Genomic DNA, 134098 nt, shown 5'->3' on the forward strand with positions numbered 1-134098 from the left:
TGTTTGTATTTCCTGATTGAAGGGAAAAGTGCCATGGGACGCACGGGTCACCATACCTCAAACCAGCTATTTATTTTAATTGTTCACACCAAATATTTAGGAAAACTGGGATGAACTAGCACTTTCATGTCTGAACTGAAAGTTCTACAAAAAGTTTCAAGGCCGGAGTATTTCATGGGATAGCTTTTCACACTACTCTATTGGACAGCAGGTACTTCACACTGTATTGACAATCAGATGTTCCTAAACTTAAAAAAAAAATGTAACTTCATGCAGTCCATATCTGACTGAAGATAAAGGGCTACAAAATTGTTCACGTTGTCTTTGGAGTTTGCCAAATGGCACATGCAAATCAAGTCCAGAGTACAGGAAATTATCCCCAAATCCTGCAGACACAGACAATGGGGAAGGTATTTCTTGATGGCTCAACAAATTACAGAATTGATTAAAAAAAAAGTTCCATTCTGTTGGTTGGCAAAAAATATTAATAATTATATCCAACATTAAATTAAATAATCTTCCCATAGGCCTAATGGTTTTTCAGGCTGAACATACCAGTCACCTTAATCAATAACACAGCTGGTGTTCTCTTGCAGCAGCCTGAAATTAAATTATGCTGGCTTGTGTTTGGAAATATTGGCTATTACAAATCAAATACAGTTAGCACACACCAAAGAATGGATTTGCTAACACTACATCAGATGAACAAGACAAGAGAGAGGGTGGATCCCAAACACAGTTGCCTGCAATAAAATGAACAGTCTCATCCTTGAATTAACATTTCCATTAAAAATGAGAAAATGTGGCAAAGAAATTAAGACAGACTCATGGAGTATTAATCAATAATAAAAATGTGGAATAGCATGTCCATGAACCACTGCTTCTTAATACCACAAGGGAAGAATCAGACTTTGATTGATGCACTGAGTTCCAAATATTCCTTCATATTCTTTCCCCTTTGACACTAGTCAAAACAATTTACTATGGCAATGTAAGGGGGTTGCTGGGAATCAGAATTCAACAGTTTGCTGTGTCAGGAGACTATAGCAGTTATATCAGAAGAAAAGAAAATATCCAGGGGAGAATAACAAAAATAAGTCATTTTTCCATAGCAATGAAAAAAATAAAATAAAGGAAGAAACTGCTCACTGGGGGAAAAGTTTAAAACAACAGTAAAGATGGAATTTACTTGCCATATTAACTTCAATTGGCTTACCCTAATAGAGAACTGGAGAAATGCAGTGGTGAATCAGACCTCAGAAACACAGTAGTCTCAAGTGCAAAGCAAGGGTTAACATAAGGTTTGTTCGTTCAAGTACATTAGGATACAAAGAAAAAGGAGTCCAAACCAAGGTTAAAACACAAAACAAAAAACACAAAAAAACCCATGCAGACTCAATTCACATTAGGTGTACACTTCCAAACCAGAGGGTGGTCCACCTGCAGGAAATACAAACCAGGGCAGCAGAATGAAGCACAAATTATTACTCAAATAGGAGAAGACCAGAAATAGCTGAATAGGACATGATGTATTTCCATCCCCTCTTTCCCAGCTCATACATTTCCTGGGTGTGTTTACATGTGCAATTAATGCGCAGCAATAAACTCTGGCATATCCCCTGAACACTTCCCTCCAAAGAATCATTTAGCTAGCTTGTTACCAATTCAAGGTACCAATCCCATAGGCCTCTCTAGAAAGATAGGATTCTGCAGGGGCTAAGGTGATTGGTATTTGAAGAGAAAATTTCTCAGTTAAGGCTCCAATTATCCACAGTTCCTTACCAAATCACTGACAGAAACAAGTCTGTCTTCTACCACTTCCTTGTATCTTGGGGACTGCCTATCTTGTATGCAGACCAGCCCAGCTTCTGGCTTCTTTATTTTTCTTTCCATCCGGGAAAAGCACACATCAACTGCTGAAACTTCCTCAGCCCAAAGGGGTTTTGAACCCAAAATCTTGCTTAGAAATTGTTTTCCAACTATTTAAGTTGGTCTAATAAAAGATATCAGATTCACCCAAAGAACCTTGTCTGCCTATGTCCTTAGACCAACACGGATACAACCTACATCCTTGTAACATGGATAAAATACATGTTATTTTTTCATCCCTTGCATCTGAAAAGGAGAACATCATAACTTTGGTGATCTCTAGAGGAGTTGCTCTTTTCTGCAGAGGGTACTGCTGATGATTCTGTAAGAAAAGGATACAAGTCCTGTTTCTGCAATAGTTTGGAACTGGAAAAAACACAAACCCTTCCACTTTTGGCTTAACTGTGCTCTTAGTGATTTCACAAGAGTTTTCTTTGTCTTTATGGCCAATGAGAGCTTTTGAAAATTCCCCACTCTCAGAGCAGTAGGCAGGTTAACAATATAGGCATATTGTTTGGGGTATAAAAATAATCAGACTGACAATTTAATTAGGAGTCAAACATGCCAGTGCCCGAGCTCCATTTGGCATTAAATGTGTGAATGTTATGCTTATGCAAGGTGATGGACTGAATTGAAATCCAAACATTTAAATTAGAAGCAGCTGTAGCAACAATATGAGCTTTCTTTTGTTGCCATGTCACTGGGCCACAATCTCCATCTGAATGGTGCAAATCTCCAGAGTTGAGAAAGCAGTTAATTTTCCATAAGCATTCAGCCGTGAGATGCCCTCCTAACACTGCAAGCAAAGGTGTCAAACATCAAAATATGTTTTATTTAGACTGATCCCCCTGTACACACTAATGCTTGTAGTGGCACAACCAATACAAAGAAACAGCTTGCTTTTCTTGCAGACCTGGCACACACTTAAGTCTGGAGATAGAAAGCCACAGGTCTGTCACCAACTCCCTGAATTTCCCAATCATCAAAGTACTTGTATTAGATTTTGTTTCTTCTACTGCCCACTATCTTAAGAATCTGGGATAGCTTAGATGAGCTAAGATAAGAATTTTTTTCCTGAATTTTTTTTTAACTACTTGATGAAACATGAAATCAGTCAAGAAATAAATTTATATGAAGATAAATATTTATGTCAACAGAATAAGTTTCTAGCCCTGGTAAGGTGGTATGGATCCATCCAGCTGTGAGCTATGATAGGATGCACCATAAATTATTCTGGGCATGCGCTGTGACTTCACTTAGAACCATCTGGATTCTGAGGCTCATCAATGCTCAACACATTTTCTATAGCTACAGCTAGAAGAGAGAAAAAAATTGATAGGAACAACCAACAACTGCTATACAAGCTATAAAAGCAGGGACATGGGAGGAAAAAATAAATCCACTTCCTTTCCCTTTTCATGCTCCCCCACCAAAGTTCAGCAGGAGTAGGTTGAACAAACAGATGTTTCTCCATCATTGCAGGAAAGAGTATTTAGCTTTAACAAGTACCGTACTCAACATTCAATAGATTAGTGAGGCAACTGCTACAAGATAAAGGTTGATTATGTGTCTTGAGATTTTTAGGTAAAAAAGTAAAAAGAATTGTAGGCTAATAGGAAAATAGGACACCGGGGGATCATGAAGTCATCCAGTCCAGTCCTCTGCTCAATGCACAATCATCCTGTACAGATGGAATTAGGACTAGCTTCTCAGATTAAGGACAATAAGAAGTCCTTTTTTAAATACACAGGGGGCAAAAAGAAGGTCCCGGGTGATGTGGGGCCCTTGCAGGATGTGTTGGGAAACTTGGTCGTCACACCAGACGACAAAGCTAACATGTTTAACGATTTCTTTGCCTCTGTCTTCCTAAGTAGGGACCAGAACAGCCACCTCCCTGCTGGGCCCCCCTCAGGCCCCAGGGGAGGCACACCAGGGCCAAAGGTTAGCGTGGAACTAGTTAGAGGGCTTCTGGAGGGGCTGGATGTGTGTAAGTCAGCCGGCTCGGACAATCTCCACCCTAGAGTCCTAAAGGAATTGGCCGAGGTCATTGCAGGACCCCTGGCACAGCTCTATGAGCACTCGTGGTGCTCTGGTGTGGTCCCAGAGGACTGGAAGAGGGCCAACGTGGTTCCCATCTTCAAAAAGGGGAGGAAGGAGGACCCAGGAAACTATAGGCCAGTTAGTCTTACCTTGATCCTGGGCAAGCTGTTTGAGAAAATTATGCGGGCACACATCCATGAGGAGCCAGCTGGGGACTGCATGCTTAGGGGCAACCAACACGGGTTCATCAGTGGCAGGTCCTGTCAGACCAACCTGGTGGCCTTCTGTGATCAGATCACCAGATCATTAGATGCAGGGGTAGCAGTGGACATAGTCTTCCTGGATTTTCGGAAGGCATTCGACACTGTCTCTCACCCTGTTCTCATTAAGAAACTGGAGGACTGTGGTGTCGATGCCCACACAGTCAATTGGGTCGCCAACTGGCTGGAGGGCCGCACCCAGAGGGTGGTAGTGGATGGGTCCTTCTCAATCTGGAAGGACGTGGGCAGTGGGGTTCCGCAGGGGTCGGTCCTCGGGCCCGCACTGTTCAACATCTTCATCAGTTAAAAGCACCCTGTTCAAATTTTCTGATGACACTAAGATGTGGGGGGATGTGAGCACACTAGACGGGAGGAATAGGCTACAATCAGACCTAGACAGGTTACAAGGGTGGGCAGATGCAAATAGGATGGGATTCAACACAGACAAGTGCAAGGTGATGGACCTGGGGAGGAACAACCGGCACCATACCTACAGGTTAGGGAACTCCCCTCTTGTCAGCACAGAGGCAGAAAACAATCTAGGAGTCATAATTGACTCCAAGATGAACATGGGCTGGCAGTGTGGGAAGGCAGTTAGGAAGGCCAACCGTACCTTGTCATGCATCCACAGATGCATCGCAAGCAGGTCCTCGGTGAGTAAGGAATCCAATGAGAACAGATCAAATTCTAGATACTGTACTGACAATAATGGAGGAGCTTTAAGTTTGTGATGCATGGCTATTCTGAATGCTAAATATTTCTATACCAGGCACCAGTGGAAGAATTCATGAAGATGAGCATGTGGTGAAAGACATGTATAAGAAAGGTAAGGTTCTTTGGGTAGATGTGATATCTTTTATTAGGTCAAATTGTGCCTCAAAACTTTGCAAAGAGCTTTTTTCCAACTACTCAGGTGATCTAATAAAAGATATTGCGTCTACCCAAATAACCTTGTCTGCCTATATCCTTAGACAAACACTGCTACAACCAAAAACTCTGTACAAGAAAGTACTTTTAAAAATCATCATCATTTTCCAACATCTGTTTCTCAAACTATCTACAGAAAATCTATGCAGTATCCAATATGGCCAGATATGACAGTTGAATTTTAAAATATTTTATTTACTCTGGTTTATGACTTAAGAACATTCTTACTATAGATTGTCAGCTTTAACCAATATTAAATCATGATTTATCAAATCTGCCTACAATGCTTTGCCAATGCAAGAGCCAAGATTTAAACTAGCGCACTACATTTAGACAGTAATCTCACTGCCAATATGAAAAATATGTACCTTCAACTCTTATTGCTACAGAAAGCACTAGCATAAATAAGAAAGTTTTCCATCTTGTCTAAGCACAGCAGGGCATAATTGCAGTATCTTGTTGTGTCCTAATTAGCAGTTATGTTAATTACGGCCAACAAAAAGTGAGTTTTAGCACACATTTCCGTGCAGAAGTGAACAAAATCTTAGAAAAAAATTCAGGTTTTCCATAGTAAAAAAAAAATATATTGCCAATATTAATACACAAACCAATTATTTCAATGTTTTCACATATGGTAGATGATCCAGCTGTATCAGCATGGTTCAGTAAGAATTGATTTTGCATTTAAAGGATTTAAATCACTTTGGGTGTGTCTACCGCTTCTATATTGCTACCAACAGGCATAACCCTATACCTGTTCCTCTTCCATAGGCACCAAACTCAGAAAAGCCATAATGTGGCCTCCCCACATTTCTTAGTGGTGCCATCAAGAATGCCACAGAAACCACAGACACTCACCCAGTGTACAACATTACAGTACATCTTCCTCAAGTGCACAATATTTTGATTTAATATTTACTTGACCTTAGTTTTTGCCCAGTAGTGATGATGTGGGTAAAGAACTAAAAGGGAAGACAACACATAGCTTTGCAACTACTTTGGAGGACCAGAGAGAGGTTACTAGTGGAATGCTTGTAAGCATTATCTTTGTGAATCATTTATTCAATCATTTTTGTTAAAAGATCTTGGCCCAAAAGGAAGAAGTGTACCATGAACAAGGTCTATCAGCACAGAGTTAGAAGCATCGTTAATTTAAAGGAGGATCACTTTATCAAAGAAAAAATTGGATGGCTTGTGACTGGAGTAACAACAACAGAATGAAATTAAAAAAAACGAAATCCAATGCCATCTACTTCAGGAAGATTACTTCTGCTCAGATGGAAATGAACAAGGAGGAGAAGGATCTGGATAGATTAGTTTTAACAGGATGGCCATGATATGTATCATGACAAGGCAAGTTTAAACAGGATGACCACAACAAGGCAAGACATTTGGTGAATGGTATCTTTTATTGGGCCAACTGCATGTTGGGATAGACATAAACAAGCTTTCAAATATCACAGTACCCTTCTCAGGCCTCCAGGCAAGAAGCAGACAGCAAAGCTAAGTAGCAGATGTAACCAAAGCTTGTGTAAAATTCCACATTGCTCCAAGGCCGTTATGGCTATGGGCATGGAAAACACAGGAGCATCCGAACCCCAAGCCTCCGGGCTTGGGCCTGTAAGTAGGATGCTCGCAAAAGGTTCTTGGAAACATCTGAAGCCCCAGGTGTGGGTGGAGGATGTTTGCCAGTAGTAGGGCCACTTATGGTTCTGGTCACTTGGATTTGGAATTAGTTTTGGCTAATTTGGCCTTGGATATAAATTAAATTTAGAAAACAGCATAAGAGGAATAATCAGATGGTCAAAGAATAGGAAAGGTACGTAAAAGCCTGATAATGGAAATATAAGATCGTTCAATATTGCATTCCATATCGGTTTAACAACTACCACGCTTTAATCAAATTCTCTCTGGAATATTTCTACACCAACATCAGTTTTTTAGATACCACAATCTACATCTGGGAGGGCACCCTACCAACTGCTGAATATAGAAAAGCTATGGACCACCACCCTTATTTCCACAAAACCAGCAATCATCCCAAGCACACCAGAAGAGTGGAGATCTACAATCAGGCTTTCAAATACCTCCTCAGACCAGATGCAGTGAATATGTGTAACACCCATCTTGCCAGAATGAAAACTGTCTTTACCCAACAAGTTTTGCATTTCTTTACCCAACAAGGACACTCTAGCAAAGAAATAGATTATATCTTTGAAAGTTACCCAAATGCCCTACCCCAGCCAACTACCATACAAAAGAAAAACCTCACTTAATGGACACCCTTAGTTGTCACCTACCATCCCACAAGTAAACCAGTAAGAAGGACCAAACATCTACAGTCTATACTTGAAAAGGACCAGACCTTGAGAGAAATATTCCTAGTCCCCCCCTTGGCTCCTGGCCTTCAACCCCCCCCCAACTTTATCTAACTCCTCATCAAAAGTAAACTTCCTGCTGAGCAATAGGTACCTACTGGAACCCAATTCTGCCTCAACAGTAAATGCCAGACCTGCTAACATATCTTTACTGCCCACAAGCAACACTCCTCACAACAAAATCATCAGAATCCATGGATTACACATGTCTATCCCAAAATGTGGTGTACCTGTGCACCAATTGATCTTACGGCAACTATGTGGGTGAAACCAGACAAAAACTCTGTACTAGAAAGATCACCAAGAAAAGATAACGGACAGAGACTCTAGAACACAAGTAGAACATTTTTTTCCACAAGCAAAATCACTCCCTATATGAACTCACAGTGCTCATACTCAAAGGAAATCTGCCAACCACCTTTGAAGGATAAGCATGGGAACAGAAATGCATTTACTTGGACACCAAGTACCAGGGACTTAATATAGACAACAAATTTATGGTCCATTATAATCCACCTGATGCGCACTAATTTTTGCCCTTTACAGATGATAAAGACCCTCATGAACAATCTTGTTCTTCCATTATCAGGGTTTTACTGTCTTTTGGCGACCTGATCATTTCTCTTTTATGCTGTTTATGTACTTACGGAGTTTTACACTAGCTTTTCTTACATCTGCTCCTTATTTCTGCTATGTCTGCTTCTCTCCCAGAGGCCTAAGGAAGGTGTTGTGATACTTGAAAGCTTGTCTGTCTAATCCCAACCATGTCATTAGGCCAATTAAAAAAAAAAAAATCACCCACAAGAATTTTTGCTTCTGATACATTTCCTGGATCATCACAGGAACAACAGATCTTCAATGCTACCATGTCTGGAGAGGAATTTCTAGCAGGGAAAATGAAATATCAATGCCATTGTAATTATTGAACCCTGGTAAAGCCTCCCCTGGCAGACTTTGCACAATTGTAGTTATTTACATTCAATGAAAGATTAATTCAAACAGTATATTGAAGGGCTACAAGAAACATGACAGAAATGAGTACTTATCATATAAAGAAACTAAGAGAAATGCATGTTTAACCTTTTAAAAAAGAGGGAGAAGGCGGTATTGCTGTTCTCTATATAAATAAATAGGTAAATGCTAGGAGGTGGGGGGCAGGGTAGAGAAAGGAAGTCGGGGGCAGGGAAACAAATTATTTATGATAAAGAACATTATTAGCGAAAGAAAAAATGAGTTATTAACCAGCCAGAAGTAGTAGGTTCTGAAAAAGCCCTCCAATAGGAGTAGTATGGACAAATTCATAGTATTTCAAGGATGGAACTTGATCAGTTTTTTAAAGGGATTCTATGATATGGTTGCCTGTAATAAGATGACACCAGATTGGGTGACCCAGATAGTCCTTTCCAATCCTACTTTCCTTGGTAACAGATTCTATATTAGGTACAACTGACTTTAAAAGATAGGTTAGATTTTCATATGCATATATTTTGTCATGCAACAGGGCTGTTATGAGAAATCAAGTGTGAATCATATTTGATGCTTAGATTTTTACCCTTGACTGTGAATTTCCCGTTTGCTTTCTTTTGTTGTTGTTGGGTTTTTTAAGTATATAAAAGACTAATCTTATTAATGGAGAATGTGAATAAATGTCTTATAATAATCTAAGTTAAACAATTAGCTGTCTGGCAATGTAATGATAACTTATATATATTTTTTTCTATTCATTACTAGAAAAAAATTCAAAAGAAAAGAACATCTTATATTTATTCCTAGAATGATGAATATCTGATTGTGGTTTGAATGTCATGTGAGGACTATAAGATCTGATCAAAAGCCAAACTAGATGATCTCATCATACAGATGCTTTGATTTTGTTTTCCAAAAAAGAAAAAAAAACCCTCTTGTCTAGCTATGGCCTTTCTTGGAAATGAACTGGATTATAAAATATTTCTGCTTCATTATAATCACTAAAATATTTTTCTGTTCACCCACAAGGTTGGCAGAATAAAAAAGTGCAGCTTATGTTCTAATATGAGTAAATACAGATTTCATCATATTTAATTTTGTTTTATCTTAGCAAATACAGATTAAATTGCAAAGTGGGGGCAGGAAGGATGTGAACTTTGTTTGTATGAAGCTACATTTGTCATCCTCATTCGCAATGAAATATAGATTCAACCGAAAACAGAAAAAATAGCCCTGATTTTCATGACAACTCCAGAGGAAGTTAAGTATCAAAATGAATTCATTACATGAAGTGACTGACACACAGTTAGGATTTCAATTACTTCCTTCTTCACAGGACAGAAGCATGAATGTCTTAATTCATAAGGAGTTAACAAAGCCTTAAAATGTTCATGTTATTTTTTATCCCAGGAACACTCTCCTTAAAGCACAATGTTTGCAAGAATTGAAAAACCAAGTCCTTGAACATTTTACAGTAAGTTTCCATACAACATGCTTACCTTTACCTACACAGGAAGAAAAGAACTAAGCACACAAATGCATCAGATGTCAGGATTGACTCTTCAGGGCTTCTCTCATGAAACAGTTACCTCAAACAGTATTTGAAATCAATAATCATCTGTTTTTGGAGGGTCTTCTACGCTAAGACAGTGTAGATGCTAGAAAACAGATTGGTCCCTAAACTGTCTTTCACAGCATCATGCTTTAGTGATATAAAGAGCCTTACTTGGCATATTGGCAATCTGAAATGCTAGAGAGTGATTTCAATGAACACTTTCATATTAAAGTGTTTAATGCTCCTGTTAAAAAACGTTCAGCATTGACCTGGCTTAAAAAGTAAAAGCCATGATTTCTTTAAAAAACCCTTTTTCTTCATTTTTATACTTAAGGAATCTTTTAATCAACCTCTACAAAATTGTGAGGCTGTCCCCCACAAGTTAATTACATGCAGTGTGAAAAAGAACACCTTGCTCCTAATAATTTTATTGTATGGCCTCTACCTAACTTTACTATTGTGTGAGAAAGCAAAGGGATATTTACTTTGTCCATGCCATTCATTATTTTATAGAACAGTCCTTCCCTCTCTGTCCTCCCCTACTCTCCACACATACTTTTCCCTATAATTTGAAAAGTCCTAGGCTAGTCTTCCCTTTTGCAGAAGCTTGTCCAGCCCCCTGTTGATCATTGTTGCCCTTCCTACCCCTGCTATATTCTTTTGGAGGTGAAAAGAACCAAAACTACACCAGTATTCAATGTGTGATAATGGCTTAGAAACGGTATTTAAAGATTTGCTTTTTGGGAATTGGCTTTATATATATCTGCATTAGAATGGTTCAGGATGGGCAGCAGGGGTTAACTGATTATCTAAAAAGCCTAGGTCTCATATATACAGTTTCATACAGCCCTCAAAGTAGAAACGCTGTCTAAAACAACAAGGTCAACAGATACACACACAGCCTGGGAAAGTGGGGGCATGTACCCCACTGTTCCATAACATGAGATGAGGTTGTACCAGCTCGCAAAGCCGAAGAGGGGGGCCTAAAATTCTTGTTTTGGGAAGGGTGGGCACATGATGGGCTTGAAATGTGTTGACGACACAGGATATGGACAGTGTGATGAACACAGACAGACCAATCAGTGATAGCTGTGGATGAAGAGCCATCAGAGGTCATCAGGAGGGAAGGAGAATACAAACGTCCAAGGACTTTGGAGCAGCAATGTGTCCTCTACCTGGGTTCTTCTCCTCCCCATCCTTCTCCCTGAGAGGGATCCCCATCCCCTGGGAGCAGTCCCTGAGGCCACACCACCAGCCCATCTCATCCACCCCACTGGAGGGGGAGTGTGGACTTCAGCATCCCACTTCCAGGCTGTGCTGACATCTGACACCTAAGAGACAAAGCCTTAGAGTGAAGCCTGCATCTTGCATAGGTGTATTAAAAGGACAGGTCAGCTGGTCCTGAGCCCAGGGGCTACTACCAATTTGAGGCCCCCAGGATCCTCAAATCAAAAGGGAAGCAAAAGCCGGGTTTTAAACTTGGCGCCGTTTATGTCTCCTAACAGGTAGGCAAAAATGGCGCCAAGTTTAAAATCCCAGCTTTCACATTTCCTTCCCTGCAGCTGGGAGCAAGGCCCCTCCATCAATGGGGCTGGGGGAGAGGGCTGGGACCAGGTCAGGCTGGCTAGGAGTGCCACTGGCACTGTGCCTGGGGAAGGGTCGAGCCAGGAGCTCTGTGCCGCACCTCCGTAGGTAAGCGGTGACACTATGGGAGGGAGCCTTGGGGGCTATAGGCCCCCCAAATTCACCTTAGCTCCCCAATAGCCACCCATCCCAGCACTGCCACCTGCCCACAGAGGCGCGGCACAGTGCAGCGCTCCCAGCCTGACTCTGCCCAGCACCGTGCATGTGTGAGGCTTCACGGACACAGCCAGGCAGCAGCTCCCCGAGGCCAGTGTAATAGAGATCAACAAATGAGACTAAGCCGCAGGCGACTTGTGGCAGGGTGGTGCAAAGTGTGCTGCTGGGTATGCATGTCTGTCTGCCTCTGTGTGCATGTGTCTGCAGCCATGCTTGAAGACAGGCTGCAGATACAGGTGGGTCTAGACAGACTAGCAAGTTGGGCTGATCAAAATCAAATGACGTTCAATATCAAGAAATGTAAAGTGCTCCACCTGGGGACAAAAAATCCCCTACATGCCTACACGATTGGCAATGCCAAACTGACCAGCACCACAAATGGAAGAGACCTGGAGGTAACGATAGACCACAGTATGAATACAAACCAGCAGTGCGACACTATAGTCAACAGGGCACATACTACTCTGGCATGCATCAATTGATGCATCTCCAGCAAAACTAGGGAAGTGATTCTTCCACACTACCTGGCATTGGTGAGACTGCAGCTGAAGTACTGCATCCAGTACTGGGTGCTGCACTTCAACAAGGATATGGTAAACCTTGAGAAAGTCCAGAAAAGGGCCACTTGTATGATCAGAGACTTGCACAGCAAGCCATATGACGAAAGGCTGAGGGACCTGGGACTCTTCAACTCAAAAAAGAGAAGGCTGAGAGAAGACTTGATAGCAGTTTACCGCTACATCAAGGCCATACAAAGGGCTCGATGATCAACTGTTCAGAGGGACAGGGAACCCTTGGAGAAAACCAGGAGTAACAGCCACAAAGTCCTGGAAGACCATTTCAGGCTCAACATTAGGAAAAACCTCTTCACAGCTAGGGTGTCTAGATTGTGAAATATGCTTCCTCCAAAGGTGGTGCAATCATAATATCATAGTACTTAGGGCTGGAAGAGACCTAAACAGATGATCAGATCTGACCCCCTGCCCCGGGCAGGAACGGGTGCCAGGATCATAACACCCCAGTCAAATATCTGTCCAGCCTCCTCTTGAAGACCCCCAAGGTAGGAGAGAGAACCACCTCACTTGGGAGCCCATTCCAGAGCCTGGCAGCCCTAACTGTAAAGTAATGTCTCCTGATGTCCTGCCTGAACTTTCGCTCTAACAATTTGTGGCTGTTATTCCTAGCAGCCCCAGGTGATGCCCAGGGGAACAGAGCCTCAGACAGCAGTCAGGGGGAAGCCGGAATCATGCCCGGGCTCTTGGAACTGCTGCCTGGCTTGAGCCTCTGGGTCATCCTGCTGCCGGTTGTCTGTCTCCACAGGCCCATGTGCACAGCCTGGGTGGCCGGGCTAAATAGTTTCAGGCCCTTTAGCCTCTCTTTGTATGGCCTGGCCCGCTGCCCCTTAACCATGTGAGCGGCCCTCCTCTGGACCTTCTCAATGCTAGCCACATCCGTCTTGAAGTGCGGCACCTAGAACTGGATGCAGTACTCCAACTGCGGCCTGACCAGTGCTGCAGAGGGGAAGGATCACCTCCCTGGACCTGCTTGTGATGCATCTGCAAACACACAAGGTGCACTAAGCCTTATTAATTGCTTCCTTGCATTGGTGGCTCATGTTCATCCTGGAATCAACAATGATTCCAAGATGCCTTTCTGCCACCGTGTCAACAAGAAGGGAGTTCCCCAGCCTATAGGTATGTTGCTGGTTCCTTCTCCCTAGATGCAGCACCTTGCACTTGTCTGTGCTGAATTCTATCCTATTCTCATCCTCCCACCTCTGTAACTTGTCTAGATATAGCTGGATTCTGTCCCTCCCCTCCAGCGTGCCCACCTTGCCCCACAACTTGGTGTCATTAGCGAATCTGGATAGCGTGCATTCCACATCCACATCCAGATCACTGATAAAGATGTTGAACAGTACAGGCCCAAGGACCATGCCAGTAGGTTATAGTGGGGCCACTGGCACAGCACTATGAGCCATGGGCCCTGGCAATCCACCATGTACTCACCATTATTGTAGAGTGAAATGTCCTCCTTTCTCCCCTGGTGAAGTATCTGACCTGACTCCTTCTGTGTACCCACCTTGCGCAAATGCTGGCGCGCCCTTACGGAGGGCATGTACTCCTGCCTACGAACTGACCTGCGAACTGCCTGGAAAATGCTCCTGTTGGCAGTCCCTATTCGCTGGCTCCCTGGTCACCTACTCTAGAAATCTTCAAGAGGAGAGTGGATGGCCAACTTGCTGGAGTCACCCAACTCCCAGTTGTCTTTCCTACCTGATACAGGGGGCTGGACCCGATGATTTCTCAAGATCCCATCTAGCCTCACTATCTATGAATTTCAGTGCATGTCTGTGTGTGTCCATCTGTGTGTATGCATGTATGTGCCTCTGTGTACCCATGTGTGTGCATGTATCCATGTGCATTTGTGCACACATCCATGTTTATGCACACATATGTACATCTGTGTCTATTTCTGTGCGTGCATCTGTGTGTATGAGCATGCACGCATGTACGTGCGTATTCATGGCAGGGAGAGTGCGTCTGTGTGTCCATGTGATTTTATTGAACATGGTTGATAGTTTGGCCCAACTATTTATCTGTAAATAAATACATATGGAATAGACAGCACCACAGCAAAATAAAATATCAGCCTGAGAGAGCGCCCTCAATCAACAAGTTCAACAGATTAATAACAATTTTAAGCTCTATTTTTAAATCTGAAATTGAAAATGACCATTTTGGAGCCACGATTGATTTTCCTACCTGGATTTGAAAGACCACAAGCTTTAGAACTTGCAGTAGTGTTAGATTTTCTCACTAAAAAGAAAATCAGAGAGGGCAGTAAACCTGGAGCTTTTTGTATGATAGAAAATCATTGAATAATAGAAAATTACAACTGGAAGGGACCTCAGGAGTACCTGTCACATCCTTAGCTTCCTTGAAAGAATATTGCAAGAGACCATATCAAAAGCCTTGCTAAAGTCAAAGTATACCACATCCACAGAGACAATCATCTCATCATAAAAGGCAATCAGGTTGGTCAGGCACAACTTGACCTTGTTGAATCCATGCTGACCGTTCTTAGGGTGTTTGTACATGTGCCCCAGGAGGGGGCGGGAAGGGCGCTTTAATTAGAGTGGTTCCAAGAGCCACTCTTAAGTGTCCAGAGCATCTCATGTATCAGCATCCCCATGCTTAAAAATGGCAGCAGGGGTGCTTTATTTAAAGTCGGCACTATATTTGCCCTTTTCAAATCACCTGGGATCTCTTCCAATTGCTATGAATTTTCAAAGATAATGGCTAGTGGGTCTCCCATTACTTCTGCCAACTCCCTCAGCACCCTTGGATGCATCACATCTGGCCCCATGGGGCTTGTATGAATCCAGCTTTTCTAAACAGTCCCCAACCTGTGCTTTTGCCACTGTCAGCTGCTCACCTCCTCCCCAAACCGTTCCAAGAGGTGCAGCAGTCTCGGAGCTGACCTTGCCTGTGAAGACTGCGATAAAAAAAGGCGTTGAGTACTTCAGCTTTTTCACACCATCTTTTACTAGGTTGCCTTCCCCACAATTGTAAAAAACCCACACTTGCCTTGATCTTCCTTTTGTTGCTGACATACTTGTAGAAACCTCTCATTACTCTTCACATCCCTTGCTTGCTGCAACTCCAACTGCACTTTGGCCTTCCTGATTTCATCCCTGCCTGCCCAAGCACTTTTCTTATACTCCTCCCTAGTTGTTTGTCCAAGTTGTCACTTCTTATAAGATTCCTTTTTGTGCTTTAGCTCACTGAAGGGTTTCCTGCTAAGCCAAGCTGGTCTTCTGTCATACTTGCTAGTCTTCCTGCGCATTGGGATGATTTGTTCTCGTGTCCTCAGTAAGGTTTCTTTAAAATACAACCAGCTCTCCTGGACTCCTTTTCACAGGATAGCTGGTTGTATTTTGAATTGAGAGGTTTCAGTTTTTGTTGCTCCTGCAGCTATTGAAACCCTTTATTAATTTATCAGATGCTGAACTGGACAAGTGTAATCCATCTATTTAATATAGGTCATGGCCCTCCCCAAAATTACTTCAATACCCTAAAAATCTACATAGTTACTCTGTGAATCAGGGGATGATGCATACTATTTTTCTGTCATTTTAACAATTTATCTAGAAGAGGAAACCATTTTCAAAATGCTACACAAGATGTTGGCCTCTAAAAACTAAAATTTGCTTTTGAAAGTATCCATATTGTTCCAACTGTAGTGACTACTGGGTTCAATAAGCACACTGCCTATGCTAATCTTGGCAGCCATGGCATTTTTATTTCACCAAAGCCCTGTTAGCAAATAAATCCACCCAATGCTTCCTGTGCTGTTGCATCAACCTATCAACCTCATATGAGATCTTTACTTTGTTCCTTTGTAGGCAGGTTATGATGTTGTAACAAACAGGAACCACTTCTGAACTGATAAATCCAGGCTGTGACTGCACTTACATAAATTAAAACTTGAACAGGGGAGTATTCATTAGCTGTCCCATCCTACCCCCGCATGCACACATGAAGCCCTCTCCCACCACCCTAAATTTACGATTATTAATGTAAATACATTTCTGAGTGGCCATCCTCCTTCAGACTTTTAGCACTTGGGCTAGGGGGAGGGAGGAAAGGAGAAAGATTTTCAAACAAAACAGCCTATAAAAGGATATGAGCTAAGCTAAAAAAGAAGTGGTCAACTGCAGCATGTGCACCATGGGAAGCCTGTGTGGAACACTTAACAGGTCAGCGAGAGAACAGGCAGCACAGCAGTAGATAGAGCAGGAAACAAAGCAAAGAAACCAATTAGGTAGGGGAAGGGGATTGGAGTGGCATTCAAGGAAAGTACAGGGCTAATTTGTGGAGCGCCTGCCAAAAAGTGTACCCCTCCCACTATTGTTTAAGACATTAAGTTAGCTCAGCTTCCATCTTGAGCTACAGACAAAGAAGAGGCCTAGCTTACGTTGTCCTAACCAGCCCGGATTCTCCTGGGAGCCTGAGGAGGTCTCTGTCCGCTTCTCACAGCTGGACTTGTCTTGAGCTACAGACAAAGAAGAGGCCTAGCTTACGTTGTCCTAAACAGCCCGGATTCTCCTGGGAGCCTGAGGAGGTCTCTGTCCGCTTCTCACAGCTGGACTTTCTTTGCTTAAGCTCACACACTTCAAGGCTGCTCACTCCAATGTTTTCTCTTGGGATATTGGCTAAATTGCCACCAAGCCATAACTGAGAGCCAAGAGGCAAACCCTGTCCACTCAGTCCTACTCTGTGCCTGCCTGGATTTTAAGACAGGTGTAAAAAATCTGTTATAAAAACTTGAAATCTACTGCAGTTGAAAGTGTCCTTGAAAAAACAGAGACTTTTGAATTGGAAAACAACAAATCCCTGCAGTAATAGCCATTGCTTTTGTCTTGTATATTTATTTCAGTTTAATGTTGCTCTAAATTTTCAGTATGTCAGTTCTAAATAGACAATACAGATTAACTCCCTAAAAACCATAAACAGGATAAGCTCGATATTTTAAAACTGAGCAGAAGTCAGATAACAGCATCTCCTGTGATGTGGCTTCTTGTTAATTAGTTCTTGAACTGAGACCAGTATCACATTTCTCATAGACAACATTGGCTTTTCAGTCCTGAACCAGCTCCCTCCTAGTCCCTTATCCCTGTTCTTTAAGCCAGGTTTGCAGTGACACATTTGCAGTTTTGATGATCTGCTAAGACAGATTGATGCTACTAGAAGAACATGACACAGTAATACTGAAGCGTGTGAAACATTATGTTGCAATATTGGAAAAGTAAAATAAGGTTTACAGCTCATTCTGCAGATAAAGTATCTTGCTTTATTGCACCTGGAACTTAAAATCCACTGATAACAAGAGTATATCACCTGTACATTAGCAAGGTTTGTTTCAAGTCTCAAAACAGCTGCTTTCATTCTGTAATTATAGACTTTTAAAATGCATTAATGACTCTATAAAATGCCACATCAAATACCTGTTCAGTATGATATGCTTCAAACCACTTTCCAGATCCCTAATTTGAGTTACTTTATCAGAGTTGAGTATTATTTGAGTTGCTTTATTAGATCCCCATTTGTTTGTAATAAAGTGTCACTTAGGGGAGGTAGTCATGCATCACAGCTCCTTTAGACCAAGAAATATATTTGAAGAGGAGAAAAAACCCCCCACACATGGAGAAGTGTTTCCTACCTTAGCTATCTTACAAGTAGACTTTGTTAGATCTATTTATATAGTTAAAAGTTACATGCTTCAGTGCTTGGCTAGATCAGAATTTCTGTTGCCAACAATGTACATATTGCAATATGTGCAAGTGCTTTGTGTCCTAGCTTTGTCTGTTCTTAAATTCCTTCTCTACTCCCTTTAAGTCTAACAGATATAAACTCTCATCACACATTTCACTTGAAGTCAAAGCTCCCTCAGATGTGTTCCCATATAATTTTCAGACATGAGTGGAGACACAGAAGTTCAGTGAAGATGCTTTAAGCAATTGAATTGTGAAAGATGAATTCTCAAATGAAAACTTCGTGAAGACTGCTGATAAAGACATACAAGATTGCATTACCTTTATTAGAAGGTAATTAAACCCCATTTTTCCTTGAAACAGTTTAAATGGAAAAAAAAAAACTTAAAAAAAATTACAGAAATTTTGTAAGAGATATTTGGTGATACAGTAGTTCAAATTCCTTCTGTTAAGCCACGCTTCACAAGTGTATTAGTCATGCCATCAAAGTCATATTTCTAACAATATTTAAGCCCTTACATTTTCAGAGTGCAAAAAGGAAGCTGCTGACATATGCTACCATTCACAAAGCTCAACTTTGCCCACACTGCTGTCACACAGTATTGAGGGGCTCAATCTGCTGACATTTCATCTATTGGTCTCCCACGTACTGAGGTTTGAATAAATTTAGATATGAGCTGCAAATACAGATGGATGAATACAAGAATACTTGAAAAGTATTAGTAAAGCTTTTAAAAAATGTTCTGACAAAACAGTTGTGTCAAAAATACTGATTTGTGGAACCTAAAATGTTTCATTACAGCTCAGGTTCGATTATCTTACACCTACCTCATTTTCAAGGTTGAGAGTGGAAGGATAGGTCCACTATGTTGATCGTCACAAAACAAGGGACTAGGGTTTTCCTGAATCCACAGTTCCATGACTGAAGACCCCCAAAAGAGCTGACCTCAGGACTTAAGGTTAGCCCCTTCCACAATGAAACCATCCACATGCCCTGCAGTAACACCTGGAGCTTGAAAGCCCCAAGTGTCCCAGCACAGTAATGGAGCTCTTTGGAGGTTTATACATGTGCTCTGGAGCAGGAGGGGAGGAAGGGCAAATGTATAGGCACCCTCTAAGTTTAAGTTTCACTTCACAACAGAGGCTCTAGCAGCCCAGGTTTCCAGGATCCCTGGGCCCCCAAGCTGAAGGCTCCCTGTTGTAGAAGGGAGCTCCTAATATTCTTGGGATGATTTTCCAGAGTCTACAGCAGGGGTGGGCAATTATTTTGGGTGAAGGGCCTCTTACTGAGTTTTGGCAAGCCATCAAGGGCTACATAACAGGCAGCCAGGGGCAGATAAAAATTTAGAAAATAAATAGTTAAGGGGCCCCACGGGCCAGATAGAATGGCTTGGTGGGCCGCATCTGGCCCATAGGCCACATTTTGCCCACCCCTGGTCTACAGCCTAGAATAAAAATCACCATGCAGGCAACCCCAAAACTGTCATAGGATTTCCAGAGTCTCAGTCTAGATTATCCATATCATAAAGGTATAGTGCAGATAAACACATTAGTTTCACTGATAAGAAGCAGTTAACCCTACCAAGGCTTTGCAGCCATTTTAATTTTATATGATAAGCTAAAGATCAAAAGTCCTTAATTCGGCAGTGGGTGTAGAGCCAAGGAGAAAAAAAAAAAACTAACCTGCTTCTCACATAGCATCATCCTGTTCACAGCTCTGCTCTGCCACACTACTGGGAGATGGAATCAAAAGGAAGGAGTGAGATCACACTTCCATACACAGAGTCTTAGATCTGCCCCTGGTTACATGTAGCTAATCTATAGCATAAAACCTTGGCAGTTCCTAGAGTTAAACTCCCAGGTTCCTGTATGGAGACCATGAACGTCTTTATACCAATTCTGACATTCATTTCCATCCATGCTGAGCTTAACGCTGATATTTTAAATGCAAATAAGGCTTCTGGAGTCAAATAATTTGCTAAACTTTGGAAGTCAGTTGTAGTATGTTATACAATAGCATAAGAATTCTGCTGCTAAGAGGCAAAACTTCCTTGAAATGGGAAGTATTATTCCCATCTAACAGGGAGAACAAGAGAAAAGACACTCCATAAGGTTCATTCCAGGGCAGTCAGGGTGGTATCACGTTACCTTTAAACCAGTGGTCACCAACCAGTCGATCTTGATCTACCACTAGTTCTCAGAACCTCTTGCGGTAGATCTTGGAGCCTCCTGAAGTCAATCCAAGGCTCGTGTGGGGGACTGAGTGTCTGTGTGCATGCAAACGTGTGCCCCAGCCAAGCAGGTCAGTTCATGAGAGAGGGAAGGGGTGGGGGCTAGATTCAAGGCCTCCCGTGGTGAGGGACAGTGCCGCAGAGGCAGGAGCACTGAGTGGGGCCCCAGCTGGGTGGGATTTACCTGCTGGGGAGGCATGCCCCCAATAAGTTTTTCCTCCCTCTGCCTTGATCTACCCCCTGCCCTTCCCTCCCCACAGACTTACCTGATGGGCAGGGAAGAGGGGTGGCAGCAGCACACAGTAGATTTTGGGTTGCTTTTAGATGCCAAAGATGATCTCCTATTTGAAAAAGTTGGAGACTACTGCTTTAAACTATTCTTAAAAAAAACAAAAAAGACTTAACTTAAATGGGAGCACCTACATATTAAAAGGATGCAACTGTGCAATGCATCTTAAAGGTATACCGCTTCATGTGGGACTCTCTTTCAACTGTTTACATAGCTCAAAAGATGGTACTCCTACCCTGTTCCACCAGTAAAGCAAACAATTTGCAGTCATCCACCATGCCAGAAGGCATGGCTCCCAGCCTCTCTATAGCAACAAACTTTCCACCCTCCTAAGCCCTATTGCCCAGTACAAAGCCAACATCCCCACTGTACCCAGCCCACGACATCACACTGCTGATTCCAAAGACCCCAGGAGACCTGATCCAGGCCCCTAGGCTAGGGGCCAAGCACAAGGCCTTCCCATCAGTGGGCTAAGCTTTTGTTCCACATCTGGGCAGCTCTCCCCTGGCCAGGAGAACTTAGGGGAGGGATATGGGGGAGAGGGGGGGGGTAGAAAACAGGAGGGGGTATTCCTAGGGAGTGTGAAAAAGAGCTTCCTCGCAGCAAGCCTGGCAAAAGCATTAGAGCCAAGTCAGGCATACTTCTTCAGGCTCTGTGCTATAGCCATGCAGTTAACTCCTGGCATCTCCATGCTGGAAGTGGAGCTGTTGGGAGGCATACTTCTCTAGACTTCATGGTTTTGCTGTGCTTAACCCCCAGGACTCTACTTTAAGAGGAAGGATAGATTCCTGGCCCCTGGCCAAGCTCCTGCTTGCCAGGCCATTTAGTGGTAAGTCAGATGTGAAGATTAGAGACGTCAAAACCTTAACCTGCGACTGCTGCGACACTATTTTAACTTAGTCTAACGCTTTAAACATAAAACGTATGAAACTAATAGTAGTTTGGTCTTGCTAGATCATAATACTGTAGCAGTGTGTGGAAAAGCTTACTGATGTATTTCTCGTGTGGCAATTTAAAAGCAGTTTCTGAATTGCATCTAAAAACAAGTCCTGTACTATTAAAAGTAATGATAATATGAATCAGTGATTATTTACCAACTTAATATTGTCTGATGTTGCAGAAAGTTTTCTGAAGCTAATAAGAAATATTCTCCAGACTACCAAATGTCTTATAGCATGCTGCCTCAGATGACAGTTTTAAGAATTGCTCTGCAGAAGAATACAGGGATTTATTCCTGTTTACAGTGCTAGCCTTTTTGCAACTGACCGAAGGAAATATAGAAAGAACCAAGATACAGTTTGTTCTGGAATGAATATCGTTTAATAAGCTTCTTGTGTTGAGAGAACAATAAATACATAAAGGCAAGACATATTTGCTGTATTTCTTCACATATGTTCATAATATAGCAGGATGCCAACTGGTAGATTTTTTAGAAATAGTTTAACAATTAATTAATTAATTAACTAACTAACTAGGTTACAGCACTGTAAGGGAAACTGGAAAGCATACACATTAGCAGGAGACAAACATTGTGACCAAAAATGTTTTCTTGGTATCAATTTAATGACGCACACATTCCAGGTGGACCCATGAGGGAAGAACTGCAGTACAGGCCAAAGTGCTTAGCTTCGTGCAGTAACTGTTGGAGGTTGTTCTGACTGTAACTGCTTCCCGAGATACTCCCTGCAAGAGACATAATAAACAAAAATCAAATTGTGAAAGGTTCCCCCATGGAGGGAGCCTTAAGCATGGTTAAAAAAAAAAAAAAGCAGCAGCAATGCCTTTATATTTAAGTCCTTTCAGATAAAGGGCCATAGCTACTGATTTTCAGATGCCCAACTTTAAATGCTTTGAAATGACTCCTGAGCATCAAAAATATCCTGATTACCTGCTCTCTGAAAACAAAAGCTCCCTTCTGAAACATCCAGAAAGTCACCAACATATCTGAAAAATCTTCTGAATCCTCATGAATCCATGACTACAATAAAATTTTGCTTGTTGCTGATCACAAATATGGTTGAGACATTTGAGAGATTTTGCACTTCGCAGTGCATAACTCCTAGTAATGTGCAGACAGATGGTATACACTGTTTAGCTGGCAAAGCCTCATTTGTTTAAACTCTGATCCAGGGCTGTTCTTGTCCAAATCACAAGCTCTCTCAATCCACTTAGATCTGACACAAATAATCTTGGTGTGTATGTAGAATAAATGGCCTAGAGAAAGATGTGCTTTAATAGCATTTATTTTTGCAGCAGTCCAGCCTAAACTTGGAGCAAAGTTAGACATGGTTTTTGTATTCCTAAAGTGAAATAGCTTTGAGGAGTCCATCCTTCCCACAAATGCTACAATGTACTTTTCAGATTCACTTGCAAAGTAACAACTAAAGTTTCACTGACATGCGTTGGAAAGAAGCAATTCAAACGTGTGACACCACATAGATTTATAAAGGGACACCAAAGGTCTAATCAAAAAAGGTGCTGAGTGCGATATTCCACTGGATTCAATGGGAGGTTCAGGGAGCTCAGCCCTTGATAGAAGCTGTGTACAAATGTTCTGGAAAAATTCTCCCAGGTTCGTTCTCCTGGTAGAGAAAAACTTACCCACAGCCTCCTGCACAGATATTAAAACACTGAGGCCCTGAAGAATGGAGAGCTCACAGTTGTGAAACTGCAAAGCCAAGGAGGAGGCCCTGTCCACACCTCAGCATGCTCTGCAGACTTCCTTTATCTGCCTGGTGACAAATGGCAACAGTTCAGAAGTCAGCCCTGACTGGCTGACTAAGACCGCCCATTGTCAAGCCTGCACTTCCCTGCAGCACGATGTGAAGACTGTGTAGGGGTGCATGCTGCTCCCTACTGAAGCAGTCCAGCGAGCAACACGCTGTCTCGACAGAGGCAGGGAATGCCGAGAACTAGATTCTCTTCTAAGAGAAGCCACAGCTTGTACATACACACCTGCTGTTCCAGAGCTTCTCCTGGAAGTGATTTAACCTCGATTGTTCCCAGGTTATTTTTGTCCTGGAGGGGCCGTTTTTACTCTGAGAAAAAGCCTGAATATCTGTATTCTTGTGGTATCTCTTGGGAGAGCAGCAACTTCCCTAGGAGAAACTGAATGTCTGTACAGAGCCAAAAAAAGACCTGAAAAAGGGAGGTGGGGAAAATGGGATTTCTAAAAGTCAGCCTTTTTGCTATGGAACGGAAACATTTTCTATTCTTTTAGTTCCCCATGTGAAGTTGGATGAAAGTGTTATAAAGCAAAGGAAATGTTTTCTACCTTATGGAACATTTACCATTATGTTTTTATTTTCATATTTGCATTTTGATGACAGAAGCACAAGCATCTATAGTAGTTGAACAAGAGCCTCTAAAATTGCAGCGAAGCAGCTTCAAGAAACACTATAAACAAAGCTGGTCTGACAGGATTCAGATTGCAATCTTGCCAACCACATTTCAAAACGTTACCTATAGTCCATTTTTATTACACATCTCTCATTGTCTAGCATTACAAATGCTTCAAAAAACACACAGTTCTCAAAAATTCTCAAGAGCCAAGTAAGAGACTTTTCTTTTGGCCGGACATTCTGGCTAACCCAAAGCATGAAAAACTTTCCATAGCTATCCTACAGTCCAGATGTCCTAGCAAAGGCAGAATCTCCAGAAGGAATACCAAAGATCATCTACCAAGTCCTATGCAATGAGAACAATTCAGTTCCAATTTGGCACCTTACTATAAAAGGCAATAGGTAAATGTGCTTTAAATTTGTTATAGTATATAAAGCTCAGTACCCATGCCATGTTCCACTCAACTGAATATTTCCTCCAAACTAGTCTTAAAAATTAAATGGGTCAGAGACCCATTTAATATAGTTTTATGGCTTGAACAAGCTAGCATACAAAATATTACAGCACAAGGGTTTTTAACTGCTATAAAGAGCACTTAGGGCAGTTTGCGTTAAGGAAAATTAGCTAGACCCCTGGCAACTGCAGGAGTCAGATATCAAATGCTTCTGGGGATTACAACTACTGCAGTGCATGAGCTACACTGAGTAGACATCTTTTCCCTTCTGAGAAAAGAAGCTTCAATGATAACCAAAGATGGAATTAGCCAAAGTCTTATAATACTTCTGAGTTGTGCTGCAGAGAATGAGTAGTGAATGCTCAAGTCTTCACATGCTTCCTTTGTTTTAAAAAAACCACTAACAAGAAAAAATAGATTTTTCCTTAGGTCACTGATGTATGCATGCATGCAAGCAACAGTTCTGGGGAATAGAAAGTGTATGCTCCCGGGAAAGAGAAGAGATGGCTCATAGCTGTGGCAATACTGTTCCCATTGCTTCAAAAGGTAAGTTTTATGTAATAAGAATTACTCCCACTTTTAGAAATCACAGTAAATAATTAAATATGAAATCAACAAAAATCTGTCTTCTGTTAGTTTTAATATACATTTTTTTCTAAAAAAACCCCAAAAAACACAAAACGAAAAAACACACCTTCAAAGCAGTAATAGCCAAGAGCTCTCTCCACCTGCCTTGCACCATCTTAGGCACATGGTCACATCTCAGTAACCAGAGATCCAGAGCAGTGCCTTTCCATTTAAACATCTCGTAAGGCAGCATCTTGCTCAAATTATATTTAGCAGCTTTGTTCCTTGGATGCCATAGGGAATTCTTCCCCCCACTCTGACAATCAAGGGATTTGTTGTTGTTTTTCTTCTTCCTCTTCAGTCAGCAAAGACCAAATACGAGAAGCAACTGCCCCTGGAGAACAGAACCACTGATGCTTCTCTGATGGCATTTTGCAGACTGGAAGGAGCAGTACCAAAGGTTAATAGTAATGCTAGGTTAAATTGCTTAAAAATTGGTGTGGTTAAAAATCCACTCTTGATATGAAAGTTCCACATGATGGCCTTCATTGTTACTAAGAGGAGAGATTAAATTAATAAGTTATTCTTCAAAGCATTATGTATTTAGTCAGTTTTCCTCCCACACTCTCCTAGGTTATGGAAGCCACTTTTTAGACATCTCCTTGTTCTCACTCTGTTAATTATAAAGGTATACTAAAGGACAACACAATTTGAGTAGACTTTTTATATGATGACACTTCATGTTAGGAGATAAATAGCACTGTAAAATTTATGACCATTTTCACATATACAGCCAGTGACTATGGTTGTTTCACTAACTTCTACTTTTTATTAGAGATAAAATCAGACTAAGAGGTCCTTTGCTTCAAGAGCAAACTGTCTCAGATTATTTAGTACTACTCTTTCAAATAAACATTTAAAGTGCTGTTTGTTCTACATAATAAATGCTATACTGATGAAGAAATTATTCAACACACTGCACTGTTACAAGTTTTATTTTGGGGGGGAATAAATAATGGTCTAAAGTAATCAGAGATGAGAAAATCATTTTACAAAACATTTTATTTGAATGAACATTTGATTTGAATAGAGGCTGCAATTAGACAACAACATATGTTTTATCATGGGAGCTAGAAACTCCTGAACTGTTATATCAGCTTTGACCTTAGGCTAATATATTGTCCCCTGTTTTAAACACCCCCCACAAGATACCAGAACAAATTCTCCCTTATAGGGATGTAAGCATTAGTCAACACTTGGCACAGGAGAAGTGTTTGGCCAAAGAGACCAGGAGACTACCAATATAGGAAGAAAAATTCAATCTGTAATGCTGATCATCAGAAGATGGCATAGGTGAAAGCATCTTTAAGAATCATTTCTGTATATAACATGAAAAGAAAGCAGTGTAAAGCAAAAAGTTTACAAAGACTTTACATACAGAATTGGCTTGGGGGCAGGGAGGTGGGAGTTGGGGAAGGAAACACTAAATGGGAAAAGGTGGTAGTCTGCACTGTTGGCAACGCAACAGATTTCCAGACAAACATATTTCTTTCCTCTTCACTAGGGTTAAGCATTGTTCCATACGCTAGTACCATCAGGTCTGAGACCTGTGCTAGTGGGATTAATAGGTTCTGGTCATTTGAAATAGTCACACAATGATTTCATCAAGTCTTCCAAGTAGTTCTCATGCACTGCTGTGGTTATGAGGAAAAAAAAAAAGTCACGTAAGTCCCATCCTGGAACAGTAGATTAAGTTCCTTCTTCCCATATTTGTGGGGACTATGCTCCAATAAAGTCTCTAGAGAGCCGGGTAAATAAGCTCCAGGTGGAAGCAAGCAGGTTGTGCAACACCAGGGCTGTCGAGCAGGAGACAGACAAGTTGAACAGCAAGGCTTTGCAGCAAAAGAATAAAGGACAAGTTGATGGAGCGGGAGGACCTGAATGGAGCCGAGCAGAAGCTAGCTGCTTCAGGCTCCAGGTCATGTGCCGCAAAGGAAACTTCTATGGTTCAGCTGTGCAACAGGTATGAAACCCTTGCACCACTGATGGAAGGACTGGAATCACTTGCTCCAGAGGAAGAAAGGAGGCATGCTCTTGTCCAGAAGAGGAAACATAAGGTGGTGTTAGTGGGCGACTTGCTCCCGAGAAGGATGGAGGGTGCCATGTGCCAGGTGGATCCCTTTGCACTGGTCTGCTGCCTTCTGGAAGCCCATATCCAGAATGTGACAGAGAAGAACACCAAACTCATATTGCCCTCCAACCACTACCCCATGCTGCTTATCCATGTAGGCATGAATAACATGGCCAGGAACAACCCTGGAAATGTCACGAGTGACTACTGGGCTCTGGGCTCAAGAGGTTTGGGGTACAGGTGGTTTTCTCTTCTGTCCTCCCAGTCAGAGGTCAGGGCCCTTGGGGGGACAGTTGTATTGAGGAGGCCAACTGGAGGCTCTGGAGATGGTGCCATAGCAAGGGTTGGGGATTTTATCATCACGCAACACTGTTCCAGGATAGAAGCTTGTTGGGAAGAGATGGTATCCACCTCATACCAAGAGGGAAGAAACCACTGGAGAGGGCTTTAAAACTAGCTGCACTGGGGGAAGGGTTTGCAGTCAAAAATGCAAGCTGGGGGACAGCAAAGAAGGAAGGACACAGAGAGGGTGGTCAGGGAGGCATCGAGAGATGAAACGGTGTCAAGGCAGCAGGGAACTGGGGGTTACCAATGTGGGACTCAAGCATCTATACACAAACTTATGAATATGGGGAATAAACAGGAAGAACTGGCACTCCTGCTAACAAATAGGAACTATGATCTCATCAGAATAACGGAGACCTGGTGGGACACCACGCGCAACTGGGCTGTATGCACAAAGGGCTACAGGCGGCACAGAAGGGATCGGATAAAGAAGGGTGGAGGAGTAGCTCTTCATGTAAAGGAGCAGTATGCCTCCTCAGACACCCAAATGGGTTCAAGAGAAAGGTGAATCAAGATCCTGTGGGTCAAGATACTGGGGGGCGAGGGGGGAAAAACAAGGTGAAGGGGACTTGATGGTAAGCATCTACTACAGACTGCCACACCAGGAGGAAAAGCTGGATCTGGAATATTCCAGAGAACTGATGGAGGCTGCATGTTCAAGGGACATGGTCATCACGGTGACCTCAGTTACCCTAACATCTGGGAGGACCATTTGGCCAGATCTGACTGGTCATGTAGGTTTCTGACCTGCATGGAAGTACTTTATTTAGTACAGGAGGTGAATGGGCCGACCGGGGGAAAGCATGGTTGGATTTGGTTCTAGCCAAAGGGGATGACCTGGTGGGAGATCCGAGGACTGAGGGTAATCTGGGAGACAGTGATCATGAGATGACAGAATTCACTGTTGTAGGGCAGGGAAGTCAGCCAGTAGGGCAGAGGCACTGGACTTCAGGAAGGTTGACTTCAATGAGCTTAGGAAAATAGTAGGAGAGAGCCTATGGGAAGAGGAACTGGAGGGGAAGGGAGTTCAGGAAGGGTAGTCATTCCTCAAAAGAGCGATCCTCAGAGCACAGAAAAGGTCCATTCCTGTAAACAGGAAAGGTGGTAGAGGCCAGGAAACCCTCTTGGCTTACCAGAGGAATCCAGGAGTGCTTAAGAAAAAGGAGGCTTATGGACAGTGGAAATGAGGGATAGTCACCAAGAAGGAATACACAAGAATAGCCCATATTTGTAGACAGAAGATAAGGAAAGCAAGAGTAGCAACCGAAATCAAGGACAATAAGAAATCCTTCTTTAGGTATATAGGGAACAGGAGGAAGAGCAAGGGAAGTGTGGAGGAGCCCTTGCAGAATGGGACAGTATAGCTGGTAACAAATGGTCAGGAGAGTCCATTTGTGAGAAACTGGTAGAAAACATGATGCTGAAGAATAGCCAACATGGTTTCTTTGTGGGCAGGTCGTGTCTGACCAACCTCATCTCCTTCTATGATCAAGTAACAAACCACTTAGATGTGGGAGATGTGGTTGAGGTCAAATACTTGGATTTTAAAAGGGCCTTTGATATGGTCTCCCATGACATCCTTATAAAAAAAACTGGGGGATTGAGGGCTGGCAGAGTCCACAGTTAGGTGGGTTGGGTAGTGGCTAAGGGGTCAAACCCAGAGTGTGTTAGTGGATGGGTCTGTATCATCTTGGCAGGAGGTAGCCAGTGGTGACATGCAGGGTTCAGTTCTTAGTCCACTGCTGTTCAACATCTTTAGCAACCATTTAGACTAGGATGTGGAAAGCATGCTGACCATGTCTGCAGACAATATTAAGTTATGGGGAAAAGCTAGGGAATAGGATGCAGAGCCAAGTAGACGTGGACAAGCTGGAAAGGTGGGCAGAGTGGAACCGGATGCAGTTCAATAAGTATAAATGCAGGGTGCTTCATCTGGGGAGAAACCACCAGCGGCATGAATATAGGTTAGCAGGAGATGTCCTGGCCAGCACCATGGCTGAAAGGGACCTTGGGGTTATAGTTATGAACATGAGCCACCAGTGTGATGCTGTAGTCAGAGCTAACAGCATACTGGGATGCATTATGAGCAGGGCTAAGGAAGCGATACTTCCTCTCTGCTTGGTAAGACCCCAGCTGGAGTACTGTGTCCAGTTCTGGGTGCCAAACTAGAGACAGGTTCAGAGAAGGACCACAAAAAGGATTATGGGCCTTGGAGGACAAACCTTACGAGGAAAGACTAAGGGAAGTTAAGATTCTGAAAAGTCAAAGAGAATAGACAGTAATGAATTTAACAGGATCCATCTGGGAAGTTGTACCCTAAAAATCAGAATCCAGAACCAAAATTCTCATGACCACTCCAGTCAGGTTTGCCTACGCTTTAAAAGAACAAAACACATTTAAGTGCAGCGGTGCTGAAGTTATGAGTTGGGATCTTTTCCCCTCCTCTGCATTTCAACTCTTACCTCCAGTGTATTGCCTTTAAGAAAACCTGGCCTTCAACCTGTCAGCAAGCTGTACAAACTACAGAATATTAAGAAACTATTGGGAGGCCCCTCCAAAAAGGTAAGTACACAGAATAAACTAACAAGAAACACATTTTAAAAGTCTATTAGTGCCTCTAATTCATAGAATGTAGTCTGCCTTATAAATCTAACCTTTCTTGCTTGTGACCATAAAGCTGATTTGCTTGCAGCAATAAAACCGATGTTCTTATTTTAAGTGCCATAGAATATCACTTATAAGATCTATGAATCAGAGGATTGTGGCATCAACAACCTAACTACACAGAATTGTCTACAGAAAGTTGAAAGGCAATGGCACATTTCTGGGTAAACCCCTGGAATATTCTGAATTACAAGCAATTAACTGTAGTACAGAAAAGATAGGAATAGAAGAATAGAGGAGTCAATGAAGTAGGGAAGAAGAAAGTATTTGGTCTCAGAAATCAAGCTGGAGCTACATCAGTGTCTTAGACACTTTGACTGGCTACTAAAACACAACAAATGCTACAGTCAGCACATCTACACGAGACATTTACTGCACACTTGACTAATTAATTTCACAGTAAATGTCTTTGCACCTAACATGCACCTGCCAGCCCGGGACAGCTCTGACCCAATTCAGTATGCCGTGGAGGGGCTGGCTGGGGCACAGGGTGCTTCAGTGTGGGGGCTAGCCAGCAGGCAGCCCCCACGCTTAAGCACCCTTGTACTTCAGCCAGCACCTCTGCAGCACAGAGAGCCTCCTCAGAGCAGCCCTGGGCTGGCAGGCTGATGACCCCCTGCCCCCGGGATCCCTTGCCAACCCAAGCTATTCCAATGGGGCTTTACCTGCTGCACAAACTCCAGAGCAATAAGCTTCACAGTTGATTCATGTGCATTTATTGCATGTATAGACAGGACCAGTATATACACCTTACCACAAGTATTACTATGCACCATAAAAATCAGCAGCAAAATGTAAAACAGCTCTTGTGAAACTAGTATACCTGGGGGCAGGGAGGGGATGGGAAGGGGGGGGAACAACGGGTCTAGTGGTTAAAGATAAATCTTCCATTTGGGAGAGACTAGTTCAACTCCCTGCTCTACCATGGTCTCACTTCACAACCCTATGCACGTCACCTAGGTCATATTAAAAACAAAACAAAAAAAGGAAGCAGACGCCTAAAATCAAGCTTAAGCAGACTGCAGGCACTCAAGTCCAAAACTGCCATCCAAAAGATGTCCCCACTAAGTACGCACTCTGGTGTTCAAGTGTCTTCTGATTCTAACTGCCTCCCCCTTTTTGATCTGAAAGTTCCCTGGAACCCATCTGACAAACTGCAGAAGTTTGCGTGCGCAACGTTTAAGTCCTATAAGAGTCCCAATCTGTGGGCACACTCCAAGCATAGCTCATCTTTACCAATGGCATAAAACACAGCAGTCACACTTTAATTAATGATTAACAAAGGATGAGCACTTCCAGCATCTCCATCTCCCTGCAGCCATGTCTTAAACACCAAGGTGGTGTGCTCATTTCATTCAAAGAGGCTTTATAAGTGTTACTCTCAGGAGTGAGCTATTGACTCTGGATCCCACATGTACAAGAGATAGGCTGGGAGTTGAGATTACACTTGTGCTTTGCATTGGTTAGCTCTAGGCAGCTATCCATTCAGCTCCAGATCTTGAAAAGCTAGCTTCTGGGGGGGCTATGTACTGTACAAGGAGTACAGGTGACTAATTATGGAGTCTGCATTCCACACATGACACAGAGGTGTGCCAGTCCTACTTTATATCTGGCTCTGAACCACTGTATGCTTCAATTCCCTAACTAACCTCTTGGGCTTATTCCAAAATCTTTAAAGATTATGAAGCACTTACATACTATACTAGCAGGCATAGGATAAACTGCAAAGATGAAAGGAGCTATGAATCTCTGCAACAGGAACAAAATTACAATAGACTCAACACATTTTCTAAATGACAGCAACCATGAAAGAAACCAGCCTGAGCTGTAAGAAAAGAACAAATTGTTAGACTTCAAAAGGTAAAAAAATGCTACAAGTGCCTACTAGGAAAAACAAATAAAAATTAAATTAAATTAAAATTAAAAAAGAAAAATTAAATTAGCACATTTTATGCACAGAAAAAGTAAAAGATAGCAGGCTGAGAAAAATCATATGCATGAGTGAGCACAGGAAGGCCAGAACTTTGTCAAAAAGGATTCCTGACCAAAGATGCTCAAAAAATTAAAATTAGGATCCATCTTTAGGTTGAACTCTGCATCATTACACAGGGAAACTACAGATTAATACCAACTGAATCAAACAGTAACTCAATGCAAAGATTAAAACCCTTATCATGAACATGAAAATTCTTGGATTTAACATTCAGCTTTGCCTTTTACCATACCATAATGCCAGCTACTTGACAATGTGAGATCTCTCTCTTTTCATCTATAGCTCCCTAGGGTAATATAGCTATTCAGACAAAAAAAAAAAATCCATTGATCTGCTATTAATTGGGAAAAAAAGTAAAAATAAATAAATAAATAAATAAAATCACAGAATCATAGAAAGTTAGGGTTGGAAAGGACCTCAGAAGTCCAACCCTCTACTCAGATCAGGCCCATCCCAAACTAGATCATCCCAACCAAGGCTCTGTCAAGCCAGATCTTTAAAACCTCCAAGGATGGAGACTCCACAACCTCTCAGGATAACCTGTTCTAGTGCTTTACAACCCACCGTGTTATATTTCCCTAATATCTAACCTAAGCTACCCTCGCTGCAACATGAGACCATTGTTCCTTGTTCCGTTATCTGCCACCACTGAGAATAGTCCATTGTCTTTCGAATCACCCTCAGGTAGTTGAAGGCTGCTATTAAATCCTGCCCCCCTCCCCACACACTTCTCTTCTCCAAACTAAACAAGCCCAGTTCCCTCAGTCTCTCTGCAGAAGTCGTCACATGCTCCATCCCCCTAACCATTTTCACAGCCCTCCACTGGACTCTCTCCAATTTGTACACATCTTTTCTGTAGTAGGGGGCCCAAAACTGGATACAGTACTCCAGATGTGGTCTCACCAGTGTCAAAGAGGGGAATATGCTCTTACTAATGCAGCTCAGTATACTGCTAGCCATCTTCATGAGCGCACACTGTTGGGAGACTCCACTTTGAATACAGTTCTAAGTAAATCTTTCATGGTGAGCTCCAAGTTATGACTAGCAATAACCCTATGTCTGCTTAGCAACAGCAGCAACATTGTTGCAAGTCATTTTAATTCCTTGTCTATGGCATGCTCTTATGACGACATTTATAGTGTAAAATAATTTCAAATTTATCATCCAAATTGGTTCATATCTTCTTATTAATTTATATTTAGTGTGGGGTTTAATTTTACTTTTTTTAAAAAGCACACCAAAAAATCATTTTCTTAGGGTCCCTCTACACACCCAGGGAAAGGTGCAATGGGATCTAATGCATTATCCACACAATTGTGCCTCCTACCCACAGACAGCCTTAGGGAAAATGGCACCCTGTGTGAATTTGTATTTTGGTGCTCCCCCTGGCTCCTTCCCCGCCCCTCCCCAAAGTCAGCAGAGCTGCTGAAAGCAAGGGCAGTGGTAGAGTCTACCAGGAAGGCAGTCACCCACACTACCTGGCCTGGCCTGGCTCCTCCTAAGCAGCGGCAGGGCTTGCAGCAGAGGCAGCCTTCTTCCTGCTGACCCCCTCCTCCCACCCGATGAGGCTCACAGCAGCAGCAGTGTTCTTCCCACTGCCAGCCCCACACCTCACAGGATTCACAGGGGAGGCAGCACTGGGAACACTGCCACCACTACAAGCCCTGTCAGCTACACAGCTGGGGCACAAGGGATCACATCTGGCCACATTCAATTAGTGGCAGGATAAGAACAAGCTATAAAGTTATTAAACATTTTACATGGGATAACTTTGTAGTTTTTGCTTGTTTTATCATGCCATTAATTGTTTGAATGTGTAGCTGGGTCACAATTTAAGGTATGATTGCCTGGTAAATCACACCTTAAGTCTAATCTGTAGATGAGGCCTTAGAATGCTGAACAGAAAGCAAAAATTCTTTTGACATCTGAAAACTTTACATTTATATAGAATAATTCAGAAAGGTTTAAATAGATTATGGCTGACTGAATTTTAATCAGATTTCTTATCAAGGAAAGTTTTAAAAAAAGTGTCACTTATCAGAAGTGAAGCCTCATCAGGAAAAAAAATCCTACTATGGTATCTGCAACTGAACAACTATTCCTATTGTGCATGAAGCTTAAAGAAAAGTTGTTAGCTTGAATAAAAAGTGAACTCAACAAGATGTGGAATAACCATTTTGCAAATGAGGATTACGAATAAATTCTCCAGTACTATGAAAATAAGTTATAACAAGATGTCTAGGTTTTACAAGAGGAAGCATGTTCATGTACTGTGAAATTCTGTGGGAATGTATGCAGAATACCAATTCCAGGCCCCCAAAAACTGAATACAGTCTTGCAAGTGGAGAATAAAGTGCATTTAACAAGGTAGAGATTCAACCGTGGCAGATCAAGAGTCCTTGTAAACAATTGTTTTTTTGTTTTATTTGCCATTCTGTCTAGATGCATCAACTATGATGTTTAAAACATTTGAAGAGAAAGCTATCTATCTTCTTGAACATTTCAATCATTTAACCTGCTTGTTAACTGGGTATTTTTTATGAAGTGGAATTACTGAAAAATGCTAGTACTTGGAGGTGTACAGATACATCGGTTCAATATCAGATCAGCACCGATATAAAGAAAATTGATTGTATAGGGAAAAGAAAAAAAAAAAAAAAGTCAGCCTGATGTGGCCAATAACTTGACTGATAAATGCCTGTTCGTGTGCCCGAAGTCGGGGGGGAGAGGAGGGGGAAGACAGATCAAGGCCTCCACAGGAAGGAAAGAAGGGGGGCTGGGGCAGGCGCTACCCAGCCAGGGTGGGGCAAGCGTGGAACAAAGCCGTGGCTCATGCAGGGGGCGTAGGGGGGATATCTGCATCAGCCCCTAAAATCTCTATCAATGCACCTACTACTAGTATTCATGATGAAAATAAGCAGCTTACTAAATCAATAGTTTAATAATAATACAACCCACATAAGTAGTTTATTTCAACACCATTTACTTGATTTAAGCCTAAATGTAGTACTAGTAAACAAGTGAGTTGTTCACTATCATAAACAAATGCAAGCCATCAGGACTGTGGAGTTCTTAATGGCTGGCTAACTATCCTAAGATTTTGCACCTCCTATTTCAAAAAGGAAGTCCAATGCAGAAAAAAATCTTAAAGACAGATGAGATTTGGCAAACAAAATCCATTCAGGAGGGAGAAGAAAAAAAAAAATGTAGCAATTTGATCTTAGCCAAGAGGACAAAGAAGCAATTGGCATTAAGCCCACAAAACAACAGCTTGCAACACAGCGTAGGGGTTGTCAATATTTCTAGAAAGAGCTAGAAATTTAAGAAAAGGAAGCAGAAAAATAAAATTTTGCCTGAATGTGCATTTTGGAGTTTCAAATTAATATTGATACTGTACTTCAGGCTAGCTTCCTCGACTCCCATCACTTAACAGGCTTTCACTTTGATTTGCATTCTTTCTTTCTGCTGTGGAGCTGCTTTTACCTACTGATTGAGTTGTGTGCTGACAATTTACTTCAAGATGCACTGTAGGTCAAAGCCCACACAAGAAATGTTTTTTTCAGGTTATCTGCCAAACAAAAAATGTAGGATTACATAGCCTAGAGAAATGTACAGCACAAAGAAAACTAAGGGAGCCTTTTTTACATTTTACAGTGATGAGGGAACTTTTCCCATTTCCCGTATCCATTAGAAACTTAAGTAGACAATAAAAGCACCCAGAGGGCAGCTGTGCTTTCAGTACCCTAACCCTCATGAGCACAAATTATCTTTTGCAAATCTTAGAAAATTAATGCTGCTTCAAATTGTTACATCCCTTTTCAGAGTCAAAAGGCCAGAGCTGAGCTGAAGAGATGGAGACACCAAGGGTGCCCGTGAAAGAGCACCTTTGCAATGGCAGATTCCCAGGAATTGCACCCGTCTTCAACCCCTGCAGCCTTTTTGGATCTTCCCAAACAAGTCCTGTTTATTGTGAAAGACAGCAGAGAATATATGTTGACTCTACAGCAAGTTTGCTCTCTCAGGCACACCTGAACAACAGGCTAGCATTTGAGCTGTACTTGGGTTAACATATTTCATTATGGATGACCAATGATGTGAATAAGGTATATATTCAAAACCTAAACATCTAAAAATCAAGTCTTTACTCAATTCAAGGAACAAAACAAATGGCAATACCTCAATATATCCATTAGTGTAGTCTGCATATAGTTCTTGTACCTTAAATATACATAGACATTGCTTAATCTGCATCTGCCAACACAAATGAACAGTTTTACCTGTTCCCTGAATCATCATCTGTAAAGTGCTGCTCTGATTTTTTTCTATACCGCTCGCACAAAGACACTGGCAATTGGCATTAGATTCTAGCTGCTAGTCTCTGCCCTTGTGGTTGGAAAGAATGGTGACATTACTGGCACAGAAATATGAACAGAAAGGTGGTCTCTAGAATACAGTAAAAGGAACAAAGTGAAGGGACAGCATGGCAAAAGGGAATGTTCTGTGCTGTACTATTCCCCACCTCCCAAAGATAGTTCTTCATCTCAAATACTGTCCACGCAGGCACTCTCTCATTTGAAATCACATTTACCATGTATTAAATAATACCAATTAGAACTCTAAAGAAAAACCAGACTATTTGTCTCCTCATTGCATAAACCATTTAAAATACAAATCCAACTATTTAAAAATACAATTCAGCTGAAGTGACAGCTTACTGCCAATTTTTTTCCATACGTTTTACATTCATGGAGAAAACGTGGCAGCTTGATTTTCAGCTTTAAAACATTTCCTTCTTCATCTCGCTTCTAAATAATAGCATTTCCAAGTTCGGTTAATCTCTAAATAATCTCAGTAATCCATTTTCCAGCAGATGGCTTTTGGTCACCAGAAGATCTCACCAAGAACAAAAAGGGGATCTTGCCCACATTCAGCTTTCTTCAGCCACTTGGTAATTTAGGAATTACATTTGAGTACACTATGAAACTCCTACTTTACAAAAGATGGGCTAGTATATTTTATAACGTATGACTGATAACAGGAATGAGGTATACATTTAAAACTTAAATTCTAAAAAAATCGAGTCTTCAAGATGCGTCTTTTCCATCACTACACTAGCTGCAAATCTCACATAGTTTAACAGAATGGCCAACTTCCAATTAAATAGTGCATAACATAGCAATGTTGACTAATAATTAATTATGAAGTGGAATGAAAGCATAAAAATACACATGCACACAAAACAAACTCAGAGGTAATTTGTTCTACATCTGCATACACGTAGGAAAAAAATATATTAAATGTTCCTCTACTCAAGTCCTTCTAAACCACAGAGAATATTTCTTCCAATTTGTACAGCCAAATTTATAATCCCCTTGTAGGAAAGGATCATAGCATGTGATAAACCATTTGGAGAAGAGGGATCACTGTGTATAACATGCCTGAGGGCTAAAATCTGTAGCAAAAGGGGAAATTTCTTTGTACTGTAGAATTCTTGATCTTTTGATACCCACATTATTAGCTGTCGCTAGAGCAATGCACAGTTCACTTGAAAATCTTTTGCTAGCATCTCTGTACATAGTTACAAACCGTCTCCACTTGCATACTATTAACATGATCTTTTTTTTAAATATACCTATGTTTGATCACAGACGCTTCCAATGCACTGTACTCAAAACACCAGTAGATTAAGCTGCATGTTTAAATTCAAAGTCATAAAGGGTATTTGTTTGTTTCACAATACCCCTCTTCTATTATTCTACTGAACCATAACACCCAAGCTTCTATTTTTATTACACTCTCATTACAAATGGTTTTGGCAATCTGTTTCAATATGCAGGTTTTTGTAAATAGCTAGTAAATACAACAGTTATTCAGGTACACTTCAATCATGTTTATTTAGATGCATCTTCTCTATAATAATCTAAATCTGGTTTTAAGGATTCTTCACATACATAATTTTAATGGTATTTACTGAAGTGAAAAGGCTCTTAGTTTTCACAATAAATAAAATAGTGAGTTACAACAAAAGAGATGCAATCTGGAAGAAATAGAGAATTAGAGAGAGGCAGTTCTCCAGTTGTTTCAGCCACAGAAGGTTCCCAGCACTTGATACCAAGGCCTCAAAATCCTCGGCAACGAGCCAAACAGCACAGTATCATTCTTTTTAAATGCTTCTCAGATGCTATTTCTTAAATTACTGAAAAAGCTTTTGAATAAAACTCCAAAGAAAATTAATCCGGCTGTCAACCCTGACTAGTCAAGGACCACAAAACTGATAATGGAACCCACCCTTCCAAATTGGCAGGGCAAGGCAGAAGCGTATTACTAGAATTTAAGAATTTAAAAAGGAAAAAAAAAAAGTTGCATGCACACACACGTGCAAATACCGACCTGTTTCAAGGACAGGTATCTATATTGTGACATCTAAGTCCTTTTCTCATGGTAAGTACTCTTATGCAAAATCTTGAATTAAAAAAACCTTACTTTAAAGAATTCTTCCATCTTTCTGACAGATTGTCAGTGTGGGTCTGTTTATGAATAGTTAATACTGCAATTTATTTTTTGAGAGCACAAGCATGAACACAGGCAACACCACTTTGAAAGAAAAGCTAAATATGTGCACTCAGCAAAAACCACTACTCAAATTTGGGTCTGTCAGCTTCCACAGCATAACTGTTAACACCACAGCTACATTCAGAGAAGTGAATTTTTTTAATTCATTCTAGTTGATGGATGCTTTGAAGCCAGCAGTTTGTGCAAGCATTAGTTATGGTGTGTCAGTTGTAAAAAGCTATTAATGTGGCATTCTAGGGTTCCAGCATAATTGAGTGATTTGCATTCTATCTTTTGAAAATCAAATTGCTCAATTCAGTTGTCACAAAAACAAGATGTGGAAAAAACCCAAATATCGTTTTGTTTATAGACTACATACAACCTCATTATAAATAAAACACCCCCACTTTTGAAAATCCCCACCAAGCAGGAACGCGAGTTCTTATGCTATGAATTGAATAAATCCTATTATACTAAATACCCCATTTTAATGAAGTCTCAAGACCATGAGTGCCCTTTATAAGAAAGCTATACAGTATACAGTGCCATTTTGTATAATTTTAAAAATACCGGGGTCAATATAAAAATCGCCCTCATTACTACACTAAAGTGTATCTGTAAATATCTATCTATCTATCTATATCCAGAATATGCTCTCTCTCGAAAAATAAAATATTCTGGATTCTCTATACAGTCTCATAAAATATGAGAACTATTAACATATTAGTCCATTGTCTGAAGGAAATTCACGTACCAGTTGTGAACCATCAACTTCTGCACAGCCAATAGTGCATTATAGCGAACCTGTTGGTCTTCATGATGCATGTGGTTCATTACTAGCTGTTTACCACCAAGTTGCTCTATCACTCTGAAAGACAGAAAGAGGGGGGATATCTTAGAATATTTTGCAATTACTTAAGGTCTCCAGTTGGCTCTCTCATAAGCCTGTGTACTTAATGCCACAGGATTTAAAAAGTAAGTTTCTCAATTACGCACGCGCGCACACACTTCTGCACAGCCTATAGTGCATTATAGCAAACCTGTTGTTGTCACGATGCATGTGGCTCATTACTAGCTCAAAATGAATGTGTGCACATACACGTGCACTGAAGATTCACTGCTGAGAAACCAGCAAGGACTTTTGAGGCAGAATACATGGCTGGATATAAATGTAGTCATCATTGCTTCAGCCTACCTCAATCTTTACTCTCAACAATTATCAACTACTCCCAAAATAAGGAAGTACAGACTACTCAGCACATTCTCACGCTAAGGCTGTGCTTTGCTAACTCTCCCTGTTCAGGCTTAATGCTGTTGCCATCAGAAGGGAGGTGGACAACTCCTCCTGCTTTCCAAAGAGGGAGTATGGGGAGAATCTTAGACTCCTCAAAAATTTTTGAGGCTCATTCCCACACATCTTTGCCATGCTGCTCTTAAAAATTCCACCAGGGATTTTATTCTCAGATAGCAGAAAACTGTCACTCATCTTATCTTTGCCCCAGGCCCAGCCAAATCAATGAAGTGGAGCAGACCTATCTTGCTGCTGACCTTGTAAATTTTTAACCGTTCATGAAACAGTCATGCCAAAACCAGTGGTTCTGAACCTTTATAGATTTGAGGTACCTCTCCATAAGGTTTTTTAATATTTGACAGCACCCCAGTTGAGAACCACTTTTGCACGGCCTCATCTTACCTCAGTGCTCCTCAACCACAGTTGTGCTGCCACTGCTATGGCGAGGTCAAACTGCCCCGTGTATCTTGTGTGGAGCCAGACTGGGAAGGGCAGGAATGTATGCTTCAACCTGCATTAGGGTTACTGATAAATCTAAAGCAGGCAGGAGAATGTGTTTGTCCCATACACCTTGGTTTCTGGGAGGAGTGTGCAGGTCAGATCAGATTAGATCAGGAAGGGATGGGGTAAGAGCATGTGTTCCTGTTGTTTCTTGGTCTGGCTTCACATGAGACACACTGGTTGCAGAGGCAGTAGTGGTGACACTTGTGCCATGGTACCTCCTGAAAAGCTCTCATGGTACCCCAGGGTGACAGTACTCTAGTTTGGAAGCCACTGCCAAAAACAAATCCCAAACTTGCAAACTCTTGTTAGTACTGAAAAAACCCAGACCATTCCTAACTAACACCTGCTCCATGAATTCTACTACCTTTCAACACAAAGGTGTGCTACTACCATAAATCAGAAGGTAGGAGCTCTCCTTTGAAAAAGGAGATGTGCCTTTGCAAGATAAACTATCTGGCTGGTGACTACCACCTATCCCCACTTCAGAAGAGACACTTTAAATCTTTTAGCACAATTATACACTTCTGAGAATGACAATCAGTGCAACTATTCATGTGAACTTCCATTACTTCAAAACATCGATTATGGTACTGAGAACCTGATGACTTTGGTACAAGTATTTTTCTGTTGTTGAGTTAACCAATGCCTTCATACTAAATAAAATACCAAATGTTAAATAGCAAGTTAGGTAGTCTTATATGCTGTCGGATTTTTTTTTTTTTTTTTTTTTAAATACAACCTTCAGTAAAATAACTCTCTCTAGTGGTTTTACTCCTGCTACATAAAGATAGAAAGCCAAAGTCATTGGCAGCCTTGGCAACTGTAGAAATAAATTTGAGAAGGATGGTCCAAATACTTTAAAACATTAGCGTTTCTCATTTTGACTTTCCTTCCTCTGGAACACTCTCTATCAAGCCACGTTCCGTGGAACACTGGGGTTCCATGACACAGCATCAGGGGCTCCACAAAGAGACTGGGGGTAATGGCATGTTCAGTCAGCTGGCTCCATGTCATCTCACAGGGCCCATGGAGCCAAGAGTTTCTACTGCAATAGAGTTTACATAAAAGTGTTCAGTGAGTTTAGCAACTTGGAAAGCCACTGCTCTAGATGATATACATATGAAGTGCTAATCGGGGGCGGGGAGGACCACACACACACACACACACACACTCCTAGCCATTTGAGAAATTTGCTAGAGATCCTGGTACGAGAGGGGAAAACTTACTTATCAAAAGTAAGAGTTCAGCAATACCAGTTTGAGCTATATTAATATTGCTGATTTCAATGACTGACTAATTCAAGCACTTAACCTCGAGACTATTTTCTTGGGAAATCTTACAAGGAAGATTTTTCATAGATTTCATAGACATTAGGGCTGGAAGGGACCTTGGGAGATCATCAAGTCCAGCCCCCTGCCCAAAGGGCAGGAAGTCAGCTGGGGTCATAGGATCCCAGCAAGATAAGCATACAATTTACTCTTGAAGGTGTTCAGTGTAGGTGCTTGAACCAGCTCTGCTGGCAGACTGTTCCAGACCTTGGGGGCTCGGACAGTAAAGAAATTCTTCCTTATGTCCAGCCTGAAACGGTCTTGCAGGAGTTTGTGACCGTTCGACCTCGTCATCCCTTGGGGCACTCTGGTGAACAGACGTTCCCCCAGATCCTGGTGGTCACCCCGACAAACTTATAGGTGGCCATCAGATCACCCCTGAGCCTGCGCTTTTCCAGGCTAAAGAGTCCCATGGCTCTCAGCCTGTCATCGTAAGATCTGTTTTCTTGACCGCTGATCATGCGCGTGGTTCTCCTCTGGATTCTCTCAAGCTTCTCCACATCCTTTTTGAATTGTGGAGCCCAAAACTGGATGCAGTACTCCAGCTGCGGCCTCACCAAGGCCGAGTACAAGGGGAGAATGACTTCCCGGGATTTGCTCAAGAAGCATCTATAGATGCACGCCAGCATTTTGGTCGCTTTACTAGCCGCAGCATCGCATTGCAGGCTCATGTTCATCTTGTGGTCAATGATGACCCCCAAAAGTCTTTTTCTTCTGTAGTGCTAACCAACGTAGCACTGCCAAGCGTATAAGGGTGCTGCAGGTTTTTCCTCCCAAGGTGGAGAACCTTGCATTTTTCGGTGTTAAACACCATGAGGTTCTCGTCTGCCCATTTGCTGAGCTTGTCCAGGTCAGCCTGGATCACCCGCCTATCTTCTGACGTGGATGCTTTGCCCCAAAGTTTGGTGTCATCGGCGAACTTGGCCAGTCCACTCCTGACTCCAATGTCCACATCGTTAATGAAGATGTTGAACAGTATGGGTCCCAGGACAGAGCCTTGAGCGACCCCACTGGTCACAGGGCACCATGATGAGTGACTGCCATCAATCATAACCTTCTGGGTCTGACCACGAAGCCAATTTCCCAGCCAGTGGATCGTGGTGGAGCCAAGGCCGCAACTGGGCAGTTTGGCCAAGAGGTGATCATGGGATACCAGAGCAAAAGCTTTTTTGAAGTCAAGATATATGACATCAATCTCTTCTCCCTTGTCCAGGTGATAGGTCACCTGGTCATAGAAGGAAATGAGATTGGTCAAGCAAGACCTACCCGCAACAAACCCATGCTGGCTGTCCCTTAGAATGTTAGCCTGGGCCAGTCCCTCAAGGTTGGCCTCCTTAATAAACTTTTCTAAGATCTTCCCCAGGATAGAAGTCAGGCTAATGGGCCTTTAGTTAGCCAGATCCACTCTCCTCCCTTTCTTGAAGATTGGCACCACATTGGCCTTCTTCCAGTCTTCGGGCACTACACCAGAGCGCCAGGAGTTTTCAAAGACCCGTGCCAGGGGCTGGGCTATGACGCTCGCCAAGTACCCTAGGGTGCAGATTGTCAGGGCCAGCTGACTTGAAGGTATCCAGCTTCTCAAGGTGTTCCTTCACGAGGTCAGCATTGATGGAGGGTAGGGGATCCCCCTTACCCAGATTTCCCTGTCCCATAGCAGGCATGGGCATCCCGTGTGACTGAAAGACTGACGCAAAGTACCTATTTAATAGGTTGGCTTTTTCCTGGGCGTCAGTTGTCAGTTGCCCCATCTGGTTTAGCAGGGGTCCAACATTGCCCTTGCTTTTCCTCCGGCTCCCCACATATCTGAAAAAGGACTTTTTGTTGTCCTTGATGCTTGAAGCTAGTTGGAGTTCAGTTGCAGCCTTGGCTTTCCTGGTTTGCTCCCTGCAGGACTGGACCAGTGCACAATAATCCTCCTTGGAGGTGAATCCCATCCTCCATCCTTTGTAGGCTTTCCTTTTTAGCCACAGTAGGTCCGCTAGGTCCCTGGAGAGCCAGGGGGGCTGCTGTGACTTCTTGCTGCCTTTCCTCCGTGTTGGAATAGATTTAGCTTGTGCACTGACGATCGCTTCCTTGAGAAGCAACCACTCTTCTTGAACTCCCATCTCCCTGGGGTCATGGTCCCTGAGGGCCTGACTGACTAGCCTCTTGAGCTTGTCAAAGTCGGCTTTTCTGAAGTCAAGGACTTCTGTGTTGCTGACTGACTTGCCAGCTTTACGGCGGATGGTGAAGGTGATCAGCTCGTGGTCGCTGTCACCCAACTTCCCATCAATCACTAGGTCGCCGATTAGGTCGTCCCCCGTAGCCAGTACCAGGTCAAGCAGCGCTTTGCCTCTCGTTGACCCACAGACTTCTTGAGTCAGATAGAGGTCATGCACGCACGAGAGAAAGCTTTGCGCCCGCTCAGATTTAGCTGAGTGATCTTCCCACGAGATGTCCGGGTAATTGAAGTCACCCATGACAACCAAGGTCCTGGAGCAAGCGGCCTCAGTCAGTTCCCGGGCGAACTCCTGGTCAAGCTCAGGACTTTGAGTGGGAGGTCTGTAGTAGACTCCCACCGTTGTGTCCCCTGTGCCAAATTCCCCACGAATTTTTACCCAGAGGGTCTCTAGCTGTCCATGCCGGTCGCCAACATCAGCTTGTAGGGACACGTAGCTTTCCTTCACATAGAGAGCTACACCCCCGCCCCTTTTGTCAACATGATCCCTCCTGTATAGGGGATAGCCCTCTATACCCGTGGTCCAGTCATGGGTGGAGTCCCACCAGGTTTCCGTTATCCCAATGACATCATATTTCTTTGCACTGAGCAGGAGGACGAGCTCATCCTGCTTGTTGCCCAGGCTCCTGGCATTAGTGTACAGGCAGGCAAGTGTCCCCTTGGGGGCTCTTGCCTTGCCCACAGATTGTACCAGGGTTGGGGCAGGGGTGGGCTCCCTTAGGTGCCCCTTTAAGTGCCTTGGTCCGATGGCTTTGCAAGGGCCGTTCAGCGGGCCAGCAGGGGCAGTAGTCCCCCCATCCCCCAGCGGGCTTAGTTTAAAGCCCAGTGGAGCAGGTCAGCCAGCCTGGCTGAGAAGAGCCTCCTCCCCAGGGGAGAGAGGTGGAGGCCATCTCTTCCCAGCAGCTCGCTGCCTCTCTCTCCAAAGAGCGGGCTGTGGTCATGGAAGCCAAAGCCTTCCCGATAACACCAGCGCCGCAGTCTTTGGTTCACCTCGTGGATCCTCCTCTCCCTCCTCAGCCCATAGCCCGAGACTGGGAGGATCGACGAAAACACCACCTGAGCTCCCAGACCCCTAAGCCCCGCTCCCAACTCCCTGTAGCGCCTCATGACCTGGCTGGGGTGCTCCGAGCCGTGTCATTGGTGCCCACATGAATAAGGAGCATGGGGTAGTGGTCTGTGGGCCGGAGGAGCTGCGGGATCCTCTCCGCAATGTCTCGGATGCGGGCCCCCAGGAAGCAGCAGACTTCCCAGGCAAAGGGGTCAGGGCGGCAGATTTTAAATGTTTATTGCAAAGTTTTACAACTGCCATGTCTTTGCAAGGCCAGAGATGCATTTAAACAGATGAATTAAATGAAGTATAACTCTTCTGGCATTTCTGTTTAGATGCATGCGATTCTACCATATTTACTGCCTAATGGTATTGATTTTCATTTACTAATTTATCTTGCTCTAGAATTTAAAGTCCACTGTATAGGTCAGCATTCAAGGATCAGTATTCTTAAGGGTTCCAAACTTCTAAATCTACCAGAATTTATCTGGAAAAATCAGGCTGGCATTGCATCAGTCTAACTTACTGCAAATCTAGAAAATATTATATTAAACTGCAACAGGAAGATGTATTTCTTTACTGTACTTAAGATGTAAGGGACAAGAGTATTCATTAGCCACAGTCAGTGTATTTTATTTCTATAGCTTGTTAATGTCTATTCTGCAGAATTTAGCATGTCCTGTAGGGTATAGTCTTATCTATCATTTAGTATAGTGAGCTGCTGGGATAATGACTTCCATATGCCACTGTCTCCTATCACTAGGTATCACAGTATTGCTCTTAAGGATCCAATTAATGTCAATTTGTACCTGGTACAAGCATGCATATGACATTTTACCAACAGATCCAGGTTATGCAAGTCAAAATGTCTAACAAGTAGCAGGCTTTTGAAAGCTAGAACATGTTTTTGACCCAGATAAATTAAAAATATTTCCTATAGTTTAAAAGAATGTGCAAGAATTACTCTGAACACCTAATGAAGTACCTTATTGTCCCCAGAGGTATTATAGATTTTGTAATTTTTTTGTTCCAGTACAATTTGATCTCACTGGACACTAACCACCACTGATTGGTGGCATTATGGCTCATTACTAGGAACTTACCAAATACACAGTTTCATGGAAATTGTGTAAATGGCAGTCTTCCATGAAATCGCCGGTTCCCTGTGAAAAAGCAAGGGGAACCAGCTTTGTTCAAAAAGGTCAGCAAAGAGCTGGCAAAAAGCTGTCTCCTAGAAGGGCAGGATGAGGGGGAAGGGAGCAAAGACAAAGAAAAAAAAAGGCAGATTGTCCATCTCCTGAAGCAGGGCAGGGGAGAGGGGGAAAGACAGAGGCAGGAAAAATTCCCCATCTTGTTTCCAGAAGGGGAGGGGAAAAGAGGGGAACCAGGGAAAAGCCTGCCAGTTGGTATTTTTTAAAATTCATTGTCTCTTGCTTTGTCACCTGGATAGAAGGGAAGAGGTTGATGTCATATATTTGGACTTCAAAAAAGCCTTTGGCCTGGTCTCCCATGATGTTCCCATGGAAAAGTTGGGAAACCACAGCCTCAACTACTCCACAGGTCTGATGGCTGGGGAACTGGCTCCAAGGTCAGACCCGGAGAGTAGTAGCTGAAGGAACCAAAACAACATGGCACTTGGAGCCTTGGGGGATGCCACTAGTCACCGTTCTTGGACCTGTACTCTTTAACGTCTTCATAAAGAATCTGGACATCAGTGTCAAAGAGGGGATTGGCCAAGCTTGCTGATGACACCAAACTTTGGGGAAGTGTCTCCACACTTGAGGATAGGCTGGTGATCCACACCAACCTAGACAGACTTGCAAGGTGGGCAGATGAAAAATCTGATGCCATTCAATAAGGAGAAATGCAAGGTGCTCCACCTCGGGAATAAAAACCCACATCACACTTAGGCTTGCCAATGCTACACTTGCTAGCATCATATCCAAAAAGAGACTTGGGGATCATGATTGATCACAAAATGAATATAAGCCACCAAAGCAATACTGCAGCTGGCAAAGTGAACAAAAAACTCTGGCTTGCATCTACCGATGCATCGTGAGCAAGACCCATGATGTCATCCTCCTGCTGTACTCAGCCTTGGTGAGGCCGCAGCTGAAATACTGCATCCAATTCTGGGCTCCACAATTTAGGAAGGACATGGAGAAGCTTGAAAGAGTCCAGAGGAGAGCCATGGATATGATCAGAGGGTGAGAGAGCAGGCCTTATGGAGAGAGGCTGTGAGCTATGGGACTCTTCAGCCAGGAAAAGCACAGACTCGGGGGCAATTTGATGACAGCCTATAAAGTACTTAAGGGGTATGCATCAGGATCTGGGGTTACACCTGATCACCAGAGCACCCCAGGGGATGACCAGGTCAAACAGTCACAAACTCTTGCAAGACCGTTTTAAGTTGGACATAAAGAAAAAAATTCTTTACCGTCTGAGCCCCCTGCCCCGAGGTGGTGCAAACACCTACTCTGGACACTAGAAACATTTGGACATTTACTTTGCTGGGATCCTTTGACCCTAGCTGACTTCTTGCCCCTTGGGTGGGGGTGGGGGGCAGACCCAATAATCTTACAAGGTCCCTTCAGGCCCTAATGTCTATGAAATCTATGAATTTTTAGCCAGGTGGTTAGTTTTACACTTCAACTGGGTAGGGGAACTGTTTAATTATCACACTTAAACTGTTTGTTTACTCAGTAATTAAAATCCCCCTCTGCTCCTTGAAGAGGGTGATAATTACTGAATTAACAAGCAAAGCAGCTCCAGCTCTTGCTTTCAATCTATGCTTGCAAGGGGTGGGACATGCAGTACGCCTAAGCCAGAGGCTTGACGGGCCCGTTTTGCTCTGGCCTTCAAAATAGTGGCTCCAGCCATAACACGACTGTGAAATGGGAGCCTCAGCCGTGTTCCAGCCATGTTATCAGCTGCTGGGGCCTGTAAATTTACTAGGTCCCTACTCATTACAATCTATCTGCTAGTTCTGCTAATCTCCCAGCACTTCACAGGTTATGATCCTTTGCCCTTTTGAATGGTCTTGTTCTTCCACATAATTAGGTTACATATTCTACCACACCTCTCTCTTTTTGAAGCTAATCCTGATAACCTATTTGTGCTCCTACTTTACAGCCTTCCTCCATTCCTTTAAGCCAGGGGTGACCAACCAACAGCAGCTACAGCTGGCATGGGTCATTTCTGTGTGTGGCACAGCAGATCACACATGGGAACAGAGCAGCAGATGGGGCAGGGAGCACAGGGAAAAAGGGATTGAAATAGCACTCAGCTTGTCTAACTTCTCCCTCAACTATACAGTTAGTCCAATAATAGATATCACAAAAAACAAACCCCTGCAAAAAGGAAAAATAATAGCAACACTTACCGCTCTGGTATTTCCTGAAACCACCACACCTACAAAACGCTCCAGCCCTACTCCATACCTTTCTATGTTGTACATTCACCAACATGAAGTTAAGGGTGTAAATAAAAGCACAAAAGGTTCATGTTAGTGCACCACTATATGTTCACTGTCACCCAATCAGCATGCTCCTCTTCAACACCACAACTTGGGGGCGGGGGGGGGGAAAATCAACCCCTGCCACCCCTGTTTCCTCTCTTCTTATTCCCCTGGCCTTTGATTCAACTCCAATTCCTATACTATTCAAATTCACTTCCTCAGCCAAAAGTATCATCTTCCTTTTATCCAGCAAATCCACACCTTCTAATAAAGCCATCAGGAACTCCTCCAATAGATATTCCACTTTCTCTTCGTGCCCTCTCTTCCCCACACTTCCATTCTTGCTGCATGAAGAGATGGAAGGAAACAACTACCCACAATACACAAAGCAGTGGCATTTCAACTATCCTTTCAACGCAATATTTTAAACCACTTCTTAATGCTTTGAAGAAGTTTGAGGGGAAGGAACATCATATAAAATTTATATAAGTTTATAAGGTATACATTCTTATTACATCTCTCAGGTCTTGAAAGAACAATTAAGTCCTGAAAAATATAAAGGAGTACATGAGCTTCAGTTTCATAAACTAACAGAAAATAAACAGTGTACAATCAGTCTGTTTTGCTGCAAATTTCGTATTTATACTTTAGTAACTTGGGGGGGGGGGAAAACAAAAAACTTGTGTTGGTTTCAGATTCATATATTGCAAGGCCAGAAGGGACCTCGGCAGATCACTGGGTCCAGCCTCCTACACCAAGCAGGAAAGATAACCAGGGCTCAGGTGACCCCAGCAAGGTGACTGTCTAGTCTCCTCTTGAAGGGTTCCAGGGTAGGTGGTTCCACCACCTCTGGAGGGAGCTTATTCCAATCTGTGACACCCTTACTGTGAAGTTTTTCCTAACATTGAGCCTGAATCGGTCTTCCAGGAGTTTGTGGCCATTATTCCTGGTTTTCCCCTCAGTTAAAATGATGAACAGTTGATCATTGAGCCCTTGATGTACTCTCATAGTATAGGGGTAAGCTGCTATCAGGTCCCCTCTCAGCCTTCTGTTCCTCAAGCTAAAGAGTCCCAGATCCCTCAGCCTTTCCTCGTATCGCTTGCCATGTAAGACTCTGATCACACACGTGGCTCTTCTTTGGACTCTCTCCTTGTTAAAGTGTGGTGCCCAGAACTGAACGCAGTACTCCAGCTGCAGTCTCACCAGTGCTGAGCAGAGCAGAAGAATCACCTCCTTGGTTTTGCTGGAAATGCATTGATGAATGCATACCAGGGTATTATATGCCGTACTGGCTACAGCATCGCACTGCTGGCTCATATTCATACTGTGGTCTATTATTATCCCCAGGTCCCTTTCATTCATGGTGGGGTTTGAAGGGACTTCAGAGATCACCTAGTCCAGTCCCCTGCACAAATGCAGTATGTGCTTTTCCTATATACATGCAGAGAAATGCCTAGGCAGCTCTTGAAAACCTCCAGTGAAGAATCCATGACTTCCCAAGGCAGCTTACTCTACTGTCTGGCTGTTCTGATGGCAGGGAATTCCTCCCCCAACACACACACACCCACACCCACACACACACCCACACACACTCTAAATCCACATTGTGCAGCTTTGCTTTGTGCCCTGGCCTCTATGGAAACCATTTTTATGGCAGACTTTCAACTATTTAACTGTCACCAAACAAAACATTCTTGGGTTCCCCTCAAGCTTCCATTATGTAATAAGTGCCATGAAACACAACAAACTTGTTCCATTATAGGGCTTTTGTTTAAAAAACCAAGTTGTGGAGGAAATAAAGAGAGCTGGGGAAGGGGACACCCCACTCAAACATTGTTTCACAGACATGAAAGCCAAAGAGTACAAGAGCTTAGACAAAAGCTAAAAGTTTGTGGTTTGTTTTTTTTATTTTATTTTTATTTATTTATTTATTTATTTTTACCAATAAAGCTAAAAGTTCCAGGTAATAATGGCAATGCAGCTAAGAATTTAAGTAGTCTGAAAATAGTGTCAGCGTCCCTATGGCAACTATAACCTGACCTACTTTTGCATAAGCAGTTTGTTATTACTGTAGTTGCTTTCATATATGAAGTACAATTTGAGAAGTAACAACTACCAAAGACAACACACTTTGTATTACCTTGCCTTCAATTCTATTAGTATTTCAGATACTGGTTTGTCATCATCCCTTTCCTACAGGATTCCTTCTCCCTCAACTTCTGCTTCCTACTTTCTAGTTCGTACCCGTGTAAAAGGAATTGAGTGAGCTGGTAGGCCATACACAGCTTGAGCCAGGGATTATCACCGGCATTCACTGTGAGCCAGGACAAATTCTTCAGTACGGTTCCATATATTTTAAAGAAGCTTTTCCTAAATTTATATTGCTCAGGATCTGGATAAACAGCATTTAAAAATTTAAAAGGCAATTCAAGTCAGTTAAATTGGTATAGTACTCCTAAATAACCACTAAACAAAATAGCGCTATTTGATTTAATGAACATCTCTCAAGCAAATAGAAGGGATTATAAATAGCCAGGATATGAATTCCAAGCCTCTGCTGTATGCAATAGATAACTGGAAAGCTTTTAGTTTCTAAATAATCAGCCTCTACTCTTTACAGACTTGGAGGGTGATTCTGTAAAAGTTCTGACACAATAACTTCGCACAACTGATTTTTTGCCCCAAAAATGGATACGCTGTTATTCTTCTGAACCACTGAAGAGAATCCAGTGCCAAAGGATTCAGTGCAAGTGTAAAATATCAATAATTCTGAACTGAGTGTGAAAACAATAAAGTAACTGTATGCTAAAATATAAGTTACTGGTAAGAAATGGGTCATTAAATTTAAGTTATATGTTGTGCTTTAGTAATTTAGTCTCAAAATCCTACATTTTCTGAAGTCCAGTAAAATAAAGGCTTGTTATCCCCATAACCAACCAACAACTAACTGCCAATTACCAACCAAGCAGGGAAAGGCTTCCTAGTTGGTCCTTTGTGAGATGGCCTGTTTAGTCTTCTATTCCTATAAGAGACCAATGAACGCAGCAGTCAAATTAAGTGTGAGGGTATTATGCAAACTTGTTTGAAACTGGCTGGAATGTTTTTTCTTCACCACACCTGGTACCATTCAGGGTAAGAACCACACTGAATTCATCAAGAGAATACAACTTTGGCTTGCAGGGTGTGACGGCTACAGAATGTAGCTGCAAGCTACTGGGTTATGACAACAAGTCCATTAAGGATCCTGCTTTTAACTGTCCTTGGTCTGGTAGTGTTACATGCTAAATATACACTCTTGTCTATTTTGAGGCAATGTTAATAATCTTTGATGTTCTCCATCTTCAGATATACATGGTCAGAAGGGTTTTTTGGATTATGCACAAGCTAATCAACTGATCAACACAAGTAGTCTGTTGGCCATATCTGGATTTTTATTATTGGACATAATTTTGTAGCTTGAGTAGCTAGAGTAATTGTACAAGAACTGTCAATTATCCTTCATTACTGAACTGGCAGCAATCAGTTGCAGGACACCAATCTAGATGAAGCACTGACCCATGCAAGAAATCATTGTGCCAATTCCTAGAAGTCATTTCAATTTCCTCCTTTAAGCCTTACAGAACTAGTAACAGATGATCACTTTTTACCTATAGAAACTAATATGCATACACACCCACTCACCCACCCACCCAGGTCTCAAAGATGAAGGCCAAAAAGTACATCAATATAATTAGAATCGGCTAAATTAGATGTTGATTTATATGTACATGTTATGCACACACATACATATGGCTTTGATAACACATCTTCTCACTTAATTTGTGAAAAATCTACATAGGACTAACCAAGAGAGATTGCAATGTTCTGAGACTGCAGCAATGTTTAACGAATACAATTGTACTTCACATAGAACTGCATGGTCTTTTACCAAAAATCTCTCTCAATATTTCTGTTAACCAACCATTGCAATATTAAACAGTTTTGTTTACTCAGTATGCAGCACAACAGTTTGTCAGCCTTCATAATCCAACAGATATTTACATTTTTACCTGTGTGTTTTCTATTGGTACCTTTTACAGGAACTGTAGTACCAGAGGAGATTGTTATCAGAGAAGTCACCACAGGAATTTTCAAGAGAAGCACAGTAAACCTCAAAAGAAACTGAATGATTTTAGACAGATTTAATTTGTATAGAAGAATGCTGCCCGTTACTTCTGCAATGAAAAAAACTCTTATCTCCAAGATTAAGTCACAAATATGGAATTTGTAACATAATTCTGGTAAAGCTTTAAATACAAAGAAAGTTCATCTCTGAAATGACTGTATCTATGAAATGCTCAAATTGTTTTAATGTGTACTTTAGGCTATATTTTCCAATATTAAAAGCTATTAGGCTACAGCTAAAACAAAATCAAACAGCTACCAATATTTGCTCATCCTTCATACATTCCCGATTACCCTTTCCCATGAAATGGGTTACCTGCAACACTTGCTTTCATTATAGTGCCCATATAAGAAGTTAGGTGGATATTGTGCCATCTTAACATTAACCATCTTGCCAAAACCACCCCCGCACTCAAAACACCCAAAAAGCCACTCTTTTCCTTACCGTTTCCCTCGAGGATAGTGTCGTACATACTCCCCCACATCATGAGCAGCTACAGCTAAGACTTGTGGGTCATCAGAAACCTCCAACAGTTTTGTCAGGATTCTGTAAAAGAATTTTAAAAACAGTTACTTTGAACTAGAATAACAGAAATATTAGAATCATAGGAAGTTAGGGTTGGGAAGGGACCTCAGGAGCTCAAAGCAGGACCCAACTAAATCATCCCAGCCAAAGCTTCGTTTAGCTGGGTCTTACAAACCTCCAAAGATAAGGATTCTACACCTCTGAGTAGCCTGTTCCAGTGCTTTACTAGCATCCTCGTGAGAAAGGTTTCCCCAATTTGTAACAAAAACTTCCCTTGCTGCAACTTGAGAACATTGTTCCTTGTCATCTGCCACCACTGAGAACAGAACACTCTTGCTCCATCCTCTTGGGAACCAGCCTGCAAGTAGTTGAAGGCTGTCATTAAATCTATCCACCCCCGCTTCTCTTCACTTAACTAAACAAGCCCAGTTCCCTCAGTCTTTCCACAGAAGTCATGCATTCCAGCCCCCTAACCATTTTCATAGCCCTCCACTGGACTCTCTCCAATTTGTCTGCATCCTTTCTGTAGCAGGGGGTCCAAAACTGGACACTGTACTCTAGATGTGGCTTCACCAATGCCAAGTAGAAGGGAAGAATCATTCCCCCTGATCTGCTGCTAGTGCTCCTACTAATGCAGTCCAGTATGCTGTTAGCCTTCTTTGCAACAAGGACACACTGTTGGCTCATCTTCAGCTTCTTATCCACTTCAACCCCGTATGTCCTTTTCTGTAGCAATGCTGCTTAGCCAGTCAGCCCCCAACCTAAACCAGTGTACATGGGATTGTTCTGTTCTAAGTGCAGGACTTGGACTTCTCCTTATTGAACCTACTTCTGGTCCAATCCTCCAATTTATTAAGTTCTCCTTGAATCCTAGCCCTATCCTCCAGCATATCTATCTCCCCATCTTGGTACCACCTGCAAACTTGCTGAGGGTGCACTGCATGCCATCTTCCAGGTCACTGATGAAGATATTGAACAAAGCCAGTCCCAGGACCAGTGCCTGGGACACTCCACTTGATACCAGCTGCCAACGAGGCATACAGCCATTGACTGCTACCCTTAATGCCAATGATCCAGCCAGTTTTCTATCCACCTTACAGTCCATTCATCCAACCCATACTTCCTTAGCTTGCTTGCAAGAAGTACTGTGGGAGACTGCATCAAAACCCTTACTAAAAAGTCAAAGTATATCGCATCCACTGCTCTCCTTACACCCAGTCAACTCATCACAGAAGGCAATCAGGTTCATTAGGCATGTCTTGCCTTTGGTGAATCCATCTTGATTGTTCCCAAGTACATTGTTCTCCAAGTGCTTAGAAATGGATTTCTTGAGGACCCATTTCATGGTTTTTCCAAAAACTGAGGTGAGGCTGACTGGTCTGTAGTTCCCCAGATCCTCCTCCTTTCATTTCTTAAAGATGGGCACTATATTTGCCCTTTTCCAATCATCTGGGACCTCTCCCAAAATTCCATGAGTTTTCAAAAAATAACAGCCAGCAGCTCCACAATCACATCCACCAACTTGTGCAGCCCTCTCAGGTGCATCGTGTCCAGTCTCATGGACTTGCTCATGTACAGCTTTTCTAAACAGTCCCTGCCATGATCTTTTGCCACTGTTGGCTGCTCACCTCCTCCACAAACTTTGCTGCCAAGTACAGTAGTCTGGGAGTTTACCCTGCTGGAAGATCAAGGTGAAAGATATTGGGTACTTTGGCCTTTTCCTCATCATCTGCCACTAGGCTGTCTACCTCTTTCAGTAATGGACCCACATTTTCTCTGATCTTCCTATTGTTGCCGATTATCCTTGTAGAAACTTTTCTTGTTACCCTTCACATCCCTTGCTAGCCGCAACTGCAGTTGCACTTTGGCCTTCCTTATTTCATCCCTGCATGCCCGAACAATACTGTTATACTCCTCCCTAGTCATTTGTCCAAGTTCCCACTTCTTGTAAGCTTCCTTTTTGTGTTTTAGTTTACTGAAGAGTTCCCTGCTAAGCCAAGCCGGTCTTCTGTCATACTTGCTAGTCTTCCTGCACATTGGGATGGCTCGTTCTTGTACCTTCCATAAGGTTTCTTTAAAATACAAGCATCTCTCCTGGACTCTCTTCCCCCTTCAGACTGGCCTCCCAGAGGATCTTATCCTAAGTGAATCAAAAAGTCTGCTTTTCTGATACCCAGGGCCCATATTAGGACGGAACAAATCTTGAATTCAAGTCCAGATGTATTAGCTAAAGACGTATTAAAGATGTATTAGCAGTGTAGGGAGAAAACCACAGAAACTGAAGGTATGGAAGTCCATGCTGGTCCTTCTAGGCCCATTCAATAACAGTGTGTTGTTTGCAAGGTGCCCGTGACCTCTGCTTTCAGAAATAATACTTATTGCTACAACAAAACTATTTAGAAATCCCAGAATGAACCATTAGGCATGCTGCCTGACATGCCAAAATGGCTGCATCAAAACTGTAATGCTACATGGGCACAATAAGTTGTCCTCAACCAGCCTTCTATGCACTCTGTAGCTGCTTTACTGTGGTTTCATTGTCACTATGGATCCTATATTAAGCAAAAAACAAAATTTTAAACAGAACTAGTAGTAATACAAAGATGAAAAGAGCTAAAAAGGCTTGTCAACAGCAGAGAACTAAGGACTTTAAAAAATCCCCCCCCCCCAAAATGTAAAACTACACAAGTGTTTAGGTGTTTGGTTTCAGACACCATTACAGGCAACAACACAAGCATCCTTTTCCCCCATCAACTATTTCAGCAATTAATTCTGCTTCTCTTCAGACTGCCATTATGAATGAAATACCAAATCAGAATTAGGAAGTTTGAAGCCTCAAAACTTCAATAGGCACAATTATAAAATGAAGTCATCTGAAAGACAATTCACCAGGAAACATTAACTAGCACAACCAGTCACTAAACAACAAGGAACAAAAGACAACATACATGCAGAGTTCATTGGTTGATTTTTAGTTTAAGGAGGGGAATATGGTGACAAAGATTAGGTTGGGAAATTAAATGCATCTCTGCTCAATCAGATACTGAAAAGCCATGTACATGGGTTCATAGGTAACAAGTTAATTAACGGAAATAAGAAGGCAAGTTAAAAAAAAGGTGGGGGGTGTCTTGAACAATTTTACTTGAGGCTTTTCCATCCCCCACTCAGCCAAGCACAGAAACCTAAAAAGCTAACAAACCGATTTGGGTTTCTCTCTTTATACTTCTAAACCAGAATTAGAAAATTTGAACTTGAGAAAGGATACTAATTAAAGGCTGTATGACTATAGGATTAAGTACTCAGCCCAATTTCATTAGTGTTACAACTCCACAATATAGGAGAAAGAACATACAGCAAGACTATCAATAGAAGTACTCAGAGGCCCAGAACGATGGTAAGAAGGAAACTGATCTGGCATCAATGCAAGAGACAGGAAAAGGCTAACCAATACCTTATGCACCTTAATATAAAAGAAACTGTCAAGTTAAAAAAATTAAACCCTTCAAATCCAAAAGGAGGAGACAGTAAACAAAATGCCCCCTTTACAAAAAGAGCAAATGTATGTTTGCAAAGAGCAAAGTATGTGCATAACTAAAGGGAGAGATTTTGTCATAGTTACTTTATATTCTTGCTATTGGAACTAGTAGTTATTAGATAATAATGTAGAAATTGTACCAAAAAGTATTTTAAGGTTCCCTTTCTATTTGCATGTCTACATAATGTATACAATTAATAATTGCCTAGCATAGGCAGAAACTTGGTTTGATTTTGTGAGGATTATAAAGGGAGGCAGCAATTCAAGTCCCATCTCACTTCCCCACCAATATATCTCGATTCCAAAGCACTAATTAAAAATGAATGACAAAGGATGAGCACCTCAATGCATAACATAAGTATCAGGAAATGCAGAATGTCTCAGAATACATAATTAAATCTGTTTTACAGATAAAACCAAGGGATAGCTAAATCCTATTTACAGTCTACTACAACTTAGAGATAGGGAAAAAATTATAAAATCAAGAACTCCATAGTACTTCACAGACTATCTACATACATTCCAGATATTGCCAGCTTTGTTCATGACAAAGTTCATATTTCCACTGTAATGAAAACCCTTTTTCTGTTACAAGTGAAATTATCCTAACTCACTCCTGAAAATAAAATCAAAACCGTCCAGTGCCAGAAGCCTGTCCACTACTGAGACAAAACCTGCCGACTGGACTTTATAGATCCTGTGGTATATACAAAAGACCTCTTTTCCTCTTGCATAGCCAATGTTTTGTACCTCAAAACCTGATCAGGCTCATACTGTATATAACCTCTACTGTAGCACCATATTTATCTATCCTCATATGTAACTGCCTGACTTATACCATGATGACATGCAAAGATGGTGGGGGGGAACACACACAACCCCCCCCCCCCAAAAACAAAAAAACAAACCACATTTATGGTGTACATATACAAATACTAAAAGGCAGCAGCTGGTAACTAATCGTTACGTGCGAAATGAATTGCTCTCAGCAAAATGTAGTAGAACCCCTCCTCCTCAGTCTGTTCACACAACAATCAGAAGCTACCAGCTGCTGCCCTTCTGAAAATGCTCTAGGCTTTAATGTGTTTACACCTTTAGGGCATAAACAAGCATTTGTGGGATCTGGCTTAGGTTAGACAGCTTGCTTTAAACTGCCTAAATCTAAACTAGAAGTGGCACAGGCAGCCCATAAGTAAGGGGGGCAGGGGGCAGCCAGGCAGAACAGCATAGCCTTGGGGCTAACGACTGGGCTTTCCCAGCCCTGTGTGTGAACACGTGTAGGAATTCACTAGACCAGGTTAATCCATGTCAATCTAAAATTAGTTCAGCTCCTGGGATAAAACAACTTAGATCAGGCATGCCATTTTTCAGGCTATTTAAGCCCTGTGAACACCTGGATTCCCAGAAATTTAGATAGACTCAACTTTGTTGATCTAAATGTTAACCTTTTAGATACTACTTTATCAGTGGTCAAGGATACTGTCAAAATGACCTACTAGGCATCCCAGAGCACCCAAAGCCATCTAAATCCCAGTAGTCTCCAAAGTTTCTGAAAGGCTGCAAATAAGTACTCAACTGCAGAAGGAACAACAGGTTCCAATTTCACTTCATGCTTGTCAAAAACGGCAGAAAAATCACCACCCAAGCCACACAATACCAATTCAAATCTTGAATGTGGAGTTCAGTACATTAAGATAAAGTGAAACCCAAACAAAAATGCTAAAATAATTTAGAATATTGATAGCCAAGTTAACTAATGCATAGTAAAGTCATTGTTTGGAACTGTATTACTTTGCATCCTGCACTTGAATTCAGTAGATTTTAAGAAGTTCAATTCGATTGCAGCCTTGAGTATTTTTAATTTTTAAAACTAAACAATTACTAACATGCAAGTAATTCTAATTTTAAATGAGTGCTTTTTACACATTTTACACAAGTTGTAATACATTCTGACCTTCACTCTTCCTTTGCTAAGGAATTTCAAAATTTAGCATCAGATTCTGTAAAGTAAGTACCTAATACACTCAGATTAAAAATTTGAAGATTATGAAAATCTATAATCCAAAACAAAAACCAGGGGAAAAAAAGTGAGAACTTACTTCAGAAGTTCATAATTCTTTTCATTTAATCTCACAGCATTCTCTCGCCAAAATTTCTCAGATTTGTGTACAGGGCTCCATTCCAGCCTTCCTGATTTGAGCTCAGAACTGTATTCATCAAATGAGCTGAAAGATGTCCAAAGTGAAATATAAAATATAATATATTAGGTTCCCAAAAGTGGGCCTTGCACAGTACACCAGATACGATTCTATATTAGTGCCCAGTTCTTCACACATATCTAAAAACTCTTATTTGGATAACTGGATTAAAAACAAGAGAACTTACTTTCACAATGTTTAAGTGGAAGGGAGAATGTCTTAAAAAGTTCTCACTTCATAAATTACAGAGATTAGTAACATATTTCCTCACATTAGTATTCACTTTTACAGGGAACCATGTTTTAAGCTATTTTAAAAAATAGTTCTTCCATAAAATAGAGTAATGTGTAAGATGTATTATTCAAAAAGAGAGCCCATTACTGTCACCTGTTGAGAGATCTCAATTGCCCCACCTATTTGCTACTGTTGGTAGATTAGTGTAAAAATATATAATTCATTTGACCAAAGATCATGGCCCTAATTTATAATTTGCACTATGATTTGAATCTGTACCAAGCGTAGCACAGATAAAATTACTTAGCAGTACAACTCATATTAATTTGGATTTCCAATAAAAACAAATCATGCACATGCCTTTTACATATACTAGTTTGATATCATGTGGTAAGCAGATACAATTCTGAATGGAAGTCCTTCCCATTAAATTATCAGGGAACACATTGGCAGAAGCAGAGTAGCTTTTTCTTCTATTCAGATGTATATAGAAATCCAGACATCTGGATGCTCCATAAGCTCTTAGCAAAATACATTGAACAAAGCAGTAGCTACATTACATTTTATTTTTATAACACTAACAAAAAATGAAATAAAAGAAACAAGGTAATAGTATTTAACAGGGTTGTTTTTTGGGGGGTTTGTTTTGTTTTTACAGTTCATACAGTAAAATATACCTAAGATCCTGAACACTCTCGCCAAGTTTGTCCAGCAGAAACTTGATGTCCTCACTTATGTCTTCATCATCATATTTTTGCTGATCTAAGTTCTCTAGTTGCTTCAGAACTTTGCACTGGATCATAGCAAGAGCATATTCCTGACGAGTCTCTCTTTCAGTAGATTTTTCCAAAAGATTCTGGAGATAAGGTTATGTCAATTCAAGTTTTAAAATTTATTTTGCCATTTTATTTTTATAAGACTTATAACTTTATAAAATTCTACTTTTACAAAGAACTTTTCAATAAAGAAGAGTTAAGTTACTAAGCAGGAGCGGCACTGTTATTTCAATAAATAGAAGTCCTTATTCATAAGGGAAAGGTATAGGGTAGTAAACTACAGTGCGAATTTACAGCTATTCTACATAAAACTGGAAATGGAATAAGCTACCTCATGCTTACTGCATACTAAGACTGCCTACTGATGAGTAGTATATAGCAACTAATGAAATATCATACCCTCATTCATTCCAGAGTAACTGTCCTGTTGAAACGAGCCCTATAATTGACTAAATTTCCCATAACAAGGGTGGACAACTGAGGCACCAGCCACAAGCACCCACTTAGAGGGCACAAAAGCAGCAGCCACCACTGTTGCCAGCCAACCACAATGCCTCTGCTGCCCAGAGTGCACAATCCAACTGTTACACCTCTGCTGAATTTCATATTCATCTTTCTAAGGGAATATTTTAAGGTGAATTAGAACTTTGCCAAAAAGGTTGGTCATTCAGTTATGGTGATGATTCAAAAAAGGCTTGATTTAGGAGGGCAGTATTGAGCCCAGAAGAATACATTGGTGCCAGATTTCAGAAGTATGTTAATAAAAAGTAAGTGTACAAAAAGCACTTACCCAACACCTAGAGTTATCAGTTCTGATCTGGCAGAGGCTCCCCCAAAACAGTAGCAAAGCAAACGCCATGGTATACACCACCATGTTTAACATTAGGTGACCTTTGTTGACAAATTGCTTTCATGATTTGCAACATCCAAGGAGAACAAGGCAAACAAATCAGCTATTTGTGGCCAGTTTAAGAGCATAAAATACTACAGATAATCCCCACACTCTTCCCCGTGAACACAGCCTATCAATCTAATTTTCTGTGCAAGCTTTTAAAAACTAACGTGTCCCACAATGCAATGATCACATCTAAACATCAGTTTCTTCAGTTTTGGCATATTCCAATAGGGTTTTCAGTTCAAACCAGCATCTGTTAGTAAGAAGAGTGCTGGGTATGCACACAGTGCAGAGATCAATTATTTCATTGGTTTTCAATTTAGTTGTTACCTCTCTACTCAATTTAATCATGTTCAAAATTATATGATCCAAATTGGAGCCATTTACCTGCATTCTCTGCAGAAAGCTGAAAATATTTCTGTTATTATTTTATATATATATATTTTTTTTTTTAAAAGATACTAAACCTCAATGAGAAGAAGTCATATTAGATACATTTAAGTTGCAATTTTTTAAACAAAATAAGTAATTACATGGACAGAAAACAAATGAGACCACTAATTTAAAGGTGGCCTCTGCTTTTGAGACCACTGCCTTACTTCACGTGACCTTTATATTCAGGGCTGTTCAGAAAGCAGGGTAGATATGCATTAGGTAGACCAGCTAAATAAGATATATAGAGCATAAGCTTATGCAACCTTGAGTTTACTTCATGAGAAGCTGTGACAGGGCAAACAGAGCAGATGGTAACAGGCTGAGCGATTTGGCTCTTCAAACATCATAGGTAAAACATACTGCCTTCAACAGTTGGATACAAACTGACTGGCCAAGTAGATGAAAAGATAGGCATTCAACTCCATTATCCCTTATCTTAATTACCAAGATATTGGAAAAGCAAATGAGATTGAACAGTCACCCAAAAGTGCCAGAAACAGCTTGGAGGATAGCAATTTTGTATTCTGACACAGGAAGAAACCCACAATTTCTGAGAAGCAGAAGGTAATTTGGGTGAAAGCGACTGTAAAATAAGAGAAATGCAAACTCTTTTAAAAAACAAGGGAGGGAGATGACAATAGTGGAATAAAGACAGTGGATTTAAAAAAAATCCTTCTTGGGTGATGCCAGCGCTATTTTTTTTTTTTTTTTTTAAAAACAGGAAAAAAAAATGGAATTCAGAAACACAGCAATACACCAGAAAAACAGACTACACACTGAATGAGTTAACATGATGCTGCTGCAAATAAATTCAGTTCCCATTCTAGATATCATATAGGAGTGTTTTAAGATTCAGGAGGGAATTATTCTACTCTACTTGGTACTACGAAAAAAACTGGACAGTCTAGAGAGCAGCAGCAGCAGCAGCAGCAAAATCATGTTTTGAAAACATGACTTCAGGAAGAAACGCTGAAAGAAAAACACCAAGAATGTTGAGTGTAGTGTAGAGACAAGACAGAACTGACATGGGGAAAATATACCAGTCTTGCAATTTTCAAGAAAGGAGCAAATGTTTCCCTGGCACCCAGGGGGTAGGACAAATAGTAAAGTAGCTTAATTTGCATTAAGGAAGATTTAGGTTAGACATTAGGAAAATGCTTTAAAGGATGGTTAGGATTTAGAACAGGCTATCTACAGAGGTTATAGAATCTAACCATTAAGAAAGAAAGATGAAGGGGCAGGAGTTAGAAAAATCAGGTACATCTGTCACTAAAGGTCTAGAGTCAGTAGGGGTTGACCTTTTGGGGCAGAGAAAAGGGATCAGAAAGGAACTGAGAGGGTGTGAAGCTAATTTGTGACATGCCTGACAACCTCCCCCTACGCTTTTTGCTTCCTGCCCCATTTTCCCTCCCTGATCTGCCACGTGCCATATACAGAGGCTGCTTGTGCCCTTTGTAGCAATTGTGCTGCAAGTTGGATACTCCTGGTCTGAGTATACTTCATCATCCCTCAGTTCAGGGATTGGTTATATGGTCTTCAGGTTCCTTCCAGCCCTCCACTTTCATCCTGCAGTGTCAGCATGGATCCTGACCATGTGGCTGATGAGCTAAAACAAAATTTTGAAAAACTGGAGAGGCTATCTGCGTAGTGTGTTTTAGTCTGAGATGTACCACCAGATCTGCTAGAGCAGAGGTTTTCAATTTTTAAGGAGCGTACCCCTTCTGGTGGTGGTGGCTGGACACAGAACGGGGAGGTGGGGGAGCCTGCACACAGCAGCAGTAGTGCAGGGTGGTGGATGGCAGAAATGGCTGCCATGTGCAAGCTCCCCTCTCCCCCCCCACATCCTATGCGGCCAGCAGAGGGGAGCCACTGCCCTTGCCCCCATCTTCTCCCAACCCTGCTCCTGGGAAGTGGTGGTGGCACAAGGTGGTGGTGCTCCATCCCCACACACCCACGAATGCCCCCACGACCTTTCCAAGTACCCCCAGAGGTATGCGTACCCCTGGTTGATAACACATGCTAGAGCACCAGTTCCCAAACTGTGGGTTGGGAGTGATGGGTCATGCTGAGGAAAAAGTTTGGGAAGCACTGTGCTACAGGCATGTGAAGATTTATGGACTGGTGGTTGAATTTCACTAACACAGCAATTCTGAGCAACATCCAGATTTGTAAAGAGAAGACAATGCATGAGTTGGCCAAAAATTAAGCCCTGTTACTTCAATACATAGTGATCTGGTATTTTGGAGTATTAAACCAAGCTAAACTTTGACTAAAGCAACTTGTTTAAAAATTGGCCCCTTCCTATTTGAAAAAAAGGAGTAGAGGAAGAGGAGGTTATTTCTTGAAGAAGCCAGTGGTGTGGAACAGGCCCAGAAAAGTTGATGACAGGAGAGACAGATGTCAGAACTTCTTTTTCGATATGTTATACATTAAACAATATGTACACTAATTTCAGCCACCACACTGCCCCTGTCCCACCACATTCCTAGGAAAGGCAGGACCAACCACAGGTGTCCCAACCCTAAGCTGCTCTCCAGCATGGGCTGAGAGACCCTCCAGGAGCTGGACAGAATCCCTTGGTGGACCAGACCCAGCCCATGGGCCATATTTGCCCACCCTTGTGTTAAAAACTGTATAAAGCCAGCAGACCCCAACTTCCTGATCCACAACAGCTCACCAAAGCTCCTTAAATGGCCCTTCAGAACAAGTAATTGTCCACCCCGTTTTAACAGTATACATCATTACGAAAATTGTCTGTGCCCCATACCTATTTCATGCAACCCTGAAAAGTTTTAAGTGATAAAAATAGATTTTAAAAAATCTAAAGCAATGCTTACAAATAAACATTGATTTTAGCTATCAAAATTATTAAAATAGTAAGTTGTATTCTGCAACTTCTAAGAATGATGTACAAGCATATAATTTCCCTTTCCCAAACCTAGATACCGAAGCAAAACTCTTGTGAGCTACCACAACATAAGCTCAATGATGAGCTATGTAAATAAAAGTTTATGGACAACTTGCATTATTCCAGGAATCAAAAATACTAGTATTTGGACTTGAAAATTACATGCATAAGAGTTCTTTCTGCAATTCCTGCATTACTATTTAAGATTTTTTTTTTTTTTTTAAATAGTTCTGCTGGCAGAACATTAACAGAACGAAAACATACCAATATTCATATTGGGACCTGCCACTCCTATTGCAAGAAGCTGAAGAAAGATATTTGCTTGTTACTTTACAAAGCAAGCATACATTACCCCCAGTTTTTTAAAGGAAAATGGAAAGGAAGCATGTCAATTAAGGTCTACAGGAACAGTTGTGCTTTATTAAAAAAAAGTTAATTATGCTTACACGAAATGCTGCAAGGATGATTCTAGTTACTTTCTCTTTGACAGATTCCTGAAGAATATCAGACAGGACTGGAACAATATTGTATCGACGCAGATATTCACACATTTGAGGACTGAATGCCAGCAGCCACACACAGAAAATCATCTGATACTGAAGTTGAAAGCCACATTTATTACTCAGGACTCCCATGATACTGAAAAAAATAACCACATATGAGTTTATGCTTTTTCTAAATATGGATAAGTACCCTGTAAGGAAAAAAATATTATAGGTTTAAGATGAGCGAATAGTAAAAAGCTAGAGTTACACATATATAGCAAATTTATTTCACAATACCCTGTGGGAATATTTGTGAACTGCTAGGATAACCAGAGAATGTAAGTACCCATACTAAAGTTTAAATTTGAGCTTCATCGTTGCAAAGCACATCTTCCAAATATGAACAGATGCTGTATCTTCTTTGCCTTCAAACTCAATAGAAGTGTAGGCCATTCCATGCTTTAAAAAAAACACATCCAAGTAACTAACTTTATTACTTACCATTTTCAGCAAAACATGCAATTTACTCTACCTGGACAACAAGAGTAAGACCACTTTATTTCTTCTTCTAGTTTCATCTTTGAATGAGAGTTTGAATTCAAATATTTACAAAATATAAACTAAACTTCTATCCCTGTGCAAGTCCTAAAAAGCAAAGCTGGACAAAAAAAATTTCTAAAAAGAAAAAAGTTTTCAGCTGGAAAAAGCCAATTCAATGGTAGCTACACATTTCTCAGACATATACCAATTATGAAAATTTCCACAAATTAAGACACTTCATTTCAACAGGGCCAAAGTGCTTGGCTTCAGCCCTGTTCTTTAGATACAGGTTATCAATGTATACTCTATACTAACTGCAACCAACTGAAGTGACCTTATCAAAATTTAAGCATTCCATTATGATAAGATATTTCAATACGGCTAAAAACAGTCATTTTGAATTTTTATTTCAGAAAAAAAATTATATTTGTTCCAGTGTGGGAAGGACAAGTTCAAAATATCAGTTTTCCAGTTTAAAAGGGACACTGAGTTACAAACTTTGTTCTATTAAGTAATTTATTAAAACATTTATATGTATACATGTGCATTTGTGTGTGCATGTGTCTATGTGTAATATATGTGCATTTTTGTTCAGCTCTACATGGTAGGACTTGCACATGAATACATACACACACACACCAGTTTTTTGGTGCAACATGCCATTTATTAGAAGCTTGTTACTGGCACTGCTTGAATTTGAAGATACTTTTTTCTCTACAAAGACCTGGGCAAGGTTTAGAACAGTCTACCAACTACCCTTTTACATTTAAAAAAAAATTCAGCTATAATTCCAAAATGTATATTATCTCCTACTTTCCATCATCACCCATATTTGATATTTCTGCTAGATTCCAAATGGATTAAAGTTTCTTCATGATCATCAAAAAATACTCCATTTTCCAGTACCCTATGCTAACACAATATAGTAGATAACAATTCCTATATATCTTGCTCCAAACTCTAAAAATACCCATGAACACCTTTAAGATATTAATAGAAGTCTTTTTTGAAGACTCAAGTACTTACAAGCTTTCAAAAAAATCCAGATTTGCCTTCACGCATATTTATTTGAGTCTCAATACAGTTTCCTGGCTAACAAATACTAAGTGGCTATTTTGTAAAAATTAGACCCAAAGAGGTCAGCCAAAGAAGGGAGCCATTTGGGGTTCAAATGAGTCTTACTGATATGTAAATATTTCTACATAATACTCACCAGTTTACACCATCTGCTTCTACCCATGCAAAGCGATATTCATTGACCCTGAGCATCAGCTGCAGGCATCCAGCAACACACTGTACATACTGGGAACTCTTAAGCAGAAACAACAAATTAAAGCCTTATGGTAGAATGAGAAAGGAACACAACTTTAAAACTAGGAAATTCAGCAGACCAGGCTAAATTACAATTCTTTATATTTTTCTGCATGCTAGTTTTCATAATTCCAGAAGTTATGGGTTCATCTCCACAGAAAGTTAAACAAAAATGATTTGGGGGAGGCAAATCTTCAAGCAGATTACATATCCATTAAAAAAAACAAACAAGCTAAACTCATACAATGGAGTATTCATAGTTTGAGCTAAACCAGTAGAAAAGGTTGCATGTAGTCCTGCACTTGCAAGCATGACTGGATTTGCTTAATGCAAATGTGCATGCCCCACTAAAAATATGGACAGATACTCACACATGTAGAACGATAGCAAAGGTCTTTTGTGTTTCACATTAGGGATGTGAATATTGGTTAAAAAAAATTATTCCTTCAACCTCCTTTAATTATATTGGTTAAAAACACTCCTGCCTGGCAGGTGCAGAGCCGCAGACTGGTGCTTGCCATGCCACAAGGGAGGGGCTGCAAACGCCTGCCTGGAGCAGTACAGGGAGTCAGGGGGCCATGCACAGACCTGTTTGGACACAGCTGCTTCTGAAGCCACTGCCTAGGGCCTTTGATGGGGGAAGAGAAGGCAGCGGATAGTCCTGCCTGACAACACAGCCCAGTAAAAAGCTACAGGTGGCAGCAGCAGGCAAGGATCTTTCCCAGCCCACTGCAGCCGTCAGCATGCTAGGAAGAAGGAAGCAGTCTAGCTTTGGGTACATGTCCTCCCCCTTTCCAAGGCACCATGCCACTTCCCTTCCCTGCCGGACTTCGCCCTGCCTTCTACCTTAAGTGATAAAACATTACCAGTATAAATATATTTATCGTTTAAACATTTAACCTTTCACATTCTTATTTTATAAACTTTCAAAATCTGTTATGAAAATACTTGCAAGCTTGAGTAAGAAATCCCTTGCGACCTTTCAGAGGATCTAACTGAATTGCCATTTCAGAGGGCCATCTTCAATGTTTTTCCTACTAAATCAAGGTGGCTCCAAAAAAGCGAAGTACTAACAAGCTTCTTAATCTCCATGAGCAATCACTAGAGTCTCCTCCTGCTGATTATTTCAGCAACATATTGTGTGATACATTTAAACTTAAACCTTGGATTCCTAAATCTAAAGGCTGACTCTTCATTTTGTCCTGGAAAAAACAACAAGTGTTCTGTACACACAAACAAAAGCTAGAAATATTGATTGGAAAGCTTAGAATAAGTCTTCCAATGCACTGTGGAGAGGAACAGAGTTCTCTCTTCCATTAATAAGGACTCCATTGCAGAAGTCAAAAGCCTTCTCCAACTGAAGCAACCTTCAGATGTGGCTGAAGAACTATTTTCCCCAATGCTCACAAAGAAAAGAATGGCAGATTATCCACAACTTCCCATCCAATATGCTACTCAATTGGTAGCAATAGCATAACTACAAGAAAAAAAAAGAAAAAACACTCTTCAAGCTACTCTCTGGCCAGGAATTCAGAAAAAAATTGGCCATCTTCAAATGACTATCATATAACATTTGTTACTGAAGTCTTCAAAGGTTTTATCCCTATATCTTTCCAATACACAGGTCAGTTTTTTAAAGCTTGTTTGTGTATGTAGTAAGTGGCTTTTTGAAAGTGCAGAAAAGAAAAGAAAAGAAAAAAAAATTCCTAAAGAGTACAAACACTAATTTACTTTTATTCTTAGCTCTGTCATGGCATCTCTTCGTATCCTCAGATGTAAGTTCAGAAACTAAAGGGAGTGATCAGTCAGGCCACCTCAACGTGCAAAAGAATTACAGAAAAGCATACGTCACACAACACACAGCTTTGAGGCCAAAACAGTACTAGCCCAACTGGAAAATGCAGTTCAAGAACTAGTTAAATGCTTATGAACAAATGTAGTATTTTCCAGACACTTGAAAAAGGCAACACACATGGCAAGCAACAACCCCAACCTTCATATGTCAGAAATCTAAATAGACAAGAAAAGGGTAGGCTGGAAAAAGGGGAGAAGAGTTTTGAATACTTTCATTTTCAAGAACCATATTTTACTGTTATAGCCATTTTATTGAATGCATTTGAACATGCTTATTTCTACATGGCATGAGAACAAAGTGCACTGTTTACTTAGTCAGAATTAGAATAACTCCATTCACTAAGTCAGCAGGGCCAACCTTTTCAACAGGAATGCCACAAATTAGCCTCACACCCTCTGCAAGTGCCACTCAGACCCTTTTCCCCTGTCCAATCTGCTGCCCTGCTTTCAGCTCCCCGCCCTATCTGCAGTTGTACTCCCTGCTCCCTTGCCAGATCTGCTGTGCACACAGGCTGCCCGTGCCACAAGTTGGCCACTCACACAGTTAACTGTTCTTTGCCTGGTTTAATAATAGCCAGACTACTTTTGGAAAGTGAATCAGTCACAGATAGGGGTCCCTAAGGAGGTAAGATTACGCAAACAGCATAAGAACTGCTTAATAAAACCATAGTGGAGGCAGAGATGCAGAATGCGAATGCATACTGCAAACCAAAAACAATGTAAAGCAGACCAAAAGAAAACCATGCCAGTTTAATCCAGTGGTTTACAACCTTTTTTTTTTTTAACAAGTGCACCCGTTCAGTCTCAGAGTTTCAGCTCACTTACCCCTTTATATATTTTTCTTGTTTTTTGGGGGGTGGGCTGACAGATTGAAGCCCCCCAGTGAGGGAGGGAACGGGAATGGGGCTGGAGCAGGTGCTGCGTAGGCAGAGGGAGAAAAAATTATTGGGTTGCAGGGAGGGGGCAAGTGTGCACGTGTACATGTACTTCCCCAGCAGGTAAGTCTGTGGGGGAAGGGAGGGGAAAGAGCCATGGGGGAGGCAAATAGATACCTCTGTGGTGAGGGAGAGAATGGGGTAGAGGCAGGAGCTGGGGCTGGGGCGGATGGTGTGCTGCTGCTAGACCTCACCATGGTGGCCATAGCAGTGCGATGCTCCCTCCCATGGATCCTGCCCATTGGGCTGCATAAGTGACTCCTGCCCAGAGATAGTCCAGTCGAGCTGCAGCCCTATGCCCCGCTGTGGGCACAGAAACCTCAGAGATATCACCTGTACCTGCTACACTCCACCCCCACCCCAACGCATTGCCTGTGGCCATACACCCACCCCGTTCCTCACATGCTGGTGGGCATGGGTTGGGAGGAAGGAGCAAGTTTACACAAGCTGAACAAGCAGAAATAATTTTCCAGTAGTTCAGTATCTCATACATATATATATGTATGATGCATACTGCGAACTAAAAAAAGGAAAGCAAACCGAAAGAAAGCTGGCATGGTTGAATGCAGGAGTTTTCAACCTTTTTAACAAGTCTACTGCTTCGGTCTCAAAGTTTCAGATCATGTACCCCTTCGTATTTTTATCTTGTTTTTAAGGGGGAGAGGGCAGATCAAGGCCCCCATCATTTAGCATTTTCTTATTAACAGTCAAGGAAGCTAAATGAATCAACTAAATCAACTTAAAAGATTCTGTAATTACCAGAATGATAAACTGCTCTGACTCTAGTTTAAAGCAAGTCTGCAGTGTATATCTGTGTTCCTCATTTTGAAAATCTTTGTTGCTGCTGTGACCAGAATATTTTCATCTCTCTCAAATTCTAAAATATCTTGACTAATATGCCAAAAAAGTACTCATTAGACCTTAGGAAGATGGTTCCAAATATTTTTGTTTCCTGGTGCCATCAAGTGGCAACATCATTTAATACAGCTTTGATTCAAAATATTTTGTTACCTGACATCAAAAGATCTTTGCAGTCAAAAATCTCAACTATTGAACCTGGTGCATTTAAACCATTATTCATGTATCTACTGCCAATTCAGCCATGTTTATTCCTCCAAAATGAAATACTGATTTTAAAATAATTAAATTGTTTCATTATGTCCTTAAATCACAAAACAAACTTTCCTGAAAAATTATGCTTTTAGAATGTCACAGTTTTGAAAACTGCACAGATTCATTTTCATCAAAATGTATCATTTCAGCTACAGTGTTTAAATCATTTTAAATAGAATCTGAAAATGACAACTCAAGTGTGTCTAAACGCAATTTAGAAAAGCAACTAAACTCGGGGGGGGGGAGAGGGGAAGTAGAAAGGTGAGATTCAGAATTGAAATATTGATGGTTGATGCTTCAAAGGATCATGAAAGACATCCTTTAAAACAAGGCTGGCTTGCTTTGCAACTACAAATCACCATTTTTTTAAATCTATAATTTAAGCTTTTCTTTAAGAACTTTCTAATATGAAATTGGAAGTTTTAAATATAAAGTTTTCCTGACAGCCACAAAATTCATCTTCACACAGATTTAAACAGGTGTATAATGCCTTTAAAAAGGTCACCAGCAATAGGACTGTTATTAAAATGGGGAAATTAACTGCAGTTCTTATCGATAAGTGATATATCTCCTTAAGACTATAATGAGAGCAGTGGACTATCCACAGTCCTTAAACATTTTTCTTCAAGAGTCACTGTAGCTTAGTGGGGCAGTGGATCTCAGTCTTTTTTTTAGACTCCAGGGCTGTGTCCAGACAAGCGAGCACATGCCTGTTGTGGTGTCTCAAAGCAGTTTGAGACGGCATAGGAGGTATCCTAGGAAAAGAAGTGTTCTGCAAATATGCGGAGCAGAAATCCCAGTATCAAAGAAAAAGGCCAGTAAAAAGTGCAAGGGCACGCTTCTGGAGCATGCTCTGAAACAACCAGAAACTAGGTCCTCAGAGAAGATGCTCTAGCACACGGCCAAAGCATCTCTATGCCTGCCGTGTGCCCCTACTGCTCCAGCATGCTGCCTCAGCATGCTAGAGCAAACAGAAGCAGGGCAGAAGCAGTTAAGCACAGATGTGCGGGTGCAGGGGACTGTGGATGAGAGGACAGTGACAGAGAGGTGGGTCCCCTGCCCGCCTCCCCACATGTCACACAGCCCCCTGCATCAGCAGGCTGTCAGGGCACTCTTAGCCCGCTGCTGACAGAGCCCCCAGCAGCATGTGGCACCACCTGAGACACAGGGGCTCCACATGCCGCACAGAGCAGCCTGGCTTGCGTGCCTTCAAACAGGACCAGACCAGCTCTTGCTGCCACCCAGAGCTCCTGACACCACAGGCAGAAGCTGTGCGTCATCAGGCTGGGCTGGCTCCTGCCTCCATGGAGCCGGCCCAGCATGATGGTGTGCAGGGCGCATGGAGACAGGAGCTGGCCTGGCCCAATGGCACATGGCTCCCATCTGCAATGCCAGGAGCCACCAGTGCCAGGCTTAGAGCCCTCCTACAGCAGCCTGGAAGGAAGCCATCCTGGAAGGGAAGGGGCTTGCTCAGCCCAGTACTGGAACAGCATGGGGATTGCTGGGGCCTAGGCACAGGCAAAGCGGAGCAGAACAGCAAGGGCTGGCACTGCTCAGAGCCACAAAGCAGGTGGGACACCTGGTGCTGGGAAGGAGCTGCTGCCAGGAGGGAGCCAGTGGGGGGCAGGCAAGGGCTGCAGGTCAGGAGTGAAGGGTAAATGCTTGGGCAGGGCCCTGGTATCCCAGCGCTGCTTAGTGTCCCACATTCTGGTGAGCAACAGGGGTAGGGGAAGCTCTGATTTTTCTATGATAAAAAAACCAAAAGCAGATGCCAAAGTGTATAGATATTTAGAATTCATTTTATTACGGTGATAGAGGCACTGTTAGGCTTCCAAGTTGCTTTAAAATTATAAATAATTATATTATACAATATATATTATATGAAATATAATACAACTATTCTCTCTCTCTCTATATATATATATATATAGTGGCATTTCATTTTAAATTGCAGAATGCGGATTTGCCCAAGTGAATTTGTTTGTTTTTTCAAAATAAGACAATTTCCAATTTTTAAATAGGGAACACCAGGATCCCTGCTGGTGAGGTAAGTGGCAGGACCCAAGAAGAGGAGCCTGCCCAGAACCAGCTGAAAGGCAGGCAAGGAACCATTTGGGATTCTATACGTCTAAAATTATGGGGCAAAATATTAATATTTTCCATGTATAACGGCAAACTATTCGGAAGGGTGAGGAGGTCACCTTGGATTCAGGAAAACAAAGTGGTATAAAAATAAACTCCCAAATAAAACAATTTAAGTTGTAAATACAGAAACAAAATTAACCCCTTTCTTTACCCACCTCAAAATGTAGTTTTTAGGATTTGGGGCCTGTTTAACCTGACAGTGATGCAGAATCCTAGTTAATTTACAAATTCCAAACAAATACTTACATCACTTGTGGAGACTGCTCCTGTTTCCATGGCACCCCCAGTACCACGTAGTTTCTAGTCCAAAACAGAAAAGTAGCTTTTTAAGAAAACATTGCTATTGAATACATTTTAGCCAGAATTATCCCCGACTCTTGTGGGATAATTCCTATAATTAATATTATAATTTCAGAATGCATACATTGTACAGATAGAAGTACACTGGCAAGAATTTTTTAAATGTGACAAAGCTATATATGACTAAGCCAATTCCTGATGAAAAAAAGTTTACTTATGCGATTAGAATTAATGTAACAGCAACTCCCCAACAGACATCCTCTTGCATACAACCCCATATTTTGGATTAATTCTGTTGGCATAAAGGCAGTTAGACAAAATCATATAATACATATCGTTAGCATTACAATAGTGTTAAAGAGGTACATTCAAGTAGGTATTCTCATTTAAGTATTGGAACTCAACACCCCTCAGTATTAGTTTTCAGGTGGATAGGGAGGGAACAATGTAACTTTGCCTTGGATAAATGAATTTCAATTATCAGAAAGCAGAAGCAAAACTCATCAGCACAAAAGAACTAAGTGTGACATTATATTTCACTGCCACTAATTTTATCAAGTTGACATAATTTATGAAGTTTCTTCTGTAGAATGAAAAAATCGCTTCAAGGTATTATAAAAATGTAAACTTAAAAGGAATACACATGCATTTTTAAAATTACTGCTACAATGTCCCTTTCTATATCTTCCTCAAAGTACGCAAAGGATTTTTAAAACAGTTAAAAAAGTTCCACGTTCCAAAGGAACAGCTTTGTTAAATTAAAAACAAATAACAATAGCAACAATATATCATGAAATTCAAAAACATTTTTAAAACCTTACGATCCTTGCTTATAAAAGAGGAATAAAGGTATTATATTTCTTCAATGTATTTGGAGATTCTTTGAATAAACCTGGTCCAAAAACCTGCTTAACTGAGGCTCCACCCTCTTCAGAATAAGTCTCACTCCAATGACTGCGACAAATGCCAAATGCCATTTCTAAAGGAAAGTAACACAGGCACACTTAAAGGCAAGAGCACTACGTTTTTTGTCTGTGGGTCAAGCCTTGGCTGGGATGATATGGTTGATGTTTTCATTCTGAGGAGGGGGGTGAACTAGAGGAGCTCCTGAGGACCTTTCCAACCCTAATTTTCCATGATTCTAAGACCATGAGTCATTCATAATGTACTAGAATTATTGCCAACATGCCAATAATTCTCTATTATATCAAGCTTTGTTTCTGAGGTTCCCTGAAATACCTCTGCATTTCTAGAAAGAGACAAGGAATAGGTGTATGGTATTCGTTTGCTGCCAGCAAACACACAGTTTAAGTCAAAGCACGATTTTTCTCCTCCCAAGTGCCAGGCCTTCAAAACAAAAAAGTAGCCAGATTGCAGGCTGGGGGGGGGGGGGGACAAACAAACACAAACAAAAACAAAAAAAAGCACAGTTTCCCCTCAGTCACCAGGGACTGCAACTTAGCAAATATATAGAACATATTATAGCTTGTCCTCCTGTAGCTACATCAACCAAGAATTCTAATTCCAGGAAGTCGATCACCTTAATAATGAAGGTTGAATAAAAACATGCTTCTCTCTCTCTCTCAAAATACCCTCCTTTTTCCTAGGAAAACTTGATTTTAATATCCCTTCAAAAGACAGTCTGCTACATAAGGAAATTATTTTGTTTGTGCAATTTGCATGCCACCCTTCCCAACAACTGCTAGGGTCAGCTTACGCCTTCCCCTAGAAAAAACAAACTTAAAAGGAGCACATAGTATAAATAAAATAAAGCAGAGACCCTTTAAACAACATAGCCTAATTCTGGTCACTAAATGTGTGCTCAAGCAGAAACGCCTTGTAGCACTTCTGGAAGATGTTCAGGCGTGGTCTCTGGCTTATGTCAAGAGGCAAAAAGTTCAAGAACTGAGGATTGACCTCCCATGCTTTTTTTCCATATGGACTTGGCAAACCGATGACATTGCAGGAGGTTGCTCTTGGCAAACACCAGGAGTGGCAATGAGTTTAAGAAGACAGTACATTAGGTATGTAGGTCCCAGGCTGTTTAGGACTTATAGGTCAACACTAGCACTTCTAATTGTGCGTAGAAAGGTTACTGAGAGCCAATACAGTCTCTGGAAGACTTGAGTTATGCTCTACTGGTGAACCACCCCCACTGGAAGGTAGGTCCCTCATTCTGCAGCCACCTCTGAACGGTTTTCAATAGCATAACAATATTCAAACCTACTAATGTCTCCTCATTCCACATCTCCATACAGCCCAGCAGCTTCATATGCATCTTGAGCAGTAGATGAGATGAGCCCCTAGAGGACACCACTGGAAAGTTCCCAAGGAAGTTATGAGCCCTTGCCCATTACTGTCCTCTGGGACTTCCCTGCTAGAAAACTTGGAACTAAATTGGTTCCATTCTTTAATTATTTAAGAGAAATGCCTTAACTGAAGTTCAAAGGGGTTTTTCTCCCTCCTTTCTTTTCATTGCTGTTTGTACAACTATTCATTTACACTTGTATAGCCTTGCAAAAAGTTTTTAAAATTAGTTAAGAAAGGCTGAATTTATTTTAAAAGGTTTGGGTTTTTTTTACCTGTGAACTAAGCTGACTTTTAATCCAGTTGAAGTAGTAATTCAAGTCACTGCCTTCCATCAGTTCTCTTCCCCATGCAGCCAGTTTTGCAATAATTCTTGCTGCCTGAAAGAGAATGCAGGAAACAGAACATCAAATGGATAAAGAAATTGTGAGGAGATAAAAGGGAAATCTGCTATATGTTCTAGAGACTGATTTTAGAGAAAGCTGCTGTTTTATTCAGTTTAATGCATGGGTTTTCAGAAAGCAAATGGTCTCCTGATATCACCAACTTAAGTAGCAATGTCTGATGAACCATGGTGGCAGAGAGGGTGCAAGAACATCATGGAAACAGGTAGAGTAGCAGAAGTGAATCCACAAGCCACAGATGCAGGTTCAAGCAATAGCCTGCAACTGACATCTTGAGGAGACAGTTAAAGATCCTTTTCCAGTTGGGTATATAATACCTATAGCCCAGTATGTCTAGTTCCATGCTGTTGTACCCAAAATTCTTCCAATATCCAAGCTAACACATTTAAAGCTCAGATGCATTAATACTATACCACAGTTCACAATACAGACATCCACTTTCAAGGCCATCTCTGCAGAAAGCCAGTTAGAATCCTGCAGCAAGAGCTCTGCATTCTCCAGCACTTATCATAAATTCTGATATCATTTTGATCAAATGCGTGATCAATTCTGATCACTTTATAAAAACCCAAACTTCTCAAACAATGCAAGTCACGAGTAAAATCAATGCAGCAGCCTGTTTATGCCCAATATTATATTGCCCCTAAATTCCATGCATATTAAAGACTTAACGATGGACTGTTTTTCAAAATTGAAATTAATAAAGTGGGGGGCAAGCTGATCACTTACTATCTGGCAAAATATTCAGCTGGACCTATGATGCATAGCAAATTCTTTATTGCATAAGGAGAAACTAACTTAATAACAACTATTAGCAGCAGAAATTCACACTGCCATGCCAAATTGATTAGAAAGTTTTGAGAGTTTATGCTGAGTTATCTGAAGGCTCAGGAAAGGAACACTTCACAATTTTACACTGGCAGAATGTGTGGCTAGGCAGGGAGCTGCTCTGGGGCCAGGATCTCATGGTGGTGACAGCATGACCTGGAGCCAGGCAGAGCCACAATCCGCTGCCTGCACCATCTGCCCTGACTCCAGACTACATTGTCACTGCCACAAGATCCTGGCCCTGGCCCTGGACACAGCTCCCTGCCCAGCCATGTTCCCTGCCAGCGCTGCTGGGGCCAGTCTCCATGGAAACCCTGGCCATGTGCCGTCACGGACTAGCTGCTGCTGGGGTCTCCATGAAAGCCAGCCGCAGCAACGCAGGTGAGGGGTGCTGGGAAGTGAGAGTTCCAGGCACCATTTTGCCCACCCCTGACGTAATGGATCCTATAGTAATAGTGTTGCAAAGTATGAGAGACTTGGTATATATATGAAGTACTTCACCAGTTACAGTACTGCTAACAGAGGATTGTTCTTAAAGAACTGTTGAGAATTACTTTGCAAGCAGTTTTGTTTAGAAGTTATTTTTTTTTATCTGAATACCATGTTCAGGCCCCAAAGTAATGGATGCTGTTCAAATATTGAAGAGACATGGTCCTTTCCCTACAAAACAATTTAATTTGAAACAAAGCACAAATGTTAGAACTAGTGAAGTAACGGGGAAGTCAAGATTCTTCACAGAAAAAAAAAAAAAAAAAAAGGTCAACTAATTCCAAAAGGGTCAATGCTTGTCAAAATGTCCTACAAAGTCTAAACACGGTCTACTAGGTCTGGTTTTAAGAACCTTAATAAACCCCTCCTACACACAACACATACCTACTACTGGGAAGATATCTATATCAAAAGTAATAATACAAAAAAAAGTTAGTTTCATAAAAAAAAAAACTTATTAATTCACAAGAAAGACAACAAGCTATATGAGGTACTGACACAGACTTCAAAACAAAACTGGAATCAGGAAATATGCATTTTAGAACAAGTGGCCATTCAACATTTGTTCTCCAATACTTAGCTTAGAAAAGAAAACCCTTTCCGGAAGAAAAGCTTCAGTTTAATAATCCATCTACAAGCTCCCAGGGAAAAAAAAGTTCAAATCTTGCCCCTCGATGTTAGGAATTTAATATAGTTAAGGCTTACCATATGCACAGTGAAAAGATCTTGGCGGTTCAGCATTGGCAGGAAATAAGACCATGCAGTGTTCTTACCACGTTTTGCGTAGTCAAAGAAAATACTAACGCGCTGATGATTTTCCTGCAAAGGGGGAGTCAGGGGAAACTTGTAAATATCAGTTCAAGATATCTCATGATATTGTTTCATTACATTGCCTTATGTCCTCCAAGGATACTTGTCATATGCCCTGTAAATTCTCTCATTTCAATTACTATCATTTTCTTTTTTGCTTAAGGGAAAAGCACTACGTTTATTCATATACCACACACCTTCCTGCCCACCTCCTTCCTTTTCTCCACCCCCAAAAGGAGTGGTAGAAAATTAAAGGATGAGTCTTGAAAAAAGAAATTTCTGCAGGAGCTGAAGACTCATTCTACCTGGAGCTGGGCCAGGATTCCTCTCAAATTTCACTTTCCACCCCCCTGCTGTGCTGCCAAAAACTACTGGTTTCACCTTCTCACACCTGCTGGCCAATTAAAGGGTTTTACACAGTGCTGGTCTGCATACAATTCAGATGCAATGAGAGAGGGTTCACCCTATAGTTGTTGCAGTAGGGATGTCACCCACAGGGGACAGGGATGGGTAATGCTAATGCCAGGACCTTGCAACTCTAATTTATTCTACAAGATACAATATTATCCTGGCTTCAGGAAGTAAGATTCTGCCTGCTCCCCAGTCCCGTTCCCCCCCCCCCCCCCCCACCAGGACTGGTAGTTCCTTCCCAAAACAAGGTGAGTGTCTTATTCACAGGCATGTTTATAAATAAGGGTAAATACCCTCTTGGCTCAATCTGAACAACAGATTACAGATTAGTAAAAGCGCACATTTTCAGAGGAACCATAAGCCTACATCCACTTGAGATTGATCTTTAAGCATAAATTATTTTTCTCCAAATTATTTCTTGCAGATCCACAAGACACTTGTACACATTGGTGCAAAAAAGCAACATGTATTTTCAAGTGTTTCCATATGCACTAAAGTATTCTAAACGGCCCAGAAAAAACTGCTCTGGAAGGTTACAATTGCCACTCTTAATCAGATACAGGTTTCCAAGTACAGTTATACAATGCCAAGCACAAGTTGGTATGGGTATACATACATTTTAGAAAGTGCATCAACCCATTGTTAAAACTGAAAATCACAACTCTTTCGAGAAGCATTTAATATAACTTTACAATTAAAGCAGATGGGCATCAAAATGTAACTAACACAGAATTCAATCATTTTAGTTCAGGTTTGTTAAATGTAATAATTCAGATTAAATGTAAATAATATACAATTTGCCATAGTTACTCATTTCCTAATAACCAATATGTAGCTATAAGAGTTGCTCATTCAACATAGCTTTCAATGGACAAAAACAGAGGTAATTAAACATTGTATATTTTGATTCTTCCATTCAAAATAGAGAATGAACATTAGAATGCAAAGTCCTGAATATCATCGATACTAGTCTGCCTCTAAATGCTCTTCCCGTCTCTTCTAGGGCTTGTTTTAACTCATTCTTTTTACAATGAGACAACCAGAAGGAAGGAAGGAAAAGCAAAAGCAAGGGAGAGAGAATACACATGAAAGAGACACAAGGGAATAATGGAGTAAAGTTCAAGAAGCACTAAAAGGCTGAAGGGACATGAAGACTAGAAAAATATCAGGGGAATCATGGGAAAAAAAATCCATCTAGGATTCCAGCAGAAAAGAGTATCATCAGTATCTATCAAGGGATAACTAGAAGTTTTAAAACAAGGCTTTTATGATACACCCTGGTAAGTGTGCCAGCATTATGCAGTGCTCCCTGGTCACATGTACACATGCTATTAATGCACAGTAAGCTTTCCCTGGGAGCATGTCTACACATACACCCGTCAGGAACAAATTTGCTCCTGGCAGGAAGCAGTTCAGTGCTGAGCAAATCCTGCCCTGCCCTGCTCTGCCCCACTACAGCATACACTCCAGGCTCCCCCTGGGTGCCAGCCTGGAGCTGGCAGGGGGCACTGGGGTCAGGCCTGGGTTCTGGGGAACAGGGGGAGCAGTCCTACCTTTGGGGCAGCTACCTCCCAGTCCTACACCCCTGGCCCAGGCAGCTGCCTCCTGCCTGGCCCCTGCTTTGAGACCTCAGAGCGGGGGCCGGTATACTGATGCCTGCCCCGGGCAGCTGCCTGCTGCCTAGTCACTGCTCCGATCAGCCGACTGAAGCAGGGGCTAGGCACCAGGCAGATGCCTGAGGCAGGAGACAGAGTTCCCCTACCCACTGCTGCCTGAGCTGACCGGGAAGAATTTGCTCCTGATCAGCTGTCTACACATGTACTACAACACAGTAGCTACGGTGTGGCAATTCTACTACTTGTATTTACAGGTAGTAGCCAACCCCACAGTAAGCTAATTTACCACACAGTGAAGTGCTGCACATGTGTAGACAGTGACGCTTTACTGAGTAGTAGATTAGTTGACTGCACAGCAAAGCACCTCATGTAGCTGCGCCCCATCTGATATCTTCTCTCTTTCTGCATATCTATTCTCTCCCACCCCTAAGATTAATGAAATTAACAGCAATAGAAATAAATGAGTGCAACGATGCGAGTCTTTCGAAGGGAGCCAGCCATGACCCGCAAAGCTAAATTAGATTTATACATTAGAACAGAAGATTCACTTCTCATTCTAAATAAAGGCAAGGGGTAATTTTAGCAACAAGGTTAATCTGCTTCTTACCTCTGACCCTAAATAAAAGGAGAGAGGTAATTTTAGTAACAAGGTTAATGGAAGAGAGGTATTAGTAGAATGATAAAAATGTTATTGGGCTTTAAGATACTCAGCCAGCTAAGAAGCTTACTCCTCTACTTGTTAAATCTATTTTGAAAGCAATGGCTAGAATACAATAAATCCTAGGATAAAAAAAGAAAACCGAGAGGAACAGATTCTATTAGGTGCTGTCAAACACACTATAAAGGAATTTTTTCTTTATTCTCTTTCAGGTACACTTTAATCCAGTGCAACGCTAAATTATAGTGAATAAAAAAGTCATTTCTATTTTAAAATCCATCCTTTTATTTTAGTTAAGAACTTGGAAAAAAATACGATCAGTTTAGTGATTGTTAACAAGTTGACTGGAAAAAAAAAACACTTGAAATTAAAAATATTAAAGTAGTTTACATCTGTGCTAAGAAATTAAGGAAAATAAAGCCACTGAACTAGTGGAACCACAAGTTGCTGATAGGCCAAGCCGAGGTAACCTCTTCTACAGTTAAATGGCTAGTTAAAAAATGACATGAATTTTTCCTCCCCCAGTTCAAAAAAAAAAAAACACCACAGGAAATCTTGTTTTGCCCTTCCCCATTCTATGGAGAAAAACAAAGTGAAATGTGGGCAGCTGAGACCTATTACTCATAACATTTTGAAGGATACAGTAATCACAAATATCCAATTCACTAATTACAGCAAAGGCTTCTTTTGTTTTAAATACAAATGTTTTAATAAAGTAAAATACAAGTTTTAAAGAACTAAAAAAAAATTAAACTGAATACCGATTTCCAGCCAAATATTAGTGGACAATTCATGAGCAAATGCATATATATAAAGAACCAAAGAGAGATATAGTCTACCCTTTTAGTTAAGGGAAAGGACTACTTAACATTAATGTTAACTAGATAGTAAGAATAACTTCTCTTTAAAAAAAATAATTAAAATTTACAAGGCAAAATTTTAAACCAAACTTTCCTACTTGCTAATCAGATAATGAATTATGATCAGTGATTTTATAATACTACTTCAAGCTGCAGTCTTGTTTTGCATCTAGAAAATTTTCAGGACTAATTTCTGAATTTTTACAGAGCTATTCACATATGCTCACACAAGGTAGAGTAGTTTGTTGGACATATTCTGAAGTCTGTGTATGTGTGGAATACAATAACTGTGCATACATGAAAAAGTGAGACTAAAAATGCAGAGGAACTAGAACAGTCTTATTTTTATGACTTCTTTATAAAGTTCCCATCACCATAGCCTCTGAGTAGAATTTATTTCCCTGTTGCTAAAAAAAGGGGGGGGGGAATCTACTGAACCCACCCCCAATTCCATCAGTAGCCATCAGTTTAAATAGGATTGCTCCAAATTAAGGCGCCTACATATAAGTAAGGTGAGTCAGACACAAAATACAGGATTTATTCAAAAAATGATTCCCCAATAAAGAATTAGATTCTATATATGGACATTCTATAAATTTGGTACCATTTTCCAGATATAGAATCTAAATCACTGGGGGTTTAGCCTTAAATTTGTTCCCACTATTACAGCAAAGGAAAATAGTTTGGGGGGGGGGGGGGAGGAGCGGGGCAGTGTCAAGGGGCCCTTGATAGAAGTTGGAGACTCAATGGTTTTCTCATTTCTTTGAAATAAACATGTAGGCAAATTACTATGGGTAAACTTAGTTCATCCATAATTGCTGCATTTTACTTTTCTTGAAACTGTTGCAAGCTTTAGCACAAGTACTTCATACATACACACTTAACCAGCACTTTTGTATCTACTTACATATAATGCCAGCTTTGCCTGATATTAATCCAAAGCCAAAAGACTCATGATTTGCCATCTAGTTCATGGGGCTGGGCCCAAACAGTCAACTTTTCAAGCCATGGTGACTCCCCAGCTCAGCATGTGCATGTATTCCAGATACCACCCCCACTACAATGAAGCCATGTGCTAATTAGCCCCCCTGCTCGTGACTGGAATCAGGTGTTCTTGTCACAAGTCCTGGGATCCTCCAAAAAAGAGATTTAAAATAAATAAATAAATAAATGTATATACAGATAAAGCCCAGGGCAACCTGGTCTGGCTCCACCTCCAGGAGTGTAGGGCCACCATAATCATGTGCAACAGACAGAGAAGGATGACAGAGGGATTCTGGGGGCCCCAGTTGGTGATGTATGCCAGACATTTAAGTCTAGTGAAGAAACAGGAATTATTGGAAATGGGAAAGAAAGGCACAACTCAGCTGTGGGAGTGAAGAGGAAGTCAAAATGTATGCCATGTAGTGGTTTACCATGACTTGGACAAGAATTACCACTGAGCCCAATGGGCACCACCATGTATCTGATTTAGATGGGCTTTGCCAATGTATCCTTGTGGTAGGTTCCCATCAGTATGCTTACCCAATACAGGCCATGTGTTTTATAGTTATGCTCAGTGTTGCCTGCATTTAGTCAACTTCATAGTTTGTTTCCATTGCTGAGTACATGCTGCTTTGGCAGCAGTTTAAATGATAGGCAGTGTATTTAATGAGGCTTCCTTATATGCAAGTGCAAGACAAGGGGCTTTCCCCTCCCCATGCTGATGGGGGGAGTTGGGCACCTCATCTTATATTTGAGTAAAAACAGCAGCAATAGGGCTTGACAAATCAAGCTTTTATAGGGTAAGAGATTTTACATCCTCTCTTAACAGCAAAAGTTAGCATGCTGCCAAAAGCAGGTGTGCGCTATATATAAATTCTCCCCATTTTATAACTAGAGAATTACAGAAGTCACACAATCCTTTCAGAAATAAATCTAAATCCTTTGCTACACTCTGTTGCAAAGCAATTCAAGACTAGAAAGTTGTAGAAGTGCAGGAAATTACTTTGCTTACTGCTGCATTGTCCTGTTTAGCACTGAATAACCTCTTGAGAGAGACTGTTAGAATTATATAGAGTCAGCACGATCTTGAAGAATCAAGAGAAGTGGAAGGATTCTAACACCAGGTCAAAAAGTTGCCTCAAGTCTTGGCAGCTGATTTATCAGAGGCAAATCTGAACATAAAATAGATTAAGGGTGACCAACTGAGGGCAACCACCATAGGGAGCCTACGTGTGGCATTCAGCAGACCAGGGAGGGGGTAAGCAGCACAGCAACAGACTAGGTAGGATGCAAAAGAATACAGCAGCAAGTGGGGCAGGAAGCAGAAAGGAGGGCAACAGGTCAGGTATGAGAGGGTGATCAGAACGACACTCAGGGAGCATATGGGGCTAATCTGTGGTACACTTGGCAAATTAGGTTGGCCCTGCACGAGTTAAAATAGATCACATGGGAGCTCAAAAGCAAATTCAAGTCTCCAATGGATGAGAACAGAAATATCAAGCTGTAGTAGTAACCACCACCACAGGGGTAATAGTCCTGTAAACAGAAGTGGTAGAACCATTACTGAAGGATCATTTTCAGTTCTCATATCATATATAAAGAAGTGTATTGGAAAAATGATTAAGTATTCAGACAGGAGGTAAAAATGATCCCAGGTCTAGAAGACATGGTATACAGCAATATGTTGAAGGAGCTAAGTTTATTAGTTTAGCCATAAAAGAGTTAAGAGCAGATAATGATCAAGTCATATAGGAAATATTTCTGGAAGACCAGCTTTACTTAACTTAACAAAAAACCCACACACCAATAAAAGATCCCAGGGCTGGAAGCTGAAGCTAGACAAATTCAGACTACTAAGAGAAGATGTACATTTTTAACACTTGAAGTATTTTAACTGTTGGAACAACTTATCTAGGGATGTGGCAGATTCTGCAAGAGCATCCAGGCTTGGATGAAGACATATGCTAATACAGTAAATTCTTTGTCAAGCTTCTGCTCAAACTTTACCAGTATATCTGAGTGAGGTTTTATTGCATTTATTATGGGATCTAATTTGACCTGCAGTTCTCTTCTAGCTCTGGGCAGGGGGAATCTATAAAGCTATTTATATCAAATATCCAGCAAAAATTCAAGAGGAATACCTATTTCAGCAAATCAAGACTCCCAACTTTGTTAGAATCCACACAGAGAAATAAAATAAAAGTTGTGAAGTGAGAGAGGAATATTATTTGTTATGTTTCTTACGTGGTCTGAAACACAGGGAAGAAGAGATTTAAATAAAAATAAAACAGTTCCTCACTATGGCAAATGGGATTTCAGCTGAGCAAAGTTTTTAGCAAACAGTTTCTAGCAAATAAATAGCAATCCTGAGACAAAAATTTGTAATTCAATTATTAAATTTCACCCAGTCAAGAAGTTCCAGAATTAGTCGAGAAGTTTTAAAAAGAGAAATTCTGGAACATTTTTAAAAAGTATTTGACATTCTTTCAGAGACTGGTAATTAAAATCCAAGAAAGAAAGGGCTAAATTTGTAAAACTACCAAATGATCAATAGTTGGTGGCATCCCTTACCTAACCTTTCACCCAGAGTGTGGAAAAGCCACGATCAAATCCTTCTTCTGCCTGCGAGTACCCGAAGGCTAAAAGTTCCTTCCCCACTACAATGTAAGTTATTCAAGGATGGATCCATCTCACCTGTGACCATTTTCAGACAGTAATAACAATGCTTAATGATTACAGAATAAGTAACAGGTGGCATTTCCTAACTTCTGAGTGTTTGCAGTTAAAACATATGTTATTTAATGCAACATGGCACACAGACAGATCTGAATTAGGTTAAAAGATATTCAAATATCAAAAAGGAAGACTTAAATATGAAATAGAATATTGACCTACTTGCAGCACATCATCAACCATAGTCAGAATATACTGAACTGTCTGTTCCTTGGAAATATGAGTCATCAAATTTATGAATGTTTTAGCACACTAGAAAAAGAAAAGAAAAAATATTAGAAATTGTTTTCATTCTCTTTTATATAATATGCAAAAGTCTAATTAATTCACATTTTGGTCTTACATAAGTGTTAAGCAACTCAGTTCCTTCTTCAGCAATATAAAAATGCTGACATTTGAGATTGCATTAAAATATAATCAAGTATTTCCACCACACTGAACATTACTATTTCTAAATGATTTGTTTATGGTCTTCAAATGACATAGCAAGCAATCACCAATACAAAAATCAGCAAGGCACACCATCATAAGGTTAAACAGAGTTACACTTTTCCTTCAGAGGACTTTTTGGAGGGTGAGGAGGGGGGGGAAATAAACGAAAAGATGATCTACAAAATATGGGCGAGCTATAGGAGTGTTAGGTGCTGCAGGAAATGCCAATTCCTCTTTGACCAATGGTGCATAACTTGGCTGCTGTAGGTATTTCTAAACGGAACAGATAGCTACAAGGACCTCAAGGAAGTATCTCATTCCAATTGCTTTCTGCCAGCAGTACAACTTTCTCTCATGATTGCAGCAGCACAACTTATGCACAGCTCAAGTTAGTTTCATAGATTCATAGAAATAGGGTCAGAAGGGACCTAGCAGATCATCAAGTCCAACCCCCCCTGCCCTGGGCAGGAGAGAAAACCAGGCTCAAATGACCCCAGCCAGGTAGACGTCAAGCCTCCTCTTAAAGACCCCCAGGGTAGGAGCCAGCACCACTTCCCTTGGAAGTTGATTCCAGATCCTAGCCACCCTGACTATGAAGTAGTGCCTTCGGATGTCTAGTCTAAACCTACTCCAACAACTTGTGGCCGTTATTCCTCATTACCCCCGGGGGCGCTAGGGGGAGCAAGGTCTCCCCCTAGTGAGTTTACAGATGGCCACCAGGTCCCCCCTCAGCCTTCTCTTGCAAAGGCCGAACAGCTTAAGGTCCTGTAGCCTCTCTTTGTAGGGTCTGCCTTGCTGTCCCCAGATCATGCGGGCAGCCCTCCTCTGGACCCTCTCAATGCTCTCCACATCCCTCCTGAAGTGTGGCACCCAGAACTGGACGCAGTACTCCAGCTGCAGCCTGACCAGTGTCACAGAGGGGGAGGATCACCTCCTTGGCCCTGCTTGAAATGCATCTATAGATACGCAACAAGGTACGGTTAGCCCTACTGACCATGACCTTGCATTGTCAGCCCATGTTCATCTTGGAGCCAATAATGACTCCAAGATCTTTCAGCCACCATGCTCTCAAGAAGGGAGTTTCCCAGCTTATAAGTGTGCTGCTGGTTCCTACTGCCCAAGTGCAGCACCCTGCACTTGTCAGTATTGAAACCCATCCTATTTTCATTAGCCCACCCTAGTAACCTGTCCAGGTCCTGCTGTAACCTGTCCTTCCCTACTAGTGTGCTCACCTCACCCCAAATCTTTGTATCATCAGCAAATTTAAACAGGCTGCTTTTCACCCCATTGTCAAGTCACTAATAAAGAAATTGAACAGTGTAGGCCCAAGGACCAAGCCCTGGGGGACTCCACTGCCCACTTCCCTCCAGATCAAAAAAGACCCGTCCACCAATACCCTCCCGAGTATGACCCTTCAACCAATCTGCAGTCCATCTGACTGTAGGCCACAATGCCACAGTCACCTAGTTTTTTATTCATGCAAGCATCTGAGATGGAAGAGAGCCTAAAAAGATTCACAAGAACTTAGTACTTCCCTTTAGATTCTACCTTGTTTGTTTTAAAGTGAAGAAGCATATAAATTATGTTGTATGGCTTGTGTAAAGTATGATCTGACAGCTATCCTGTCACTCTAAACAATGCCATTATGTCATTCAAGAGCATAACAAGTGGTGAAGCTCATCACTTATTCAAGTACACTGCATTTAACAAAATATTTTTCTTAGAGTTCTGATAAAATAATGTCCAAGTTACACTTGCCAACCCAGGATTTTTTTAGGGCCTTAAATGTGTCTGTTAAGACTTTCTTAATACCCAAACAGTTTCAAATATTAAATTAATGTTGGCAAAGTTTTCCTCAAGAAAACATTAACGAAAGATAAATTACCTGGTTCCCTTCAGTTTGCAGTAGTTCTTGTTTTTCTTCTGGGCTTCTCTTCTGTTCAAATCTCTGAATAAATTCACAGTCTTCACCTGAAATCATCTGTCCTCTAGAAAGCAAAGCACAAAGCTGTAAGGATTTTTTGTGAATTATTTATTTCAGGCAATATTCCCTTTCCTCTTGCTGTGTGTCCCTTATTAAACTTATAGTAAGTACATGATCCTATGATGTGTAAGGATTCCTATTCCCCCAAGAGCTGCATGAGCAAAGACATGAAGATGTAGAATAGGGAAAGTATTTAAAAAGCAAACTTCTAGGTATCTGACTGCCCAGTAGCATCACTTCAGTCATTTTCAGACTATCTCCATACCCTGGAAAAATATAAGGAATCACTAAAAGAAACAGTGCTGTCCCTATGCATGTATATCTAGTACACATTGAAAACTGAAGTCATAACACAAAAGCAGTACAACTCTACAACACCAGGTTTTTAAAAACAGGAAGTAAAATGCACATTAGTCAGTCTATCAAAATACTTGATTTTGCCATTAAAACGCATATTAAGCAAAAATAGGAACACATGCAATTTCTGCTTTCCAAATTAGACTGCATTCACTTTTCAAAATTAACACATGCCAGCATTTTAACCATGGGCATCAATCTGGAGAGGGGAAAGACTTGAGCTAGCATATTCCATGGTTGTACCCATTAGCCATACAACTCTGTACTCGACTGCTTCAGGTAAAAATTAAAGCAACCGTAGAAGATACCCAAGATCATTAACAGAAAAATAAATACTCTTTCAATTTAACAAGCTGCTGTCTTCCGAGTTGATAGAATCTTCTTTTTGTCATTATGCAGAAGATGCTCCCACAACTGCTAACAAACAAGCAAGACAATAAGAACAACAATTATCTAGATCAGTGGTCCGACTGAGTGCTGCAGGGCCAGTTCACAGACCCAGCTGGGCTCACAGACTCCCTATCCTTACCCCTCCCCTCCAGCATAGCAGATCCGGCACCTGTTCCCCACAGGTGCAAGTCTGGGCCCACGTTGCATGTGGTATGGATCCCAGAGCAGCCAGAAAGGGCATTGCATAGGGCAGAGTCCAACATGTAGAACAGATCCTAAACTGAGGTACCTCAAGACACACAGTGCCTGACCCAGCTGGACTGCACCACATGCAGCACCCACTTTGGAAACCATGTTGCACACTGTGCCCACACCAGCCAGTCCAGGACCTGCACTGCACGTGGCACTGACAGGTGCTGTGTGCAGCACATGTTTCGGACTGAATGGAGAAGACAACATGCAGAACAGTCCCAGGACAGCTGGCATGGCCACTGTGTGCAGTACATGTCCTGGAGTGGATGCCACATGTATCTGCAGCCAGGGCAGGCACTGTCTGTAGCAGAGCACCTGCTACAGCCAGTCCAGAATCTGTACTACACACACGGTATTCTGGACACCTTGCAATCTGCCCCACTCTCCTGTGCAACACAGACCTGGAGTGGCCAGGACAGGTACGGCTGCATGCATCCTGGATTCTGCCTGTATGCCTGATGGGGTGTGTGTCTGCTTAGACTCAGTGGCAGCACAAAGGAGCTGGATCCAGATGGGGGGGAAGTCCAAGGCTTTAAAACACTTAACAGTATAAGTTAATACATAGAAAGACTACAACCCCAGAGGCTCAGAAGCTGAAGTGGAAAACTGTGCAAAGCCATCAGACACAAAATCACCCAAGATAGAAGTAAGGCATGTTACTCCATGGTGGAATGTTTGCCACATTTTTGACTCTTATGTTTCCACTGAGTCAGAGGCTTTTTCTACCTACCACAGTTAAACACAATGGCTTCTTTTAGTTAATCTTTTCCAGAAGTGATTCACTTATTTTCAGATGGTCCATGACTAAGGGTTCGGTTAGAACTCTGTTATTGTCTTACAGTACATTAAAGCCTAGTAATCCTTGCAATCTGCATACCCAGATTTGGCCGGCTGAATAAACTGGACAATACCTGCAATAGTCTATTCCATGCTTTCCACCTGCCCCTTATTAAATAAATACCTTTGTGATACTTCACCACTTTCTTTTACAATTACAAATTTAACTAGGCTGTTGCACCATAGATGGTATGATAGCACACTATTTAACATTCAAGCATTAAGAGACTGTTTCATGGAATAATTGAGGAAGAAACAGCAATGCATTTTCACTGGTTCTGTGATATCTCATTAATACTATTTTGGACAATCCAAACATCTATCCCCTATTGCTAGAAGCATTTCTTGAGGCTTATTAATTTCGGAGTCTTAAGGCTTATACCAAAACTGGGCTGGCTGGGGTCTGTAAAGAAATATGGCTTTAGATTTTTATAGGATACACATACCTAAAAGACCTACTTTGGTAGGAGAATTATTTTTTCTCAAGTTAGACCATGTAAGTCTCCAGATGGGGCCATTCCATCACCTGGGAGCAAGGAGTTTTGCCCAGCTTTTGGTGTAAATTTTTGTCCATACACTGGTATCGGCACCATTCCTCATCAAGCACAGAAACAACTGATAGCTACTAGAGATACATTTTGTGAAGCTAACTAACTATTATTGATACAGCTAACCTTCTGACAAGAGGGAGGTTATTTTTATCACACAGCTCACAGATTTTGTGCAGCCAGGCAAAAACTAACAGACCTGTATATCTGTAGCCAGTCAAGCGATTGATTATATTACTCCCACACACCAACAGCCTCCCAGAAGGAACTGTGGAGGCAAAAGTCTGTAACTAGTTTTGAAATGAGAGTCTGAGCTGGTTTTAATACGACTTATGATGCAGCTGTTAAGAAACTATACCGAACTGGATTCAGTGACCTGGTCTTAAAGGGATTAGCTCACATTCCTCATCAACATTGCCCAGACCTAGACATCAGAAGTAAGCCTAAGACATACCCTTCCCTGCTTTTTAAGCTATTTAACAAGTACTAGTTTACTACTATCTTGCATCTTCTTTGAAGACAAGGCCTTGATTTTAACACATCTGAGAAAGTTCAAAAAAACCCCTATTTATTGTATTTTCTCACATATAAAATACACCCCAAAAACATGCAGCTTGTTTTTGAAAGGCAGAATGAAGGGAGGCAGGGGGAAGACTTTTCCCCAAGTTATGGCTGCATAGAGCAAGGGCAGAGCCAAATCTTCAACTTAGCTTTTAGTTAAGCAGGAAGAGAAGAAAACTGAAACCACAGCTGCTCTTGAAGGCTGCTCTTCATGAGTGGATCCATGATTTACAAAAAAAAGAGCTGAAGAGTCTCTATCTAAGGCTGTAAAATAGGAGGAAAGAGACCTGAAGCAGTTGGCAGACAGCAAAATTGCTTAATAATGTTTAGTTTCATTAGTGGAATATCAAGACTATTAAAAAGGTATGGCAATTGTTAACACTTGTAGAGTGAAGAAAAATAAGCTATTAAATCGACTCCCTCACTAGGCTGAATACTAACAACACAGATGCTGCACTGGGGAGCAGAAATCAAAGCAGGGTCCTTCAATCCCAATCAATCAGAAAAATTGGCTTCTTCACTTATCACATGCACCCTAATTTTGGGGGAACAAATCTTGGGGAAACAGGTACATGTCGTGTGCAGAAAAATAAGGCATTTCAAACCCATTAAAAAGTCTGCCAACTGTCAAGGGAAAAAAAAAAAACTTTCAAAACAAGCTTTGATCTAACATTGGAGCTCAGGGGAACCAACAGTTGAGGCTGACATCTCCCAGAGAGAGTACTGAAAATTAATAACTGTTTGTTTATAAATGTCAATTTGAGGAGAAGTTTCTTAACTAGCACAGGGCTACACAAAAGAAAAAATCTGACAGCTTGATAAACAAGCCATTAATATTTCAGCAGTGATCTTGGGGATTCCAATAACAACTTTACTAGCCTCAAATAAGCCATTTTCCAATAACTTCATTTTAAAATTAAATTAAGTAATTATAGAATATTCATGACAGCTTCTCATGAATTAGCAGTTCAAAGGTGTGGCAGGGAGAAACCGATGGTGTTCACAGGGAAACAATGAAAAGGAATGGATTTTCTGGTTTGTTTTTTTTCTTTTGGTAACCAGCAGTTCAAGTTTTACAATCTTATTAATATGCGGACTTCTCATTTCCTGATGATAAAGGATTTCTGTAACCAAAACCACCATTTCATCACAAGGTCTTTTGCAACTCACTTTTAACCAAGACAACTATAACCAATGAGTTTTCTTGTGATTAAGAATGCTGATCATTAGCAACAGTATATATTTTTTCAATATTTCATATATGCCAGGCAACCACACGCACTTGGAAGTTTACCAAATAGATCAAAATCAAAAAAAATAAACACAAAATGTAAACTTATGTTCGGACAGAACAGCATACATCTTTAAGGGTTTGTTACATCATTTAGTTAGTTTCCCCCTGTAAAGTTGCAGAGTAATGTTAGCTTGGCTTTAATGGGCAGCAGACTGAGTGACTTATACTAATCTTACTGAAGTGCTGCCACCTAACCTATGGAACAAGTCCATGTTTCATTCATAGTCCAAAGACAGTCATTATTAATGCCCTTATTACCACCACAGGACTCAAGACAACTGCTACTTAAGAGAGAGCAATAATCAATATAAAACACTTGAAACATGTAATTTATAAAACCTCTTGGTCAGTCAAGCTGATACAGAGACTTGTGATTCATTTTGTTGTTCATTATGCATTTCTTCCAACTATATAGTTCCTCTTTTACTCATCTGACACCACTACAAGAAGCCTGGCTTTCTTGCATCTGAACACATCTACCAGGATCAGACTGTTCAATATTAGATGTTTCCAAATGTCATTAATGGTATCATTGTATAATTGTTTTATTGGAACATGTCAAGGTGCAACTATTTAATCACATGCCTAGGAAATATTAATACCTATTGGGTTTCCTGGCCTTTGGCTAAGATCAAGTGTAGTCTTATTACGCCTACTGGGACACAGAGCTGATTTGATTAGTAATTATAAAATGGAAGGCTGCACTGTTAAATAGAAGGAATGGCTTCTGTAAGCCTGGACCTGCACAGAAATTCTACCAAGCAAAAAACTCAACAAAACAACCCATGCACACTTTTAAAACATTTTTAAAAGTACTCAGATAGGCAAGGAAATCTTAGGAATACCTTTTATTGATCGAACTGCATAGCCAGGATATATTTAATCAAGTTTTTGAATACAAAACATTAATGAAGAATAATGCAGTATTTTCTTTGAAGACATTTTTCAGAAAGCTGGTGCTTCAAAAAAAATAAAAAGTTATAATTTTTTTAAAAGCAGTTTTCTAAGTGTGTAACTTAGAGTTTGAAGAGAAGATGTCATTCCACTATGAAAAATGGCAATTCATTCTTCCAGTCTTAGAAAATGAATCCTGGCCTCCAACTCATTTTTTATACTACAGAAGCACTTCCGACAGTCAAAACTAAGCGTACATACTATCTAAAGATAGTTTTTCTTCTCGTTGTTAAGCTGCTCACCCTAGTTAAGAGTAAAACAGACATGTTGATCAAAACAAAAAAAAAGCCACATTTTATTTCCAAACTATTGGGTTCAATAGCAAACGTAGAACGTCTTTCCAATTTTGACAAAATTACAGTAAAATATTGTCTTTTACTCAATATGCTATATGCTGATATTAGTATATGCTATACTATGTTAGGGTAGTGGAAAATTCTGCTAGCATATAATTGAGAGACAGGATAAACAATACACCTAGTAACGTTTAGTTTAAACTGACTCTGTACTGGAAAACTCAAGACCTTAATACTAGTATGCACTAGAATTTGACATAACAATAAACACAAGCTATTCACCTGCAGCACTGAAGGTTAGAGATGGCAGAGGTAAACTTGGAAGGACTTTGTCCTCAAAGTCAGGTAATCACTGTATTAAACACAACTTTAATACAGCTTTTATATATAAAACTCTGTAAACAGCATAAGGCCAAATTGTTAAAAGGTACTTAGTTGCTTAATTCCTATTGATATGAATGCCTAAGTATCTTCAAAAATCTGGCTCAAGAGTGTGTAAACATTTGCATAACTTTAAAAAAAACAACAACACTATGTGCTATCCCCGACCTCCGGCAAAACACTAAGAACTTGAAATGAGAAAGGCCGTCTTTGTGGGTATATTCCTACAGCCTATCAGCACACAGATAACCAACTCAGGCAGAGTCATTCTCTAAATAAATCAAGACCAAACCTACATAAAGCAATTTGGATCACTTTGGACTACATCCAGAAATACATTTAAAAAGTAAGTGTTGTTTCTGGAAAGAAACATTGTTGTACTACTAGGAAAATATCAACAACTAGACAGCTGCATTCGGCATTAACTGAATGCTGTTCTTACCTGGTTCCCAACAGTTGCTGTATCTAATATAATGCAGAAATAACGAAGACCTACACAAAAGAATTGATCATAATCTCTCACTCCTCCTCTGGCAGCAACTAAGATCTCCAGAGGCTAGATTATATAAACAGAAAAAACACGTAGTCAAGGGGTCAGACTCCTCCTGTCATCTTTCCAGTAAGTTCCCCAATCTTCCTAGCAAAGTGTCTATCTAACCTGCAGGCTCTTCAATTAAGTACCTCACATCTAAGATGCAATCACAAGAATGCAGGAAGATGGCATTATAATCAGTGCAATAAGATGAGAACCACATGTCACCAGTATATTTAGGCTGCAATGCATCTTCCACAATAGCATCACAAGCCTTAATCAGAAGCACAATAGGCAAAAACTTTTACCCTACAAAGGAAAGCTAATGAGCAGAGATCCTGGTTTTCCCCAATTAATTAAAAAATAAATAAATAAATAAAACGGCAGATTCTCTGATAAAAACACCAACATATGCGATTAAAATGAAAGGCCTCTCACTCCTCCCACAGCCCTCTGATCCTGCTGGTGCCCTTCACTCCCCACTCCCCCCCAGTCCTGTTTGTGCCCCTTACTCTGCCCCCACAGCCCCTGGCCCTGACAGGGCCCCTCACTCCCCACCCACAACCCCCTGCTGCTGCCTGCTATGGGCCCAGGCAGGGGTGAGGCAGGCTCCCCACCACTGCACAGATCTGTGCATAAGACAGGAGTAGCCATGGGCTCCTGCCCTGTTGATCTCTGCCAGGGCCTACCAGCTAACAGCAGGGCTGCACAGGCAGGCTGCTTGCCACTGCAAGCGCCGTGATGCCCTGGCGACAGGTCCCCTGCACATGCAGCAGGGCACAACCCCACACTGCTGCCCCTGTATGCACAGAGAATGTGTTGCCAGGGCAGCACGGAGCTTACAGCAGCAAGCAGCTTCCCTGCAGCTCTGGGTTGCACCCGCTGGGCTGCGGAGGCACCAGGGTAGGACAATAGGGTGGAAGCTCTAGCTGGCAGTGGACAGCCCGTGCCCACGCTCTCCCTGCGCACAGATCTGGGGGGAATGGGTCCCCCCTGCCTTCCTGGGAGTGCACGCAGTGGTGGGGAGATGGCCTCACCCGCCACCCCCAGGTGAGCTGCCCACAGCCCTGACCCACTCCTCACTGGGGCCCTCCAGCCACACATTGCAGCACTGGACGCCAGACCTTATGCACCACCCAGCTGGGCAACAGCCCCAGCCTCAGCCCTGTCCAACTCCCTCCTTCCCTTCTTATAGGGGCCTCAATCCCACCCCCCACTCACCTGCAGGAGCTGCTCTCCCAGCTGCCTGGCAGACATGTGCATATACATGCACATGGCACCCCCTGCCTGACCGCCTTCTTCCCACCCCACCCCCAACCCCTTGCAGACTGGAACTCTGCCAACTTGCAAACAGCTCTTTGAAACACTGCAAAATCTGCAGATTTCTCCATTGAAGTGAGAAATCTGTGTTTTCCTCTGGTAAAGGGGAAAATCCACATTTTTCCATGGGAAATGGAAAACCCAGACCCCTGCTAACACAGACAACTCGTCTCCTTCTTTCTGAGAGGTCTTAAAGTGACTGAAACCAAACCCCACCTGTCCTGCTCTCTCTCACTCAACCTTTAACCAGCACCAGAAAGATATAACCCTGGTTGTTAAGCCTAACAGAATTGTGAGAGTACAGACAGCAGCATAGAGCAATTTTGTCTTGGGTTTTGGTTTGGAATAACTTGTAGCAAATATTGGAACCATTCTCTTTGCTAAGATTAATTAAACTTCTCTCCATGCATGCTATCAGCTTGACTGACCTTTGGGCCTTATTTCAATAGGCAACTGAAAGCTGCTCTAACAATCTCTCAAAACTCTATGAGAAAAAGTTATCAAACATTCAGAAAATATCACATTGGTCTCTACTCAAATGACATAGGGAACCAAAATACTGGTATTATGGCCATTTCCTCAGCATGGGCCCTCACTCCCAACCCACAACACCATCCACTGGTGTTGTGAGTCACAACTCCAAATGGAATCACGACTCACAATTCGGGAACCACTAATATAAACATAACTTATCTTATTTGGAGACTGAAGTTATGTACACCAGCAAAGGCACAAATTTGTCGGTATTAAGCTGCATGCACACTAGGCTCACTTTGCTCATATGGAATACCTAGACTAGCTATGGCCTTCTAGTATAGACATGACCTAAATTCTCTTATAACACCATGCTTTTTCTGGGGAAACACTGTTCCACTCGCAGGAAAAGACTCTGATAGCAAAACACTTTTCTCCAAAGTACCACACAGTACTTAATTTGAGAAATGGAGTTCTCCTTCTTGCAGCAAGCCTGTAGGAGATTTGCTCAACCATTTCCAGTTACTGGAGCTTTTTTCCAATTACTTTCATAGCAGCATGACAGAATGACACTTCTCACATTACACATCATAAATTAAAACTCTACAAGCCAGCAGAAAATACAGCTGACCGTCAATGATTCAAGGTCATCTTATACTTACTGGAGATATAACTGCCAGTTTACTTTGTTTGCCCGAACTTCAGCTGCTTTGGCAGCAATAATGTTTGTTGGGACAGCTGCATCCACAGCACCTCTGATATCCATTTTGATCACTTTTCAAAATCTGTTCAGAAAAACAGAATATATGAGATATCGGGTACATACAGAACATACTATATGACCAAGATATTTAAAAGATAAGTAGATTTAGGAGACATTTTAAAATACACCCAATTTTAGTGAGCAGCTACCCTCCATCTTTCTGAAAAGAAAAAAAAGCTCATTATTGGGTGCCAAAATTGAGATGCCACAAAAAGGCCTAAGTAAGAATCATGCTTTACTTTTAAATTTCAGTTGCTGATGTATGTGAAAGATACACCTCTCACTCCTGACAGAGGACTTGAAAAAAGGACCCATACAAAACATGAAGTGTGAAAAAACAGAGCTATACACATGTCCATTTGAAGCAAAGCAGATTTGACAGTCTTCAACTCTGTCTTTAAAAAAAGTGAAAAAGCTGAGGCTTGTTAAAGAATTTCCCCCCCTTTTGTGATTAAGAGAGCTTTAAAAAGAAGTGCATTCATCCACAGCTACAAGTTTTCTAACATGATTTTCCTACACCAACACAAGTCACCAGGTTAATATGTTATTTCATAACCTTTTCCAAGCACCGGAGAATCCAGACATTAGAAAGGTAAGTCACATAGGGTGGATAATTAGGCATAAAAAGATCTAAGCAACTACAATCCAAAGCCATAACAGCCATGCTTTCGTGTTTATTCCACAACATCCCCAAACAGAAAATATTTATGAAGCAACAAGATTTTTCCCCCTTTGTTTAAACATAACAAAAGCAAAGCATGAAGGGGGAAAAAAAAAAAAAAAAAGACACTGGACTCTGTGAACCTCCCGTTCTATTTAAAGATTTGTTCTCTGTTCTGTTTCCTGTATTCAAGTCTCATGTACATCAGTAAAGAACTGACAGCCACATTAAAGAATTGATTCCCAAACACAGAATTAAGACATATCAGAATAAGCTTCATTTGAGGTATGCCTCTGCAGCAGAAAGTACAAAGATACCCTGTCGTTCTGAACACGCTTGTCCTGGAACCAGGTGCTGAGCATATGAGTGCACAAAAAGCCCCACTAACAAGGCCACATGACCTCCAGCTTCCTCACTGGTGCATACAGAGGCAATACAAGATCTCTCTGCATGGGCCTGCCTTGCACTTTCTCAACACCCTCTTGGACAAAATATGTTGTTGCCCATGAAAACTCATGCCTCTCTGAACTAGTTTGCCACTGAAGGTGCCACCTGTGGGACAGCTGGGGGATGCTATTGGACCAGAGGCAGTTTCTTTCCAAGCACAGAATGGACCCTGAAGCAAGGGTGTCAAACGTATGGCCCAGACTCAGCCCACAGTCCCTTTCCACGGGGCCCCATGGGGCTCCTGGAGAGCAGCAGAAGTTGGTCTCTGGTGGGAACGCACCCCACTCCCATGCCACCATCCTGGCTGGATCCCACGTCGCTGCCACCAAGGCACCTCTGCCCCCACCCCAAGCAAGCGTGACACCCCGGCCCCAAGGCAATGGGGGCGCTGCCAGGAGCGGGCCCGGGCGCAGACCCGACCTCCGCGTCGCAGCCCGTCCTCACCCGCCCCGGGGGCGAGTGCAGCGCCCAGGGGCCTCCAGCAGCAGCCGGCAGCCGCCCAACCCCTTCCGTCCCTGCTCCAGCTGCTCCCTCCCACCGGGTCGGTCCTGCCGCTGATGCCAAACCCCGGGCGGACCCGCAGCGACCCGGGGTCCGGCAGCAGCAGGAGCCGGGTGGGCCAGAACCGGACCGGCTGCCTCCCGCCGCGTCCTCCCTGCCTCCGGGATGAAGGTGAAACCCGCCGCCCGCCGCAGTCCGCACCCTGGGGGGGAGGGGCACCAACGGCTCCCCCCCGGCAGCCCCTCTTACCCCTCGGCGGCAGGAGGATGCTGGCGGGACCGGCGCGCCGGGGCAACACTAACGGCGTGGATCATGTGACAGCGCGCAGCTGACAACCAAGCCCGACGGCGGCCGGCAAGGCCCAATCCGCGCCAGGGCTGTGGGAGAACGCGGAGCGCGGGGCGGGGCTGTGCCTGGCCGTGCCCCGCCCCCAGCGTGCAAGGCCCGGCGAAGGTGGGGGAGGGTGCTCGTTTCGCCCCCTCGTTGATGCTGAACGCTGCGTGAGGGGGAAACACGTGTTTTCTGGGGAGAAATGATCCTGAAAGCAAACCGGCATCGCGCCCCTGCACCGATCCACACACAACATCATTGCCTCTTTCCTGAATGCCCCGAGTTTAAGAGCTCTCCCCCCTGCCCCTTCCTTTTTAATTGGGCCCAGACCTGGTTTTACCCACGTTTTCCCAAAGGTTTAAATTCTCCACATAGGGGAAGACTCCACCTGGCAGAGGAAATGTCATGTATCTGGGTCCAAAAAGGCAGTTTTCCTTAAGCCCTCTCTGGGATAACTGTTCTGGCGCAGTTTAGTCCCCACCAAGGTGTTGGGGCTTAACGCCCATTTTCGGGAAGTGGGAGGCTCCTCCATAGCTTGCTCCCGCAGCCAAGTGGCTGAGAGCAGGCAAAACTCGGGGGGCATCCAAGCCCCAAGCCTCCCGGCTTCAAGCTACATGTAGGATGTTGCCAAAAGCTGTTGGAAGCATCTGAAGCCCCTGGTGGGAGCAGAGGATGTTTGCTGGTTGTAGGCTATGTATGATTCTGGACTGACTTAGATTTGGGTGTTGCAGAAATTGCTATGGTTCGTTTCTCAGGAGGCGAAGAACTCTCAGTCACAGACACACTCCATTAGTAACACAAAAGGTATATATTTGCAAATAGGGTCAGAGTGAAGACAAAAGACCACCCTCTGCCCCCGGGGAACACTTCTCAGCAGGCTTTATCCCCTCTCTCCTGAGCACGTGTGCAGAAGTAGGAACTCTTACATCTCATTTCCGGTTCATACAAACATATATGAAATGATGTCACGTCATCCGTCGCATGTGCATTATAATTAACTACTTAAGTACGCGGGGCGGATAGGCTTATATGCATTAGCTAATTGCGCCTGCTCAGAAAGTACTTTAGGTTACAAAAAGTTCAAACCTTCTCTGCCCTCAAGGACAGGACCATTAAAAATTGCAATTTACTCTTATCTGCATGAGAACGCTAAGGAGTATATGCTTTACTGTAACAAAGAGATAGTAAATTTGCAGAACAAAGAGAGAGTGATACCTTAATACAAAGAGCCCTTAGTAGCTTCTCCTCCAACCTCCCCCTCCCACAAGGGAGAGCTGACAGCTGTGCTGTTCTAACAACACTATTGATAATGCATTTTCAATAATATTTCTAACATGGGCTTGATTGATTTGGCTTGGAACATGAAAAATTTCTTTAAAAAAAAAAAAAGAATGACAAAAGGCAGCATTGGCTGCTGGAGTGAGGCACCAAGGGCTGAAAACACAGAGCCCAACAGCCAAGGACTTTGTGAAACATGAACCACGGGTTGAGTCGCAAGCACAAATAAAATGGGGGGTTTCTCCCCTTGCCTCTCTGTACCCGGCTTGGCTGCTTGGCACAGGGCTCCCCAGCAGTGGAGCATTCAGAGCAGCAGTTCTCGGGCTTTTTTGCACTCAAGGCCCCCTTCAGAAAATGCCAGTTCTTTGCTTTCGTTTATTTTTGGACTACGGAAAAATACTAAAGCAATTCTTCTTGTTGCAGAGACCCTAGTGGATCAGAATTTTTTTGGCACTGTGGATTCCTGTGTGAAACATCTGGGTTTATCTTGTAAATCACGTGCGAACCAGCACCTTACTAACTTTCTGCTGACACCAAGGCTGAATTTGGCCTGCTTTTCGTTAAGTCCCAGCAGAGGCCTGGTCCTGACCTTTAAAATAACTTTGGCTCAGTACAGATGTTCCAAAAGCTTCCAGTGGAAGCCCTCTAAATTATCATGCTCTACTCAAAGCGCAGTAAGTTAGCGCAGGAGCCAACCAAACAGATTTTCGCTGTTCACTGGAGGCAGGGAGGGGTTCACAGCCTGCCCACATTGGCTGCGGGAAAGGGGGGGCTCCCACACACCACACAGGAGGCTGCCAAAGTGGTCCCTCTCCCCAGTCCCCTCCCACCAGCTCACAGCAGCAGCTGAAGAAGGAGGAAGAGGGGGAGAACAGAGCCCCCAGCCCACCATGAGGCCCACCCCACAATTTGCTTGCCTGGAGTATGTGGGGCACACCACTTCTACACAACGGGGACTCCCTTCTTTCCCCGCAAGCCTCTTGACAGCTGCAGACAGCTGCTGCAGTGCAGCATGGCGTGGCCAGTGCTGCTACAGGGACACAGAGTCCAGAGCTCTTAGAATAAAATGATGGTTGGATGCGACCTCAAATCAGGACTATCCCCAGCTACATCATTTCAGCCAAGGCTTTGTCTAGCCAGGTCTTAAAAACCTCCAAGGAGAATCTACAACCTCTCCAGGTAACCTGTTCCAGCGTTTTGCTACACTTCTAGTGAGAAAGTTCTTCCTTATATCTAACCTAAACTTCCATTGGTGCAACTTGAGACAGTTGCTCCTGTTCTGTCACCTGCCACCACTGAGAACAGTCTGGCTCCATCCTCCTTCAAACCATCCTGCAGGTAGTTGAAGGTTGCTATTATTAAATCCCATCCCTCAGTCTACTCTTATGTAGACTAAATAAGCCCAGTTCCCTCACCCTCTTCTCAAAAGTCACATCCCCCAGCTCCCTCATCATTTTTGTTGCCTTCCGCTGGACTCTCCAATTTGTACACATCCTTCCTGTAGTGGGGGGCCCAAAGCTGAACACAGTACTTCAGATGTGGCCTCACTAGTGCTGAATAGAAGGAAATAATCACTTTTTTTGATCTGCTGGCAACACTCCCTTTTGATCTTGATCTTTTCAGATAGAATTTACAGTTCACATTAGGGATAGGTACAGACATTAAATAAGGCCAAGGTGGAATAAATCTAAGTTACATGGTTTTCTGTAAGTGGCATAGTTTGGACTAGTAGTGAACGGAACACACATCCGCCCTTTGGTGGGAGGGAGGAAGAGGGCCCAATCTTAGACCAGGTTCTGCCATTTTTAAACCAGGCTATGTGTGTTGAACTTCAGTTCTGTTATGAGTATAGACTGGTTTTTTGTGCTGAACTTCCACTGTTGTGGGTAAGACTGGTTGCCAATCACTTATACCAGTAAAAACGTAATGTCAGTACCTGACCTAGGTGTCTAGGCTCCACATGTAATGCATAGGAACAATCAGGCACCTAATGATGGGATTCACAGAAGCTAGTATTCAGGTTTAGGATTCAACAGAAAATGCTGAGGGGAAGGGTAGAACACAAGAGCTAGCCCTCTCAGGAACTTAGATAGCTAAACTGTGGGCCACAGGCAAGTACCCCTTGGGATTTACAAGTCTTTTCTCATAAACGTGATGTTAGCTGCCACAGCTCCCTTTGAATACGGCTTGAGCAGGAGTGACTTCATAGATTTCCTAGACTATTTGGACATTAGGGCTGGAAGGGACCTCGGAAGATCATCGAGTCCAGCCCCCCGCCCAAAGGGCAGGAAGTGAGCTGGGGTCATAGGATCCCAGCAAGATAAGCATACAATTTGCTCATGAAGGCGTTCAGTGTAGGTGCTTGAACTACCTCCAATGGCAGGCTGTTCCAGACCTTGGGGGCTCGGACAGTAAAGAAATTCTTCCTTATGTCCAGCCTGAAACGGTCTTGCAGTAGTTTATAACCATTTGACTTCGTCATCCCTTGGGGCACTCTGGCGAACAAACGTTCCCCCAGATCCTGGTGGTCACCCCTGATAAACTTATAGGTGGCCATCAGATCACCCCTGAGCCTGCGCTTTTCCAGGCTAAAGAGCCCCATGGCTCTCAGCCTGTCATCGTAAGGTCTGTTTTCCTGACCTCTGATCATGCGTGTGGCTCTTCTCTGGACTCTCTCAAGCTTCTCCACTGAAAGAGACTTGCTCAGTAATACTTCATAGACTGGCTTCACTTGGGATACAGGCTTAAATTTCCACAGGGAAAAGAAAGATTTGAAGTCATGTTTCCCACATCTGAGGTGAGTGTACCAAGCGCTGAGCTTTACTGTAAGAAGGAAAGAAGAATGTGGACCACTAGTTGCTGTGCCTTGTGTAGGGACTTATTTGGTAAGTGTGCTAGGAGAACATCTACTGGATTGGGAAGACAAGTGGTAGAATGTATAACTTGTGGATTCAGACACAGCGTATGCCTATAGCTCCTAAGTTCTCAGCACTTGTCACAACTTGAGCAATTTTGGGTGTGTTCAGAAGCAGACACTTAAGCAATTAGGGAACTTTACTAGTGGAAATGTGGGAAGCCTGGGGACTTTAGATATTCCTAGGGCTTAATGGCAGCCAAGACAGTATTCTGAGGATCTAAATTTTGGTGTAAAGGCCCATAAGAGAAGCTAGGTGGCAACAAGATGTTTAACTGATTTTGTGGTGTCAGCCCTCAATGCTCTCATCCATTGTCATTGAATTTTGATCAACAGTTGCATTTGCCACAGTTTGGCTTATGTGTATTCTAGTAAGGAAAAAAGAGGTTGTTGGTGATCTTACTTGTGAGACTTGCCATACAAAATAGTGACTGTTGGTTTCTGCAATTTACTGCACTTTTAGTTTATGTGTTTCTCTCAGGAACAAAATAATATAATTTCTCCTTCTATTAATTTCAGATTTAGTTAAGTAAGTGATTTCAGTGAGTGATACCAACATGAACACACATGTTTTTATAATACAATAATTTTCACAGTGGCGTTGAAGCTGCCTGGAAATTGAATAATAAAGCTAGTATTTGCAACCATTTTTTTAAAAGGCAGCAAGACAACCCACATCCTTTCAGAGTTCTTTTCTATATAAGCATTTCCATGTTGCACTATTTATCATGCTTAGAGTTATAGACAGCAGTCTTCATTTAGCCAGACTGAGGAAATCACTCTTGCAGTAATTAAAAAAAAATACAAGAATGGAGAAAACTAGGATTTGCTACTACTCAGCAAAAAGACCCAGGCTGGCCTTAAAGAATGCTCTATCAGAGTGGAAATGACTGTTTAATGTATAGTACAGAAGCAGTCCTAGGACAAGCGACCAGAATCTAGGATTTTTCTTATCCCAGGTAAATGTTCTCTTTACTAAACTAGAGGCTCTCCTCTTATACTTGTCCTCTGGTCCAATGAATCTGAGACTTCTTTTATGCATTGATGCAGCTTCAATATGAGGGGTGACCCAGGCAGAATTGTTTATGGCTTAGTTATTAGGGTGTTCTCTAGCAATGTAGGAGAGCTGGGTTTGAATCCTCTCAGGTATAGTTAGAAATTGCCTATGCTAGGGTGGGCAAAATGCAGCCTGCGGGCCAGATGTGGCCTGTCAGGCCATTGTATCTGGCCCACGGGGCCCCTAAAAAATTAAGAACACAGGTCAGAATGTTTTTAACACTGTGAGTGTGGCACTGAGATTCTTAACTCTCCCAGGACAGAGATAGTTCTGAGTGGGTATAAAGCACAAGTCTAAGCATTTGCTAACCTTTCAAGTTAAGAAGTGGGGCACATACAGAATTTAGATGCATATACGTTTAGGCAGTAGTGGTTGTCAAAATCATGATCTTGAACCTGGATGCCTAAGTTATGCTCAAATGTCATGTTAGAATCTTTAGACCCTTTTGAACTGATCTTTAACCTCTCTGAGCCTCAGTTTCTCCATTTGTAAAATGGGTCTAGTGAGGCAGGGACAACTTACTTTAAATTATATTAAAGCGAAAAATGTGCTGTACTGATGATGGATGCAGAAACAGGAAGTATTGTAGGTCTTATGAGAAAGAAGGATACAAATAATTACAGAAGACGAGAATTTTCAAGACAAGATTTAATTGGGCCCCTTAGTATCAGATACATATGCACCTATTGAGAGAGGTTGGAGACTTCTTCACTAGGCAAGAACTACAAGAGCTCCTAATTAACTGTATATATAAGTCAAGTATAGTTGCAAGATTGCCAGATGCAATGTTTAAATCTATAGATGTGTTAATTCACTCCACAGCATTACATTTGAGTGTTATTATGCCCTATTCACCTGGAAGTAAACAGTACTTCCTCCTATTAAACAATCAAGGCTAGGTACATACATTAACCTTACTTAGGGTGACCACCCATCTCTAATTGGATGGGACAGTCCCACAATGGGAACCTCAAGTCCTAGTCCTGGGCTGCATGACTCTGGGACAGCATTTGCCCTGGACTCACAGCATCATTCAGGGATCCACAGGAAACAGCAGGTTTCTCCTTGCAGGCTGGCCATGTGCATGTGTGTGCCTGTACCCTGCACATGGCTGGAAATGCAGCCAGGCAGCCAGGAGACCAGCTCCCTGCAGGTAAGCCTATGTGTGGGGATGGGTGTAGGAAGTGGGGCTAATTGAGGCCCCCATGGTGTGGGAGGGAATGGGCAGGGGCTGGGAGCTCTGCCCAGCCAGGGCTGTGCATGGGGCCAGGGCGTGGAATGGCATGGAGCTACAGGTGGCTTATCCAGGGGCAAGACATATAGGGGGGCACATGCCCCCCCACCAGATTTGTGCATGCAGGATGGAATCAGGATGTCCACTGCAGGCTCAGAGCTCCCATGCCCTACCCCCAGAGCCCCCATGCTGGCTGCACCGCCATAGCAAGGTGCCCCCTGTCCTCCTGGCAGCAGTGGGGGTGAAAGCTGCACTGTGGAGTTATGTCCCCTGCTGCTGCTAGGTGGGCAGAAGGCATGTGGTCCGCATGAGGATCCCAAGGGAAAGGCAACAGGGCAGGGAGCCCACATCCCCCCCTGCTCTGCTTGGCTTGGCTCTGCTCCAAGTATGCTGCTGCTGCAGGAGTAGGGGAGCAAGGCAGGTATGTGTCCTGACTTTCCCTTTTGACAAAGTGGTCACCCTACCCTTAAGTGAAAGTGCTTTGCAGCTGTAACAGAACAGATATTCATGGCACATAAAGCACTTTAAAAATGGCTGATCCCACTCTAAGCTAACCCTGGATGGATGTGTACTAATGTAAAGCGCTTTCTATTAGATCGCTTTATTGAAAGTCTGTGGCAGATCCCATCAAGGGTTAACTTAAAGTGCAGTCACCAACCTATGCTCTAGCTTTGGGAAGAGCTCTTTTACTCTGCTCAAGCACTGGGGTGCCTGGTGCCCGTTCCCCGCCCTCCCCACTCCCCGCCATCACTGACCTGAGTCAGTAGGAGCCTCTGATCCCAGCCCTGTATGCCACCTGATGGGGGCGAGGGAGTGAAGAAGGGATTTTTGCCCTGGGCCCATGATGCATGGCAACCCAACCTGGGGGCTGGGTGGCAGGGGAAGGAATCCCAGGTCCTTCACCTGGCAACCACCAAAGCTAGGCAGAGCCATAGCCCTGCCTGGCCAAGGCTGCTGTGCAGAAAAAGCATGCAGCTCAGGCATGCAGGGATGAAGTCAGGAAGACCAAAGAACAATTGTAGTTGCAGCTAGCAAGGGATATAAAGGGTAACAAGGGTATCTACAAGTATGTCAGTAGCAATAGGAGAATTAGGAGAAGTGTGGGCCCCTTACTGAATGGTGGAGGCAACCTAATGACAGAGAATGCAGAAAAGGCTGAAGCACTCAAAGTCTTTTTTACTCAGTCTTCACAGGTAAGTTCATCTTCCAGACTACTGCACCTGGCAGCACAGTTTGGGGAGGACCTGAGCAGCCAACAGTGATGAAAGAACAGGTTAAGGACTGTTTAGAAAAGCTGAATATATACAAGTCCATGGGGCTGGATGGGATGCACCCAAGGGTGATGAGGAAGTTGGCTGATGTGATTGCAGAGCCATTGGCCTTCACTGAAAACTCATGGTGATTGGGAGAGTTCCCAGATGACTGAAAAGGGGCAAATATAGTGCCCATATTTAAGAAAAGGAAAAAAGGGGGATCCAGGGAACTACAGACCAGTCAGCCTCATCTCAGTCCCTGGAAAAATCATGGAGCAGATCCTGAAGGAATCCAGTCCTAATCACTTGGATGAGAAGGTGATTAGCAGGGATTTGGATTTTCCATTTCCCATGGAAAAATGGAAAAACCATGGATTTCCTGGTTTTATCTGAGAAAACATGGATTTTCTCTTTTAGCAGCGAAACCCACAGATATCTCCCTTTTGCAAAGAGCATTGCAAGCTGGCAAGTTCCAGCCTGCAAGAGCTGTTTGCAAAAAGGGAGGGAAAGCCCCAACCCTGCCTAGAGGCAGAGGGGGGAAGAGCAGAGCCTGCGGCTTTTAGTCAGTCGCAAGGCCTAGGTCAGGCTCAGTTTCCTCCTAATATCTGTACAGGGACCATCTCCTCACTCCTGGGTGGCAGATCCCTACTCCCCCCCCCACGACCTGGCACAGCTGGGGACAGAGGAGCCATGTGGGGATTCCCAAGTGGCTGCTCTCTCCACGCTGCCCCAGCAATGCACCTCCTGCACATGGGGCTGCACTGAGGGAAGTGGTGCAGGGCTCCGTCACTCAGAGCAGCGGCAGACACAGGAGATGTGGTGGAGGGGCAAGCAGATCCCAGTGTGGCCCCGCTGTTCCCAGCCATGCCAGGTCTTGCCTGCAGGGCTACAGTGGCCCCATGGGAGGGAAGCAGGGAGGGAGCTTGAGCCTGCAGCCTGCCCCCCCATACAGATCTGGGGGTGAGAGTCCCCCTTGCTCCCTGGGAGTGTGCGTGGCTGCTGGGACCCAGCCCACCCCTGCCCAAGTCGGCAGCAGCAGCAGAGGAGCTGGCTCCATGCTCCTGCTGCAGCTGCCTTCTGTTGGGGGCAGGGAGCTGTGGACCTGGATCCCTGGTCCCATACCACTGACAGCTGGGGGCCCCCTCTGGCAGAGCAAGGGGGCAGGGGCTGTGGTTGGGGGGCAAGGGGCATGAGCAGGGCTGGGGGGCTGTTGTGAGGGCAAAGAGGGATACCAGCAGGGCTGGGGAGGCTGTGGGGGGAAGTGAGGGACACCAGCAGGGCCAGGGAGGCTGCGAGGGGCCTTTAATTTTAGTCATGGATTTTGGGGGTTTTATCATAGGATTTGCAGTTTTTTATCAGAGAATTTGCATTTTTTATCATAGAAAACCAAGATCCCTGGTGATTAGGAACAGTAAGCATGGATTCATCAAGGGCAAATCATGCCTGACCAACCTGATTGCCTTCTATGATGAGATGATTGGTTCTGTGGATGTTGGGAGACCAGTGGATGTGGTATACCTTGATTTTAGCAAGGCTTTTGATATGGTCTCCTACAACATTCCCGCAGGCAAGCTAAGGAAGTACAGGCTGGATGAATGGACTGTAAAGTGGATAGAAAACTGACTGGATCATTGGGCTCAGAGGGTAGTAATCAATGGTTCAATGTCTAGTGGGCAGCTAGTATCAAGTGGAGTGCCCTAGGGGTCAGTCCTTGGCTGGGTTTGTTCAACAACCTGGAGGATGGCACAGAGTGAACCCTTAGCATGTTTCCAGATGACACCAAGCTGGTGGGGAGAGGACTAGTAGATATGCTGGAGGGTAGAGCTAGGATTCAGAGTGACCTTAATAAATTGGAAGATTGGGCCAAAAGAAATGCCATGAGGTTCAATAAGGAGAAGTGCAAAGTCCTGCACTTAGGACAGAACAATCCCATGTACAGGAAACCATCGCTATTTGTGGGTTTGGCATTTGCAGTTTCAAATGTTTGCGAATGCTGAACCCACACTTTAAATACACTTACAGAAGATCCTCCGGAGCTCCGCGCTTGCTGCCACTGGGCTCCTGCCACCACTGGCGGGCTCCCACCACCATGCTCCTGCCAGAGATCACCAGAACCATGCCCCCACCCCCAGCTAAGAACACAGTGCCTTATTTGCAGATTTCGCCATTCGCAGGGGATACAAGAACATATCCCCTGCGAATGGCAAGGGTCACCTGTACTGGTACAGGCTGCAGACTGACTGGCTGAGCAGCACTCTGCAGAAAAGGACCTGGGGATTATAGTGGACAATAAGCTGAATATAAGCCAACATTGTACCCTTGTTAACAAGAAGGCTAATGACATATGGGGCTGCATTAGCAGGAGTGTTGCCAGAAGATCAAAAGAAGTTATTTTTTCCTGCCATTTGGCACTGGTGAGGCCACATCTGGAGTACTGTGTTCAGTTTTGGCAGCTCCCACTACAGAAAGGATGTGGACAAATTGGAGAGTCCAGCAGGGGCCAATCAAAATGGTGAAGGGGCTGGGGGACATGACTTATGAGGAACGACTTAGGGAACTAGGCTTATATAGTCTAGAAAAGAGAAGACTGAAAGGGGATTTAATAGCAGCCTTCAACTCCAAGAAAGAGGGTTTGAAAGATGATAGAGCTAGACTGTTCTCAGTGGTGACAGATGACAGAACAAGGAGCAACAGTCTCAAGTTGTAGCAATGAAAGTTTAATTTAGATATTAGGAAAAAATTTTTCACCAGGAGGATAGTAAAACACTGGAACAGGCTAACCATAGAGGTTGCGGACTCTCCATCCTTGGAGGTTTTTAAGACCCAGCTAGACAAAGCCTTGTCTGGGATGGTCTAGCTGGGGATCATCCTGCTTTGAGCTGGAAGTTGGACTAGATCACCTCCTAAGGTCTCTTCCAACCCTAATTTCCTATGAGTTTATAAAGAAGTACCATCACAATCAGCTACTTCTAACTCCCCAGCCCATTTGGTAAGATACCCATTCACACATATGGATGGTCTTTACCATGAATTCAGATAAGGTTTGCATGCATTCTTCCAAATCCACAGTGAGCAGCCTTCACCTCTCTGCCACCACACCCCCTTCTGTATTTTTTTGCAAATTAAGCTCTATTCACTTTTCCTCTATTAAGCTCCATTTCTGCAAATCAGCTGTGCGAATAAATTTGTCTTCAGTGGGATTTCTGTGATTCACTCACTGAAGTAATGGTTTCATGTGTGTTTAGGTACAAGGTTGGAACCTAATACAGGAAGTTACAGGCATCATATAATTATGAAGTTACAGACATCAAAACTATCATATAACTTAATCAACTTTGGAGACCGCAAGTCAGTATCCTAATAATAATGCTAACAAATTCTCAACGCTGAACCTGAGATGAGGGTCAGAATCAGCCAGACTCCGTTTCCAGATGCATCTCAAAATTTTCCAGTCATTCAAAACTCAGAAGCTATGAACAGTTTTTCAAATCATCTTGGTCAGATCACTGTTTGCACAGGAACCCCTGACAGCACAACTTGTTTGAAGTTGCTGTAGACAGACTACTTTGTTGGCCTGAAAAAATGAAGAGCAAAATGAACCACACCAGAGGGCACGGATAAAAGTTATAAATCGGCAGAATCATAAAAATTTAAAATAGTTCAAGCATAATGCTAGACAAACTAAAGGTGTATGATTCATCATCTGTAGTAAGAGTGTTGGCAGTTGGATCACAAACAGGTTTTTTATACACTCCTTCCTTTCTTTTAATAAAAAGAATGTATCGCTCTTTCTTTTATATTCTGTAAATTACAGAATCATACTCCATTATGCCATTTGACCATTTAAAAATTCTGTAACTCTCCTAGCTTTCTATTACATGCTTGGACTAGTTTTTAGCCTGTGTAAAAGAAATAATTTGGAACGAGTATCAAAATAAAGCATATTTAAAAGGTCAGAAAAATATAGTCCACCTCTGAAATTCACAAATTAGACTTAACATTAAAAATAGAAACCAAAAATGGCTAAACCTTAATCAATTTGTCCACTAGAAAAAATTTAGAAACAGTAAAAAAACAAGCTCAGTTCATTCCTAGTGAAATCTTATCCCTTCATTTGGGAGACTGGGAGAGCACTCTTCTTACTTTATAGAGGAAATAATTTCATGATGTTAAAAAGGATTACATTTTCAAAGGGGTGTCTGTAGACTAGAAAAGCAAAGACAGAATTATGTATTTCAAACTCTGCTGCTTCTAAATCTTGTATCAAGCTTCACTCCTACCCTATACTAATTCAGTAAAGGTGTAATCTTGCTCTTTGGCTTCGGTGGGCTTTAGATCAGGCCCAAAAATAGCAGTGCTTTCTCTGTGTTAATTAATGTATCCTCACAGAAATTCAGGGTCTTAATATCAGGTCTATGTTGTAATTGGTAGAGGTGTAACTTTTATTTTTCTGACCTGTTAAGTATATTTTATTTTGATAGTCCTTCCAAGTTATTTCTCCTACACAGGCAAAAAAATAGCACAGGTAGGTAATAGAAAGCCAGAGATGTTAAGCAGATACAAATATTAGCTTTATTTTAGAGAGAAACAGAGGTATAGAGACATTAAGAGACTTGTCCAAGTTCACAAAGGAAGTCTGTATAGAAACTGATGTTCTGATTGTCAGTTCTGTGCTTCAGGTTGTTCTTTTCTTGAGCCATAAAGCCACATCATTGGAGGACACAAGTTACAAAAATACCCCTGCCAGCTATGCATAAAGCTGTCTGTAGTGCACACTGACAAAAAAAATCATCTGTAGGTATCTGTCTTTGCAGTACTTTGCCTGCTAAGTGATCCTATCACGGGTGTTTTTGCAGCCTAAATGGTGCCGATTGCCTCCCTTAAGGTGCTGTGAATCCTCTACTCCTGCTGATGAATCTGTTCAGCAGAAGGTAGCATCTTCCACCAACACTAGACAAAATGAATGCATTTAGTTTCTTTAAAAATAAGCACACTTTGCACATAGAAAATGACAGATTCAGGTACTTTCTTTTAACCTATTTTCAATCCCACAAGCTCAGATCAAAAGTTCTTATGTGACTTTTTTTTGTAAATGCAATACAGTTATTGTTATGAGGGAGCACAGGGACTTGCACCTACCTGCATCTTCAGTGCCTAGCAACCTTTAAAACTGTGGTCCAACCTGACTATGCAAGGAAGCATAAAGCCTCTCTACACACTAAATCACATCATACTGATTTCTATACTTCACCCACTAAAACAGGACAAACATCTAGAAGTACAGTTGCTGCAACATTTGGAGTGAGAAGACTTGAACATTTAATTTCTTCTACTGTTCCCAATTAATCTTTATTGAATCTCTCTGGATTTCCCATCTAATTTGTTTCTTGATTCCATACTTGCCTCATTGCAGAAATCTAAAACCACAAGGTATTTGTAGACACACTTTAAAGTGGGTTTAAAGCATCTTAAATGCCTTTTGCACCGCTTTAATGGCATTTCTGTTTGCACACTCGGTGGCGTATCATGCATTGATTCCAGCTGCTGTAGCACATTCAACAGCATAATGTGCCTTAAATGACTTTGGGAAGCAGCAAATGACTTTGGGACGCAGCAAATGACTTTGGGGTGCTGCAAAGTAAAACAACTCAAGGAGCTTTAGTTTCCTACCCTGCAGCCACAGAGGGAAGCAGCAGGCTCTGTGCGGCTCAGGAGCTGTGCAGACAAATCGTGCAGGCAGACCAGTAGCAGCCCAGGAAGGCAGACTCCATAGAAGAAAAAAAAAGTGGAGAGCCTGATCTTTTTTTCCAACCCCCCCTCCCGAGCCTGTCTATCTGCCTGAGCTGCACAGGGGCCTGGTGTTTCCCCCCGCAGCTGATAGTGCTCTCCAGGATGGCCCGAGCCAGGGGTCTGTGGGCAGGTGTCAGCTGGGGGGCCGACCACTGCTGCCATGGAGGGAAGCACCAGCTCCTTTCCGCCACACACAGCTCAGGGACCACTCTACCCACCAGCAGCTCACTTTCCCCTCCCCACCACTGCAGAGGCAGGTAAGGATCGGGCTTCGACACAGATGTACATGACATGGGGGTTTAATTTGCCCTAAATTGAAGTGGTATTTTTAAAAAAGCCATGACTTCAATTTAGGAAGAATTAAACCTCCGTGTCATGTACAAATGCACACGCAAGAGCTAATCTATTCTCCCAAGACAGATTGTTGTGCCACACCTGGCAACATTGTGCCCCTTCTGTTTCCTCCTACTTATGGATGCAAAGATTTCCACAAAGGGATCTCTTCTATCTTTGGATGCACAATATCTTTAACTGTGACCACACATGGGAGTCTTCAGTGGACATTTTGCTTAATGACAGCAAGATCTGGCTCACTATAAGCTCATTGTGATTTTACTGCCTGAACTATCTTTATTCTCTCTGTATATTTTGTCTGTCCTTTAACATCTGTGTGGCAGTAGAAGATCAGTTTTTATGAGCATTTTTAAGTTGATGGCAAGGCATCTAAGAAAACTCTCTTTTTTACCAAAAGAGTAAATTCTGCATCACACAGTGTAAGTGGTTACATGAAACCACTTTGGTTCCCTGCCCAAAGGGAAAATAGAGGAAATGCCTGAACCTTGTGGAGGAACCATCTCACCCTGTGGCCCCTCTCATCATGCAGATGTGCTCCATGGTAGTTCTCTGCACCCAAATGTACAGAGTGGTTTTGTGGGTAAAAAGGACCAGTGAGGCAGAGTTGGTAAATATGTGCTTGTTCTCTTTTCCTTTTTCCACAGCAGTACAGGTTATATAGTTACACTAGTAACTATGTGTTGTCTCTGCTCTGGCAGTGCAACGTGGAAAAAAGGATGCTCTATCCCAAGCTACCTTATTACTATGGCTTAACTCATTTATCTCCTATATAAATAAGTTCCTGACCTCAAAGGACTTGGTACAAACAATTCGACAAATTTTTTGAACCTCATACAAGGCAGTCTTCTGACTGCCCTGTAACTTCTTTGTAATTGAATCCAGGACTATCATTTTTTTCAGTTAAGGAAACAGACATAAATTATCCTAAATACAAAGCTGTGTTTATTGAAGAAAAATGAATTTGCTTTAAGTTATAATAAATAAACCTTCAGTTCCTCCCCTGCAACTCCCATAGGATCAGATCACATTTTACTATTGGGGAAATTGAAAGTATTGTATAAAAATGAAAGAAAGAGAGACTGTATATTTGAGAGAAAAAGAGGAAGAGTTGCAGAAGCATAAAAATAAAAATAAATCAATACTTAAAATAATGAAGTTGATATGAAAATAGCAAAATACATGGAGGAATAGAAAATTTCTGTTTCCTTTCCTGAAAGCTGAAAGACATCTTATTCTGCAGTGTTTTTCCCAAGGATCTCTTCCTACTTTCTTCAGCCTCTCCCCTAGCTTGTGAAGTAAGACAGGGGAACCTGAAGTAGAAGGAACTGGTTCTTAGATAGGAAATGCAGGGGCATTGTGTGATTTCTGCCAGTGGATGGAGCAGCTCCAGGTAAGAAGTGATGGTCCAGCTTGGTCTACTCTGCATGTCTCCCCTTTTCTTGGGGAAAAGTATGACAAGTCAGCCCCACTGAGAATCAGTTTAGCTCCAAGGATATAACTTATTGTTTACATTTTACTAGCATGCCTATTCAAGTTGATCTACAAATTAATAAGAATATGAAAAATATTTTGATTAATACACCATATTTTCTAGAATACAACACCCCCTAGGATACAATATATACCTTGTTTTTGAAAGGCACAATGAAGAAAAAATTATTTTTCCAGCATTACAGCTGCATAGAGCAGGGATGGAGTTTAATCCTGAGATGATTAACCCTCCCCTTCCAGCTTAACTATAGCTGAATCCCTAGATGCTGCTGAGGACTGATCTCCATAGCTAAGTTTATTTTGAAAGGAACTAAATAGTCTCCAGGACTGTTAACTAGGAAGAGAGAAATCAGGAGCAGCTGGCAGACAGCAACATTGTCCTAAGAAATGTTATCTTGATTAGTGGAACATCAAGACCAGTAGAAGGAGAGATGTATTTTAACACCACTGGAGTGAAAAATGAGCCATTTAGTTAATTGATTCCTTCAACTTCCTAGCAGTAATGACAGAGCTGCTGCACTGTTGGGCAGGAATCAAAGCAGGGTGCTTTTATCCAGAGCAGAAAATCATCTTCCCTGCTTAATACATGCATCCCAGTTTGGGGGAGCTGATTTTGGGAGAAAAAAATGGATGTTGGATGCCAGAAATTATGGTACTATAATGTAGTATGATTTGGCCATGCTGGACTGAATGTACTTGGCTTTGTATGTTTATGGAAGCTAAGCTGTCTTGGGCCTGTCTAGTGTGTGGAGACTATCTCAGAATCCCAGTCACCATAGAGACAATTCAAGTCATAATCAGACACTTGTAAAATACTAGATCATAGAAATCAAATGAGCAGGAAAATCTTATTTAGTATCATCATTATTGCTGAATGGTAATAGAAGGCAGGACAAGAGCATGTAGCAATGATTTTCTATGTAACATCTTTCTCAGGTGAACTCAGAAATCTGGGAAAGGAGGGTTTTTTTGTTTTTTCTCTCAGAAGAAATGTAATGCACAAATAGGAATGTAATCAAGGAGCAGTTTTTTTCTCACTCATAACACTACACTAAAGCGAGTCGAGAATTTTTCAGCAAATGATTTGAGAAATGTTGACCCTTCCAAACTAATACTGCTTGAGAGAGAGTTTTTTGTGATGAATTTTACAGCTTCAAAAAAAAAAATAATAATTACAAAATGGTCAAAATTGAAGCAACATTTTGAAATTAACCAAATGAAAAGTTTTGACTGACTAATGTTTTACAGTCCATTTTTCCATTCTTGAAAATAATCAAGAGTTTGACTTTTTGTCCCTATTCATTTAAGTTTTGTATACTTTCTCAGGACAAGAAAATTGTTTTGTGCCCAACTCTAATTATAACATCAGCACAAAAACAAACTGAATTGTCAGCTGTGACATTATTACTTGAATGGAATATTAGCAACAGTGTAATACTCCTCACTTTATTCTCACCGTGATTCCCACCTTTATTTCAGGAAGCAAAACTAATAAATAAACAGGGTGGATTAATTTAAATCAAGATGATTCAAATCATGATTTAAATCATCTAGAGAAAACCCCGATTTAAAACATTTATTTAAACCGAGTTTCCCACTGATACTTCTTCAAATATTTCTTAAACAATAGCACAAATCTGATCACTAAAACATGTTAATTTACAACTCAATACAGCATTTTACAACATCTGTCCTTAAACTTTTTTTAATTGTCAACCTTTATTAACTCTAACAGACAAGTCATCACAAAAGGCTTGGTGGTGACAGCTACAGGCTCAGTAGTGACAGCTTGACTTGCACCACAACCAAAAGGCACCTAGGGGTAGTGAGCGACCTTTGTGTGAATATGAGCCGTCAGTACCAGGCGGCAGTCAGCAGGGCAAATAACATGTTGGCATGCATCAACCAATGCATCTCATATAAAACTAAGGAACTGATACTCCTGCTGTACTCAGCCCTAGTGAGACCACAGCTGGAGCACTGCCTCCAGTTCTGGGTGCCACACTTCAATAAGGACATGGAAAAACTTGAGAGGGTCCAGAAAAGAGCTTCCCATATGATCAGGGACTTGCAAAGCAAGGTTGAGGGACCTAGGCCTCTTTAGCCTAAAGAAGAGAAGGCTGAGGAGACTTGATAGCAGCTTACCACTGTATCAGCGAGGTGCATCAGGAGCTTGGTGAACAACTGTTCACTAGAGCACCCTCAAGGAAGACCAGGACCAGTGGATACAAACTCCTGGAAGGCCTCTTCAGGCTTAATACTAGGAAAACTTCACAGTCAGGGTGTCCAGACTGTGGAATAAACTCCTTCCAGAGGTGATGCAGTCACCTACCCTTTTCAAGAGGAGATTAGACAGTCACCTCGCTGGGGTCACCTACCTCCAGTTGTCTTCCTGCCTAGAGCGAGGGCACTAGACCCAATGATCTGCAAGGTCCCTTCTAGCCCCTAACGATCTATGAATCTAAAATACTAAACACATGCTGTCCTTAAAACTTCTACAAGTATATCACATCTTCCCCACTGTCATTTTTATCCATAGACTGAAACAGAAATAGTAGTTTTCCTGCTTTTTCAACTCCCAGTCAATTTCTTAGCTTTGAGTGAGTAATACCAAATGATGAAAATATTCTCTCTCTGCCTGCAGAGGAAGCTACTGCTGTGAAAAGTTGGCTTAGCAACTGAAGGAACTCTGTTTCAAGGTGCCTAGCTAATGATTTCCACCAGTTCAGGGGAGTGACTTTGTTCAAAACATCATCAGTAAACATGTACTGTTTAAATGGTTCCCCTCCAGCCCTGAAATGTATTATGACTGGCATAACTGAGGAGTGATTTTAAGATACCCATGCCATGGCAGCAGCATCTTCTTCAGAAGTTAGGCATCTACCTTTATATCTTGGGTTGAAAATGTTCCCAAGAAAATGAGGTGGAGTTAATGCTTGACCCATTTGCCTCTTTATTGCCAGCAATTTAACTTCCTGGTTAGGTATTTCTTTCTTTAATGTCTCTTGAAGTGCCTTCCAAATTTTGATAGCATCAGTAATACAGCAACAATCTCTCTGAAGCTTGATTAAGGCAATGGATATAGGCTTCAGTATACTGAGCATATCCTCTGCATTCCTCTTGGATCTAATGTTAGATACTTTGGGTGAGATACTTCCATCTATTTTATCATGGTTTTGTTCACAAATTTGTATGAGAATAGGCCGGTTCTTAATAAATTGTTCAAAGCGATCAACCACAGAATTCCATCAAACATCTTGAGGGAAAATTACTTTGGATCCTCCTGCTCTCTTCATTGAAGCTGAAGCAAAATGGTTGTTATGGAAGTATTTTATGACTTCAGCAACATTGTCTTTTATTCCTGGAGAAGTACTTAAGTCTTCAGCTAAAAGATGCATTAAATGGGCACTGCAGCCATATGTTATTAAGGAGCATCCTTCCGTTTCTTCTTCTAAGTATCTTCTCATCTTTGCCATGTTTGCAGCACTATCTGTGACAAAACTGCACACGTGACAGTTGAATTTTTGTTCAGTTTATTACAGCTTTCACTGCCAATTCTGCTGTGTAGGCATTTCCTGATGTATCTATTGTTTCTGAAAGATATGCAGCCCCATCTTCTGTTGTCACACAGGCACGTATTACTGGATCTTTGTGTACATTGTGTACAGTATTTCTTACACACTGTTTCAAGTTCCTTCTCATACACTGTATGAGAACTTCCACCAATGTCTGCTCTACCAGGTGGAGCATAGCCTGGTCATAAGGACCCAACCATATCCATGAAGTGTTTATTGTTAACAATGTGAAAAGGAGAATTTGTGGCATAAATGAACAGAGCAATCTTTTCATCTATGGTGTCTTGTTGGCATTTGCTGGTCCTTACTACAAACCCATCTATGGTGGTGGTTTTACTGGATGATTGAAACCTTTTGCTTGCTACTGATACTTTGTTGTCTAAAATACACTTAGTTGCAGCACTGGTGCTAGAAGTACCAACACATGACTCTGAAGTTATTGCAGGCTGACAGTCAAAGTCTCTTATGTTTAAATGGGATTCTAAAACAAAAATGATTTTTGAATAGTCATTCTTCTCAGTTCTTCTCACCCTATTATTCAGTTAATCATTTACATTTTTTTCAGCAAGGATGAAGATCCAATTCCAAATTACCAAAAAAGCTAAGACTGACTGCACTTAGAGTGCGTTTAATCTTGGAGTATGCCCCATTGAACTCACCGGCACTTCTGTTTTTTGAGCAAACAGGTATAGGATGATGAGGTTCCCTTGGGAAAGCTGAGTTATCCTGAAGTAAAATAGGGAATACACTTATGTATTGGTATCACCATTATGGTCTGGGGCCATGATGGCATCACCATTATGGTCTGGGGCCATGATGTTCCAAAATAAGGAGCATGTATTATGTAATATAAAATAAGAAAATTATACCCTGTGGCAACTTGCAACTGTAGATTTCTCTTACTGGAGGTTCCTGTACCGTAAACATGGGTGATAGACTCTAAACCTAGTTAACTAATTAAACAAGCCATAAGGATTAGCTAAGCTAAACTTTTTTTTCTAGCAACATCCAACATAGCAAACAGTTTGGGAATTTACTTGTTAAATCACACTTACACTAAAAGGCATAGAGAGAGTCTTGAAGAATGATGCATTGCAAAGTGAATTCTTTAATTTACTAACCAGTTGATCCACATTGTTCTTCAAACATAGCCACATCTTCATCCCCATCATTTTCCCTAATAAGTAGTTTTCATTATGATGTTTCATTCTTGCAACGAGACCCTGCATCTCCTTCTTGCACTGCTTACACTTGACCTGTTTTCCTTTTTTACCCAGAGAAGGAATTTCTTCAAAATATTTCCAGATAGGGTGTCTCTTACGCCCAGAAGCCATGACAGTTTTTCTGCAGCAAAAGTTGGGGGAATATAGAAAGCTGTGTGTGTACTAATGAATAATGTCTTCCCTTTTTCTTTCCAGTCCACTCCACTGTTCCTTTCTACTCTGCTTCTATCCTTTCCTATATTGTCTCTCTGTCTTTAAGACAGTGTCTTAATTAACTCCTCTGCCTTGCATGGCCCAGCTCCACCACCACATAAGCACAAAACAATGACAATCCTGTCCAGCCTGGGTCTTTGCACATGTGATTTTAGTCTGCAGAGAAACAGAAACTGAAAGCCCACAACTTTCAAGAAACAAGTACTGGTAGTGAGGCTGGACAGACAGACTAGAACCATTTTTATGAGATGAAAATCTGAAATGAATGCCCGTGTTTGAATGGTAGGTAGCTCAGTGTATGTGAGTGTGACAGAGCCATTAATTCATTTTTATGAGACTGTAAGTGTAGGTTTAGCATATTTGTGGTGAGATTTAATTGTAACTGTTATTTTTTAAACAAGGAGAAATTTAGTATTTTATTGATGATTTTTTAATCCAATTTAAATTTTAAAAATCTGATTTTTAATTTTTTTAAATCATTGATTTTTATCCACCCTGTAAATAAATCAGCTATTTGAAGATCAGCTTTTGCATAGCCAATTATAGTGGTGTTGATAAATAGAAGCCAGACACCTTGGTAGTACTGCATAAAGCCAAGATTACTAGTCTATTAATAATCTACCTAGAGTTTTGGTCTTTAAATATAGTTTAAGTGTCTGTCTGTAGACATAGCTGCTGCTAATATGGTATTTCACTGAGACAAGGATTATCAGTAGACCATCTGTTCACTCAGCTGGGCACTGTGTGATTGTCAAATACCATTGACCTAAATTAAACACCTTCATTTGGGTGGGCATAAGAGTAGAACTGTCACTCAGTGTCTTGTTCCTTCTTTTCTCAAGAAGCTGCAAGTAAAATCCATTAACTGTAGGATGCTAAATTGAACTCTGGTCTATGAAGATGTCCTGCATCTCTTACAGATATGAGTTCATCCTCAGTATATAGTTTTTTTTCTCTTGAACCTTACTTCAGTAAACAAAGACATCCAAAATAATAAATCTAATCTTTAAGCCGGAACAATGAACTAATACTCTGTGGATAAGGTACTGATTCACAGAGAGCAGATAATCCTGTCTGCTTTCACAACTGTAACTACTGCAGTAGGAAGCAGGCAAGCTGTAAGAAGCCCTGACATTTTTCCATAGGTGTAAAAAGAAGAGCTAACTCTATGCTCTTGTCATTCAGCCCAATGTCTGGGATTTGGTTTTGTTTCATAGTTAAAGAATAGCGCTTGTCTGGGAAAATCACTGTGGAACTGGATTCAGGAAGAACCCTTGACTTGATCAATGTGGAGGCAATTTCTCCTCTCATTTAGGACACACAGCTATAATGCGGGCAATTACCAAGCAAAGGAATCCTTACAAAATGAAAATGAGGAAGATATTAAGGAAGTTCAACAGCTATTCAAGGTAAGACCACGTCCAAACGTATCCAGATTTCTTGATGGAATGAGAAAAGGCTGTATCCAAATAAAAAATTACTAATATGGTACATGGCACCAATAGATTGTATTTGTTACTCTATTTACTCAGATTTCCTATATAAGTAAGTCTAATCATCGTAGGTTTTATTGTTAGCGCAGGATGTAATTGCAGTGGAAATGCAACTGATGGATTTTCCCCATATGTGTGATCACCTTCAAAGAACAAATTTAAACATCATTCAGAAAAAGGTACTTATGCTTTCAGGAGCTCATCTATGGAAAAGGTTTGAGGGGAATAATAGGACTGCACTGTATTCCAGAATGTCATATGATGAAGAGATCTTGAAATCTGAGTAACATTACCTCTACTTATAGTATATGTATCAAACAAAGACACCCAAAAGATAGTGTACTATATGATAAATATGATATAGATTATGTGTCAAACTTACGGTAATACAAAATGAGGTAAGAATGTTACAGTGAAGAAGTATTTGTGAAGCTGCATTAAAAACCATCCCAGATTCATGATATTTTTTCTACTGAGGGTCTAAAAATCTATGGGTGTGTGTGCATGTGTGTGCATGTGCTTGTGTGTGTATATGTGTACTGTCACATGTAATTAGACATGCAGTTACAAAAAAAGGAGGCCAGCCTAAAGAGGCCAAGTCTATTAAAGCTCTGAGTTTTGAAGAATTGTTGTGGGGAAGACCTCATGATTCATGGATTCATGGAGCTTAAGGGAACCATACAGTCTTGGCCCTGAAGAGGACAGTTCCATTAGACTTGCTGAACTCCAGAGAGGCAGGTAGTGAAAGGGATGGATCTACCAGAGATAAGCCAGCCTTTCCCCATGTCCATGAACACCACATGCCGCCAGAGGCTGGGGGGGGCGGAGCACGGCGAGCTCCAACAGGCAGCGGCACTGTCAGCAATGGGAGCATGGCAGTGGTAAGCGGGGAGCTCCTGCAGGCAGCCATGGCACTGTTGGTGGCGGGGCAAGTGGCAAGCGCCGATGGTCGGCAACCACTCGCAGACACCTCTAGCAGCATCAGCAGTGGCCAGCAGTGATCACGGACCACCTGCAGATGCTGCCAGTGGTGTTGGCAGCAAGGGGAGGGCAGTGGTGAGCACCCACAGGCACCACCAGCAGTGTCGGCAGCGCCTTTTCCCAGGGGGTGCACCGCTATGCTCCACTTATGCATCGCCAATGCCCATATCCACACTTGCCCTGCAGTTATTTAAGTTAGCAGAGGCATAACTAGAAATGTTTATGTCCAAGGTAAAGAAGCCAAGGGAGTGGCAGGGTGCTGAGCATGGAAGAGCAGAAGGGGCAGAGGTGGCAAATGCTAAAGAATCTTCTCTGACCCATGAACAACGCATGCCCCCAGTGGGTGGGGGTGCACAGGGGCAGCAGGAGTGCAGTGGTGCTGGCAGGAGTGCAGTGGTGGTAAGCTGGATAGCTCCCGCAGACACCCCCAGCACTGTTGGCAACAGTGGGGGTGGCGGCGAGTGCCAACCAAGGGTCGGCAACCACCCGCAGCTGCCACCAGCAGTGACAGCAGCAGCCAGTGGAGATTGCAGACCACCTGCAGACACCACTGGCAGTGTTGGTGGTGCAGTGGCAAGTGGCGGCACTCTCAGCAGTGCCTTTTTGTAGGGGGTGCACTGCCACGCTCAGGGGGTGCACATGCATCTGCATGCACCCCCTATGCATTGCCCCTGATTTAACCCCAGATATCCAAAGACTCCAAAGGTATGGAGAGGGTCCAGAGGAGGGCCACTTGCATAATCAGGGGACAGCAGGGCAGGCCCTACGAGGAGAGGCTATGGGACCTGAACCTGTTCAGCCTCCAAAAGAGAAGGCTGAGGGGGGATCTAGTGGCCTGTTATAAACTAGTCGGGGGGATCAGCAGGCATTGGGGGAGTCACTATTCCCCCGTGCACTGCCAGGAGTGACCAGGAATAACGGTCACAAGCTGGCAGAGGGCAGGCTTAGGCTAGATATCAGGAGGCACTACTTCACGGTCAGGGCGACTAGAATCTGGAACCAACTTCCAAGAGAAGTGGTGCAGGCTCCTACCTTGGGGGGTTTTAAGAGGAGGTTGGATGAACATCTTGCTGGGGTCGTTTGACCCCAGTACTCTTTCCTGCCATGGCAGGGGGTCAGACTAGACGATCTACTCAGGTCCCTTCTGACCCTAGAAACTATGAAACTATGACTCCAGCTGCTGCTGCTGCTCCTCATATACAGGCTGCTGATGCCACAGCATACTGGCTCCCCCTCTAAAATGGTTCCCAGGGTTGGTGTCCCATTTGCTCATCCCTAGTTATGCCTATTAGATCACCCATCCCTGGAGCCAGCACCAAACTTTTCCTTAGAGTAATCTCCCATCACATTATCCAGACTTTGGCCCATGACTTTTACTGGCTCAACTCTCTTGCTATATTTTCTTATAAAATCGATGTCCCTGGTATTGTTAGTTATCTGAGAAAAGAACTTTTGTCAGCAATTTAATTGAACTACAGTAGTAACATAGTATTTAAAAGCTCTATTTCTTCCATTTCCTCTGAGAGGTTATTCTACACTGGAGCCAACAACACAACACCAGGAAATAGGCCAGCAAATAGGAGAGTTTGAGTGGGAGTTCAAGTGGGGAGTCTGCTGTAGACTTTGCCCAAATTGTTTCTTTCTTTACTGTAAGCTTGCTGAGTGGAAGCAGGTAAAGGCAGCAGAGAGAATTTTTTTAGTAAGTGAAAGCAGAATCAGAAAAAGGAACTATCAGGATAATCGACAGGATGGCTGGAAAATATCACAATGCCCAAGACCCTGCCACTGCCAGCTCTTCCCCTGTCTGTGCTTGTGGGCTCTGTCTAGGCACAGCTACTGATCACCAAGGCTTCAACTCAGTTTCTGATCTAGCTTTGCTGGGACTGCAGCCAGGGACAGCCAGGTGCAGGAGTTTTTGCAGTATGAGAGGTATTTTAGGGTAGATTATTTCAAGAATCAGATAAAGGAGCTGCAAGAGCAGGTAGACAGGCTCAGATGCATCTGTGGCTTTTATTGATTTGATCCACAAGGAGATCTCCAGCATTATGGTAGGGATCAGCCAAAGGTGCCACTGGAAGACACAGGGGACATGGGTACTTTAGAAAGCGGAAGCTGACATCGTGTCATCTCTGGCAATGGACAGTACTCCTTTTCTGAACCTGTGGCTGTCCAGCTGGAGAACAAGCATGAGCCCGAGCACTGGATGAGAAGGAGCCCACTCCAGTGGGGGACAGGGATGGGGGCAGAAGAGATGGGTCCACTTGACAAAGAAAGGAAAGAGTGTCTTTACATACCTAACCTAATGAAGAGGGCTTTAAACTAGATTCACCAGGGGTGGCAACAAAAGCCCAAAGATAGGTAAAGAGCCAGGGGACCTGGATAAAAACTTAGTAAGGGTAAACATTCACAGAAATCTGAGGATAAAGATAGAACAATCAGTTAGTTACCTGAAAGAGCTATATACATATGCTAAAAGCTTGGGGAACAAAGAGGAAGAACTGGAGGTTCTTGTACAATCACAGAATTATGATTTAATCGGGATTACATAGATGTGGTGTGACTAGTCACATGACTGGAGGACACTTATGAATGGGTATAGCTTGTTCAAGAAAGGCAGAAAAAAAAAGAAGAGGTGTTACTCTATCTGTAAAGGGGATGTAAACGTGTTGGGAGGTGCAGTATGAAATGGAAGATAGGCAACATAAATGATTAGGAGCCTGGAAAGCATGATTTATTAGAAAGGGCTGAGAAAGCTAGGGTTGTTTAGTCTGGAGAAGAGAAGAATAGACTGAGTGACAGCAGGGTGATCAGGCCCCAGTGCCAGGGGGGGTGCAGAGTTAGGGGCCAGACCCCAGCGCCAAGAGGTACAGTGACTGGGAGTGAGCCAACCCAATGCCCAAGGGCACAGGTCAACAGTTATATACCATCTGTGAGGCGAGATAGGTGGGTGGGTAGCCCAGAGACAGAGGGTCAGACCTACGTTAGACAGACCAGGGGATGGACCCCTGTCACAATGGTGCATTGGCCAGAAAATTTCCTATGGCAGTGCATAACTGGAGACAGTGGGGAACTCGACTGAAAGACAGATTCTTTGGGCCCAAAGAGCAATCAGGAAAAGGGACACAAGGTTTAGCCTCGGATGCAGCAAAAGGTTTTGGAGCTAATGGGATTAGGCAGTCCCTGGACCCTTCATTCCTCTTTTGCAGCTCGGTTGTTTTCCTGATGACCCAGCTTCTTGCTCCAGGTTTTTCCCATCTGCCCAACGGGCCAGGTATACCACAGCCCCAGGGCACTCCACGTGACACCTGTTTGGAGCTTGCTGGTCCACCAGTCCCCCACCAGGTTCTCTGGGACTGTGGCCACACTATTGGGACATGCAGGGTCTGCAGGCCTTCCCTCTGGGGTCTCCCCTGACCTGGTGCCTGCAGGGCTTCCACTGAGTTGCACTCTCCCAGCCCCACCTGACCTGTGGGTACCTGTTCAAACCTTGATCTGCAGTGATAAATGGGCTCATGTCTGTGCTGAGCCACTTGTCAGTTGGGTCAAGTGAGCTGGCATCCCCTCTGGCCTTCCCCACTCTGTAGGCAGATGAGACCCCAATGCTTCCCCCAGGTCTGGAAGGCCTGGAAGCGCACCCAGGTTTTCCCTGGTCACCTTCATGTCAGGGTGCATGCATGCTGCTTCCCCAGGTACACCAGCCATGAGGGGAAATGCAGGGCCTCTTCCAGCAGTGGGGAGAGCATCCAGCTTCATTTCCAGCATCCAGATGTGTCCAACTGCTTCCTCGGGCCCCAGGCCCATTTTAAGCATGTGGTCTCAAGGCTCTGTGCCAACAGGGATCACCCTCTCTGGCCATGTGATGTTGACTGTTTTAATTGTGGTCCGGCCACCTGGGCTGTGGTGTCAAGGTAAACCAGGAGGGAGCCAGTCACAGTGATACTTCTCACTAACCATATTTTCTTTAGTTCTGTCATTCTGGTTTGCTGTGTTTGAAAAGCGTGGTAGGAATGTGGAATTTGATCAGACTTATTCCATAGCCCTCACTAACCCCATCCTCCACTCTCAACCTGAAATGAGTTCACAAAAGTTATTCTTCCTACCTCAAGCACTAGCTACTTCTAACACTAAATTGCCATATAATGCAACATACCAGATAACATGAAGTTAAAGTATGGAACAAATGGGACTGAAAAAAAATCATTCAAAGTGACACTCAAGTTAGTTGGGCTTTTATATATTCTTGATCATGTCTCCAAAATCAGCTAAATTGCAGGGAAAATATTTTTGATAAGTGCTAGGCATCATTTAAAGGCCTTTTCAAATACTCATCCTGACATTTAAATTAACTCTGTGAGCTGTTTGCTTCTTTTCTTCATTAGCTATTGCCTGAGAACTCCTTTCCCCATGACATGTTTTTATTTTGCCAGGCTACCCTGGCCTAAAGTGTTCACCAGCAGAAGTGAAATTCAGAGGAAAATTAATGGCTGCATACCAATCTTTCAAAAAACAGGGTGAGGGGAAACCCTTATTTCACTGAGTACCATCAAAAATATGTTGTTGTGATTACAGTACACCTGATATTAGCTAAACAAAGTAACCCCCTCCTCCCCAAAAACAGATGTAGGGGAGATAGTAAAAGGTTGAAATGAGTCAGTTAAAATTTTTCTGGTTGTAGCACTTGGCCTAATTCGTGTTTAGCATAGTTCACTGTTACCATGGAGATTCTCTCCTTGGAAAGAAGTAATATAATAGACCTCTTGGGTTCACATGTGACTGCATAGGTATAGGTCAGCATTATTTATTTTTTGTATTTTGCATTTATTTAACTTAAACTATTATTTTAAGTATACAAAGACCAAAGTTACAAATTTCCCATCTGACCCAAACTTTACCCAGCTTCAAACAAACAGCATACTCAAATCCAACTACCATGGCACTCTACACCTATATCTTAGGTGCCTCCATTTCTAACCTCTGATTCAGGAACCTCTGACTTGGGAACTTCCTCAATGAGCTGTGATATGGAGAAGCAGAGAAGAGCAAAATGTGACATAGAGACCCGTGTGCCAGTAGCTGTGTGCCAATAGCACTTCAGACATACCCACAGAGAGGTAAAGATCTGTAATGATATCAGTACTGGTGAGTGTAGAGACTCTCTGTAAGAGGCAGTCTGCCCCTTTAAGAGGGAACAGCCAGGCATGTTGAAAAAGCACAGTTGTAGGACATTTAAATAGGCAGGGAGTATCCCACTAGGAACTTTAAAAAGCTCTCTGAAGAGTAGGCAGGAGAGGGGGAAGCAAGTTGTGTGATGAATAGCTTCTTACAAAGAGAGGCCAGGCTGCTGTGCTAGGCCAGAGCCAGAGGGTTCTGTTCTAGTGCCTGGGATAAGGATTTTGCTTGTTTGTTGCTTGAAGACTGTTTTATTTGGGAGGACTGGCTAGGGAGCTCCTTAAGGAGCAAAACCTACCTGCAGAAGCCTGTAATCTAGGCAACTTACATACACTCCTTGAGTAAGTGCCTGCATGGTGATCAACCTATTCACAAACTTTCAGGGCCTACTTCATAATTCGTAATCTATGTTTTGACTCTCATACTTTTAAAAAATCAGCTGTAAAATATAGTAAATAAAACTGAGGCATTATACACAAGCCCTGGGTGGTCTGAACTCTGCATGGTTGACAAGACCAAGCAGGATGATGGAGGGATGGGTTGTCTGGGGTGAAATCATAAGGAAACATGTCTTCCTCCTTCATGTACGTACCTCCAGTTCTCCAGACATCAGTCATAAAAAACATACTCGAGCCTTGTGTGTTAGGTGATCAGTCACATATCCCATGAAATGAATTATAAATAGTTTGCCAACACCACATGGCAGAAAACTATCCATTTAAAGTATTTCAGGAAATAGTTACAAACCACAATACATTTGTTAAAGCTGGGTGCGGTTTACAAACAGTCCAAGAAAAAAAAAGAGGACACAAGAGATCTTACCTGCAAAGTATCAAGTGATAGTTGGAATAATGTTTGCCCTCCTTTGTACAAATTTTTCAGATGATAAATTCTATAACTGTTGCTAGTTATTATTATAATCAATGGTACTATTTGAGTCAGTTTTGCTGTTGGCTTTAAAAGGTGGGGTGGAGGGTGGGGAAGGAGAGACTTTATACTAGTAAAAGAAGCCTTCAAGTCATGCAGTTATTAAAAGCTTTCCATGTAAGTTACTATGCATTTCATCAAATCTATTTCTTCACATCTGAGTCACTGAATTTCTTGTATGTCTTGTGGATGGTTCATGTGATATTAGAAACAAACTAGACAGCGGTGTTTAGCAGAAACATGCCCTTGTCTGTCCTTATAACTACATTTTGGGCCTGAATTGGATAATACATAATATTATCTTTTGAATAGTCCATTTTCTCCTATTTTCATCAAATTGCTTGTCAGAGACACCCAAGAATCACATACTTTGTGGCTGTTGGCTGGTTTGCTTTCCCTTTGCAAAACACAATTATTCTTTTTGAAGAGACATGATTTCAGATATACATGTGATGCTTTGAGTTTTATACATAGGCAATCTTGTTTCAGTTGGAACTAGGCTTCAAAAAAGATGATTAGGAGAATTATGTGATGTTGGCCTCACTAGCATCTGGGAATCTAGTCACTTAGTGCATTTTTACATGTTTTACATGTTTTCTGGGAGGTGTGGAGGGCACTTTAAAAAGTGCCCCACTGCCATTTTTCAGTGTAGGGATGCTAAAACACATGACACCAAAGTCTTCTGGAGCACATTTATTTCCATGCTCCAGCACACTTGATTAATTGAATCTGCTCTGACACACTAGATTTCAGTGTGTCAGAGCCAGCTCCCTGAACATGTATAAGAGCCCTTAATGATAACTTATTTAAAGACATAATGTATACTTACGGAACATAAGGATAATTATGCTGCATGGATTCTAGCTTAAATAAACATGTGAAGGCAAAACAATATGAAATTAGTTTTAAAGGTAAACACAATTACTCATCCTAGGACCAGAGAAAATATAATTCTTTCTCACACTGGTGACATTGTTCATCAATTTTCTTTCATGCAGCCAAGATGGTATATTTTCTAGGAACTGTATTGTTTCAGAGCAAAAGTTAAACTTAAACTCAAAGTCACTTTTTGCAGTGAAGAAAGGACTTTTCTTAGGTATTTCTTTTAGAGACTGTAGCACTCTTCAAGGATCAAAAGCATATGAGGCATTAGACTCCAAGCCAGACTAAGTGCCTATCTGGTAACTAGACTAGAAAGAGGACAGAAGGGTATTAACCTAGGATTGACCAGAAATTCTCTGGCAATGGCAGCAGAGTTGCAGAATTTTTCCTGTGGTAAGAAGTTTCAATTACTGTTTTAAATTGCATAGAAATCCTCTAAATATTTTTCTATATATGATGCATTATATCAGGGGCAGGCAAAATATGGCCCATGGGCTGGATCCAGCCCTCCAGGCCATTCTATCTGGCCCATGGGGCCCCTAAAATTTTTAGAAAATTAATATTTATTTGCTTCTGGCTGCCTGTCAAAGATGAGAGGAGCCAGGGGCAGTAGGGCCCAGGGGAAGCCAGCAGGACCCAGGAGCAAGGCTGGCCCATCCACATCCCATCTCCAGCCCCCTCCCACCCCCACCCCCCCAACCAGAAGCCTTTGCCTACTGTAGCTTTCACTGCTTCCCTGCATACCTGCTGGCTGCTGCAGCATCACATGGCCCCTGGCTACATGGCCAGATCATGGGAGCACAGGTTCATACCAGTACCCTGGGGCCAAGAGCAGGAGGTTGTGTGTGTGTGTCTATCCATTCAATGAGGGAGGGAGAGTGTGTGTGTGTGCAGTGAGGAAGGCACAAATTACAAGCAGCCCCTGCTTAGTGCTCTTAATTGGTTCCTGAAAAAATGATCATTAAGTGAAACAAGCATTAAGTGAAACCAGAAGTATTTGACAACCCAAGATGGTGACCACAATTGTTTTTAATGACCCAAGATGGTGACAGTGAGTGTTATAATGAAACTCACTGAGCACTAAGTGAAATTGGGTATCAATTTCAAATGAGCATTATAGCTAAATAGCGCTAAGTGAAACAGCATTAAGTGGGGGTTGCCTCTGTGTGTGTGTGTGCGTGTGTGTGTGTGTGTGCGTGTGTGCAATGAGGAAGGGAGAAAGACAGTGTGTGTGTTTTCATACAGCAAGTCCCACATGTACACCCCACTATACACATGTACTCACATACCCCCACACACTGCCATACACGCAGACCCCCACACCCCCTCACACACCCCAGCCACCCTCCCCCCACAACCCACATACCCACCCACATATCCACACACACATCCACATGCCCCCTCCCCCACATTCCCCCCACCCTCCCCCCCACAATATACAAAAGTAAAACTTAATTGTAAGCTATTGTGCAATCACCTCTAGGTATGCTACACATGTAAATCAGGACAAAAATATTTTTTTGAAATCAAAATAATGAATGTTGTAGATGTTCAATTTTTAGAATATAATTTAGTATTTTTCTGGTTCTGAGATGGCAAACCCCCTTGCTGAAAGGAGTATTTCTGGGGGCAAGGGGAGGGACTTTTGGTGGCAAAGGTCAGGGGCTACTGGGCGAGACTTCCAGTCCCAAGATGGCAATCAGGAGGTGGGGCACCTGTCAAGGGGTGAAGCTACCCACATGGCCCTCAACAGCTTGCCAAAACTCGGTAAGCAGCCCTCTGCCTAAAATAATTGCCTACCACTGTATTATATCAATATTACTTCATGCTGGACTTTAGATAGTGATCAGAGGCCAGATGTGTTGTAATAACTCTATGCCAGTGATGCTCAACCTTTTGGCCCTGTGAGACAGATGACTGGTATGGGGCTGGTCTGCTGGCCAAATTCAGGTTCTATATGCAAGGATCAGGCCCTGCGCTGCCCTTCCCCAGCCCCATACACCAGAATTAGGCCCACATCATGTCCCTTCAGCCCCATGTCCCTACAGTAGGCCCTGCACTGCTTCCCTTCGGTCCACACACCCATATCAGGCTTTATGCTGCCTCTGCCTAGCCCTATATGCCAGAATCAGGCTCCACACCATTTCCCCTCAGCCCTGCATGTCCATAGTGGGCCCCATGTTGCCTTTGTCCAGCCCAGGACACCAGGATCACCACCCTGCCACCCCCATGACTGCTTCCCCTTAGCTCCGTTCACCCAAACTAGGCCTCGTGCCTCCCCTGAGCATGGCATGCCAGGTGCAAGTCCTACACACCCAGATTGGGCCCCATTCTGCCTTTGCCCAACCCTGCATGCCAGGACTGGGCTCCGCACTGCCTCCACCCAGTTCCATGCAGCCATGATCAGGCCCTGTGCCACCTCAGCTGGCCCATGCACACCTGGATCAACCCCATGCTGCCTCCACCTAGCCCTATATACCTGGATTGGGCCTCACACCACCCAAGTCCTGCACTCTGGGAACTGGCCCCTGCACACTCTCTGCAAGCCCCTGTGTGCCAAATTCTGCCCTAGCCCCACACACCCAATCTAGCACACAGGGCTATACTATCCAACCCACAGGGTTTCCCATGGGCCCATAAATTTGGCAGCATGGGAGTGGCCAGATGACATGGCTCCATGGGCCAAATCTAAACCCTTGGGTGGGGGTTGAGCACCCCTGTTCTATACTGTTCAGTCTGTGGTTACATCATTATGTTCAGGGGTCTCAGGTGAAATAGAAAGACTATTTGCTTAAGTCTAACATACATAGATAGAATGCATACACATTTCTAGTGTATATAAATATACACTCTCTTCTCCTCTCTTCCTCCTTTCCTCTTCTCTCTTCACTATTTCCTAGCAGTAGCTTATGTGCTTCTTGAGTTCTGTGACCTCATCCTATGCTTTACATAGTATATCTAGGTGTCTAATTTTAGGCCATGAATTCCACTGGCTTGCAGACTGGCTAAAAGCTGAGTATTGCAATTACTAAAACCTTTTGTGGAGTGTTACCAGTCTTACTGGTGTATTGGCTATTGGTAAAAGACACAGGAGAGTCTACAGTCCAGCCATTTATTGTTTCCACCTATCACACAAGATCCACACTTATCTTAATGCCTAATCAGGCTGCCCATTCTATCACAAAACCAATTACCTCTACCATTGCTGGCAGGTGACCATTGTGGGGAAAATGGGATCATATCAGTACAGCATTTTTTGGGCTCCCTGTGTTCTCTCCCAGCTTCCCATGGATAAAGCCCATGTATACTTAATTCTAACAGGACCCTGAGAACAAGCCCAGGCCAGGTCTTTAACTGATGCTGGAAGGCATTAATTAGCCAAAATTTATGTCTTTGTGAAACTGAAGGGTTATACAATTCACTAATTATTATCAATAATACAGCATGCACATGCATAGTGTCTATATACATAGTGTCCAATACAGTGGACTGATAACTGAACCTAAGCCTAAAGTTTTCTATCAGACAACCTCTGTTGTTCTTTTCTTCTTTCTTTCTTAATCTAAATTGCAGGTCTTACCACTTGCCTAGCCAGGTACATTGATTACTTCAAATACTCTGCTTAACAAGCCATTTTTAGCAGTTGAATAATTCACTCCACAATTATTTGAAAGTCTTGGGGCCTTCAGTTCTCCTGCAGCCCTGTCTAGGCCCTTCAAAATAGGCAGGGTTGACAACACACCAGCTCTCTGGGCCCTGTCTTGGCCATGATGAGTTTGGTAAAATGAATCTCATAGGGAAATAATAAAGTTTAGTTGAAGTTCTGATCCAAACCTAAGAAGCTTCTGATTTGAAAGAACAAAACAAAATTCCTCAACTCCACCCTCTTCTGCCAGCTGAAGTCAATACAAGCTTTGCTTGTATAAGGAATCATATTCTATTTAATGTTTATAACATGCCTTCAGGATAAACAAGACATCTGATGAAAAGAAAATGCTGAGTAGAGGGTTGTGACTTAAGTGACTTGAAGAAATTTACCATATTTCACGGTGTTTAGGTTGATACAGTGTATAGGTTGACCCCCAACTTTCCGATCAGAAAGATAAAGATTTTCATAGGCATGGTATATAAGTTGGGGCCAGGCTCAGGGCTGGACTGGCATAGCCCCATCCCCTGTGAGCAGCACTGCCAGTGCCACTCGCAGGGGATGGGGCTGTGCCAGCCTGGCCCTGGTCCTGGCCCTGGCCCCTACAAGTGGTGCCACTGCTACTCACAGGGGATGGGGATGGGGAAGGGAATAGGGATGGGGATGGGGATGGGGATGGGGATGGGAATGAGCTGAGCTGGACTTGGAGCTTGGCTGACCCAGCCCCATCCCCTGCAAGCAGTGCTGCCCCATCCTCTGCCCCCATCCCTGTCCCCTGCAAGCAGCACCAGGCTCACAGGGGATAGGGCCACTGTGAGTAGCACTACCTAACACCGAGCCCGGCACCGCTTACAGGGAATAAGGCCGCACCACGCCCAATCCTGTCCCCTGTGAGTGGCAGCAGGCTCTGCATTCAGCAGAGCCGCTCACAGCAGACAGAGCCAGGCTTAACACTCAGTTGGTGTGGCCTCACCCCGTATAAGCCTGGAGCCACTCGCAGGGGATGGGGATGGGGATGGGGATGGAGATGGGGCCAGGTTCGGCCAGGCTTGGTGCTCGACTGGCGCAGCCTCATCCCCTGCAAGTAGTGCTAGAAGCACCACTTGCAGGGGATAGACCCATGCCAGCTGAGCACCAAGCCCATCCCCATTCCCTATTTTTTAATGTGGCACAGTATATAAGTTAAGTTTGATTTTTAAGACACAAAAATTGGGCTTGAAAACTTGACTTATACACCTTGAAATATGGTAAGTGTCTGTCATATACACATACCTCCACAGCATCTCTTACTGCCTGGTTTGAGCAGCTGACTGCTAAGGGTGTTCACTTTTGTATTTTTAAGCCCTATCAGCATGCTAAACTTACCTCAGACATGCTGTGATGCTCAGGGTAGGCTTCCTTCTAAACCAAAAGCTGTATAGCTGTATCTGTAGTATGCTTCCCAGAGGTCCAAATTCACACTGCAGAGCAACAGGCCAATCTCCCTGCAGCTGAGAGCATCAAAAATGGTTTTGGGGCTGGGACACATGACTTATGAGGAGAACCTGAGGGAACTGGGTTTATTTAGTCTGCAAAAGAAGAATGAGGTGGGATTTAATAGCAGCCTTTAACTACCTGAAGGGGGGTTCCAAAGAGGATTGAGCTAGACTGTTCTCAGTGGTGCCAGATGACAGAAAAAAGAGGAACGGTCTTGAGTTGCAGCAAGGGAGGTTTAAATTGGATATTTGCAAAAACTCTCTCACTAGGAAGGTGGCAAAGCACTGGAACTGGTTACCTAAAGAAGTGCTGGAATCTCCACCCTTGGTGGCTTTTAAGACCTGGCTCAACAAAGCCCTGAATGGAATGATCTAGGTGGGGATGGTCCTGCTTTGAGAAAGGAGTTGGACTAGATGACCTCATGAGGTCCCTTCTATCCCTAATTTTCTATGATTCTATGAATTAAGCAGCCCCAAGCCATTTAGCCTACCCACAGTGCTATGCAGATGTACAAGCACATGCTGTTCCTCCCTAAGATGGGTCTGCCTGGACCAACACAATATGCTTGAGGATATCACTCTAGTAAACAATAAGTTTACTATATAAATAGAATCTAATAAGAGTGCAATTCATGACAACCCACAAACTGAGTAGTAATCTGCAAGTTAAAGAGCAGGAAATGTATCTACACGGTCCATTTATCCCAGGTACTATGAACATCACTTGATTCTCTATCTGTATAAGAAGCCTAGGTACCTAACTCAGGGTATCTTTACAAAGTTTAATGTAGAGTGACTGGAGCACGCTCAGAACAAGTTAGTTTAGGTACTGGAAGCAGTTTTGCTGCAGTAGCACAAAGCTCCATGGAGGCTCATTTATTCTGCACTG

General features: G+C 42.3%; 1 protein-coding gene across 1 annotated transcript; it reads right to left on the reverse strand.

The window, feature by feature from the left end:
• Positions 1 to 21889: 21889 nt before the first annotated feature.
• Positions 21890 to 98288, reverse strand: ATP6V1H (ATPase H+ transporting V1 subunit H). The gene is made up of 14 exons (XM_090039965.1): positions 98174 to 98288; positions 96215 to 96337; positions 87258 to 87360; positions 85103 to 85192; positions 77574 to 77687; positions 75423 to 75527; positions 72787 to 72840; positions 66396 to 66493; positions 64604 to 64796; positions 59821 to 59999; positions 58811 to 58936; positions 53096 to 53197; positions 39395 to 39508; positions 21890 to 22275 (listed from the first exon to the last, which is right to left on the reverse strand). Exons 2-14 carry the CDS (start codon positions 96316 to 96318, stop codon positions 22215 to 22217), a joined length of 1443 nt encoding a protein of 480 aa, XP_089896091.1. The 5' UTR covers positions 96319 to 96337; positions 98174 to 98288; the 3' UTR covers positions 21890 to 22214.
• Positions 98289 to 134098: the final 35810 nt, after the last annotated feature.

Source organism: Crocodylus siamensis, chromosome 3 (genome assembly GCF_052110815.1).
Source record: "Crocodylus siamensis isolate JL-2025a chromosome 3, ASM5211081v1, whole genome shotgun sequence".
Classification (NCBI taxonomy): Eukaryota; Metazoa; Chordata; order Crocodylia; family Crocodylidae; genus Crocodylus; species Crocodylus siamensis.

What these genes read in the sequence shown, in the direction of transcription:
- ATP6V1H (XM_090039965.1), bottom strand. Translation starts at nt 96,318, where the DNA reads ATGGATATCAGAGGTGCTGTGGATGCAGCTGTCCCAACAAACATTATT. An exon ending in AACTGGCAGTTATATCTCCA is followed by an intron (nt 87,361 to 96,214) that starts GTAAGTATAAGA and finishes TTTGCTTTCTAG; the next exon opens with AGGACAGATGATTTCAGGTG. An exon ending in GAGCAGTCTCCACAAGTGAT is followed by an intron (nt 66,494 to 72,786) that starts GTAAGTATTTGT and finishes TTTCTGCTTAAG; the next exon opens with AGTTCCCAGTATGTACAGTG.